The sequence below is a fragment of the Nyctibius grandis genome, chromosome 17, assembly GCF_013368605.1.
Source record: "Nyctibius grandis isolate bNycGra1 chromosome 17, bNycGra1.pri, whole genome shotgun sequence".
Classification (NCBI taxonomy): Eukaryota; Metazoa; Chordata; class Aves; order Nyctibiiformes; family Nyctibiidae; genus Nyctibius; species Nyctibius grandis.
This window is the reverse complement of record NC_090674.1, coordinates 8,753,583-8,888,673: the sequence shown is the minus strand read 5'-3', so window position 1 is coordinate 8,888,673 and position 135,091 is coordinate 8,753,583. Positions and strand designations below refer to the sequence as shown.

Here is a 135,091-nt window from a genome sequence, read left to right as displayed (position 1 = left end):
CAAGGTTGTGTTAGCTGGGGCAGGGGCTGCAGGGGTGGGTTCTGTGAGAAGACACCAGGAGTTGCCCCTGTGTTGGGCACAGCCAGTTCCAGCTCCAAGATGGATCTGCTGCTGCTCAAAGCTGAGCCCATCAGCAACACTGGTAGTGAGAGGGGCGGGGGAGGGTGTTGTTTTAGTTTTGTTCTTATTTCTCATTATCCTACTCTGATTTTGATTAACAATAAATTAATTTCCCCAAGTCGAGTCTGTTTTGGCTGTGCCAGTAATTGGTGAGTGATCTCCTTGTCCTTATCTCGACCCACAAGCTTTTTCATTGTATTTTCTCCCCCCTCCTTGTTGAGGAGGAGGAGTGGTAGAGCGGCTTGGTGGGCACCCGGCAGCCAGCCAAGGTCAACCCACCACAGTTTCCTTCTATCAGGCTCCTTGTCCCTATTTTTAAATCCTTGCCTATGTTTCCTGCAGTCCATCACTTTTGAAACTTTCTTTCTACCTCTCCATCCCAATTTTTAAAATTCTTGCATATGTTTTCTTGAACCCAGTTGCTTTTTTTCCTCTCTCTGTCTCCGTGACCTAAGTTTAATTAGGTCACTTGTCAAATTTTCTTCCTACATCTCCCTCTATGCAGTTCCATGTACCTATTTTTAACTCTTGTCTATGATTCTTGTATCCTGTCACTTTCAAAATTTTCTTGGTTAAAAACTGGCTGGAAGGCCGAGCCCAGAGAGTGGTGGTGAATGGGGCAAAGTCCAAATGGCGGCCGGTCACTAGCGGTGTTCCCCAGGGCTCAGTTCTGGGGCCGGTGCTGTTCAATATCTTTATAGATGATCGAGATGTAGGGATTGAGTGCACCCTCAGCAAATTTGCAGATGACACCAAGCTGGGTGGGAGTGTCGATCTGCTGGAGGGTAGGAAGGCCCTACACAGGGATCTGGACAGGTTAGATAGATGGGCCGAGACCAACGGCATGATGTTCAACAAGAACAAGTTCAGGGTCTTCCACTTGGGCCACAACAACCCCCTGCAGCGCTACAGGCTGGGGGAAGAGTGGTGAGAAAGCGGCCCGGTGGAAAGAGACCTGGGGGTGCTGATCGACAGCTGGCAAAACATGAGCCAGCAGTGTGCCCAGGTGGCCAAGAAGGCCAATGGCATCCTGGCCTCTATTAGGAATAGTGTAGCCAGCCGGTCTGGGGAAGGGATCGTCCCTCTGTACTCGGCACTGGTGAGGCCGCACCTTGAATCCTGTGTCCAGTTCTGGGCCCCGCACTTCAAGAAAGATGTTGAGGTGTTGGAGCGAGTCCAGAGGAGGACGACCAAGCTGGTGAAGGGTCTGGAGGGTCTGACCTACGAGGAACGGCTGAGGGAGCTGGGGGTGTTTAGCCTGGAGAAGAGGAGGCTCAGAGGTGACCTTATTGCAGTCTACAACTACCTGAAGGGAGGGTGTAGTGGAGTGGGAGTCGGCCTCTTCTCCCGGGCAACCAGCGATAGGACAAGAGGACACAGCCTCAAGCTTCGGCAGGGGAGGTTCAGGTTGGACATTAGGAAGCATTTCTTCTCAGAAAGGGTTGTTAGCCATTGGAATGGACTGCCCAGGGAGGTGGTGGAGTCACCATCTCTGGAGGTGTTGAAGAAAAGACTGAACATGGCACTTAGTGCCCTGGTCTAGTTGCCATGGTGGTGTCAGGGCAATGGTTGGACTCGATGAGCCCAGAGGGCTCTTCCAACCTCATTGATTCTGTGATTCTGTGATTCTTTTGATGTCTCCCTCTGTCTCCCTGTCTCTAATTCTTAATTTTTCCCTCTCTGTCCTGTACCCCATCACTTTTTACATTTTCTTTCTCCATCTCCCTCTTCCTATCTTGTTATATCTCACCTATATTTCTTATACCCTGTCGCTTTTTGAAATTTTTGTTCTACATGTACTTCTGTCCAGCTCCCTGTTTCTATTTTTTGTATCTTGCCTATGTTTCTTTTCCCTTGTCACTTTAGAATTTTTCCCCATCCCTTGTCTCTATCTTGTTGTCCTACTGGTCCCTTCTCTCTCCTGCCTCTTGTCTCTCTTATTATTCCTCTGTCTCTCTGTCCCTGTTTTTTTCCGCTCCATCTCTCCTCTCTCTACACCATTGTCCTGCTCCCCCTCCCTCTCTTGTTCACAGCCCCCTGTTTTCTGGCTCCATCCCACACCTCTATGTCCCTCTGTCCTTCCTCCTGCTTTTCTCTTCCCTTTTCTCCCTCTCTCCTGCTGCGTTTGGGCACTGAGCCTTGTAGCACTGAGCCAACACACTGCCGCGATTTCTTACGTGCATTAATGAATAAACTTTTCCTGCCTCCTCTGTGCTCCTGGATGTGTTTGCAGCCCCTGGGTGCAGAGCTCTGGCTGTAAAGGGGGCTGCCTGGGTACACCTGCCTGAGGGAGTGTCTCTGTCCAGCCCTCACCCAGGGCTGCACAATAACCAGCTGTTCTGTCACCCAAGAGCCCTCCCCAGCTGAGAAAGGGAATTGGGAAAAGGAGGGAGACTGGTGGGATGAAATTTAAACAGATTTAATAAAATAAGAAAACCAATATCGATACTAATACAAAAGACACAGATTTATACTTAGCCCATAGAGTGGTGGCAAATCCCTCCAGGGATGGTAACTGTGAAAGGAAGGAGAAAAAAAGGGAGGGTGGAAGGAAAAGGGAGGGGGGAAGGTTTTAAAGAAAATTGGCAGAGTCCGGGTCTCTAGGTTTGCTGATTCTTTATTGAAGCAACTCAGAGTTGAACCACCACCGCAGTGAATGGTACCTGACTCAAATTCACTGTCAGTTTATATAGAAACTAATAAGTAGCTACATCACAAACTTCTCACAATCTTCTGTTAAAGATCCACTAACTATTTCAATTCCTCTTTCTTCCTTCATGAAGAGTCCACAAAAGCCCATTGTCAAGAGTCCACAAAAGTCCATTCTTTGCCATTGGTTAGCTGATCTTTATGTTCTGGTTCCACTACGGCTCTGGTCAACACCTCATCCTTGATGTTCTTGCTGTGATCAGTGTCCCGTCACGATCCGCGTTGACCAGAGTCTGGTTTCCACTGCCAGCGTCTCCTAAGTATTAACCTAAAATAGCTAAAGTCTATTTAGAACTTTATTTCTATTAATGCTTATTTCTAAGTATTCTATATTCTTTTAAGGTAAAAAAAAGGTTAACCATACAGCCTTTTTACTAGAATCATCAGAAATTAACACTTCTAGGCCTACTCCTGCTTAGCTACTCATTAAGCTTTGATTGCTGATTGGTTCAGTCATAGGTCAGGATTATACAAAGGAGCCTTGAGAACAATATTCATGGATTGTGAAAGCCCACCTGTGTTTGTCAGATACTTATATTTATTACTCTATTCTTACTTCTATTTCATCTCTATTGATTCTTATTTGCTTAATTCATGAGAACTTCTACAACAATTATGTGAAAATTTCTACAACAGAAGAAAAAGGAAGGGAAAAAGGGAGAGGGAAAAGGGGGAAAAAAGCCCACACCCCTCCCCAGCAGCTTTCCCATTTATAGTGAACCTGACGTTAATGTCAAAGAACACACCTGTGGGCCAGCCTGGGGCAGCTGCCCTGGATTTAACTGCTCATGGCCTTGATCACCATCCCAAGGCTGGCCACACACTGCAACAGAATGTAACAGAAAAGTGATTCACAGACAAACATGTTAACACAGAATCACAGAATCACAGAATCACAGAATGTTAGGGATTGGAAGGGACCTCGAAAGATCATCTAGTCCAATCCCCCTGCCGGAGCAGGATTCCCTAGATCATATCACACAGGAACGCGTCCAGGCGGGTTTTGAATGTCTCCAGAGAAGGAGACTCCACAACCTCTCTGGGCAGCCTGTTCCAGTGTTCAGTCACCCTCACTGTAAAGAAGTTTTTCCTCATATTTATCTGGAACCTCCTGTGTTCCAGCTTGCACCCATTGCCCCTTGTCCTGTCAAGGGATGCCACTGAGAAGAGCCTGGCTCCATTCTCATGACACTTGCCCTTTACATATTTATAAACATTAATGAGGTCACACCTCAGTCTCCTCTAAGCTAAAGAGACCCAGCTCCCTCAGCCTCTCCTCATAAGGGAGATGTTCCACTCCCTTAATCATCTTCGTGGCTCTGCGCTGGACTCTCTCTAGCAGTTCCCTGTCCTTCTTGAACTGAGGGGCCCAGAACTGGACACAATATTCCAGATGCGGCCTCACCAGGGCAGGGTAGAGGGGGAGGAGAACCTCTCTTGACCTGCTAACCACACCCCTTCTAATATACCCCAGGATACCATTGACCTTCTTGGCCACAAGGGCACATTGCTGGCTCATGGTCATCCTGCTGTCCACTAGGACCCCCAGGTCCCTTTCCCCTACGCTGCTCTCCAACAGCTCTGTCCCCAACTTGTACTGGTACATGGGGTTGTTCTTGCCCAGATGCAGGACTCTACACTTGCCCTTATTATATTTCATTAAATTACTCCCCGCCCAACTCTCCAGCCTGTCTAGGTCTCTCTGAATGGCTGCGCAGCCTTCCGTTGTGTCAGCCACTCCTCCCAGTTTGGTGTCATCAGCGAACTTGCTGACAGTGCACTCTATTCCCTCATCCAAGTCATTAATGAATATATTGAATAGTACTGGTCCCAGTACCGACCCTTGAGGGACTCCGCTAGACACAGGCCTCCAACTGGACTCAGTCCCATTGACCACCACTCTCTGGCTTCTTTCCTTCAGCCAGTTCACAATCCACCTCACTACCCGGTTATCCAGACCACACTTTCTCAGTTTAGCTGCAAGGATGCTGTGGGAGACCGTGTCAAACGCTTTACTGAAATCGAGATAGACCACATCCACAGCTTTACCATCATCTATCCACCGGGTTACGTCCTCATAAAAGGCTATCAAGTTGGTTGAGCATGACTTCCCCTTGGTGAAGCCATGCTGAGTGCCCCTAATGATCCCCCTATCCTTGATGTGCCTAGAGACAGCACCAAGGACAAGTTGTTCCATCACCTTTCTGGGGATGGAGGTGAGGCTGACCGGTCTATAGTTACCCGGGTCCTCCTTCTTGCCCTTTTTGAAGACTGGAGTGACATTCGCTTTCCTCCAGTCCTCAGGCACCTCTCCCATTGCCCACGACTTAGTAAAGATGATGGAGAGTGGCCTAGCAATGACTTCCGCCAGCTCCCTCAGCACCCGCGGGTGCATCCCATCAGGGCCCATGGATTTATGGACGTCCAGGTTGCTTAATTGGTCCCTGACCCAGCCCTCATCAACCAAGACAGATTCCTCCTCTATCCTGACTTCTTCTGAGGCCTCAGGAGTCTGGGGCTCCTCAGGACAGCCTCCAACAGTATAGACAGAGGCAAAGAAGGCATTCAGTAACTCCGCCTTCTTTTTATCCTCTGTCTCCAGGGCCCCCACCTCATTCATCAGTGGGCCTACATTGCCTCTAGTGTTGGCTTTACCTGCAATGTATTTGAAGAAGCCCTTTCTGTTGTCCTTGACCTCTCTTGCAAGGTTTAATTCCAAGGAGGCCTTAGCTTTCCTAGTTGCCTCCCTACATCCTCTGACAACAGACTTATATTCCTCCCAAGTGGCCAGCCCCTCCTTCCATGATCTGTACACCCTCTTCTTCCACTTGAGTTTGCCCAGCAGTTCCCTGTTCAACCATGCAGGTCTCCTGGTACCCTTCCTTGACTTCCTACCTGCTGGGATGCTCTGATCTTGAGCTCGGAAGAAGCAGTCCTTGAATGCTAACCAACTATCTTGGGCCCCCTTACCTTCTAGTACCCTGTCCCATGGGATTTCCCCTAGCAATTGCTTGAAAAGGCCAAAGTTGGCCCTCCTGAAGTCCAGGGTTGTGATTCTGCTAGCTATTCTGTTCCTGCCACATGAGATCCTGAACTCTACCATCTCATGGTCACTACAACCAAGGCTGCCCTCAACCTTCACCGCATCAACCAGACCCTCCTTGTTAGTAAGGATAAGATCCAGCAGCGCTCCTCTCCTAGTTGGCTCATCCACCATTTGCATCAGAAAGTTATCATCAATGCACTGGAGGAACCTCCTGGACTGAGGATGGCTGGCTGAGTAGGCCTCCCAGCAAATATCAGGGTAGTTGAAATCCCCCACAACAACCAGGCCCTGTAATTGCGAGACTGCTCTCAGCTGCCTGTAGAAGGCCTCATCACCGTCCTCATCCTGATCCGGTGGCCTGTAATAGACACCCACAACAGTATCACCCCTGCCAGCCTGCCCCTTCATTCGCACCCACAAACTCTCAACTCGCTCCTGATCCGCCCCTGGACAGAACTCAATACATTCTAGCTGCTCACTCACATAAAGAGCAACTCCACCACCTCTCCTTAGCGGCCTGTTTTTCCTGAACAAGACATAGCCATCCATGACCACATTCCACTCATGCGAGGCGTCCCACCAAGTCTCTGTAATTGCCACTAAATCACAGCCCCCCGACCGAACACGGATTTCCAACTCCTCCTGTTTATTCCCCATGCTGCGTGTTAAACAGCATGTTTAACTGTTAAACTGTTTTTATATTATTAAACTGTTTTGATATCAATCCAGAAGTTTCTTTCTCACATTTACCCTTCAGGTCCTCCCTACCCATCCCATTGTGGGGGAGTGAGCGAGCAGCTGTGTGGTGCTGAGTTGCCAACTGGCGTTAAACCATGACGCTATGTCTACTTTTATGAAGCTGCCTATTGCTATTTTTTAACTATTTCCTATCTCTCGTGTACCCCGTCACTTTTAAAATTTTCTATGTCTACTTTTATCCAGTTCACTGCCTTTATTTTTTAACTTTTCCCTCTCTGTCCTGTGCACCGTCGCTTCTAAATTTCCATTCTATTTCTCAGTTTTAGTTCACTGTCACTATTTTTTAAATTTTTCCTGTCTGTCCTGTACCCAATCACTTTTAAAATTTTCCTTCCACATCTACTTTTACCAAGGAGTGTATCACTGTGTTTGGCTTGGAGCTGCTCTGCCCAGGGGTGTAGAGTCAGGGGTAGGTGGAATAGCAATGAGAGTCTATGGTTAAGATGTTGATATGCCTGGGCTCTTTAGGCAAAGGTTGTACAGTCATCTTGGATAGAGTAGCCATCAGCAGGCTGCGTGGACAGTCATTTCAATGGTGTTTTATGGAGATGATTGGAGCCTTCTGGGAGGGTGTCACGGTTTAAAGCTGGGCCAGCTATTAACCAGGTGGCAGATGCTCTCTGTTAACCCTCTCCCCCCCACCTAAGGGAAAGGGAAAGGGAAAAGGGAGAGAGACTTATGGGTTGGAAAGTTAAAACAGTTTTAATAAACTATAATAATGAAAAAGAATATAATAACAATAATAATAGAAATAACCAAATATATACAAATATGTACAAAACCAAGATCAAGAGCTTGGAAATCCTCCTCAGGCAGAATTGCTCCCCCCAGTACAGGCAGAGGGGAAAAGGCAGTACCTCCACCCAGCACGGGCAGAGGGGAAAATGCAGTAGCTCCACCCAGCACGGGCAGAGGGCAAAATGCAAAAGCTCCACTGCCATCACACCTGCAGGCTTTTAACAGGAGATTTGGCAAAGCTGGTACCAATCAGTGGGAGACAGGAGGGCCCCTCCCTCCTGGGCCCCACCTCCAGGAGGCAGTGGGTTAGTGATAAACAGGAAAGTGAGAATGACATGTATGGGATGGAATACCTTGCCGGTCAATCCTGGGTCACCTGCCCCGTCCACTCCTCCCTGCAGGTACAACCCCCTTCGGCTCTTTACTCGTAAGCAGTGACCTTGGGTTCTCTAAGACTATTTGGCCTGGTTTGAGCCAAACCAGGACATTCCACCCCTTATTCCATACCATTCATGTCATACTCAGATCACCACTACCTTTTCATTTTCAAATATATATATACATATCACTAGTCTATGATTCATCTTTATGCAAAAAGTCCATCAAGTTCATTTGGTTCAGGATTGTGGGTTTGCATCTGGTTAGCAGTCTCTCAGCAGTCTTTCTGGCTAGCAGTCTCTCTTTTGTCATGGTTCGTGCCCACGGGTTGCAGGTTAAAGATGTCAGACTCGAGGAGGTTACTGGACGCCACTTGATGAAGCTAGCTCCGGTCGCATCACCACTGTCTTAACCTAAAAGACACTTATGCAGCAACAACATACAGTTCAAAATTAAGTAGTCTCACCCAGAATCAGATCACCTTCAGGGACACATCGGACTTCACCATCTTGCAACATCACCCACCAAGTACATCCAGGTCCCTGAGCAAAAGCAATCCCACGAATGGGTTTACCTTTGCCCGTTACAGGAAGAATCCAGACAGTTTTTCCCAATAGATTCCTTTCATGCACCACCGGGACTTTATCTCCTTCTACTGTATGTAGAAGGTCTGACTGAGCAGGGCCAGCTCGATTGATAGATCCCCTGGTGTTAACTAACCAGGTAGCTTGTGCCAGATGTTTATCCCAGTTTTTAAAGGTTCCACCCCCCATTGCTTTCAGGGTAGTTTTTAACAGCCCATTATACCGTTCAATTTTCCCAGAGGCTGGTGCATGATAGGGGATGTGATATACCCATTCAATGCCATGCTCTTTGGCCCAGTTGTCTGTGAGACTGTTTTTGAAATGAGTCCCATTGTCCGACTCAATTCTCTCTGGCGTGCCATGTCGCCACAAGATTTGCTTTTCGAGGCCCAGAATAGTGTTCCGGGCAGTGGCATGGGGCACAGAGTATGTTTCCAACCATCCGGTGGTCGCCTCCACCATGGTAAGCACATAGCGTTTACCCTGGCGGGTTTGAGGGAGTGTGATATAGTCAATTTGCCAGGCCTCCCCATATTTATATTTCAACCACCGTCCCCCATACCACAAAGGTTTTAACCGTTTGGCTTGCTTAATTGCGGCGCATGTTTCACAATCATGGATAACCTGTGCAATAGAGTCCATGGTTAAGTCCACCCCTCGGTCACGAGCCCATCTGTATGTTGCATCTCTCCCTTGATGACCTGAAGTGTCATGAGCCCACCGAGCTAAAAATAGTTCACCTTTGTGTTCCCAGTCCAAATCTATTTGGAACACTTTAGCAGCTTGATCCGCTTGTTGGTTGTTTCGATGTTCCTCAGTTGCCCGACTTTTAGGTACGTGAGCATCTACATGACGTGCCTTCACGACTAGTTTCTCTAGCCGAGCAGCAATATCTTGCCACAATTTAGCAGCCCAAATAGGTTTCCCTTTGCGCTGCCAGTTGCTTTGCTTCCACTGCTTTAACCACCCCCACAAGGCATTTGCCACCATCCATGAGTCAGTATAAAGATACAGCCTTGGCCACTTTTCTCGTTTAGCAATGTCTAAAGCCAGCTGGATGGCTTTTACTTCTGCAAATTGACTTGATTCACCTTGTCCTTCTGTGGCTTCTGTGACTCGTCGTATAGGACTCCATACAGCAGCTTTCCACTTCCGATGCTTTCCTACAAGACGGCAGGATCCATCGGTGAACAGCGCATACTGCTTCTCATCCTCTGGTAGTTCATTATATGGTGGGGCTTCTTCAGCACGTGTCACCTCCTTTTCTGGTGGCATTCCGAAGTCTTTGCCTTCTGGCCAGTCCATGATTACTTCTAAGATTCCTGGGCGATTAGGGTTTCCTATTCGAGCCCTCTGCGTAATTAATGCAATCCATTTACTCCACGTCGCATCAGTTGCATGATGGGTAGTGGGAACCTTACCCTTGAACATCCAGCCTAGTACTGGTAGTCGAGGTGCTAGGAGAAGTTGTGCTTCAGTACCAATTACCTCTGAAGCAGCTCTAACTCCTTCATATGCTGCCAGTATCTCTTTTTCAGTTGGAGTGTAATTGGCCTCGGAGCCCTTGTATCCTCGACTCCAAAATCCTAGGGGTCGACCTCGAGTCTCCCCTGGCACTTTCTGCCAGAGGCTCCAGGTAGGACCATTGTCCCCAGCTGCGGTGTAGAGCACATTTTTAACATCTTGTCCCGTACGGACTGGTCCAAGGGCTACTGCATGCACAATCTCTTGTTTAATCTGTTCAAAAGCCTGTCGTTGTTCAGGGCCCCACTGAAAATCATTCTTCTTTCTGGTCACTTGATAAAGAGGGCGTACAATCTGGCTGTAATCTGGAATATGCATTCTCCAGAAACCCACAACACCTAAGAAGGCTTGTGTTTCCTTTTTGTTAGTTGGTGCGGACATTGCTGTTATTTTGTTGATCACCTCTATCGGGATCTGGCGACGCCCATCTTGCCATTTAATCCCTAAAAACTGGATCTCCCGGGCAGGTCCCTTGACCTTGCCCCTTTTTATGGCAAAACCAGCTTTCAGAAGAATTTGGATTATTTTCTCCCCTTTGTCAAAAACTTCTGCTGCTGTATCACCCCACACAATGATGTCATCAATGTATTGCAAATGTTCTGGAGCTCCACCCTTTTCTAGTGCAGTCTGGATCAGTCCATGGCAAATAGTAGGACTGTGTTTCCACCCCTGGGGCAGTCGATTCCAGGTGTACTGGATACCTCTCCAGGTAAAAGCAAACTGTGGCCTGCACTTTGGTGCCAAAGGAATAGAGAAAAAGGCATTAGCAATGTCTATGGTGGCGTACCACTTGGCTGCCTTTGACTCCAGTTCGTATTGAAGTTCTAGCATGTCTGGCACAGCAGCACTCAGCGGTGGCGTAACTTCATTTAGGCCACGATAGTCCACAGTTAATCTCCATTCTCCATCAGACTTTCGCACTGGCCATATAGGACTATTAAAGGGTGAGCGAGTCTTGGTAATCACTCCTTGATTTTCTAATTGTCTAATCAGTTTATGAATGGGGATCAGGGAGTCTCGATTGGTGCGATATTGTCGTCGGTGCACCGTGGTAGTAGCAATTGGCACCTGTTGTTCTTCAACCTTCAGCAACCCCACAACAGAAGGATCTTCTGAGAGGCCAGGCAAGGTAGACAGCTGTTTAATGTCCTCAGTCTCTACAGCTGCTATACCAAAGGCCCATCTGTACCCTTTTGGGTCCTTAAAATACCCTCTCTTGAGGTAGTCTATGCCAAGGATGCACGGAGCATCTGGGCCAGTCACAATGGGGTGCTTTTTCCATTCATTTTTAGTTAGGCTCACTTCGGCCTCCAATACAGATAACACTTGAGATCCTCCTGTTACTCCTGAAATGCTGATAGATTCTGCCCCTTTATGATCCGATGGCATTAGGGTGCACTGTGCACCAGTGTCTACCAGGGCTCGATACCTTTGTGGTTTTAATGTGCCAGGCCATCGAATCCACACAGTCCAATAAATCCGGTTGTCCCTCTCCTCCACCTGGCTGGAGGCAGGGCCCCCCTAATTAAGAAATGGATTCATGCTGCTCACAGGGACTGGACCTTCATTTCTCCTATTCACACTTGGGAAAAAGTGATTTGAGGCCCATCTCCCCTGACTGGGGTCCTGCTCACTGGTAACTGGAGCAGCCATCCTCCTAGAAAAATTCTCTCTGGTATTTCTTTTAGCTTGCAACTCACGTACTCGTGCCTGTAGGGTACTGGTAGGTTGTCCATGCCATCTGCTCATGTCCTCCCCATAACCACGCAGGGCAAACCACAGGATACCTCGTGATGTGTTCCTTTTCCTTTGAGCTGGTCCTGTAGGAGAACGTTTTCTCTTAACAGCTGCAACGCGCGCCTGTGTAGGTAGAGAGTCAAGTTTATTCTCGATCATGGACAGTTTGTCTGACAGTTGTTTAAATGAGTCCTTGTTCTCCTTAGTCAGTTTTTCCACAGCCGAGATGCGTGCCTGCAGTGGGGAAGAAATACTATCTTCATACTGTCGCATACAGTTAGCCATTTCGCCCACACTAGATCGTGCCATAGCATCTTCTCCCCATACTAATATTGACAATGTATGGGTATATGTCGGTGGAGCATTCTTCACAACCTTCCGGAACATGGATCGGTTGCATTCCACTTCATCAGGATCTACAGGATCTACAATGTCCCGTGGGTGTCTATAAATGATCTCTTGCACAGCCAGTTCTCTAAGGTAGTTAATACCTTTTTCTATAGTGGTCCATTTGCTTAGGTGGCTCATAACATCATCTTTATAGGGATACCTGCTCTTTACAGCTGACAAGAGTCGCCTCCAGAGACTGACAGTGTTTGACTTTCTTGCGAGCGCTTTATCAATACCACCATCTCTGGACAGGGATCCCAACTGTCTGGCTTCTCTGCCATCCAATTGCATGCTGTCTGCCCCATTATCCCAGCATCGGAGCAACCAGGTAATAATAGGTTCACTGTCATAACGGCTGAAGTCTTTCCTTATATTTCTCAGGTCCTTCAGGGATAAGGAGTGGTAGGTTATCTCTACGTCCGAGTCCTCTTGTGATAGTTCTGCTTTAGAAGGACCTTTCTTCTGTGATGGGTCTGTTTTAAAAGGACGATCGAGGAAACCCCCATCTGTGTCAGGCCCTAACTCTGCCTGAGAAGGGCCCTCACCTGGGTCATATGATGGCTCTGTCTTAGAAGGCTCTGAGTCATCATCCTTCTCTTCACGAGCTGATTTCTTTTGGTATTTCTTCCTGGTTACAGGAGCAATTGGTACAGATTCGATAGATGCTGGGGTCTGAGTAGATGCAGTGGCTGTCGTGGGAGTGCTGAGAGTCTGAGTAGCTGCAGTGGCCATCTTGGGGGGTGTAGCAGCTGTGGTACAGGCTGCCGAGGTTTCAGTGGGTTTAGTGGCTGTAGCAGCAGTACACACTGTAGGATCTGAGGTGGCTGCATGACACCTACAACTGTCCCTGCACTGATATTTAATCTTATCCCACATCAGAAACACATTCAGGACAACCAAAAATAAAAACATGCCACCTAGACAGCACCATCCTAATTTCGCAAAATCTAGTGGAATCAGCTTGGCAGAAAAGGAGAAGGTACTATTTCCCAAAGTAAAACTGGAAGTGTAATCATTAACAGAATCAGCTAAAGGGCGCCTGGAGCGTGCAGATGAAGTTGCTGCTACTGATTCGCGATTAAAGCTGCCCATCATTGTGTCATAGAGATAAGAGATCGGAATATTAACTGCCCAGTTTATCACAGCATAAATCAGTATCAAACCCCATACCAAAACAATACATTTCGACCAGCGCCCACTGCTAAACTGCATGTAAACATTCATAAGAAGCAAGCAATAACACAGTGCCCACGGCAGGTAAGGCATCATTGCAATACTCAATTGTGAAAGAACCTCCATAAAAAGATGAGATAACACAGCATTCAAAAATGACATCACCATCTTCACTATCTGTTTTAACTTTCCAACCCCTCGTAAATCTCAAAGGAAGAAATCTGATATTCTCCCAGCTGAGCTCTCCGGGTCTCCTCCCACCAGAGCCAGGATTCAACTTATCAGAGCAACCTGTTGGAGCTTCTCTCGAGCCCCACGTTGGGCGCCAATAAAATCTGTCACGGTTTAAAGCTGGGCCAGCTATTAACCAGGTGGCAGATGCTCTCTGTTAACCCTCTCCCCCCCACCTAAGGGAAAGGGAAAGGGAAAAGGGAGAGAGACTTATGGGTTGGAAAGTTAAAACAGTTTTAATAAACTATAATAATGAAAAAGAATATAATAACAATAATAATAGAAATAACCAAATATATACAAATATGTACAAAACCAAGATCAAGAGCTTGGAAATCCTCCTCAGGCAGAATTGCTCCCCCCAGTACAGGCAGAGGGGAAAAGGCAGTACCTCCACCCAGCACGGGCAGAGGGGAAAATGCAGTAGCTCCACCCAGCACGGGCAGAGGGCAAAATGCAAAAGCTCCACTGCCATCACACCTGCAGGCTTTTAACAGGAGATTTGGCAAAGCTGGTACCAATCAGTGGGAGACAGGAGGGCCCCTCCCTCCTGGGCCCCACCTCCAGGAGGCAGTGGGTTAGTGATAAACAGGAAAGTGAGAATGACATGTATGGGATGGAATACCTTGCCGGTCAATCCTGGGTCACCTGCCCCGTCCACTCCTCCCTGCAGGTACAACCCCCTTCGGCTCTTTACTCGTAAGCAGTGACCTTGGGTTCTCTAAGACTATTTGGCCTGGTTTGAGCCAAACCAGGACAGAGGGGCTGTTCAGTGGTTGTGAAGCAGATTGAATGTCAAAGGTGTTAAGGCTTGTATGTGTGGGGCTTAAAGTTTGGTTGTTTTTTGCTAATGGCGGGCTGTAGTTGGACTCTAGATGGTATTCCTAAATGGAAACGAGACCTCTGGCGTTGGTAAGCTATTGATCAGCATCTGGGTGACTTGTTTAATTTTTTTTTTTTCAGATGCAGAGGGACAAGATGCCCTCTAAAGAGTGAGAGAGGAGGCGAGCAGAGCACTGTAAGAAGGCGGGCCAGTGCATGGTGTTGGAGGGAAGATGATGACTGGTGGATATATAAATTACATTATGGTTTAGGTTTTTTCTGTTTTGAAGGTGCGAAGTAATGAACAAAGCAGGATTATCGGCACTGGAGGTGACTCGGGCAAGGTGAGCAATGACTAGTGGGCTGAAGTAGCAGTTATTCTTCAGGTGGTGTGTTGTTGGTGGAGTTATAAGCATCCCTTGTTGGTTCTGTCTTACAGGTGGTACCCGAACCTCAACATGGCAGCCCAAAATGACAGAGGCCGGACAGGTAAAGGAGTGGAAGATAGAAACCACTGCGGGCAGGCTGCCGTTTCAGGCAGTATCTCAGCACATGCCTTTTGCTTTGTTTTTTTGCAGGTGCCACACGCAACCTTGGAGGGGTGAAGCTGCATGCCGATGAGCAGTCCGAGAAGGTGAGGCTGTTGTGGGCCGGGTCAGCATCTAAGAGCAAAGTATTACATGGCAGATTGGTTAAGCATTTCTCTTTGGTTCTGCAGGTGCCACGCAGGCCATCTTTGGAATTGGATGAGCATGGGAGGTGAGCTGGGGTGGTAGAGAGGAGGATCATGGGGCTGGTGATTTCTCAGAAGTGCAACAGTAATTTTGTTTCTTCGTATCTTAGGTACTACAAGCGATGATAGACGCAGCATCCAACTTTGGAATCGGTGTGGAGCAGGTGAGTGGAATGCCATGGTGCTTTTGAGGAGGGGGGTGTTGTGGAAGAGACTGGCACTGATCGGTGTGATGCTGGCTGCCAGCACTGTTTTGGCTTTTTGCTTGGCTTTTTTTTGCAGATGACGAAGAGGAACCTGGCAACTGCATGGATATCCCAGTTAGCCAATGTGGGCTTTTCTTTTGTCAAGGATGGATTCAGACCCCTGGATCTCTGAAATTAAATTGAGGGACAGGTGCTGGAGGCGCGGGGGGGAGCTTGCGGGGGAGGGGACAAGGTTGGCAATTGCAGGGAGGGGTTTTAAAGTTAGTGTAGGGGAGTGGGCTGTCCAGGAACAGTCCCCTTTGGGCAGGTAAAGGGAGTGGGTTACTTCAGCACGATGCTAGTGTGTACCAGGCAGGGCACCTCCAGCCTGTGTCTGTGGTGTGTACTTCTTGTAGTCTGTCTTCTGTGTCTTACACCATACCTTCCTTAAGTCTTGATGTCTCCATAGCTCTTTGTGAGCAGCAGGCACCTTGGTAGCCCTCCCGAGAGTCTCAAATACATCACCTCATCGGCAGTGCGCCTGTCGAGCCCTTCTTATCTTGCAATTACAGCTTAAAGCGTGGATCTGTCGTGTGTAGCATCGTAACTGTTTCTGAGTGGTCATCTCATGTGGTGGCAAGCCAGGTGGTGTCTGCAGCTCCGCTCTTGAGAGTTCTGTTTAGACAGAGTTTCTGGGGTTTCATCCCCATGTCCCTAACAGTCTTAGGTCTTAAATCTTGGCTTCTCATGCATCCCTCATTCTTGTTTTGATGGTAGCTTTCTCTCACGGGCTGTGGCAGTTGCCTTCCCGGGGCCGCTACAGAGCATCTGTGCCATCATGGCACCATAGGGCTTCTCTGCTGGCGGCATCGTCCCTGTAGGAGTCATTCTCGCTCGCAGTCTTTTTGTGTCTCACAGCCATGTTGCTTGTGGTGTCTGCATGTAGTGTTGGTCTGCGTGTCAGGGTTGGAGCTGCCCTGCCCAGGGGCGTAGCAATACTAAAGACAGGGGTAGCATAACTTTATGGTGGTGTGGTAACACGTTGATCTGCTCAGGTTCTTTTGGCAAAGACCGCACACTCCATCTCTGGCCAAGTAGCTGTAGGCAGCTGCCACAGTTATTTTCACTGTGTTTTGTGGGTGCCAAAGGTGGGACTCTGGCATTCTGGGAAGGTCAGTTTGTGTGGTAGTGAAGCAGGTTGAATCTTGAATGTGCCTTAGCTTGTACACGTGAGGCTCAACAGCTGTTTTTTTTTTTTAGCTGTAGTTAGAAGGCATATGCAAAAAGAAGACAGACCTTTAATCTTGTCAACCTATTGGTCAGCATGCAGGTGACTTGCCTTCCATCGCAGAGTGATAAGCTGTGTGCCAAAGGGTGATGGAAGAGGGGAGCGGAGTGCCGGGTGAAGGTGGGCTGGCATCCAGTGTTGGCGGATTGGTGTGACTGTTGGTGGCTCTGACTAGATTATGCTTTTCTGATTTTATTTTCTAAGTAAGTGTGAATCAATGTGTGAAGTGAGATATCCGCACTGAGGTGGACTCTGGCAAGGTGAGTGATGACTGGTGTGGTGAAGCTGCAGTTTTTTGAGGTGTCGTATTATAGATGTAGCTAAAATTTGTTGTTTGAGTTTTACAGGTGGCGGGCAGACCTCTGCACAGCAGACCAAAGAATCTGACTCTGGGCGGTGGAGCAGACAAGGTAAATCCTTCCTGGAGGGGCAAAGCTGCATGGCAATGAGCAGTTTGAGAAAAGGTGAAAGACTTGTTAAGTGGTCTGGTCGGGCTCAAATAAAAGGAATACTTTGAAAAGCGATTAAATATTTATTTATTCCTTTATTAAAGGCAAAAAGGAGAAGCTTTGGGACTACTGAATTGCTGAGGTTCATCTTTGCAAGCCCGTTGTCGTCATCACAGTGATCAGAAACTGTTCAAACAAAAAAAAAATACGCCGAGATCCGCGCCCAGTTGCTCGATTTCTGGAACTGAAGTTTGAAGAAGAGCAAAATACCAAGAAAACTGGGTGAACTGGCAAGGGCTGTTGGACAAAATTCAAGAAGCAAGATCTACACCGTGCACTGGGAAACAGCCCAAAACAATCAAAGCTGTAATTTTCAAGTAAAACTTGAAAAGCTGTGCTGGCATATGCTGCCTGTTGTACTAACAATGATGCATTAACCATGAAGACTTATTAAAAAATTAGAGAACAAAGAAGTTACGAGTTAAGCTGCAAACGCTAACATGAACACATAAAATCTGCTTTTTATCCCCCAAATTCCTGCTTCGACTGAATAGCATCACCTGCGGCCACGCGGCAGCGATGCTCAGCAAAGCGCCCGCCTCCCAGTCACTGGTTAATTTCATGAGCAACAGGAACAACCGCTCCTGTCTGGAAATGAGTTTGCTGATTACTGAGGACTAATTTCAAAGCTGACTTGTTGCCACCTCCCCACCAGCTCCCAGGACTTGCGCATGTTACGTGGCAGCCGGGTGATCACGCACCTGTGCTTTCCCATCCTCTCTTCCATGACAGCCTCCACCACCCTCTGTCCCTTCTTAGCAACACATCCTGCCCCCCTCCAGATTTGCCAAAAAAAGTCCCAAATGCCAACCTTGGAAAAGTCACATGTCTTATGTGGTATGTTTGGTGTGCACACAGCGGAGGGGCTGGGGCTAGTATTGCCCTACACAGTACCCCTGTCTGTGGGATGGAGCAGGAAGGAGAGATGCCCCTGGAAAGCAAATTATGCCATCCCAGCATGGGTACCAGCACTTGCAAACGCTTTGCCCTCCCTCTCATCCTTCTCCACACCTAGGGTTCTTGACACAGTGATAGGTCAACATGAGAAACTTAAAAGTGGGGTGGTTACTGTTGGAATGCCAAAAAGGAAGGAGAGAGATGGCCTGTGTGCAACTTAAAAAACGAAAGGAAGATCTTACTCTCTATATATTACGTTTTGCAAAATGAAATGGAACCCGTAAAAAGCAACCAAGACAGGATTAATGACTGGCAACAAGTAAACTAGATTTCCTGGAAGCTATCTGCCTTGAAGATGCAAGACAGTCAGTGGCATTTCCATGGTTGCTCAGCTACGTTTTAGTTCACCAGCTGGCATGCGGCCTGGGTTTTGGAAGAGCTTGTACTGGATAGAAAAGTCAGAGTTGAATTGAACTATCATGTGAAGTCGAGGGGAGAAGAATATAACCAAACACATTGACCATGAACTGGTATATAGTTGACAGAACAGTAATCCGTTTGGCATGGCAGACTTGCCATGATTTAGATGCTGCTCACATGTCTGTCAGACGCTGTTGTTATTTTATGGGCTATTGTTACACTCAGGAAACAGCCAGCCTTCATTGGCATGAGGACTGGAGTGAGACCCCCGTGAATTACTGTGCTCACTGACTCAGTCTGCAGAAAATAAAGAAATAAGTAATAATAAAAAAATCACATATTGCACAAAAGAGAGCCTTCTTCAGAAATGAATGTCTCTATAGATAAAACAATGGATTAGATTAGTTTCTAATTAGTTCTGAATTTTGTCCTCTGCTTTGACAGGGGTTGATTCAAGCTCTCTCTGTACTGAGAAGCTCTACAGTTGGATATCCCAGCCGGAGCGGTGGGGGACAGCAGCCAGATAGACCAAGACCTACTACTTGTTCTTTCTGTTAAGTCAACAAACCTTAAGGAGCATAAAGGTTTCTCTTCTCATAGCAAAAGCAGAACGGGATGAAGGGGCTTGATATTTTTAGAACTGGCTTCCCATATATCGCAACTATAGAGCATGAAAAACTTCATTTTCATCCCATTTCACAGTTCCTTCATAGCCAGAAGGAATTTCACTACAGGAATGTTCATACCACTAAACTGGCAAAAAGGTATACAGGCCTTTTTGTCCTTTGTATCCTTTTACACTTGTTCCACAAAACCATTTTCCACTCTCCAACTCACGATCTCTCTAAGCAGAAAACTCCTATCTGCCACACGCTTGTCATGAACTAGGTAGGATATGACAGTTTCAAATGCATTAGCACTTATAAAATTAGAAACTTTAAAATGCAAAAATGAGGAAAAAAAAAGAAAAAAGGAAAAAAAAGAAAAAATTATCTTCTACCTTGACTGTTGGGCTCTTAAGCTGCCAGTATCTAACATTAATATCTCTGCATTTCAAGGCCATGATTGCAACAGTTCTGCTATTTGTGGATATCAGGGAGAGATTATCTGCCTTTTACCATCTCAGGCACTCCACCTTCACTTATTCACAGATTTTATTTTTTTTTTTAATTTTTAAATGTTTAAAAGGTTAAAATCCACCCCTCCAAGGTATAATGGGCAAAAGAGCACATTTGAAGTGAAATTAAATTACGCTTCTCTTGATTTAAATATAAAAAGTTAGCTCCACTGGTACATTCATCCACAAGAACGTGAACAGCTCCAACTTCAGACACCCATGAATTATTTTTGTAAACAGCAAATTCCTAAACATAGTACCACACTCCATGAAAAAGAATGCACACTATCAGCACCTTCCTTTTTGACTAGAAAATGAAAATCTCTCACAGCAGATAAGCCTGAATTAAAAATCAATCAAACCTGGACCCCAAATGCCCAGTAGCTCCCTGGGACTCCTCCCAGGCATCTCCTGGAGTGCTCTGTCCTCCCTGCATAGGGAGCGAAAATGATAGAACAGAGCAGGCCTTGGTGCCGTGTAAGTAGAATTCAGCAATAGCTACAACATGGGTGTGCTGCCAACACTGGTTTGGTCACAAATGAAGGAATTAAGGAAGAACATGAACCCCATCCCAGCCAAAACCAGAAAAGACGGTGTCTCCGTTATGGCTTGGTAGCAGCTTTGTGCCGCTCTGTGTTTTATATAGGCTTTGCCTTATGTGGTATGTTTGGTGTGCACCCAGCGGAGGGGCTGGGGCTGCTATTGCCCTACACAGCACCCCCGTCCTGTGCACCCCAGGACAGAGCTGGCACGGGGAGCAGAGGACTATGCCGTTCAAGATAACATCAACATTCACACACTAAGCACCCATCACCCATTCTGGCAGGAGCCACAATGTTCTGGGCTCAAAACATCAACAATCATTCTTTGTTGTCAGTTCTGTGTTCAGAGTCATGATTCCTTTATCTTAAAAGCAAGCAAGAACTATTCTCAATAGTTCTTAAAAGCGAATCCTTTGCTCTTTAAGTAAAGTGCAGCTGTTTGCAGGCTGATGGTCTTCCTCAGCCGGTCCCACCAGGGAAGCTGGGTTTCCTCAGCCCATCAGCGGGTCCCATGCGCAGCTCCCTGCCTGCTGACAGCATGGGCCTCCATGTCCCTGTGTGCCCCAAGTTGGAGTTCGGCCCAGAGTTGGTGAATTCCTGGGTTTGCTGCCGTTACCACCCAGATAATTGTGCTACTGATGCGTCTATTTGTTGCACTGCTGTTATTCTGGAGTAAACGGCCGACCCCTGAAGCTCTTGGTCTGGAGTCAGTTGTCATAGCCCAGACGCGTACCCTAGTAGGGCTGCCATGGGCCCTTGCCAGACGGCTGGGGCAATGGTGGAGCGGGTGGTGGTTCTGGTATCTTCACGGGCTGGAGGTTGCTGGGCTCTTCCCGCAATGGCTGCCTGGGTGAGCTGGACGGCAATGGTGGAGCAGGTGGTGGTTCCAGTATCTTCGCGGGCTGGAGGTTCCTGGGCTCTTTCCACAATGGCTGCCTGGGTGAGCTGGATGGCAATGGTGGAGCGGGTGGTGGTTCTGGTATCTTCATGGGCTGGAGGTTACTGGGCTCTTTCCACAATGGCTGCCTGGGTGAGCTGGATGGCAATGGTGGAGCGGGTGGTGGTTCTGGTATCTTCATGGGCTGGAGGTTACTGGGCTCTTTCCACAATGGCTGCCTGGGTGAGCTGGATGGCAATGGTGGAGCGGGTGGTGGTTCTGGTATCTTCATGGGCTGGAGGTTCCTGGGCTCTTTCCACAATGGCTGCCTGGGTGAGCTGGATGGCAATGGTGGAGCGGGTGGTGGTTCTGGTATCTTCATGGGCTGGAGGTTCCTGGGCTCTTTCCACAATGGCTGCCTGGGTGAGCTGGATGGCAATGGTGGAGCAGGTGGTGGTTCCAGTATCTTCGCGGGCTGGAGGTTCCTGGGCTCTTTCCACAATGGCTGCCTGGGTGAGCTGGATGGCAATGGTGGAGCGGGTGGTGGTTCTGGTATCTTCGCGGGCTGGAGGTTGCTGGTCTTTTCCTGCAATGGCTGTCTGAGTGAGCTGGACAGCACTGGGGACCGGGGTGGAGGTGGGCGGGGTGGGCATCTGTCCGGGCTGGCAGGGGCCGGGTGTCTGTCCAGGCTGTCAAGTTCCGGTTCCTCAGGGATCCGTGGCAGGCGGGCCTGTCTCCCAGACACAGGTGATGGCTGCTGGTGTCGGCTCCAACTCTCAGGGGTGCTGTGGCTGGTGGTCTGGCTGTCCTGGGGTGAGGGGCACCTGCTGGCTTCCAACTGGGCTCTCTTAGCTCTGGCGCGGCGCCTGTGGAGAGAGGAGGCTGTTGAGGCCCTGCCGTGGCTGCGGTGCTGGGTGGGTGCGAGGGTGCGGGGCAGCGCTGGGCACGTCGTGGGATGCGGGCACCCAGCTGCACATGGGGGCTGTGGGCATGGAGAGCTCCATGCAGAAAATGGGGTGCCCTGCACCCCTCGGCTGGGGCTCTCCTTGCTGGCCCATGCCTCGTCTCCTCTCTGCCCTGGCCATCCTGACCTGCCTGCTCTGCATGTGCCGGGAAGGAGACCTGACCCCGACAGACCGAGGGGCCCGAAGCTGGGCACAGCACTGCAGGGCCAGGGGAGCCTCCTGTTCTCCTTTCTCAGAGTGCCTGGCAGAGACCAGCACTCAGCTTCCCTGCCCATCCCTGACTGGACAAGGGGACAGCCTCTGCTCTCTGTTTGTTGAGGTGCTCTCCATCCTCTCTTCAGAATACGTATCTCAAGAGACACGTACCCCTGCACAGACAAAGCCCCTACCTGTGCGGAGAACACGCACGCTGGCAGTGTTGGGGTGCAGATGGGACAGACTGACTCTCTTTCTCCACAGCAAGGCCACTAGCTGGGAAGATTCCTCGCCATGGTCTGAGCTGCTGGGACACCTTGGCTGAGGATTTACGGCATCACCTAACAGGGTGATTTCTGCTGACAGCTTCACTGGCAGGGAGATGTCACTATTGCGCTTCCCACTTTCTATGGCAATGTCATCCCTCGTTGTTTTTCTTCCTGACCTTGCTCTGCCTGCGTCTGCTCTTATAGAGGCAGGGTCACTTTTAACTAACACTTGCAACAGTAAGAAGGGGTTTCAGAAAAGAGTGCCCATGAATTGAGAGGCCAGTTAAAACATCTTACAGCAGAAATGTCAGTAGAGTTTGGCCAGTAACTAACTTGGCACTCCAGAATACCCTACCTCTAAATGCTTCATGGCTAATAGGAGCCATCTAATACAGAAATTTCGCAATGCCCTTCCCCAACAACTCACCGTTTTCTCTTTCTCCACACATGGATCGCACAACACAACAGCATCCCAAATAGCATGGGGCCCAAGATCGCCATGACACCTTCTGTGCAGTACTTCTGGAAATGTGCGTTTCTCCTGTCATCCTCACCTGGAGGAAGAATTCTGTAGGTTAGTGTGTCCTGCACGCTATGGGTAGTCTCACAGGAGGTCTGTCATTGCCAGGAAATGTTCTTTCTCTCTTTGTTACCATCTCTGAATGAGTGAACATCCTGGGGCTGCAACGTTTCCTTGGTTTCAGTAGAAGCAAAGGAAACTCCCAAAGCCGTTGCAAATCAATGCACTCTGGAGCCTCTCTTCCTCCTCTCAGCTTTGCTTACGCTCTGGGATGGCCGTAATTCAGTTTACCCAGTGTCATGGCTTTGCTTGCCCACCTTCACTCTCCGAGGCTTGCTAGTGCTGCTGCCTGGAGGCTCTCCCTGAGCCTTTGGGACAAGTTGTCCCACTGAACAGAACTCATGAGGCCAGATGGAGAGCATGTGGGGGAGCGCAGCTGTTTGACCAACTGCCTCTTTGGGTGAGATGCACCAAAACCATCCCTGCATCAGGGAGTGCCACCCCCAGCTCTCCCTCCCCAGCCCAGCACCACACCCCAAGGGGACAGAGTCAGGCCCTCTCAGGAGACACCTGAACCTCACTCTCCCTCTTTGCCTTTTCTCCAGCATGGGCACTGCTGGCATGCCCCCAGTTTTCAGGACTTGTCTCCCACTTATGGTCCCCCGCAAGACTGCTCAGTACCTTGATTCTTTTGAAAAATTTCACGCATCCGGGTGTTGTGGGCTTCAATGAGGTCGGACGGCACTGCCAAGAAGCAGAGAAAGGTAAAGCCTCAGCGTGGCTCAGGGACAGAGGAAGCAGAAGGACGGTGCAGGTTCCCTCTAAGGCGTGCCCGATCTGTCAGTGCATCCCTTAGGACCTCAGTTCACAGGAGGGATCCCCTCTGTTGTGCCTAGGGGTGCTCACGGCAAGCTCTGTGATGCAGCAATTGTGGGAGGTACATTCAATGAAGAGTCCTATTTCCCATCATCCGCTAAGCATGGTTCAGATGGCCTCGTTCCCCAAATGGGAAAGTTCTGAAATTCCTGTGAACGGGGTGTGGTGGGCGGTGAGCATCTCACTCTATCCACAGAGGGTTACGAGTGAGTGTCTCCCTGGCACGCTGATGGCAATAACCTCCACAGCCCAGAGATGACAGTCATCCTCAGAGGGCTGTTCCTGCCTTCCTTTAGAACATGTGCTCTGTACTAAGTTTGGCTGCTGACATGATGTGCAGTAGTGGGCACCAGAGGAAGAGCCTGCAGACACACAGTGATTTTGATTTATGACACCGGGTGACCGAAGGGCAGCAATTACCTGGCACGCCTGTTGATTCAATTGCCTGTGTTTTTTCATCAGAGACTGTCACTGCATGACTGTCCCCTTTCTGAAACGCCTTCTTCTCCACAGTCTCACGGTCCATCTCTGTAGAAAGAAAGTGGCTCAGTCTAATTAGAAATAACCATTCCTCATCAGGAACACGATATCTTCAGGAGGCAATACTTCTCAAAATACATTAATGATGCTTACACACAAAGCCTGGGCATCTGCGGGTGTACCAAGTCACTAGGCCAAACAACGTGTCATTCTTGGAGAAAAATTTAGGTTCTACACGCTTTCCAGTTTACCAGTAGACGGCAAATCCTGTCCTGCTGAGAGACTAGGAGATTGCATGTGATCTTCTTTGTTTGCATTCCACTTAGTGCATTTTTGGCAAACTGCAAGATGATGGTAAATGACTTCCGAGAGGACAGGAAGATGCTGTGGCCAGCCCAGCTGGGGAAAGAGCCCTTCTGAGAAGCACTTCCCATCATGCTAACTCCATCACACGGGAAGGGTAACAGAGACACACGGTGGACTGAGCTGTAAACTCTTGCAACCATATTCTGGGCACTTTCACAAGTGGCAGTGAAGAACCAACAGTCCCCCAAAACAAGAGGAAAACCACAACTAAGTTATCTAAAACACAACTAGAAACAGGCAGCTACACCACCCGAGACTGAATTCACAGGGCTGGACCAGGTTGTGAAGCCGAGGTGCTCTGATCCTGGCCAGGGCATGCCTGCAGCCCCGGCAAAGTCTGCCGGTCTCAGCGACCCCAAGCTGCCTGCGCATCTTCTCTGCTGCCCAAGGGCACTCTCCCCTCCGGCGACGGGCAGGGTGCTGGTCCTCTCAAGGATTCCTCAGCCAGTCCCTCACGCACTCAAGGCATGCGCACCGCCATCTCCTGCCAGCTGGATACCAACGTCTGCCAGAACAGCTCCGACCATTGACGCTGTAACTGGGGCAGCAGCTCTTCCTGGGACTCAGCTTGAACCACAACTGGCAGGAGAGACTCTGGACCATCTCTGCAGCTCGTCAGTGCCTGCAAGACTTGAAATTGAGTGTCACCGCAGTGAGGCTCTGATCGATCCCTTCCTGCTGCGTAGCCTACGGCTTGTCCTTACATACACCTAAAACCTCAGCTTCCCAAGTCTTCTGGTTAAGAGTGATATATACCCACCATATTGTGCTTTCTCCCATTCCTTTAGGATTTCCTTTAGGATGTCTGATAATCGCTGGGAAGGTTTTCCTATTTCAGCTTCATACTTTGCTCTTTGAGGACCTTAACGGAAAGCATAAAGTCAAATTTCTCACAAATAAAATACTGCAAACGAGTACTTAGTCTTTAAAGTCAGTCAAGACTGACTACTCACCCCTGCGATGCTGGCTGAGCGCCTGTGCAGGATCCAGCTGAGGAAAAGCCCTCCCTGTACCCACATCTGCAACCAAACACCCACGAGAAGTTTCCATCATACACTGTGATATACACCGTCATAACTGAATAGCAGAACATATAAGGGCATCACAGAACAACACGGCACGCACATGCAGGTCTATATTCTCACACCTACAAGAGATGCCTTGCTCACATTTGGGCTTTGAGCTGGCGGCTCTCGAAGGAAGTAAAAAGCCATGACGTACCCACGCGATCTCCCTGCGCGTCAGCCCTGGAACCCAGCCCGGATGCTGGATATCCATCGCCTCCAGCTGTGCCTGTAAACAAACAGAACAGAGAAGCCCCCGTTAAATATTTCAATAGGCCTTTTCAGATCTGAACGGCAGTGACTGCAGTTCACACATGGGATTGCTCCCTGTCACTCATCTCTCCCTGCCACTCAGGAGCACTGTGCAGACAGTTACTGGGTGCCTGGGCCATGCTGGTCTAAAAGAAACCATGCATGGAGCTGTTGGGAGAAAGGACTCCCTGGAGCTTACGCCAGCTCTAAAGTCAACCCCAACAAACCCGCTGGCTTTGCAGCAGGCACTGGAAGCAGCGCAGGGTCGGAGAGGCTGGGAAAGAACGCTTTGCAAGGCAGAGTGCCCCAGGGCACGTCACTGAGCCTGACCCATTCCCTCTCTGCTCTTCTGTATGTCTGAGCATCAGCCAAGAAAGTACAAAGTTAAATTTCATGTGAACAGAATATTAAAACCTACATGCTCGTTCATTCAAGAGGCGTACCTGTGGGATGGCCCTGAGGTTCCTGCACAAGAACCGGCTGCGAAGTCGGGTGGCCGTCGCCTACAGGCACAGCTGTAATCGAGCACATTTCCATTAGATGTTGTGATCTACTTCTTTCTCAGTGACCTGTGGTGACTGGAGGGGGGGTCAGGTAATGATGCGTGGCCCAGTCGTGGGTGGAGATTTCGAAAGCTGCAGAGGGGTCTGGGTGACCTGTTGGCTGGCACCTGTCAGCTCTCAAAATACTGTTTCCAGGCCACGTACAACAGCCCTCGAGGACCGGATGGAGAAACCCAGGGCCCCTTGGGGATTTCTTACTGGGAGATCTCTACTGTGCACAAAAGAACCCCATACGAAAGCACTGGAGGAAAGAAATGATCACTCACAGGTCTCATGGAGAAAAGCCCACTGGGCAGTGAGAGGCTGCGCCAGCACTGCCCTGTCTGTTGCCCGGGCTGTGGGCAGGGGCTGTGTGTTGGGGACCTGGGTTCACCCAAGAAGAGCACTGCAGGGCTACAGCAGGAATGCTCCTGTTTTCCCAAGCAGATATCTCCCAGGTGTTGTATAAATTTTCACATAAATTATTATAGAAGTTCTGATGAATTAAGCAGATAAGAATCAATAGAGATGAAAAAGAATTAAGAATAGAATAATAAATATAAGTCTATCTGACAAACACAGGTGGGCTTTCACAATCCATGAATATTGTTCTCAAAGCTCCTTGTGTAATCCTGACCTATGACTGAACCAATCACCAATCAAAGCTTAATGAGTAGCTAAGCAGGAGTAGGCCTAGAAGTATTACTTTCTGATGCCTTTAGTAAAAAGGATGTACGGTTAACCTTTTCTTTACCTTAAAAGACATATAGGATACTTAGAAATAAGCATTAATAGAAATAAAGTTCTAAATAGACTTTAGCTATTTTAGGTTAATACTTAGGAGACGCTGGCAGTGGAAACCAGACTCTGGTCAACCCGGATCAAGATGGGACGCTGATCACAGCAAGAACATCAAGGATGGAGTGTTGACCGGAGCCGTAGTGGAACCAGAAGATAAAGATCAGCTAAGCAATGGAAAAGAATGGACTTTTGTGGACTCTTGACAATGGGCTTTTGTGGACTCTTGACGAAGGAAGAAAGAGGAATTGAAATAGTTAGTGGATTTTTAATGAAAGTCATGAGAAGTTTGTGATGTAGCTACTTATTAGTTTCTATATAAACTGACAGTGAATTTGAGTCAGGTACCATTCACTGTGTTGGTGGTCCAACTCTGAGTTGCTTCAATAAAGAATCAGCAAACCTAGAGACCCGGACTCTGCCAATTTTCTTTAACAGAATTTGGCACCCCAGATGGGACTCTAGGACACTGCTCCGATTCTCTGAGCATTCCCGTCTCCAACGCCCAATTGCGGGCAACGAGGGTGAGTTCACCTGGTGGTCTTGGGAGTGGGTATACTCAGAAATTAGGAGCCTGTGTGTTTAAAATTGCTCAGAAAAAATTTTGGAAACAGGGTACCCCAGGAAAACTAGGAAAGAAATAAATTGGGAATTGGACCCAGCATTGAAAGGGGGACACCGCTTGCTGAGGTTTTGGAGAATTGGAATAAAATCCCATTGACTGGGACATGTGGGAAAAAGAGATTTATTTTGCTGTGTCAAGAAGAATGGCCATTTTTAACTAGGGTCCGAGGAGGAGGACCTAGAGACATCTGGTCCTCTAAAGGGACCTTTAATGCACATAAGTTAAAATTTTTAAGGATAATCCTTGAGGATGAAGGGACTCAAGATATTGATTTTTGGTATATTTGGTATTATTGGGTAAATACAAAGAAAGGCAAAAGGGAGCCTAAACAAGTGAAACCTTCCATTCCCTCAGCGCCTGTGCTGCAGGAATCGAATCCTTTCAGAGACAAGGAAGTTGTCATGTATCACATGAGGTTGGAATACATTCCAAACCCTAGAGCTGGACCTGGAGCTCCGCTAGAAATTCCACCAGTCCAAGCTGTTGTGAGACATGAACCTTGGAAACAAGGAGATTTAGTAAATTGGCAATCAAAAATGCCACGCATCAGAGAGGATGCTGAAAAATGTGCTTAGATGCTGTCTGGCATTTTTACTGATTATTCTCCAAATTGGAATGATGTAAAGACCCTCACAAGAGAGCTCTTTACAGCAGAAGAGAGAAAAAAAAATTCTTTCAAAAAGATCGGGAAATTGCACAGAGGTCAAGCTCAAGGGGTACAGCCCTGGCCTGATCAAAACCCAAATTGGAATTTGGCCACTGAGGATGGCGCCAGACTCCAGTGAGATGCCTTACAGCAACTGGTGGAGGCTGTTTGCCAAGCAGGCGGAAGAATTACTAATTGGACAAAGGTGATGGAATGTAGGCAAAAACCTGATGAACATCCCAGTGATTACTGGAGTCGATTAAAAGCTGCTCTCCTGAAATACGGAGGAATGACAAGGGACAATTTTCAGGAACCCCTTGCAATCAGTGTATTTGTGGATCAATCTACACCAAATATCAATAAATATTTCAAGAAACATATGCCGGGGTAGCGAGGCGAAAGCCTCACAAAGATTCTTAGTATTGCCACCTTTGTATATGATGGGAGAAGTGAAGAGCAAAAGAAACAAGATCAATGAAAAGAGAGAAAGGAGTGAGAGAGAGGTATCAATCTTTCGGCAGTTGCAATTACTCAGAATTACCAACGCGGCAGGGGAAGAGGTTTTTCGCAAGGTCGTGGAGGTCGTGGAAGGGGAGACCAAGGAAGACAAAGATTCATTCCCTCTCGAACTGATATTCCTGAATGTTTTTACTGTGGTAATTTAGGACACGCCATACGGTATTGTCCTCTGAGACCAACTTCTAACAATGGTGGAGAAGACGGAGCAGAAAGACCGGAGCGTCCACTTTCTCGCTGAGAAATTTATGGATCGGGACTCTGGGATTAAGGTAGATAATGAAGGACTTATCACAGCTGAGGTAAATGGCATTCCTATTAAGTTCTTAATAGATACTGGTGCAACTTAATAATTGTTAAGTTTTCATGTGTCACAGTTATGCGATGGATTTGTAAAGGTTATTGGGTTTTTGGGTGAAGATAAGTTACCACTTTCTCTTCCCCTCCCTGTTGTTTTTAATGATCATTTGATATGGGGTCGATTTGTTATCTTGCCAACTTCTCCTATTTCACTAATTGGGAGAGATTTATTGCAAGAATTGGGAACATGCATAGCTTTAACTCCCAAAGGAATTCGATTAATCATAATGGGAATGCAAACTGTAGGAATTCAAGAAGGTGAGCTTAAAATCCTGAAAGAATTAAAAGATGTACCTAAAAAATTATGGAGTCTCTCTGGAGATGATATTGGACTGTTAAAATCTGCAGAACTAGTGGTGATTAAAACAAAAGGAGGGACTCCCCCTTCTATTAGGCAATACCCAATTGTGGCAGAAGCCATCCCAAGTATTGGAAAACAAATAAAATCATGCTTGGAAAAAGGGATTTTAAAAGAATGTTGAAGTTCTTTTAATACACCTATACTCTTGGTTAGTAAACACTGATTTGATAAAGATGGGGATCCAGAATATGGATTTGTACAAGATTTAAGAGCAATAAATGACTTTGTAATTGTTCCCCATCCAGTTGTACCTGATCCAAATTTGGTTATTATTCAAATACCTATTTGGGGAAAATTTTACACTGTATTGGATTTGACGGGAGCTTTCTTTAGCATACCTGTGGCTGAGGAAAGTCAGCACATATTTGCCTTCACTTGGCAAGGGAAGCAATTAACCTGGGCTCAGTTACCCCAGGGATTTACAAGCTCACCAACAATATTCTCCCAAATTCTGAAAGGAGATTTGGCTGATTTAGTTTTTCCATGCAAGTCTGAATTAATACAATATGTAGATGATTTACTGTTAGTATGTCGTTCAAGGAAGGACTGTGTTACAGACACTCGATATTTGTATAATAAGTTGGTTGCAAAAGGTCACCGAGCATCTCCATCAAAATTGCAGTTCTGCCAGCAAAAAGTGAAGTACCTTGGATTTATATTAAGTCCAGGTACGAGAGAGATAGATCCTGAGTGAATTAAAATAATCCAAAAATTACCTAGGCCTGTAACAAAGAAACAAATTCAGGGGTTTTTAAGACAAGTAGGATTTTGTCACCCTTGGATACCAAATTTCAGTGAATTGGCAAAACCCTTGCATGCCGCCATAAGAATAGAATAATAAATATGTCTATCTGACAAACACAGGTGGGCTTTCACAATCCATGAATATTGTTCTCAAAGCTCCTTGTGTAATCCTGACCTATGACTGAACCAATCATCAATCAAAGCTTAATGAGTAGCTAAGCAGGAGTAGGCCTAGAAGTATTACTTTCTGATGCCTTTAGTAAAAAGGATGTACAGTTAACCTTTTCTTTACCTTAAAAGACATATAGGATACTTAGAAATAAGCATTAATAGAAATAAAATTCTAAATAGACTTTATCTATTTTAGGTTAATACTTAGGAGACGCTGGCAGTGGAAACCAGACTCTGGTCAACCCGGATCAAGATGGGACGCTGATCACAGCAAGAACATCAAGGATGGAGTGTTGACCGGAGCCGTAGTGGAACCAGAAGATAAAGATCAGCTAAGCAATGGAAAAGAATGGACTTTTGTGGACTCTTGACAATGGGCTTTTGTGGACTCTTGACGAAGGAAGAAAGAGGAATTGAAATAGTTAGTGGATTTTTAATGAAGCTCATGAGAAGTTTGTGATGTAGCTACTTATTAGTTTCTATATAAACTGACAGTGAATTTGAGTCAGGTACCATTCACTGTGTTGGTGGTCCAACTCTGAGTTGCTTCAATAAAGAATCAGCAAACCTAGAGACCCGGACTCTGCCAATTTTCTTTAACAGAATTTGGCACCCCAGATGGGACTCTAGGACACTGCTCCGACTCTCTGAGCATTTCCGTCTCCAACGCCCAATTGCTGGCAATGAGGGTGAGTTCACCTGGTGTGATTTCTCACACGAAATGAGGAAATTGAACCAATCAAATGGGGTCCGGAGAGACAAAAAGCTTTTACAACTCTGTAAAGTGCCTTAATGCAAGCACCGGCTTTAGGTTTACCAGATTATAGTAAACCTTTCAAATTATATTGTGATGAGAGAAAGGGAAACGCTAGAGGAGTGTTAGTCCAAACTTTAGAACCACATGAAAGATCAGTAGCATATTTTTCTGCTCAATTAGATCCAGTTATACAAGGAACACCATTTTGTACAAAATCAATAGCTGCAGCAGCAGAAATTGTAGAAAAATGTAGATCAATAGTGCTGGGACATCCCCTAACTGTATGCATACCCCATGAAGTGAAATATTATTGAAACAGTATGCAGAAATATTGCTTTCACCACAACAGGCACATAGATATGAACTGGTTTTACTTTTGGCTGAGAACATCACACTTCAAAGATGCAATACTTTGAATCCATTCATTTTAATACCTTTGCTGACTGAAGGGGAAAAAGATCAACATGACTGTACCCAGGTATTAGCAGTATCCAGTAAGCCATGTAATGATCTTCAAGACCAACCCCTGAGTGACCCAGACATCAACCTTTTGACAGATGGCTCGTCCTTTTATGAAGAAGGAAAAAGGTATACTGGCTTTGCAGCAACAACAGAGAAAAATGTGTGTCCTGGTTTGGCCTAAACCAGGCCAATTTTCCTTTCAGTGATTTTTACTTTCAGCTAAGTCTCTTCTAAGTAACTGCACTTTCTGAAAGTAACTGTGTGTTTTGCAGACAGTGTCTGCTTCTAGCACTGATAACGCTCGAAGTTTGTAGTTATCACTGAGGCACTGGCAGGGATGTTATGTAGAAAGGCTCTTGCTGTACTTAGTCTTAGAGAAACCAAGGTCACTGCTAAATTCCTCACTGCTTATGAGTGAAGAGCCGAAGGGGGAGGTCACACCTGCAGGGAGGAGCGGACAGGGCAGGTGACCCAAAATTGACCAACGAAGGTACTCCATCCCATACACGTCATTCTCAGTATAAAGCGGGGAGATCACGAGGGTCTCGCCCCTTCTTCTGCCCCCTTCCCTTGCTGCTTCGGCTGTGTTTGGGTGTTTCTCCTGCTTCAGGCTGCTTCTGCGGCTTGAGCTTTTGGCCAGTGTCCAAGGAGGACTCTGTCCGTTTTCCTGCTGCCCCCGATCCCGATCTGTGCATCCCTGAATCCAGTTCTCAACCGTTGCTGGGCCCAGCCTGGGCCTTCCTGGAGCCTGCCCTGCAGTGCCGGTGGTGATGTGTCCGACATCGGGGAGCTCGATCTTGGTTTTGTATATATTTGTATATATTTGATTATTTCTATTATTACTATTATACTCTTTCTGATTATTATAGTGTATTAAAACTGTTTTAACTTTCCAACCCATAAGTCTCTCTCCCTTTTCCCTTTCCCCTTCCCTTCGGGTGGGGGAGAGGGTTAACAGAGAGCGTCTGCCACAAGTTTAATAGCCGACCCAGCTTTAAACCGTGACACTGTGTTAAAAGCTAATCCTCTCCCTATTACTATGGGGGCACAAGGTGTGGAAATCATAGTGCTTCCTGGGGCTGCAAAGTTGGCAAAAGGTCAAAGAGCTGATATTTACACTGATTCAAAATACACTTTTGGAGTTTGTCATGCTGCAAGTACCCTGTGGAAAGAAAGGATTTTTGCCTTCAGCTGGGAAAACCATTGCACATGGAAAGGAGGTACGTGAACTTTTAGAAGCTATACAGTTACCTACACAAATAGCAGTAATTTATATAAAAGCTCACACGAACCGCCAAGATGCACTGTCACGAGGAAATCGCTTGGCTGATCAAGCTGCAAAAGCTGCGGCCAAACAAATTCACCTTATTATGGCAGCTTTGTGTGTGCCAGAGAAACTTGACAGGCTTCCAAGTGCAGAAGAGATGTATGAGGCTCTTTCAGAAAAAGAAATGAAATTTTGGAGATGACTTGGAGCAGAACAATGAGGTGGACAATGGACCTTGGACAACAAGCCCCTACTCCCAAAAAGGTATTTACTACCTCTTGTTCGGTGGTTCCATGAAAAATGCCATGGGGGACCTGAAGGACTCGCACTGAGAATTCCATGGCTGTGGGCTGCACCCGGAATCTACTTGGCGGTGAAAAGAATTACTGAAAGCTGTAAATTTTGCCAACAATATGCTACAACTAAGATTCGGCCACCTCAAAGTAAAAGACCTCCCGCGGTGTTTCCTTTTCAAAGATTACAAATTGATTATGCTGAAATGCCAAAGGCAATGGGGTATTCATACTTGTTAGTGATTGTAGATCAATTATCAGGATGGGTAGAAGCCTTCCCAGCCAGAAAGAATGATTCAAAAACTGTAGTTAAAGCTTTGTTAAAAGAATTAATACCCCGAATTGGAGTTCCTGAAGTAATTGATTCGGATAGAGGAGCTCATTTTTCGGCAGTACTCCTATTACAAGTTTACAATGCTTTAGGAGTCACAGGGAAGTTACATACACCCTATCATCCTGAATCCTCTGGACAGATAGAAAGAATGAATAGGAACATAAAGGAAAAGATTGTTAAAGTGTGTAAAACAACTGGATTGAAATGACCAGAGGCTTTGAATTTGGTTCTGTGGGACATTCGGAACACACCTGTTGGGTTATCACCAGCAGAAATATTGTTTGGGTGAGTTTTGGCTGTTCCAGGCACTTATTTGCCAGCAAAACCAAGTTTATTAGATGGAGATGAACGAGTGACACAATATATACTGTATTTGCAAAATTCCTTCTTTGAAATGTGAAAGCATACCTATAGGCATCAGGGTGGATCTCCTGAGATACAAGTACATAGTATTCAACCAGGAGACAAAGTGTTGGTGAAAAACTTCAAAAGGAAAAATAGATTTGAGCCAAAATGGGAAGGACCCTATGTTGTACTTTTAACTTCTTTTTATTCTGTCAAAGTTGCAGGGAAAGAAACCTGGATCCATCATTAACACGGGGACAGATGTCCCCAAGGCTGAAAGCCGGGATCCACCCGGGGAGCAGCAGAGCCACGGCCCCGGGCACGGTTGTGACCAGCCCAGGGGAGAAGCGCTCCCATGGGCTGTTGCCTGGCCCCTGCAGTGCCACTCTGTCCCCAACACACAGGACGGGGAAGGCTGCTCCGGGGCAGGGTGGTGCAGGGCCGGCTCTAGGGACGGTTTCTCACCCCCTGGCGCTGCTCCCATACCCACGATTCACCTGGAAAATTCTGCCGCAGCTGCCACAGCCCCCTGTGCCTCCCCACAGGGCATCTGCCTTCCACTGCCCGCAGAGCTGGCCACGGCTCATGCGGCCCAGCCCAGCCCCTCTGCCCTCCTGGTCCTGTCCCACCATGACCCTGGCCCTGCTGTCACCCCGAGGTGCGGTGGGTGCCGCACCATGCTGTCTAGAGCTGTGTGCCGACCCTCGCCTGCCTGCTTACCTAATCTCCGCCCTTGCCACGGAGCAGCCCTGCCTTCCCAGGCTCGCAGGGCCACCAGGAGGAGGATAAGGAGGTGGGCGGGGGCCGCAAGCCCCCACCCCTGCACCATATTGCTGCTGCTGCAACTGCTGCTGCTGCAGGCACTGCTGGCACCGCTGGAGCGGTGCCCGCAGCACAGCGCTGCTCACCAGGGCATGGCACAGCGGGGCTCTATGACCTCACAGCCCTGCCTCCCCGGCATGCCGCCCTCGCTCCCAGCACCGCCCCTGGCACCCCCCCAACTCCGCCGTGTCCCCTCGGGATGGTGGGGGTGCTGCACGGGAGGGACACTGACACTGCCCCATCCTGCCCCCCTGGCAGGGCCACGTGCAGCGCAGGCCCCTCACCTCATGGCCCTGTCCGGGCTTCGCGGCTGGCTCTCCGCAGCACTGGGGTGGGCGGCACGTCCGGGAGCAGCCCTCTCCAACGCCGGTTCCGTGTTTCCTGGCGCAGGCATGTGTTACAACCTGATTGCAACTTGTTTGTGAATCCCTTGGATTAAATTAAGGTGAAACAACACCAAATAACTGGTATGGAATTAAGAACAATTTATTAATACAGGGAAAGCAGCATGGTCATAAGTGTCTTAGGTTTCAAGGTCACCCCCACACAGAAGATACCATTCACGGTCAAGGTCTCCCGTATTTAGAGGCCAGTCTCCCACTAAATGGACCCTACCTCAAGAGGAAGGAGGAAGGGAGTATTGCAACAGATACAGAGAATTTCCACTGTATGGTATGAAAGCTTCCTATGGCAGACCTGTTGACTGTAGAGATCCATTTGAAAAGGAAAGGTACACAGAATGGGAAAGGAACTACAGCGAACGGTACGAGAAGTTTTACAAGGACTATGCTGTTGGCGCTCAACCTCCACCTCCACAGGAGCCTATGGAAGCAGATTCTCTTGCTTTCAAAGCGGTGTCTGAAAAGGAGAAAAAAGAGAAGGATAAGTCAAAAGCAGCAATGGACAAGACCAAGCGGAAAGTAGAAGTGGCTGTTCCTCCTGAGAAAGGCAATGCAATAAAACCAGCTCAAGCTTCCCAAGAGCAGATGGACACCTATCATGAAAAATCTCCTCGAATGGATCCTCCTGTGAAAAAAGTGAAGGAAGAGTTGCCAAAGACAGAGAATGTTAAAACAGCTTCCTCTCAAAGAGACGAGAAGGCTTTTGGTACTTGTCGCGAATAAGATTTGTCACACAAGTTTGGTTGAGCAGCAATTTAGGATTTATTAATATTTTTGAGATAGATCACAAGATTAGGTTGTAGAATTCTTAACAGCACTTAATCATCAGCCAATTTAACAGAGCGATTGAATGGAATTTGTTACAATCAAAATAGCGAGTTAATTAAAGATTCGAAAAAGGCAAGGGTCACCCGAAACTGACAGCAGGGTTGCACACACAGATGGAGGTTAAGTCAAATCACACATACGGACAGACAGACAACCAGTTCTCAATTAAATTGCACACACACACACACACACACAGACAGGCAAATACTTCTGAACCAAGTTGTGCGCACGCACACGCACAGAGTTTAACCTATGAATAAATTTTCCCTTTTCATGAGTTTCATGAATTACTCAATTTTATGTGCCTTCATCCACATATGGTCAGTGAACCTCTTGAAATCAGGCCTTTGAGTCCTTGCAAAATCATGGACGGACAATCTTTCAATCCTCACGAAATCTACCCTGAGAGGCATCCCAGCTCGGGGTCACAGAGCCTGCTGGGGTCCCGGAGAGCTCAGGAGGTCTCTCCTTGGATTGCTCTTTGTCAGATCTGGAGATGATTTGCTTTGGTCAGTATTTTCCATTCTCTCCCCAATTCGTGCTGAGTCATTGTGGTCTGCAATTCAGGCCGCTGACAGCCCAGGTGTGGCCAGGGGGTGCCTGGTCCCCACCAGCCCCAGACAACTGCACTTGCAACCAAGATAACAGCACACTGGGAGGTTTTCCCAAAGCACCCATGGCTTACGCTGACATCTCAGGGTGGTCCTGATGTACTGTGCAGGTAGCAGATGGCCTGGGTGTGGCCAGGGGGTGCTTGACCCCCAAGTCACTGAACTTGTAACCAAGATAACAGCACAAAGGGGCTTATCCTGAGATCTCAGAGTGGACCAGGGGCAGGGTGGGGGGGCTGCACCACCACACCTGCCTCTGCCCTATCACCTACTCACCAGCCTATGACATCATGAGCACCTGCAGACAGCAGGTGCACTACGGTCCCTGATAAAGGGTCCCTCCCCATCTTTCCTGTAGGCCCCCTTTCAGTGCTCTTCTCTACATTAGCCAGCTTCAGATCCCAGACAAGGAGCAGTTTACACCAGGGCAGCAGCCTAAAGCCCAGCAAGGAAAGACAGGGACTGACGTAGGCAGTTGAGATTTAACAGCATGGAATGATGCAGGGAGTAATTGTCTCCTATGACATAAAGAGAAACACTTGGGAGGATGAGAAGAAAAACAGCAAGGCCATGAAAAGGAAATGTGTGTCAAACCAAGGCATTGGCTTTCCAGCAGCATCAGCCTGGGCATGTTGGCCCCCTCCACTGCCGGCAGTGATCAGTTGCTCCACAGGAAGGATTTATCCATCAAATGCAGCTGCGTTACCCCATTCGGTGTTTCCCAGCGACGTCTTGCACCCGCAGATCAGCCTTCCCTTCAAACCTGGATTTCTCCAGCTTCATTTCCTCTGTAATCGCTCCCGTGGTGCTGCAGATCCTGCAGCTTTCCCTAAATCATAATAAAACCTTTGCCAAATCCGGCAGCTGGTTCTTGATGTCTCCAACCCTTCCAGGCATCCCATCGGCATCCTGCGCGCTGCTGGTGCTGAGGGCTGTCAAGGCACCAGGCTCTGACTGCTGGCTTGGCTCAGGTGCCCCGTTTTTCCTCTCAATTCCTCAAGTTTTAGGTTAAAGGGCAATCAGGATGCACCTGCCTGAACCCACAGACCTGTGCCAGAGGGGATTTTGAAAGATTTTTAAAAAAATACTATACATAATATAACAAGAACTTCACTGGATTTAATTTAATGCTAATTAATTGTATTGCAAAGGGTCCAAAATAGAAAAAGGAAAAAAACCCAAAAGACCAGGGAGGAGGGACTGCTCGCTCTGGATAGGCTGATTTCTAACTTGTGCCAGCACCTTCATCCCTCAAGTTCCATTTCTGAACTCCCTGAATACCCCAGGGTCTGGCAGAGGTGATGGGTGTGACACTGCTGTCCCCTCCCTCCTGCAACACAGAGCTCATTGCAATTACTTGCACAGAGAAATAAAATTTTAAAAATAAAATTTAATAAATAAAATTTAAAGAAAATTAGAATAATTTTAAACCAAATATTTTAAAACAAAGTAATTTAAAAGTTAAAAAACATAACCCACTAATGTCAAGTCTTTCCCCAAGCAGCTGCTTCCTCTCTCAAACCCCGGGGAGATGGATTTCCCCCAAATCAGCACTCCTCACTTCCCCATCACCTCCAAATCCCACCTTGAAAAGCTCCAGAGATGCCTCCAACTTCTCTCCACCCTTCAAAAGACACCGGAGCGGCACAGCGAGACAAAAGAGGCTTTTATTGTATTATTTTCCCATTACGTTCAATAGGCAACAAGAGAAAAGCCAAAGACAGACAAAGACAGGGAGCCCTCACGGCCTGGAGCAGGGCCTGCAGCACAGGCAGCGCCACGGGCTCAGCCTAGGCGCTGTCACCCTCGCCTATTTTTCCCCATAAAATAATACAACAAATTAAAAAAAAGCTGACAGCGGCGGCAGCAGCAAAAGCGGCGGCAGCGACTTGAGGTTAGTGCGGGGGTGAGGGCGACATCGGGCTTAACCGGGCAGTTTTTCGTACTCTGGGCCCCCCCTGAGCATCAGCCCCGAGCTGCTTCCTCCTGACCCCGGATCCGGACCCGGAGATTCCCAGCAACAAATCAGGAGAGGAGGGGGCATAGCCGGAGGCACCACGGAGGCACTGCGGACGATTTAAATGCACCACCCCCTGTTGATTGGGTGATTGATTGATTGATCGGGTGATAAAGAGCCTCCGGGAGGACAGGGACTAGTCCTTGCCCAGGGGGTAGAGGGAGATTCAGCTGTGACTGTGTGAATAAGCAGTGACTGGGTGTGTCCCAGGGCAGGAGAGGCTCCTCCAGGGCAGGAGAGGCTCCTCCAGGGCAGGAGAGGCTGCAGTTGTTTGCAGCTCATTGGGGAGGGTACTGACTCCCTCCCAGTGCACAAGGCGAGGAAAGTGCCAAGGAGCTGTGAACCAGGGGTGGCACCAACAAGTATTTCCCAGCTCAGAGGAAGAACAATGGTATCTACCCGGTGGAAGAAGACCAAAATGGATGTGGGAACCCAGACAGAGCTCCCACGGAAGGAGGCGATGGTGCAGGTTGCCGGCTGCAGGGAATGCTACACCGTCTCTGTGGTGTCAGGGGGCTGTGTGCGCTGTGAGCAAGGAGATGATCTACTCGGCCGAGTGGCACAGCTGCAAAGCCAGGTTGAAAGGCTTCAAGCCGAAGTAGAAAGGCTTAGGAGCATTCGGGAGGCTGAGATGGAGATAGACTGGTGGAGCCAGGCTCTGCCCTCCCTGCAACAAAAACGGGAGCACCTGCCGGAGAGCTCCCAGGATCGAGGGACCCCTGTACTCTGCCCCTCTCAGGTGGAAAATGATAACCAGGATCGAGGGACCCCTGTACTCTGCCCCTCTCAGGTGGAAAATGATAACCTAGAGGAGAGGAGTGAGTGGAGGCAAGTCTATGGCCGTGGCAAAAGGCAAGTGCCCTCCTTGCCTACCTTGCCTCCACAGGTGCCTCTGAGCAATAGATATGAAGCCCTAGTGGAATACAGCCGGTCCAATGGGAATGTGGTGGAGAGGCAACCTATATCAGAGGTCCCACCACAGTCAGAAAAGCCTGACGGGTGTATAGCTACCTCCTCCACAAGGAAGAAGAGAAGAGTTTTAGTGGTTGGAGACTCCTTCCTAAAGGGAACTGAGGGCCCAATATGCAGAGCTGACCCCCATCACAGGGAGGTCTGCAGCCTGCCTGGAGCCCGAATCAGGGATATCACCAGGAAACTCCCCAACCTGGTGAAGGCCACAGACTACTACCCCCTGCTGATCTTCCAGACAGGTGGGGAAGAAGCTGCATCCCGTAGTCTGAGGGGGATGAAGAAAGACTACAAGGCCCTAGGACGGTTGGTGAAAGAGTCTGGGGCACAAGTTGTTTTCTCCTCCCTCCTTCCATTTTCAGGTGATGACGTGGGATGGAACAGTAGGATTCTCTCTATTAACGCCTGGCTACGAGACTGGTGCTACAGGCAGGGCTTTGGGTTCTTTGATAATGGCTGGTTTTATAAGACAACAGGCGTGACAGTTATACATGGGAAAGGTTTATGTCGTAGGGGCAAAAGGGTTCTGGGACAGGAATTAGCAGGGCTCATTCGGAGAGCTTTAAACTAGATTCGAAGGGGGATGGGGTAGTAGCTGGGCTTGCACCACTGGGGCAACGCTCTAGTGTTGAGGTAGACCAGGAGGCCTCCCATCCCCCTGGGGTGAAATCGGTGTGCCCAGCTCGCTCCCTGAAATGCCTGTACACCAATGCACGCAGCATGGGGAATAAACAGGAGGAGTTAGAAATCTGTGTTCGGTCGGGGGGCTATGATCTAGTGGCAATTACAGAGACTTGGTGGGACGCCTCGCATGACTGGAATGTGGTCATGGATGGCTATGTCTTGTTCAGGAAAGACAGGCCGCTAAGGAGAGGTGGTGGAGTTGCTCTTTATGTGAGTGAGCAGCTAGAATGTATTGAGTTCTGTCCAGAGGCAGATCAGGAGCGAGTTGAGAGTTTGTGGGTGCGAATGAAGGGGCAGGCTGGCAGGGGTGATACTGTTGTGGGTGTCTATTACAGGCCACCGGATCAGGATGAGGAGGGTGATGAGGCCTTCTACAGGCAGCTGAGAGCAGTCTCGCAATTACAGGGCCTGGTTGTTGTGGGGGATTTCAACTACCCTGATATTTGCTGGGAGGCCTACTCAGCCAGCCATCCCCAGTCCAGGAGGTTCCTCCAGTGCATTGATGATAACTTTCTGATGCAAATGGTGGATGAGCCAACTAGGAGAGGAGCGCTGCTGGATCTGATCCTCACTAACAAGGAGGGTCTGGTTGAAGAGGTGAAGGTTGAGGGCAGCCTTGGTTGTAGCGACCATGAGATGGTAGAGTTCAGGATCTCATGTGGCAGGAACAGAATAGCTAGCAGAATCACAACCCTGAACTTCAGGAGGGCCAACTTTGGCCTTTTCAAGCAATTGCTAGGGGAAATCCCATGGGACAGGGTACTAGAAGGTAAGGGGGCCCAAGATAGTTGGTTAGCGTTCAAGGACTGCTTCTTCCGAGCTCAAGATCAGAGCATCCCAACAGGGAGGAAGTCAAGGAAGGGTACCAGGAGACCTGCATGGTTGAACAGGGAACTGCTGGGCAAACTCAAGTGGAAGAAGAAGGTGTACAGATCGTGGAAGGAGGGGCTGGCCACTTGGGAGGAATATAAGTCTGTTGTCAGAGGATGTAGGGAGGCAACTAGGAAAGCTAAGACCTCCTTGGAATTAAACCTTGCAAGAGAGGTCAAGGACAACAGAAAGGGCTTCTTCAAATACATTGCAGGTAAAGCCAACAGTAGAGGCAATGTAGGCCCACTGATGAATGAGGTGGGGGTCCTGGAGACAGAGGATAAAAAGAAGGCGGAGTTACTGAATGCCTTCTTTGCCTCTGTCTATACTGTTGGAGGCTGTCCTGAGGAGCCCTGGACCCCTGCGGCCTCAGAAGAAGTCAGGATAGAGGAGGAATCTGTCTTGGTTGATGAGGGCTGGGTCAGGGACCAATTAAGCAACCTGGACGTCCATAAATCCATGGGCCCTGATGGGATGCACCTGCGGGTGCTGAGGGAGCTGGCGGAAGTCATTGCTAGGCCACTCTCCATCATCTTTACTAAGTCGTGGGCAATGGGAGAGGTGCCTGAGGACTGGAGGAAAGCGAATGTCACTCCAGTCTTCAAAAAGGGCAGGAAGGAGGACCCGGGTAACTATAGACCAGTCAGCCTCACCTCCATCCCCGGAAAGGTGATGGAGCAACTTGTTCTTGGTGCTGTCTCTAGGCACATCAAGGATAGGGGGATAATTAGGGGCACTCAGCATGGCTTCACCAATGGGAAGTCTTGCTCAACCAACTTGATAGCCTTTTATGAGGATGTTACCCGGTGGATAGATGATGGTAAAGCTGTGGATGTGGTCTATCTCGATTTCAGTAAAGCGTTTGACACGGTCTCCCACAGCATCCTTGCAGCTAAACTGGGGAAGTGTGGTCTGGATGATCGGGTAGTGAGGTGGATTGTAAACTGGCTGAAGGAAAGAAGCCAGAGAGTAGTGGTCAGCGGGACAGAGTCCAGTTGGAGGCCTGTGTCTAGCGGAGTCCCTCAAGGGTCGGTTCTGGGACCAGTTCTATTCAATATATTCATTAATGACTTGGATGAGGGATTAGAGTGCGCTGTCAGCAAGTTCGCTGATGACACAAAACTGGGAGGAGTGGCTGAGATGCCGGAAGGCTGCGCAGCCATTCAGAGAGACCTGGACAGGCTGGAGAGTTGGGCGGGGAGAAATTTAATGAAATATAACAAGGGCAAGTGTAGAGTCCTGCATCTGGGCAAGAACAACCCCAGGTATGAGTACAAGTTGGGGACAGACCTGTTGGAGGGCAGCGTAGGGGAAAGGGACGTGGGGGGTCCTAGTGGCCAACAGGATGACCATGAGCCAGCAGTGTGCCCTTGTGGCCAAGAAGGCCAATGGCATCCTGGGGTGTATTAGAAGGGGTGTGGTCAGCAGGTCGAGAGAGGTTCTCCTCCCCCTCTACTCTGCCCTGGTGAGGCCGCATCTGGAATATTGTGTCCAGTTCTGGGCCCCTCAGTTCAAGAAGGACAGGGAACTGCTAGAGAGAGTCCAGTGCACAGCCACGAAGATGATTAAGGGAGTGGAACATCTCCCTTCTGAGGAGAGGCTGAGGGAGCTGGGTCTCTTTAGCTTGGAGAAGAGGAGACTGAGGGTCGACCTCATTAATGTTTATAAATATGTAAAGGGCAAGTGTCGCAAGGATGGAGCCAGGCTCTTCTCAGTGACATCCCTTGACAGGACAAGGGGCAATGGGTGCAAGCTGGAGCACAGGAGGTTCCACTTAAATTTGAGGAAAAACTTCTTTACTATAAGGGTGACTGAACACTGGAACAGGCTGCCCAGAGATGTTGTTGAGTCTCCTTCTCTGGAGACATTCAAAACCCGCCTGGACGCGTTCCTGTGTGATATGGTCTAGGCAATCCTGCCCCGGCAGGGGGATTGGACTAGATGATCTTTCGAGGTCCCTTCCAATCCCTAACATTCTGTGATTCTGAGTAATACTGCAACATAAAGTGGAGGCCAATAAGGTGCTCCCCTTCTATCTTCCCAAACTGGGAACTACTCTTTACTGGATCGTATCGAAATATACGCACATTTTAAAGTTAAAACAAAGATTTTAAGTTATTAAAAATTAAATTAAAGTTTTGTTCACATTGCAACAGTTATCCAGCTATAGATCACAGTATAAGATTTAAATATACGAAGCAAATGCTTTGTTTTGATTTTTAAGTATTTGACTTAAAACAAGTTGACTTAAAACATTTGACTCTTAATACTTAAGTATTAAGTATTTGACTTAAAACATTTGACTCTTCTGGGTGTCACTCAAATGTAAAAATCGGGGAAGGTGTTTTTGCTTGCTGAAATTCAGCTTCAGGCACAGAAGTCATAGTCATTTCTGTGAACTGAATTCATTTAAATTACAGCGGTTTCCTAAATCCCAATAGCTTGGCTAAACTGAAAATTCAGCCAGGAAGGATAACAGTTGTGTTTGACGGTGCTAAAACAATGGGCATGACTCTGCATTTCTGCAGCCTCTGAGGACAAATACCAACTACAGATCCTTACAGTTACTGACATAGTAATACTAAACCAAAAAGGATCCAATTTCTTGCTTTGGCTGTAGTAACAGTAGGACAGCAGAACAAATTTGGAAGTGTAGCATGACAGCTGACATAAGAGCAAGACAATGAAGAAATAGTCAAAGTATAAGCTTTTGTGTAGCCTTTTTTAAAAATCTCTTAACTCATTTTACTTTTGCTGCTTTACTGCTCAACAATAATGGGCAAGCTTTGCAGTGCTTTATTCCTACCACACTAACATCCTGGTTCTGCTTTGAAATACATACAGAAATATGTGTTAAAAAAAAAAACCAAATAAACCCCCCCCACACTTTAGACCAAGACCTGAGTTAGCTTTAAGAATAAAGCTAATGGCGTCTCCAACACCAAAGCACCTGAGGCTGTACTGCTTTTATAGTGAGATAGAGAGAGGACTTGTGAAGAGAGATGCAAGGCTTCCACCCTGCCTATGGCTACTCACAACCCAAATCAGGCACAGTCAGAGCAAACAAGAAGGGAATGGTTTTGCTTAGTCTTTCATTTACTTTCATTACTTCTAACTAACCCTAAGTCTCCCCTCACACTGCAGGAATACCATTTTGTGTAGCAATGATATTGAAATTCACAGCAACATATTAAAGACATTTATGTACCAATATCACTTCAATTATACAGTTTTAGGAACAAACGCCCAAGTATTTAAGGAGAGGAAAAGGAATCATGTAGCTGCACACATGTTACTGTCCTCAAAACGTATGGGATATGTTGTCTTTGGTATTTGTTTGAACCCTAAGTCAAGAGTAAGAAACAGTACCAAGTTTATCAAGAATGGTTTCTCGGTGGATTTTGATAACATTTTCAAAAGCCATTAGGCAAAAAAAGTATTCAAAAACCAAAGCTAAGTGATACGTTATGAAAATGGCAAAAAATACACTCCAAACAATTTTCATTGCAAGAAACAAAAACCACACCACAACCTATACAAACATACATATTACTAGCTACAGACAGACGGATGCAGAAGATGGAACCAAGTTCAGTTGTCAAAACCTTGAACCTACATGATCTAAACACAATCATACATTATCTGTACAACACAAAGTCATCCTGCTCCGGCAGGGAGATTGGACTAAATGATCTTTCGAGGTCCCTTCCAATCCCTAACATTCTGTGATTCTGTGATCCAGGAAATATTTTGGCCTATTCAATAGGAAATACAATGCATTACTAGGCACAAATACAAATATTCACTTTAGAAGTGTGCAATGATGGCATTACTCAGTTTTTACTATGCTGAAGTACATTGTATTTACAACATATAGCATGCTTTGCTGGAAAATAAGTTAATGTTTGGAAAATTACTACAAGGCTACATTGTTTAGAATGAAGTGCAGTGTGTAGAAAAAAGTGTGAGATTGTGCTTGTACCTACCACTTTTGATGTTCCACTCGCTGTCTCAGTTCGACTTCTAGAAGAAGAAATAAAGGTGATCAGATCTTAAAATAAAGCACTTGTACGCAGCATAAAGCAGTGAAAACTGATTCTAAAACGTGAACATCAAAACATTATCCCAATAGTCTAGTGAACGTGGAGATTTATTCGTACACATAGTTTTCTCTTGGTACATTCAGCACAACTAAAGAAACCTCCAAAAATCCCATTTCTACTTTGTCACAAATTACTCTCAGACTTACAGATACAGAAGACAACAGTGCAAGAGGAAGTCCTCAGATATTTTGTCTCTGCTATGTAAGTATCATAAACATGAAGTCTGTACTACAGCTCTGTGTTCTTAAATAATCGACCATCAAAATATGAAGGCAACTGTAGCCAATCTGTATCCCCCCGGTATTACAAACAGGTACCAGATACAGTACTGTAGGTTCTAAGAAAGAACAGTGATAGCCGAGACACTTCCAAGTGCAAGTTTACTTAAGTCAAAAAGAATCAGTCATCTGACAAAGAAATAACAAAAATGTCAGCAGCATAGCCTTTAGAACAGTGTTTCTTTGTGGAAGCCCAAGCACTCTGTGCAGATATCTACCATACTTAGCCATGAAAGTGCCAAAAGACGGAATGGGTTACATATGCTCTATTGACTAAAAATAGTAGTAGAAATGTCCACTGAAAGCAGTTCCTAGGATTTTGTGTGATTTAGGAGCCCTGTGACAAAAGAAAAGGTCTTAATTGCCAGAAGTTGCTTTAAGATAACCTTGAAAATGCTACAATATATTAGGAAATATAGAGCCACGAAGATGATTAAGGGAGTGGAACATCTCCCTTCTGAGGAGAGGCTGAGGGAGCTGGGTCTCTTTAGCTTGTAGAAGTGGAGACTGAGGGGTGACCTCATTAATGTTTATAAATATGTAAAGGGCAAGTGTCATGAGGATGGAGCCAGGCTCTTCTCAGTGACATCCCTTGACAGGACAAGGGGCAATGGGTGCAAGCTGGAACACAGGAGGTTCCAGATAAATATGAGGAAAAACTTCTTTACGGTGAGGGTGACCGAACACTGGAACAGGCTGCCCAGAGAGGTTGTGGAGTCTCCTTCTCTGGAGACATTCAAAACCCGCCTGGACGCGTTCCTGTGTGATATGGTATAGGCAATCCTGCTCCGGCAGGGGGATTGGACTAGATGATCTTTCGAGGTCCCTTCCAATCCCTAACATTCTGTGATTCTGTGATTCTGTGATTCTGTGAAATATTTATTACATTTGACAACTTGCTGAGATACCACATACTCATGGATCTGGGTCTGCATGCTACTGATCATGGATCAGACATGCCACCATGGATATAATTAATAAACAATTCATCCATCATCCAAAGCGTCCCATGAGCAGAGGCAATTCAAAGGCTGCTGTGGAATTTATGTACAAATCGAAAGGCTCCTGCTTCCTGCCACTGCTAGAACACCCCCAGGCTCGCAATGACAGCCACGTACCTCCTGAAGTTGAGAAGTACAGGGAAATAATTTAGATTGCCACACAATGGTTTCTTCACCCATTTACCTTGAAGAACATACTACAAAGCGAGCAACTTATTTTTAAAGGCCTTTCCACCACTACAGCATACATTAATCATTCCCAAACATTAACCCCTCTCCCAGTTGTTTCTGCAATGTTTCCAGCTGAAGGAACAGAAAGCTCATCTGCTGCTTAATTTTCAATGTTAGAACAGCAGTGCCATTCTTTCCTTATCCCCACAGACAGGTATCTATTTGATCTTTGATGTGGGCAGCATCTCTCCTCTTGTTTTAGGGCAGCATTACCATACCAGGACAGGGTGCCATCCAACCAGAAACATAAGGTGCAATGACAAGACAGCACTCAGCACACATATTTACATTAACCCCCCAAAACAAGGCCATGTTTATAAGGACAGTCCTGTGGCATCCAGAGTTACTAGGTAGTGCCTGAAAGCACTGCACCTACTGCAGTAATATGCCCCAAGTTTACATGCAGAGCCACGTAAATTCAGGCTTTTTTGCTTGCAAATGCTTCATGGGAACCAGGATGCTGCTGTACTGTTTGTTAGAGACACACTGTAACTCATCAGTCTGCCTTCTGTAGAGAGAACCAATATTCAAAAGACATGGCAAAACCACAACTAATAAGATCTACTAATTGTGGTGGAGAGGCATATCTTTAAGGCGGCTGCAAACCATGACCATTCAAACACTGTTAATGCAGCTGATATACACAGCTGGACTGTACGAACACATAAATGACCGCAATAATCCTCTAGTCAGGACTGCATTTGAATAGCTGTAATTTTAATGAATACATCCGATTCTCTGTCCTCCATAATTCTTAGGAATACAGAATTACAACATGGAGCACAGATATCAGCTGAGGGTTAAAACAGACTCAGAAAGATAACTAGTTACATTTGGTAATGTGCTAAACTGCTTCCTGAGTTTCAAGTTTGGAAAGGATTAACTATTCCTTGCACAAAAGGCAATCCACTTTAGGAGACGGTTCTTTCTCTCTTGCCTGAAACGGACATCAGGACACTAACAGGAATCACTGATGAACGAAACTTCTTGTTTGCAGTGTTCACCCGCTGGCAGCCCTTGGTCTCTCCTCTACAGCTAGTATGTAAAAAACCCAGATTGGGACGTCACAATACCTGCCATATCCCGCCCCCTCCTCCCCCAAATGCAAGAGAGTCAAACACTGAGAGCCGGAGTCTTCTGAGATGGGAACAAATTGTGAGTTTACGCTACAATGCGTAGCTGTCTTTACTATAAAAGCAATAAAAGCAAACACATACAATGAGGAAACTCTCCACAGAGAGGAAACAGGATCTACAACTTGGCTCTCAGAACAAACCCAATAGAATCATCTCAAGAGTTACCATTGTTGCAGTTTGAACCCCATGTCCCAGCAGGCCTAAAAAGGTAAGTCTGCTTTGGGACAGATACACTAAAATCTACCCCATGATGACAAAAATGAAGAGCAGCTTTAATGAGAAAGATACAATCTGAATGCCTCTGTAAACTCATATCCATAAAAAAGTTAGCACACTGAAAGTCCTAACAAAGAATATAATGCTTTATGGATACTTACCCAGCATATGTTTTGCTGGTAGCTTTAACTCCTCCGGGAGGGATTCTTCTCACAATGACCGATGAGTTCTTCAGAATCAGGGCATTCTCGTCTGTGTATTCTGAAAACAGCATAAATACAGAAAAAAACATTAGTCAATTCAATTAATCAATTAGAGAATCCCTTTACGGATACAAAAGCAAAATTTTCTATGTAACATCGCGCTTTGATCGTCTTGACACACTAACAGTACATGTCAAGAAATCTTCAGGTTTGAGAACCAAACACAAGGAGCAAAATCTTTTTCATTTTTTAAAATAGTTGGAATGCCAAAAGCAAAATGCTCTCAAAGGTCACTGAAGGAGAGTCTGCTAATGCACAAGGTTCTTTCCTGATCTTTTCTAAGCACTATATGTCTCACATCAGCCACGTATTCTTCTGCACCTAGCTCTGTGTCTAACACACAAGTCTGAAGGCAGTTGTCAGAACAGCAACTCCAACAGAACAGCTCTGTGAGGCCCCAACACAACTCACAGCTACCGACCGTGGCCCAGTCGCATTATCGCTTCCCACCCCGCTTAACCCCCGGCACCACTTGCCCTCCCGGTCCCCCCACACACCGTCGGGATGGGTCCCAGGCTGACTCACGCTACGTGGGGACGAGCCACCAAGAGCAGAGCGCAGCTCCCGCAGGCTGCGGCCGCTGCAGGGCGTCTGCGATGCCGCCAGCCAGGCGGTCCCCAAGGCCCCGCGCCCACCGCCCCCACGCACCTTCTTTAGTCTGGGCGTTGGTGATCTGCAGGTCGCAGTTGGCCGCCTTCAGCTTCTCACGGGCCATGATCTGGCGCTTGAGGTCGCCCAGGCAGATGTGGGGGCCGTTAAAGGTGACTGTACCATAGTTCAGCTTGGAGAAGAACTTGTACTGGATGCATGACATGGTCCGGGCCAGGCAAGGCCTGCTCAGCGACAGTGTCTACGACGGCAGATGGTGTCACGGCCTCCACACTGAGGGCCACCCGGCCCCCGCCCCTGCAACAGCTCTGGCCCACGGCCCTCAGCAATCAAGCTGGGCCGCAGCGGCGGCGCCCACCTGGCTCCTCCTTGCAGCCTGGGCAAGTGGGCGGACAACGGGGAGAGGCCCCTGACTCGGCCTCTACTCCCTCTCTCAGCCTCTGCTCCCTCTCTCACACGCAGCTCCCAGCCCGACCGGTCGCTGTGGCCAATATGGCGCCCCTGCCTCAGCGTTCCGTTGGGCGGTTCTACCGGCCACCAACCGCAGGGTAGCTGCCAGCACGTGACTGCGCACGGCAACGGCACAGCGCACCCCCCGCGCCTTCCATGGCCCAGCCCGGTGTCCTGTCACCCCCTGAGCCTTTCTCTACCCAGTGTCCTGTCACCCCCCCCCAGTCCTGTGTCTGCCCGGTGTCCTGTCACACCCCCAGGCCTGTGGTGTCCCTCCTATCACCCCCCAGGCCTTCACCACCCAGCGTCTCCTCCCATCACCCCTGGGCCTGTGGTGGCTCTCCCAGCAGCCCTGGGCCCATCACTGCCGACTTCCTGTGACCCCCAAGGTCTCTCACAGCCCAGTGTCCTCCTGTCACGCCCAGGCCTGTCACCGCCTGGTGTCCCTCCTGTCACCCCCCAGGCTGTCACCACACGGTGTCCCCTCCTGTCCGCAGCCACCCAGGGCAAGACAGCCTGGGGACGTGCAGAGGGCTTTGCCGTGTGGCACTTGGCTGCCCGCACGGCAGGGCCAGCGAAGGGAGGGGACATCTCGGGGTGTTTGAGTGTGTCTTGGTGTATTTATGGAAAGTTCAGTCAAAGAAGCCAAGGACCCTTTGTGTTTATTGCCATAATCCAATGTACTTCCCAACTCTGGTACATTCACAGTTGCTTGAGCTTTGGAGAGGAGGAGGGCTAAAAAGTAAGGAATGAACCATCAGCATTAGGAAGTTCCCCAGGACAGTATTTCTTGCTTTCTCAATCATCACAGCTGCTGCTGCAACAGCCCTCACGCATGAAATCATGCCTTGAATTACGAGGTCTAGTTCTGCTGAGTAATATGCTACACCTTGCAGATGTTTCTGGGCCAACTGGCTATTCCTTTCTGTTCATGTAAATATCACGTAACAGGCTTGCTGTGGTCTGGCAGGGCTAACGAGGGAGCTTCCATGACTGCTTGGTTTAGACCTTTAAATGCCTTATGGGTTCCTGACCTGGGGTCAGGAAACCCTTTTGATTTCAGTGCTGTCCTCTATATCCAAGGGATAGCTAGTTTTGCTATTTGCATCTGTTTATTTTTCCTGTTAACACTGATTTGGAAGCCTAGGTTTTAATATGGTAGCCTTGCTTAAAGTCTGTGGTGGAATACGGATTGTACGTATCCATTCGTAATTCGGCCATAGCCACAGACCAAACTACAGCAGCCGAGGCAAACAAGCCCAACTGTTGGCTATGCACTAAAGCCCACCCTCTACTGCAAAGCAACTCTCCTGGGTATCGTTCCCATTGAATTCCCAGTGGGTCCAGGACGGGTAGCTACGTTATGAATTTTCACTGCAGAAAGGAACCGCCAAGAAGGGTTTGTCACGAGTCTGAAAGGAGACCCCTGGGTGTGCTTGGAGAGCAAACCTATGGACAAGCTTACTCACTCTGTAGGGGCTGGGAACTGGAAACGCCAACAGAGCCTTAAAATTAATAGAATGGATGGAAAAGGACAATTCAGATCTTAGGACCATACAGGTGAAAAGCAGAGTCTTATGCCTGGAATGTTCCATAGATCTGTTCCTAGGCTTAAAGGCAATTGGTATTCCTCCACAGATTCTTCCAAACACTCACTATATACCACATCCACTGAACGTGAAAGGGAGATTCTCCAGAAGCCCTTACATCAAACCGATTGTAAAACACCATCACACTGTATATTTTATCCTAGATGGAGTTTATCAGGCCGTGCAGACTCTGAGACAATGTGGGTATTCGCAGACAGATTAACCTGGTATTCTGCAGGAAGCCATATTCAAACTAAAGATAATGATCCAACGTTGGTTGCCACTACGGGCCTATAGGATCCTGATAGCTCTGAGTCATCTCCTCTGGCTCTGAACCTTACTGCTTTACCAGAACAACCAAATCCGGCACATGCTAGCCCTTTTACAGGAAATAATTTCACAGAATCACAGAACGTTAGGGATTGGAAGGGACCTCGAAAGATCATCTAGTCCAATCCCCCTGCCGGAGCAGGATTACCTAGATCATATCACACAGGAATGCATCCAGGCGGGTTTTGAATGTCTCCAGAGAAGGAGACTCCGCAACCTCTCTGGGCAGCCTGTTCCAGTGTTCGGTTACCCTCACTGTAAAGAAGTTTTTCCTCATATTTATCTGGAACCTCCTGTGTTCCAGCTTGCACCCATTGCCCCTTGTCCTGTCAAAGGATGTCACTGAGAAGAGCCTGGCTCCATTCATGACACTTGCCCTTTACATATTTATAAACATTAATGAGGTCACCCCTCAGTCTCCTCTTCTCCAAGCTAAAGAGACCCAGCTCCCTCAGCCTCTCCTCAGAAGGGAGATGTTCCACCCCCTTAATCATCTTCGTGGCTCTGCGCTGGACTCTCTCTAGCAGTTCCCTGTCCTTCTTGAACTGAGGAGCCCAGAACTGGACACAATATTCCAGATGCGGCCTCACCAGGGCAGAGTAGAGGGGGAGGAGAACCTCTCTTGACCTGCTAACCACACCCCTTCTAATACCCCCCAGGATGCCATTGGCCTTCTTGGCCACAAGGGCACACTGCTGGCTCATGGTCATCCTGCTGTCCACTAGGACCCCCACGTCCCTTTCCCCTACGCTGCTCTCCAGCAGGTCTGTCCCCAACTTGTACTCATACCTGGGGTTGTTCTTGCCCAGATGCAGGACTCTGCACTTGCCCTTGTTATATTTCATAACCTCAGTATTTCACCCCAAGAGAAACAATTCTTAAGGTGAGGATTCATGGATTTGTTACGTAACTGCCAAGGCAAAAAAGTTAAAAACTATGGAGCACCAGAAGTCCCCCACAATCTTACCCTGTTTGCTGGGCAGTGCTTTCTATAGTGGCTGGGTTTTCCACGAGGAAAGCAAGTATATGATGGTGGAGGTGGACCCGAGGGATTCTTCATGTAACTAAAAGAAAAAAGTATGCATGTGTCTCTCTTGTTAAAACAAACATCTCCACAATTTTTCCATAATCTTCAAAGCACAGATTTGACATTATCAACACTTACTTGATGGGATCATATGCACGGCAAGACTGTATCATCATAGCTTTTATTTTCTCTTCTTCAGAAGCATTGGCTTCAGCCAGATTGGCAGTCTGTTTAGCAGGTAACAATTGGACAGACACGTTAGAAACACTCTGAAGCCCACACAGCCAAAGACAACGTCCCTCACCCAGTCCTGTGAAGAGCAGCACAACGCCAGCTGAGGTTGCATGAAAAAAGCCACTTCTATAAAATATAGTTGTCCTGAAGACGTTCTGGGGAGTCCTTACGCCATTACATGGTGTTCATGTGTCTGTTCACCTCCTTGAAAAGAGCATTCTGGGGCACTCAAAACCTTAGGCTCTCTCTGTACCTTACATCAAGACTTGTCTTGAACCAATCCAATTGCCTTGCAAGTGGACTGAAGCTATGTGTAGAAAAAATCAGACTATCCAGTATTTTGAGACTGATTTTAAGCTCCAGACCATTTGAAGGACAAGATATCCACCGTACATCTCATTGGGAAAGATGTTTGCTAGTCTCAGTATTTACATTTTGCAGCATTGAAAGGACACACAACTTAGGAGTCAGGGAAGCTGTTTTTGCCTGCTGAAATTCAGCTTCAGGCACAGAAGCGTTAAGAGGAATCAAGCTTTTCATAATCCCTCAGCAAAGCAAAATATTCTTTTCAGCAGAAATTTGACCATCATGTCTTGTAGGCAGTCCAAACTGCATGTTCTCCCCCTGCTAACTTCTTCCTATTAAGGTATTTAACTACAGTAAGCAAAGCCTGCAGTTTTTTCCTGTTGACTGTGTCCTTTTAACAGACACTAAGATAAATGGTATGCAGAACTGGATCTTCAAACGATTGAAGCCAGCTGATTTTTTTAAGTAGTATTTGTTCAAATGTTTTGATTACACACTAGTCCTGATACAAGCAGGGTCTTAAGGAGTGTCTGTAAATGATTTGGACCTTCAAGCACCTATCACTCAGATCAACCACTCATGCTTTGGTTTTCCTATGCATTCATTCACAAAAGCAACCAACTAGTTGCAACATTTTATTAGTGGTTGTTTCACATACACGGTTTGTTCTCAACAGTAAACGAATCCAGATCGACATCTATGAAATCATTTCCATTAACATTTACAGAAAACTTTAGAGACACCAGACTAATATTTCTGAACCCAAACGGTTTACAAAACACATCCAAAACCCACAAAACATTACTAGGAATAGACCACAGAGTATGCCACACATACACATTGGTATATTCCTGCGAACAACTAGGTACATTTACACAATTTACACAGTCTGCATTCAAACTAATTAGATTGTGCTGTCCACTGTGTTTGTACTACAATTAATGAAATGGTGCAGCATCCAAAGAACGGATCTAGAACTAGACTAGAAATGACTAGAAATTCAAAAATAGCCACGCAATTGTCCACGTTCCAGAAACACTTCTATTTTGGCTCTTGCAACCCCCACTGAAATGTCCATAACTTACAGCCAATTAAATTCTTCTGTCAAAATTGTGTTACTTTCCAATGCTAAATTAACGAAACGTATGCGAATTGCTAAACAGCTGCTTAAGTGTTCCTTCTTTTTGTCTTGAGATGAGTAGGAGAGGCTGAGGGAGCTGGGTCTCTTTAGCTTGGAGAAGTGGAGACTGAGGGGGGACCTCATTAATGTTTATAAATATGTAAAGGGCAAGTGTCACAAGGATGGAGCCAGGCTCTTCTCAGTGACATCCATTGACAAGACGCAACGGGTGCAAGCTGGAACACAGGAGGTTCCAGATAAATAGGAGGAAAAACTTCTTTACAGTGAGGGTAACCGAACACTGGAACAGGCTGCCCAGAGAGGTTGCGGAGTCTCCTTCTCTGGAGACATTCAAAACCCACCTGGACGCGTTCCTGTGTGACATGATCTAGGTAATCCTGCTCTGGCAGGGGGATTGGACTAGATGGTCTTTCGAGGTCCCTTCCAATCCCTAACATTCTGTGATTCTCTGATTCTGAGTAATACTGTAACATAAAGTGGAGGCCAATAAGGTGCTCCCCTTCTATCTTCCCAAACTGGGAACTACTCTTTACCGGATCGTATCAAAATATACGCACATTTTAAAGTTAAAACAAAGATTTTAAGTTATTAAAAATTAAATTAAAGTTTTGTTCACATTGCAACAGTTATCCAGCTATAGATCACAGTATAAGATTTAAATATACGAAGCAAATGCTTTGTTTTGATTTTTAAGTATTTGACAAGAATATAGATATACCTTAGTAAGCTGGGCCAGAGAAATAGATGCAGAAGAGTCATCAATCTGTTCACAAAAAATAAAAACACATATTCAAGTTTTAGTCAAAGGACAGCAAGAGTTAACCTCTACTGTAGTCTGAAAATCTGCACTATATCTTCTGGGTGTCACTCAAATGTAAAAATCGGGGAAGGTGTTTTTGCTTGCTGAAATTCAGCTTCAGGCACAGAAGTCATAGTCATTTCTGTGAACTGAATTCATTTAAATTACAGCGGTTTCCTAAATCCCAATAGCTTGGCTAAACTAAAAATTCAGCCAGGAAGGATAACAGTTGTGTTTGACGGTGCTAAAACAATGGGCATGACTCTGCATTTCTGCAGCCTCTGAGGACAAATACCAACTACAGATCCTTACAGTTACTGACATAGTAATACTAAACCAAAAAGGATCCAATTTCTTGCTTTGGCTGTAGTAACAGTAGGACAGCAGAACAAATTTGGAAGTGTAGCATGACAGCTGACATAAGAGCAAGACAATGAAGAAATAGTCAAAGTATAAGCTTTTGTGCAGCCTTTTTTAAAAATCTCTTAACTCATTTTACTTTTGCTGCTTTACTGCTCAACAATAATGGGCAAGCTTTGCAGTGCTTTATTCCTACCACACTAACATCCTGGTTCTGCTTTGAAATACATACAGAAATATGTGTTAAAAAAAAAAACCAAATAAACCCCCCCCACACTTTAGACCAAGACCTGAGTTAGCTTTAAGAATAAAGCTAATGGCGTCTCCAACACCAAAGCACCTGAGGCTGTACTGCTTTTATAGTGAGACAGAGAGAGGACTTGTGAAGAGAGATGCAAGGCTTCCACCCTGCCTATGGCTACTCACAACCCAAATCAGGCACAGTCAGAGCAAACAAGAAGGGAATGGTTTTGCTTAGTCTTTCATTTACTTTCATTACTTCTAACTAACCCTAAGTCTCCCCTCACACTGCAGGAATACCATTTTGTGTAGCAATGATATTGAAATTCACAGCAACATATTAAAGACATTTATGTACCAATATCACTTCAATTATACAGTTTTAGGAACAAACGCCCAAGTATTTAAGGAGAGGAAAAGGAATCATGTAGCTGCACACATGGAACTGTCCTCAAAACGTATGGGATATGTTGTCTTTGGTATTTGTTTGAACCCTAAGTCAAGAGTAAGAAACAGTACCAAGTTTATCAAGAATGGTTTCTCGGTGGATTTTGATAACATTTTCAAAAGCCATTAGGCAAAAAAAGTATTCAAAAACCAAAGCTAAGTGATACGTTATGAAAATGGCAAAAAATACACTCCAAACAATTTTCATTGCAAGAAACAAAACCCACACCACAACCTATACAAACATACATATTACTAGCTACAGACAGACGGATGCAGAAGATGGAACCAAGTTCAGTTGTCAAAACCTTGAACCTACATGATCTAAACACAATCATACATTATCTGTACAACACAAAGTCATCCTGCTCCGGCAGGGAGATTGGACTAAATGATCTTTCAAGGTCCCTTCCAATCCCTAACATTCTGTGATTCTGTGATCCAGGAAATATTTTGGCCTATTCAATAGGAAATACAATGCATTACTAGGCACAAATACAAATATTCACTTTAGAAGTGTGCAATGATGGCATTACTCAGTTTTTACTATGCTGAAGTACATTGTATTTACAACATATAGCATGCTTTGCTGGAAAATAAGTTAATGTTTGGAAAATTACTACAAGGCTACATTGTTTAGAATGAAGTGCAGTGTGTAGAAAAAAGTGTGAGATTGTGCTTGTACCTACCACTTTTGATGTTCCACTCGCTGTCTCAGTTCGACTTCTAGAAGAAGAAATAAAGGTGATCAGATCTTAAAATAAAGCACTTGTACGCAGCATAAAGCAGTGAAAACTGATTCTAAAACGTGAACATCAAAACATTATCCCAATAGTCTAGTGAACGTGGAGATTTATTCGTACACATAGTTTTCTCTTGGTACATTCAGCACAACTAAAGAAACCTCCAAAAATCCCATTTCTACTTTGTCACAAATTACTCTCAGACTTACAGATACAGAAGACAACAGTGCAAGAGGAAGTCCTCAGATATTTTGTCTCTGCTATGTAAGTATCATAAACATGAAGTCTGTACTACAGCTCTGTGTTCTTAAATAATCGACCATCAAAATATGAAGGCAACTGTAGCCAATCTGTATCCCCCCGGTATTACAAACAGGTACCAGATACAGTACTGTAGGTTCTAAGAAAGAACAGTGATAGCCGAGACACTTCCAAGTGCAAGTTTACTTAAGTCAAAAAGAATCAGTCATCTGACAAAGAAATAACAAAAATGTCAGCAGCATAGCCTTTAGAACAGTGTTTCTTTGTGGAAGCCCAAGCACTCTGTGCAGATATCTACCATACTTAGCCATGAAAGTGCCAAAAGACGGAATGGGTTACATATGCTCTATTGACTAAAAATAGTAGTAGAAATGTCCACTGAAAGCAGTTCCTAGGATTTTGTGTGATTTAGGAGCCCTGTGACAAAAGAAAAGGTCTTAAATGCCAGAAGTTGCTTTAAGATAACCTTGAAAATGCTACAATATATTAGGAAATATAGAGCCACGAAGATGATTAAGGGAGTGGAACATCTCCCTTCTGAGGAGAGGCTGAGGGAGCTGGGTCTCTTTAGCTTGGAGAACAGGAGACTGAGGGGTGACCTCATTAATGTTTATAAATATGTAAAGGGCAAGTGTCATGAGGATGGAGCCAGGCTCTTCTCAGTGACATCCCTTGACAGGACAAGGGGCAATGGGTGCAAGCTGGAACACAGGAGGTTCCAGATAAATATGAGGAAAAACTTCTTTACGGTGAGGGTGACCGAACACTGGAACAGGCTGCCCAGAGAGGTTGTGGAGTCTCCTTCTCTGGAGACATTCAAAACCCGCCTGGACGCGTTCCTGTGTGATATGGTCTAGGCAATCCTGCTCCGGCAGGGGGATTGGACTAGATGATCTTTCGAGGTCCCTTCCAATCCCTAACATTCTGTGATTCTGTGATTCTGTGATTCTGTGAAATATTTATTACATTTGACAACTTGCTGAGATACCACATACTCATGGATCTGGGTCTGCATGCTACTGATCATGGATCAGACATGCCACCATGGATATAATTAATAAACAATTCATCCATCATCCAAAGCGTCCCATGAGCAGAGGCAATTCAAAGGCTGCTGTGGAATTTATGTACAAATCGAAAGGCTCCTGCTTCCTGCCACTGCTAGAACACCCCCAGGCTCACAATGACAGCCACGTACCTCCTGAAGTTGAGGAAGTACAGGGAAATAATTTAGATTGCCACACAATGGTTTCTTCACCCATTTACCTTGAAGAACATACTACAAAGCGAGCAACTTATTTTTAAAGGCCTTTCCACCACTACAGCATACATTAATCATTCCCAAACATTAACCCCTCTCCCAGTTGTTTCTGCAATGTTTCCAGCTGAAGGAACAGAAAGCTCATCTGCTGCTTAATTTTCAATGTTAGAACAGCAGTGCCATTCTTTCCTTATCCCCACAGACAGGTATCTATTTGATCTTTGATGTGGGCAGCATCTCTCCTCTTGTTTTAGGGCAGCATTACCATACCAGGACAGGGTGCCATCCAACCAGAAACATAAGGTGCAATGACAAGACAGCACTCAGCACACATATTTACATTAACCCCCCAAAACAAGGCCATGTTTATAAGGACAGTCCTGTGGCATCCAGAGTTACTAGGTAGTGCCTGAAAGCACTGCACCTACTGCAGTAATATGCCCCAAGTTTACATGCAGAGCCACGTAAATTCAGGCTTTTTTGCTTGCAAATGCTTCATGGGAACCAGGATGCTGCTGTACTGTTTGTTAGAGACACACTGTAACTCATCAGTCTGCCTTCTGTAGAGAGAACCAATATTCAAAAGACATGGCAAAACCACAACTAATAAGATCTACTAATTGTGGTGGAGAGGCATATCTTTAAGGCGGCTGCAAACCATGACCATTCAAACACTGTTAATGCAGCTGATATACACAGCTGGACTGTACGAACACATAAATGACCGCAATAATCCTCTAGTCAGGACTGCATTTGAATAGCTGTAATTTTAATGAATACATCCGATTCTCTGTCCTCCATAATTCTTAGGAATACAGAATTACAACATGGAGCACAGATATCAGCTGAGGGTTAAAACAGACTCAGAAAGATAACTAGTTACATTTGGTAATGTGCTAAACTGCTTCCTGAGTTTCAAGTTTGGAAAGGATTAACTATTCCTTGCACAAAAGGCAATCCACTTTAGGAGACGGTTCTTTCTCTCTTGCCTGAAACGGACATCAGGACACTAACAGGAATCACTGATGAACGAAACTTCTTGTTTGCAGTGTTCACCCGCTGGCAGCCCTTGGTCTCTCCTCTACAGCTAGTATGTAAAAAACCCAGATTGGGACGTCACAATACCTGCCATATCCCGCCCCCTCCTCCCCCAAATGCAAGAGAGTCAAACACTGAGAGCCGGAGTCTTCTGAGATGGGAACAAATTGTGAGTTTACGCTACAATTCGTAGCTGTCTTTACTATAAAAGCAATAAAAGCAAACACATACAATGAGGAAACTCTCCACAGAGAGGAAACAGGATCTACAACTTGGCTCTCAGAACAAACCCAATAGAATCATCTCAAGAGTTACCATTGTTGCAGTTTGAACCCCATGTCCCAGCAGGCCTAAAAAGGTAAGTCTGCTTTGGGACAGATACACTAAAATCTACCCCATGATGACAAAAATGAAGAGCAGCTTTAATGAGAAAGATACAATCTGAATGCCTCTGTAAACTCATATCCATAAAAAAGTTAGCACACTGAAAGTCCTAACAAAGAATATAATGCTTTATGGATACTTACCCAGCATATGTTTTGCTGGTAGCTTTAACTCCTCCGGGAGGGATTCTTCTCACAATGACCGATGAGTTCTTCAGAATCAGGGCATTCTCGTCTGTGTATTCTGAAAACAGCATAAATACAGAAAAAAACATTAGTCAATTCAATTAATCAATTAGAGAATCCCTTTACGGATACAAAAGCAAAATTTTCTATGTAACATCGCGCTTTGATCGTCTTGACACACTAACAGTACATGTCAAGAAATCTTCAGGTTTGAGAACCAAACACAAGGAGCAAAATCTTTTTCATTTTTTAAAATAGTTGGAATGCCAAAAGCAAAATGCTCTCAAAGGTCACTGAAGGAGAGTCTGCTAATGCACAAGGTTCTTTCCTGATCTTTTCTAAGCACTATATGTCTCACATCAGCCACGTATTCTTCTGCACCTAGCTCTGTGTCTAACACACAAGTCTGAAGGCAGTTGTCAGAACAGCAACTCCAACAGAACAGCTCTGTGAGGCCCCAACACAACTCACAGCTACCGACCGTGGCCCAGTCGCATTATCGCTTCCCACCCCGCTTAACCCCCGGCACCACTTGCCCTCCCGGTCCCCCCACACACCGTCGGGATGGGCCCCAGGCTGACTCACGCTACGTGGGGACGAGCCACCAAGAGCAGAGCGCAGCTCCCGCAGGCTGCGGCCGCTGCAGGGCGTCTGCGATGCCGCCAGCCAGGCGGTCCCCAAGGCCCCGCGCCCACCGCCCCCACGCACCTTCTTTAGTCTGGGCGTTGGTGATCTGCAGGTCGCAGTTGGCCGCCTTCAGCTTCTCACGGGCCATGATCTGGCGCTTGAGGTCGCCCAGGCAGATGTGGGGGCCGTTAAAGGTGACTGTACCATAGTTCAGCTTGGAGAAGAACTTGTACTGGACGCATGACATGGTCCGGGCCAGGCAAGGCCTGCTCAGCGACAGTGTCTACGACGGCAGATGGTGTCACGGCCTCCACACTGAGGGCCACCCGGCCCCCGCCCCTGCAACAGCTCTGGCCCACGGCCCTCAGCAATCAAGCTGGGCCGCAGCGGCGGCGCCCACCTGGCTCCTCCTTGCAGCCTGGGCAAGTGGGCGGACAACGGGGAGAGGCCCCCGACTCGGCCTCTACTCCCTCTCTCAGCCTCTGCTCCCTCTCTCACACGCAGCTCCCAGCCCGACCGGTCGCTGTGGCCAATATGGCGCCCCTGCCTCAGCGTTCCGTTGGGCGGTTCTACCGGCCACCAACCGCAGGGTAGCTGCCAGCACGTGACTGCGCACGGCAACGGCACAGCGCACCCCCCGCGCCTTCCATGGCCCAGCCCGGTGTCCTGTCACCCCCTGAGCCTTTCTCTACCCAGTGTCCTGTCACCCCCCCCCAGTCCTGTGTCTGCCCGGTGTCCTGTCACACCCCCAGGCCTGTGGTGTCCCTCCTATCACCCCCCAGGCCTTCACCACCCAGCGTCTCCTCCCATCACCCCTGGGCCTGTGGTGGCTCTCCCAGCAGCCCTGGGCCCATCACTGCCGACTTCCTGTGACCCCCAAGGTCTCTCACAGCCCAGTGTCCTCCTGTCACGCCCAGGCCTGTCACCGCCTGGTGTCCCTCCTGTCACCCCCCAGGCTGTCACCACACGGTGTCCCCTCCTGTCCGCAGCCACCCAGGGCAAGACAGCCTGGGGACGTGCAGAGGGCTTTGCCGTGTGGCACTTGGCTGCCCGCACGGCAGGGCCAGCGAAGGGAGGGGACATCTCGGGGTGTTTGAGTGTGTCTTGGTGTATTTATGGAAAGTTCAGTCAAAGAAGCCAAGGACCCTTTGTGTTTATTGCCATAATCCAATGTACTTCCCAACTCTGGTACATTCACAGTTGCTTGAGCTTTGGAGAGGAGGAGGGCTAAAAAGTAAGGAATGAACCATCAGCATTAGGAAGTTCCCCAGGACAGTATTTCTTGCTTTCTCAATCATCACAGCTGCTGCTGCAACAGCCCTCACGCATGAAATCATGCCTTGAATTACGAGGTCTAGTTCTGCTGAGTAATATGCTACACCTTGCAGATGTTTCTGGGCCAACTGGCTATTCCTTTCTGTTCATGTAAATATCACGTAACAGGCTTGCTGTGGTCTGGCAGGGCTAACGAGGGAGCTTCCATGACTGCTTGGTTTAGACCTTTAAATGCCTTATGGGTTCCTGACCTGGGGTCAGGAAACCCTTTTGATTTCAGTGCTGTCCTCTATATCCAAGGGATAGCTAGTTTTGCTATTTGCATCTGTTTATTTTTCCTGTTAACACTGATTTGGAAGCCTAGGTTTTAATATGGTAGCCTTGCTTAAAGTCTGTGGTGGAATACGGATTGTACGTATCCATTCGTAATTCGGCCATAGCCACAGACCAAACTACAGCAGCTGAGGCAAACAAGCCCAACTGTTGGCTATGCACTAAAGCCCACCCTCTACTGCAAAGCAACTCTCCTGGGTATCGTTCCCATTGAATTCCCAGTGGGTCCAGGACGGGTAGCTACGTTATGAATTTTCACTGCAGAAAGGAACCGCCAAGAAGGGTTTGTCACGAGTCTGAAAGGAGACCCCTGGGTGTGCTTGGAGAGCAAACCTATGGACAAGCTTACTCACTCTGTAGGGGCTGGGAACTGGAAACGCCAACAGAGCCTTAAAATTAATAGAATGGATGGAAAAGGACAATTCAGATCTTAGGACCATACAGGTGAAAAGCAGAGTCTTATGCCTGGAATGTTCCATAGATCTGTTCCTAGGCTTAAAGGCAATTGGTATTCCTCCACAGATTCTTCCAAACACTCACTATATACCACATCCACTGAACGTGAAAGGGAGATTCTCCAGAAGCCCTTACATCAAACCGATTGTAAAACACCATCACACTGTATATTTTATCCTAGATGGAGTTTATCAGGCCGTGCAGACTCTGAGACAATGTGGGTATTCGCAGACAGATTAACCTGGTATTCTGCAGGAAGCCATATTCAAACTAAAGATAATGATCCAACGTTGGTTGCCACTACGGGCCTATAGGATCCTGATAGCTCTGAGTCATCTCCTCTGGCTCTGAACCTTACTGCTTTACCAGAACAACCAAATCCGGCACATGCTAGCCCTTTTACAGGAAATAATTTCACAGAATCACAGAACGTTAGGGATTGGAAGGGACCTCGAAAGATCATCTAGTCCAATCCCCCTGCCGGAGCAGGATTACCTAGATCATATCACACAGGAATGCATCCAGGCGGGTTTTGAATGTCTCCAGAGAAGGAGACTCCGCAACCTCTCTGGGCAGCCTGTTCCAGTGTTCGGTTACCCTCACTGTAAAGAAGTTTTTCCTCCTATTTATCTGGAACCTCCTGTGTTCCAGCTTGCACCCATTGCCCCTTGTCCTGTCAAAGGATGTCACTGAGAAGAGCCTGGCTCCATTCATGACACTTGCCCTTTACATATTTATAAACATTAATGAGGTCACCCCTCAGTCTCCTCTTCTCCAAGCTAAAGAGACCCAGCTCCCTCAGCCTCTCCTCAGAAGGGAGATGTTCCACCCCCTTAATCATCTTCGTGGCTCTGCGCTGGACTCTCTCTAGCAGTTCCCTGTCCTTCTTGAACTGAGGAGCCCAGAACTGGACACAATATTCCAGATGCGGCCTCACCAGGGCAGAGTAGAGGGGGAGGAGAACCTCTCTTGACCTGCTAACCACACCCCTTCTAATACCCCCCAGGATGCCATTGGCCTTCTTGGCCACAAGGGCACACTGCTGGCTCATGGTCATCCTGCTGTCCACTAGGACCCCCACGTCCCTTTCCCCTACGCTGCTCTCCAGCAGGTCTGTCCCCAACTTGTACTCATACCTGGGGTTGTTCTTGCCCAGATGCAGGACTCTGCACTTGCCCTTGTTATATTTCATAACCTCAGTATTTCACCCCAAGAGAAACAATTCTTAAGGTGAGGATTCATGGATTTGTTACGTAACTGCCAAGGCAAAAAAGTTAAAAACTATGGAGCACCAGAAGTCCCCCACAATCTTACCCTGTTTGCTGGGCAGTGCTTTCTATAGTGGCTGGGTTTTCCACGAGGAAAGCAAGTATATGATGGTGGAGGTGGACCCGAGGGATTCTTCATGTAACTAAAAGAAAAAAGTATGCATGTGTCTCTCTTGTTAAAACAAACATCTCCACAATTTTTCCATAATCTTCAAAGCACAGATTTGACATTATCAACACTTACTTGATGGGATCATATGCACGGCAAGACTGTATCATCATAGCTTTTATTTTCTCTTCTTCAGAAGCATTGGCTTCAGCCAGATTGGCAGTCTGTTTAGCAGGTAACAATTGGACAGACACGTTAGAAACACTCTGAAGCCCACACAGCCAAAGACAACGTCCCTCACCCAGTCCTGTGAAGAGCAGCACAACGCCAGCTGAGGTTGCATGAAAAAAGCCACTTCTATAAAATATAGTTGTCCTGAAGACGTTCTGGGGAGTCCTTACGCCATTACATGGTGTTCATGTGTCTGTTCACCTCCTTGAAAAGAGCATTCTGGGGCACTCAAAACCTTAGGCTCTCTCTGTACCTTACATCAAGACTTGTCTTGAACCAATCCAATTGCCTTGCAAGTGGACTGAAGCTATGTGTAGAAAAAATCAGACTATCCAGTATTTTGAGACTGATTTTAAGCTCCAGACCATTTGGAGGACAAGATATCCACCGTACATCTCATTGGGAAAGATGTTTGCTAGTCTCAGTATTTACATTTTGCAGCATTGAAAGGACACACAACTTAGGAGTCAGGGAAGCTGTTTTTGCCTGCTGAAATTCAGCTTCAGGCACAGAAGCGTTAAGAGGAATCAAGCTTTTCATAATCCCTCAGCAAAGCAAAATATTCTTTTCAGCAGAAATTTGACCATCATGTCTTGTAGGCAGTCCAAACTGCATGTTCTCCCCCTGCTAACTTCTTCCTATTAAGGTATTTAACTACAGTAAGCAAAGCCTGCAGTTTTTTCCTGTTGACTGTGTCCTTTTAACAGACACTAAGATAAATGGTATGCAGAACTGGATCTTCAAACGATTGAAGCCAGCTGATTTTTTTAAGTAGTATTTGTTCAAATGTTTTGATTACACACTAGTCCTGATACAAGCAGGGTCTTAAGGAGTGTCTGTAAATGATTTGGACCTTCAAGCACCTATCACTCAGATCAACCACTCATGCTTTGGTTTTCCTATGCATTCATTCACAAAAGCAACCAACTAGTTGCAACATTTTATTAGTGGTTGTTTCACATACACGGTTTGTTCTCAACAGTAAACGAATCCAGATCGACATCTATGAAATCATTTCCATTAACATTTACAGAAAACTTTAGAGACACCAGACTAATATTTCTGAACCCAAACGGTTTACAAAACACATCCAAAACCCACAAAACATTACTAGGAATAGACCACAGAGCATGCCACACATACACATTGGTATATTCCTGCGAACAACTAGGTACATTTACACAATTTACACAGTCTGCATTCAAACTAATTAGATTGTGCTGTCCACTGTGTTTGTACTACAATTAATGAAATGGTGCAGCATCCAAAGAACGGATCTAGAACTAGACTAGAAATGACTAGAAATTCAAAAATAGCCACGCAATTGTCCACGTTCCAGAAACACTTCTATTTTGGCTCTTGCAACCCCCACTGAAATGTCCATAACTTACAGCCAATTAAATTCTTCTGTCAAAATTGTGTTACTTTCCAATGCTAAATTAACGAAACGTATGCGAATTGCTAAACAGCTGCTTAAGTGTTCCTTCTTTTTGTCTTGAGATGAGTAGGAGAGGCTGAGGGAGCTGGGTCTCTTTAGCTTGGAGAAGTGGAGACTGAGGGGGGACCTCATTAATGTTTATAAATATGTAAAGGGCAAGTGTCACAAGGATGGAGCCAGGCTCTTCTCAGTGACATCCATTGACAAGACGCAACGGGTGCAAGCTGGAACACAGGAGGTTCCAGATAAATAGGAGGAAAAACTTCTTTACAGTGAGGGTAACCGAACACTGGAACAGGCTGCCCAGAGAGGTTGCGGAGTCTCCTTCTCTGGAGACATTCAAAACCCACCTGGACGCGTTCCTGTGTGACATGATCTAGGTAATCCTGCTCTGGCAGGGGGATTGGACTAGATGGTCTTTCGAGGTCCCTTCCAATCCCTAACATTCTGTGATTCTCTGATTCTGAGTAATACTGTAACATAAAGTGGAGGCCAATAAGGTGCTCCCCTTCTATCTTCCCAAACTGGGAACTACTCTTTACCGGATCGTATCAAAATATACGCACATTTTAAAGTTAAAACAAAGATTTTAAGTTATTAAAAATTAAATTAAAGTTTTGTTCACATTGCAACAGTTATCCAGCTATAGATCACAGTATAAGATTTAAATATACGAAGCAAATGCTTTGTTTTGATTTTTAAGTATTTGACAAGAATATAGATATACCTTAGTAAGCTGGGCCAGAGAAATAGATGCAGAAGAGTCATCAATCTGTTCACAAAAAATAAAAACACATATTCAAGTTTTAGTCAAAGGACAGCAAGAGTTAACCTCTACTGTAGTCTGAAAATCTGCACTATATCTTCTGGGTGTCACTCAAATGTAAAAATCGGGGAAGGTGTTTTTGCTTGCTGAAATTCAGCTTCAGGCACAGAAGTCATAGTCATTTCTGTGAACTGAATTCATTTAAATTACAGCGGTTTCCTAAATCCCAATAGCTTGGCTAAACTAAAAATTCAGCCAGGAAGGATAACAGTTGTGTTTGACGGTGCTAAAACAATGGGCATGACTCTGCATTTCTGCAGCCTCTGAGGACAAATACCAACTACAGATCCTTACAGTTACTGACATAGTAATACTAAACCAAAAAGGATCCAATTTCTTGCTTTGGCTGTAGTAACAGTAGGACAGCAGAACAAATTTGGAAGTGTAGCATGACAGCTGACATAAGAGCAAGACAATGAAGAAATAGTCAAAGTATAAGCTTTTGTGCAGCCTTTTTTAAAAATCTCTTAACTCATTTTACTTTTGCTGCTTTACTGCTCAACAATAATGGGCAAGCTTTGCAGTGCTTTATTCCTACCACACTAACATCCTGGTTCTGCTTTGAAATACATACAGAAATATGTGTTAAAAAAAAAAACCAAATAAACCCCCCCCACACTTTAGACCAAGACCTGAGTTAGCTTTAAGAATAAAGCTAATGGCGTCTCCAACACCAAAGCACCTGAGGCTGTACTGCTTTTATAGTGAGACAGAGAGAGGACTTGTGAAGAGAGATGCAAGGCTTCCACCCTGCCTATGGCTACTCACAACCCAAATCAGGCACAGTCAGAGCAAACAAGAAGGGAATGGTTTTGCTTAGTCTTTCATTTACTTTCATTACTTCTAACTAACCCTAAGTCTCCCCTCACACTGCAGGAATACCATTTTGTGTAGCAATGATATTGAAATTCACAGCAACATATTAAAGACATTTATGTACCAATATCACTTCAATTATACAGTTTTAGGAACAAACGCCCAAGTATTTAAGGAGAGGAAAAGGAATCATGTAGCTGCACACATGGAACTGTCCTCAAAACGTATGGGATATGTTGTCTTTGGTATTTGTTTGAACCCTAAGTCAAGAGTAAGAAACAGTACCAAGTTTATCAAGAATGGTTTCTCGGTGGATTTTGATAACATTTTCAAAAGCCATTAGGCAAAAAAAGTATTCAAAAACCAAAGCTAAGTGATACGTTATGAAAATGGCAAAAAATACACTCCAAACAATTTTCATTGCAAGAAACAAAAACCACACCACAACCTATACAAACATACATATTACTAGCTACAGACAGACGGATGCAGAAGATGGAACCAAGTTCAGTTGTCAAAACCTTGAACCTACATGATCTAAACACAATCATACATTATCTGTACAACACAAAGTCATCCTGCTCCGGCAGGGAGATTGGACTAAATGATCTTTCGAGGTCCCTTCCAATCCCTAACATTCTGTGATTCTGTGATCCAGGAAATATTTTGGCCTATTCAATAGGAAATACAATGCATTACTAGGCACAAATACAAATATTCACTTTAGAAGTGTGCAATGATGGCATTACTCAGTTTTTACTATGCTGAAGTACATTGTATTTACAACATATAGCATGCTTTGCTGGAAAATAAGTTAATGTTTGGAAAATTACTACAAGGCTACATTGTTTAGAATGAAGTGCAGTGTGTAGAAAAAAGTGTGAGATTGTGCTTGTACCTACCACTTTTGATGTTCCACTCGCTGTCTCAGTTCGACTTCTAGAAGAAGAAATAAAGGTGATCAGATCTTAAAATAAAGCACTTGTACGCAGCATAAAGCAGTGAAAACTGATTCTAAAACGTGAACATCAAAACATTATCCCAATAGTCTAGTGAACGTGGAGATTTATTCGTACACATAGTTTTCTCTTGGTACATTCAGCACAACTAAAGAAACCTCCAAAAATCCCATTTCTACTTTGTCACAAATTACTCTCAGACTTACAGATACAGAAGACAACAGTGCAAGAGGAAGTCCTCAGATATTTTGTCTCTGCTATGTAAGTATCATAAACATGAAGTCTGTACTACAGCTCTGTGTTCTTAAATAATCGACCATCAAAATATGAAGGCAACTGTAGCCAATCTGTATCCCCCCGGTATTACAAACAGGTACCAGATACAGTACTGTAGGTTCTAAGAAAGAACAGTGATAGCCGAGACACTTCCAAGTGCAAGTTTACTTAAGTCAAAAAGAATCAGTCATCTGACAAAGAAATAACAAAAATGTCAGCAGCATAGCCTTTAGAACAGTGTTTCTTTGTGGAAGCCCAAGCACTCTGTGCAGATATCTACCATACTTAGCCATGAAAGTGCCAAAAGACGGAATGGGTTACATATGCTCTATTGACTAAAAATAGTAGTAGAAATGTCCACTGAAAGCAGTTCCTAGGATTTTGTGTGATTTAGGAGCCCTGTGACAAAAGAAAAGGTCTTAAATGCCAGAAGTTGCTTTAAGATAACCTTGAAAATGCTACAATATATTAGGAAATATAGAGCCACGAAGATGATTAAGGGAGTGGAACATCTCCCTTCTGAGGAGAGGCTGAGGGAGCTGGGTCTCTTTAGCTTGGAGAACAGGAGACTGAGGGGTGACCTCATTAATGTTTATAAATATGTAAAGGGCAAGTGTCATGAGGATGGAGCCAGGCTCTTCTCAGTGACATCCCTTGACAGGACAAGGGGCAATGGGTGCAAGCTGGAACACAGGAGGTTCCAGATAAATATGAGGAAAAACTTCTTTACGGTGAGGGTGACCGAACACTGGAACAGGCTGCCCAGAGAGGTTGTGGAGTCTCCTTCTCTGGAGACATTCAAAACCCGCCTGGACGCGTTCCTGTGTGATATGGTCTAGGCAATCCTGCTCCGGCAGGGGGATTGGACTAGATGATCTTTCGAGGTCCCTTCCAATCCCTAACATTCTGTGATTCTGTGATTCTGTGATTCTGTGAAATATTTATTACATTTGACAACTTGCTGAGATACCACATACTCATGGATCTGGGTCTGCATGCTACTGATCATGGATCAGACATGCCACCATGGATATAATTAACAAACAATTCATCCATCATCCAAAGCGTCCCATGAGCAGAGGCAATTCAAAGGCTGCTGTGGAATTTATGTACAAATCGAAAGGCTCCTGCTTCCTGCCACTGCTAGAACACCCCCAGGCTCGCAATGACAGCCACGTACCTCCTGAAGTTGAGGAAGTACAGGGAAATAATTTAGATTGCCACACAATGGTTTCTTCACCCATTTACCTTGAAGAACATACTACAAAGCGAGCAACTTATTTTTAAAGGCCTTTCCACCACTACAGCATACATTATTCATTCCCAAACATTAACCCCTCTCCCAGTTGTTTCTGCAATGTTTCCAGCTGAAGGAACAGAAAGCTCATCTGCTGCTTAATTTTCAATGTTAGAACAGCAGTGCCATTCTTTCCTTATCCCCACAGACAGGTATCTATTTGATCTTTGATGCGGGCAGCATCTCTCCTCTTGTTTTAGGGCAGCATTACCATACCAGGACAGGGTGCCATCCAACCAGAAACATAAGGTGCAATGACAAGACAGCACTCAGCACACATATTTACATTAACCCCCCAAAACAAGGCCATGTTTATAAGGACAGTCCTGTGGCATCCAGAATTACTAGGTAGTGCCTGAAAGCACTGCACCTACTGCAGTAATATGCCCCAAGTTTACATGCAGAGCCACGTAAATTCAGGCTTTTTTGCTTGCAAATGCTTCATGGGAACCAGGATGCTGCTGTACTGTTTGTTAGAGACACACTGTAAGTCATTAGTTGACTTTATTTCTTGACAAGCAACACTAGAAAGACATGGCAAAACCACAAGCTAATAATAGCAACTCATTGTGGTGGAGGGTCTGGGCCCCGCACTTCAAGAAAGATATAGAGGTGTTGGAGCGAGTCCAGAGGAGGGTGACCAAGCTGGGGAAGGGTCTGGAGGGTCTGACCTCCGAGGAACGGCTGAGGGAGCTGGGGGTGTTTAGCCTGGAGAAGAGGAGGCTCAGAGGTGACCTTATTGCAGTCTACAACTACCTGAAGGGAGGTTGTAGTGAAGTGGGAGTTGGCCTCTTCTCCCGGGCAACTAGCGATAGGACAAGAGGACACAGCCTCAGGCTTCGCCAGGGGAGGTTCAGGTTGGACATTAGGAAGATGTTCTTTTCAGAAAGGCTTATTAGACATTGGAATGGGCTTCCCAGTGAGGTGGTGGGATGTGTGTTAAACACATCTCTGGATGTGTTTAAGAAAAGACTGGACATGGCACTTAGTGCCGTGGTCTAGCTGACATGGTGGTTTCAGGGCAATGGTTGGACTCGATGATCCGAGAGGTCTCTTCCAACCTGGTTGATTCTGTGATTCTGTGATTCTGTGCGTCCTGTCTTTAGGAAGACTGGAAAACATGACCATTCAAACAATGCTGATGTAGTTGATACACAGCTGGACTGTATGAATACATAAATGACAGCAATAATCCTCTAGTCAGGATTGCACCTGAATATCTGTAATTTAATCAATGCAGCCGATTCTCTGTCCTCCATAATTCTTAGGAATAAAGAACTAAAACCTGGAGGACGGACACAGCTTGGGGTAAAACCAGAAGGATAACTAGTAACATTTGGTATCGTTCTAAATAGCTTCCTGAGTTTCAAGTTTGGAAAGGAACTATTCCTTCATCACACTCGCACCAAAGGCAATACACCTTAGGAAATTGTTCTTGTTCTCTTCCCTCAAACAGACATTGTCTTTACGAAACTCGTAGGAATCACTTCTGAGTGGAATTTCTTGTTTGCAGGGTTCACCAGCTGGCAGCCCTTGGTCTTTCCTCTACAGTTAGTATGTAAAAAACCCAGATTTGGGACGTAACAATACCTGCCATGTCCCACGCCCTCCTCCCCCAAATGCAAGAGAGAGTCAAACACTGAGAGCCGGAGTCTTCTGAGATGGGAACAAATTGTGAGTTTATGCTGCAATGCGTAGCTGTCTTTACTATAAAAGCAATAAAAGCAAACACCTATAATAAGGAATCTCTCCATGTAGAGGAAACAGGATCTACAACTTGGGTCTCAGAACAATCAAACCCAAGAACAAACACAGTAGAATCATCTTAAAAGTTACCATTGTTGGGAGTTTGAAGCCCATGCCCCAGCAGGCTTTAAAATGTAAGTCTACTTTGGGACAGATACATTAAAATCTACCCCATGACAACAAAAATGAACAGCAGCTTTAACAAGAAAGATACAATCTGAATGCAGCTGTAAACAGGTATCCATAAAAAAGTTAACACACTGCAACCCCTCACAATGAATACAATGCTTTATGGATACTTACCCAGCATATGTTTTGCTGGTAGCTTTAACTCCTCCAGGAGGGATTCTTCTAACAATAACCGATAAGTTCTTAGGAATCAGGGCATTATCATCTGTGTATTCTGAAAACAGAAATACAGAAAAAAGCATCAGTCAATTCGTAAGAATGTATATTAATATGGAATTACATTGCACTTCAGAGAATCCCTTTACAGATATACAAGCCAAATTTTATATGTAACATTGCACTTTTATCGTCTCAACACACTAACAGTACGTTTCAAGAAATCTTCAGGTTTGAGAATCAAACACGAGCAGCATAATCTTTTTCATTTTTTTAAACTAGTTGGAATGCCAACAGCAAATCGGTCTCCAAGGTCACTAAAGGAGAGTCTGCTAATGCATGAGGTTCTTTCCTGATCTACCCTAAGTTGCTTTTGCTTCTGTTAGGCTACAAAACCAATAGATCTTTGGAGAAAAACAAACGACACTTGGTGGGGTAATATATTTAGGAGCATAAATTTGTCTTCTAAAACTTTGCTTTCTGTTCCTGACCTGCTGAAACAGAATCCATGTGTTTGGCCTATTTCAAACCATTTTTTCTTCTGGTGACAATAAGTGGGCTCCGCCACAGTTTATCACTGTCCAACATTCTCGTTTTAAGGCTCTGTTTTACCCAGACCCAGCTATTACAGGAGTGATGTCAGCCAGTTGGCCAATCAACCTGCTAGCCTCTGGGAAGCTGAAAGTGCATTAGCAACTGAAGGCAAAACTTAGAGACCCTTCTGGGGCAAAGCCCTTCAAGCAAATGAAACATTTTTCAAAATCTCTTGACAATTTAATTCAATACTATGAGAAAACTTCAAGACTTCTGAAATGTATCTCTACCTATGTATGTCATGCAATCCAATGGCATCCCTAAGACCCCTAACACTGTGCTGTTAAGACTCTCCACATTCTCCTGAAAACAGTTTAAATATCTGTAGATAAACAGCGAGCTTTAGGTCCAACAACTTTAAAGGCTAGGGCTGAAGTTACAGTTACCGCAGCGAACATATTATTCTGTTTAAGTTTTAAGACATGAAACAGGAGGAGGAAAAACCCCCTAGTACACATTTTAAAGAAAAGCCTGCTATAAGTGTTACAGAACCACAGGGAAAAAAAGAGAAATGTAATGTTGGAGGAATGAAAACACTTTACAATTCTTTTTAGTTCTGAAAAGTCACAGCCCAAAGTTTTTAATCACATTCAAACTCATCAAGGTGACAGACTACCAAACTGAAACACAGCTCTGAAGGTCGCGGTCAGAACAGCAGCTCCAACAGAACAGCTCTGTGAGGCCCCAACACAACTCACAGCTACCGACCGTGGCCCAGTCGCATTATCGCTTCCCACCCCGCTTAACCCCCGGCACCACTTGCCCTCCCAGTCGCCCCACACACTGTCGGGATGGGCCCCAGGCTGACTCGCGCTACGTGGGGACGAGCCACCAAGAGCAGAGCGCAACTCCCACAGGCTGCGGCCGCTGCAGGGCGTCTGCGATGCCGCCAACCGGGAGGTCCCCAAGGCCCCGCGCCCACCGCCCCCCACGCACCTTCTTTGGTCTGGGCGTTGGTGATCTGCAGGTCGCAGTTGGCCGCCTTCAGCTTCTCACGGGCCATGATCTGGCGCTTGAGGTCGCCCAGGCAGATGTGGGGGCCGTTAAAGGTGACTGTACCATAGTTCAGCTTGGAGAAGAACTTGTACTGGACGCACGACATGGTCGAGGCAGGCAGTACCTGCTCAGCGACGGCGTCTACTGCAGCAGATGGAGTCGCGGCCTCTGTGCCCGGTCAGGGCCCGCGGCAGCTCGGGGAAGGGTCCACTGAGGGGGCTGGGGCAAGCCTGGGCAGGCGGACGATGGGGAGAGGTCCCTGCGGCCCTGGCTCGGCCCCTGCTCCCTCTCACACGCACAACTCCCAGGCCCAACAGCTTGATATGGCGACTCGGGCGTCCCTGCCTCAGTGTTCCACCGAGGGGTTTCCTGGCTGCCAACCGCACTGGGCGTCACTGCGCACCACAATGGCACACCAAACCCACCCTCTGCACCCCACGTGGCCCAGCGCATTATGACAAAAGCCCCGCGTCATGCAGGCGCGGCCTTTGCTGTGGTGTGACAACACAAACCCCTGCGGGTGCTGGCGGAATGATCGCTGTGGGGATGGAGGCTGCTTGCCCCCAACAAACCCCACATGGACTGACCGCCATGGCAGGTACGGCAGCAGGCTCCTGCTCCTCCTGGGGCTCCAGCCCTCCAGGTAACCCCCAGCCAGCTCTGCCTGCCACTATCTCACCCCATCACCCCTCTTCACTTCCCGCAACAGACAGGTTCCCTCTCTGGCTGCCGAAGGCATTGGAGGTGCCTGGTGTGACCTTCACTGATCTGGCCATGCCGCCACCAGTCACTGCCTGTGTGCTGCCCTCTGTCCCGGGGCTGGCAGTGTTCTCTGTGCCTGCCCAGCTCCACTCCATCACCTACCAGCCGGCACAGGCCAGCGTTTTGCATGGGGTGCCAGGGCCCCTGGGGGATGCCGACCCTTTCTTGGGGGTGGCAACGTCCCCCTTGCTGGATCCCAAGGGGAAGCAGGGCAGGGTGGCAGCAGTCCTCCCCACCTGGCTGCCGGTGAGACCCATGGAGACTTCTGTGGAGAGTCCCATGGAGAGTCCCTTGAAGGGTTGTCCAGAGGGTATCCTGAAGGGTCCTCCTAAAAGTCCCTTCGAGAGTCCCTTGAAGGGTCACCCAGAGCGTCCTCCAGAGAGTCCCCTGAAGGGTCCTCTGGAGAGTTCTCTGCTGAGTCCCGCAGCTGCCTCCCAGCACCATCTACCCACATGTCCCAACCGGTGGCAGAGGCCTGGTGGAGGCAGCCCCAGGTGGTTTTGAGCCACTTGCCCCTGCCATGGGGCATTCTCTCCTGCCAGGTGCTATCCAGATTGGGCAAGGCAGGCAGCAAGCAGGCCAAGCACCCTGCGCCAGCCAGCACCCCCAGTACACAAGAGACCTTTCTGTGGGACAACGTGCTACCCAAGAGGAGGAAGAAGATGGTGGTGTGCTGGGTGGTAAAACACTCAAGAACCCTGTGGGAGGGGAAGCCGGACAGACACGGTGCAGTGGCGGGCAGCAGCAGGCAGCAAGCAGGCAGCATCAAGCGGAGGGCATCTGACAGCAACAACATTGCCACCAAGCGTGCCAGAACCCTACCCTGAGAGATCCTGGGGGACAAAGTGCCCCACGCCCTGCCAGCCACTGTTGATGGATTGATAGAGAAGGTGTGGAGCATGGATCTCCATGACATGCTACCTGCACCTGCCCACTCCAGCCTCAGCCCTCTCCCATATCTCTATTTCTTTCTTAATTCAGTAGTTTGCTGTTCGTTTCACAGCGCCTCTGCCTGTGGTCATTTGTGCGATGGGAGGCAGGGGGGTTAACGCAACCCCTGCCACATGCATAGCTCTGACCCTCCACCTATTCACCACAGTATTTGAGGAACCCCTGATGATTCCAGATGGAGACATTTAAACAGAGCCTTAATTCCCGGACTCAGGTTACACGAACTAAAATGAGCTCTTAAAAATCTATCCACTACCATGGAAGCCACAGACAATCGCACAGTAGATGCCACTTTAGCCTTGCAACAGGAAAATTCTTCTTTAACTTCGATAGTACGACAAAGCAGTCTAGTACTTGATACGCTTACCCTGCAACAAGGAGGCATCTGAGCCTTGATTCGTATCACCTGTTGCACCGATGTCAACAAATCTCGACAAATCAAACACGACATCCATGCCATTTACAAACATTACATCAAACTGCAATATCTCCTGGTGGATTTTCACTTTCTGACCTATTTATTTGGATACCATACTTAAATTTACAAAACATATTAATGAAAATTCTTGGTATTGCAATATTCTTTATCCCAGTAATAAGTTTGGTTTCGATTGTGATTAGACTTTGCCTTGCAATATATCATAGAGCCAAAGGATGGAACACACTGATAGTGATTAATCTCACATTTGACCCTCAACTGGGAAAGTCCTCCTCCTCTTCCTCCATCTCTCTGTTCACTCCCAGACATTTCTCACGTGATGTCTGAAATGCAGGGCCACCTGAAGGTCCTGGCAGGGATTTCCAGGGTCTTTGTGTTCATTTTTTTGATATCTTAGGGCTACAACGTGCTACGGTTATGGGATGCTAGGGTTACAGTTTGCTAGGTTTATGGGCTGTCAGGGTGTTTGTATGCCAGAGTTTAAGCGAGTTAGGATTAAAGCATGTTATTGTTCTGGACAGAATCTGGATTTGTTGTCCCTGGGTTCCTGGGTTAGGTTATTTTTACCTTATCTTGTGTTCTGGGTGGTCTTTTTTTTGTGGAGAGTCCTTTTTTTAGTCTCTGCCTTTTTAGGGTTTGGATAGGGACCTTTGGTTTGTGTACGATGTCTCTTCTGGTTGATTTTTTGCTCTTCTGGTGGATTGTGTTGCGTTTTCTGACATGAAACCATCATTTGTTGTCTAATATGTCTACAGCAGGTCAGGCAGTGTCACTTCTGGTGCGGTCCGACTCATTTCTGGTGAGTTGGTAGGTAGGTAGGTATGGAGCACTTGCAGTTCATGGAGAATGACTGCCAGGTGACTAATGAGCACTTGTGGGAAAGGGTGACAGGTCTTCCAGCCTATAGGTAATTACTGTCAGAGGACTAAGCGTACTTCTGAATTTATGTGGACTTCCAAATTGGTGATTGTTTCTCCCGCCTTGAGGAAGAGACATGGAAGACACCAGCCACATGGAAGAACAAGGGTTTCCCAAAGGGTTTTTTGTCTTGTGCTGTTGAGTGCAAAGAGGCTGCTATTGTTAAGTTTAGTGACATTTCCTACAGTCCTGGACTGAGTATTGTGTGACTTGAAACATTGCTGAAAAAATGGTGGAGGTTTGTCTGCGTGTTCTGGACGCTTCGGGTTTGAATGACTGCTCGTGGTGGTGACTTCATGCAGTCCTTAGCTGCTATCTGAAGGCAAAACGCGTGCTTAGGTCAGGGCTCATCCTCCATGATAGTGGATGTGAATCTGTATTTCAACTAGATTTCTTGATCATTTTGGATTTGAGGGGGAGATTTCTTGTCAGATCTGATTCAATCATCCTTAGTTTTGCCTCTTCACGTGGCTGGAGAAGGACTTGGAGGAGGAGCAGAAGAAGGGTCGGTGCTGCCGTTTCCATGTTGGTCGCTTCTCCTGGAGTTATCAGGGTTATCTTCCACCCGCAGTTTCTTTTCAGGAATCTCTTTAAGCCACTTGCCTGTTTTGTGAGGGGTAGTGGACTTAACGGGAGACCTTTTGTTCCTCATTAGTGCCTCAGGAATTTACCTGTCATTTTTTGTTTGGTTGTTTTTTATTTGCTGTGCTTGATTTAAAAAGCTTATTTAGCTCTTTGGATTTCTGTCATTCAAGGAAGTCTCTAGGATTTCTACCCAGGAGTGAGATGTCCAGAAAGGACTGTCCTTGTACACTGCTGTCAGCCTTCAGTCTAGAGAAATGTCTGTTAGCGGTGTATGTTTAACAGTCATGTAACTCAAAGGCATCTGAAGTGGGGACCCTTTAGGGTAGAGAAGAGAATGTGAGAAACACTTCAATGATATGCATCTAGTGAGGATGAAGGTTCTTGCTTTAATTTTTTTTTGGTTGCTTTTGCATTCTTTGGCAAAATCTACTTAAAAGTCTGGCTGTCAAAAGAAGAAATCGCTTGTGATTTCTGTGTCTGACTAAAAAACCTAACGTAATCATACAGAGAACTGGTGTGAAGAGTCATCATTATTGCATAGCACATCTGACTTTTTGTGCTTTCCCTGTGCGTAGGGTAGTGGTTTGTGCATGGCAGTGGTCTGTGCTGCTTGGTCCACATCCCTGTTGGGTGCCAGATGCAATGCAAAGGGCTTATCCTCATGAAATTTACTTGTCTAATTTCAGAAGCTGTCTCCGTAGACTGAAAACTGGAACTCTTCCTAATCTCTTTGTGCACTAGTAGAGAAGCAGTGGGGGGTTTTCAGGGCAGTGACTGTGAGAAAGCCTTTAGGAGATCCTGTCCCTTGACTCTCAGATGGGGCAATGAAGAGTTTCAGAATGTCATGGGTGTTTTGGTGTTCACCAAAGCAGTTTTTTTTTTTTTTGTAGCTTACGTATCTTCAGTTTCTTATGTAGGAGAGCTGTGAGGCTGGGAGGAAAGACTGTGGATAGGAGGGAAAGTGCTTAGGTACATATCAAAGGAAGATAAAAGAAAGATCTAAGTAATGGTCAGCATAACTGTTCAGAATATTGGGTGTTTAAATGTTGACCTGAACTTTTACTGAAATGCATTTGCTTGCACTTCTCTTTTAATTCATGCGTGGGTACAGGAAAGAAGGCAGCAGATGTACACACTAGCTAAAACCCCTTTTTATTGCCAGCCATAAAGGTGCCTCTGGGCTGGGAGCCCGGAAGGATCCCGCATTGCAGAATCACAGAATGTTAGGGATTGGAAGGGACCTCGAAAGATCATCTAGTCCAATCCCCCCACCAGAGCAGGATTACTTAGATCATATCACACAGGAACGTATCCAGGCGGGTTTTGAATGTCTCCAGAGAAGGAGACTCCACAACCTCTCTGGGCAGCCTGTTCCAGTGTTCGGTTACCCTCACTGTAAAGAAGTTTTTCCTCCTATTTATCTGGAACCTCCTGTGTTCCAGCTTGCACCCATTGCGCCTTGTCCAGTCAATGGATGTCACTGAGAAGAGCCTGGCTCCATCCTTATGACACTTGCCCTTTACATGTTTATAAACATTAATGAGGTCCCCCCTCAGTCTCCTCTTCTCCAAGCTAAAGAGACTCAGCTCCCTCAGCCTCTCCTCATAAGGGAGATGTTCCACTCCCTTAATCATCTTCGTGGCTCTGCACCACAATTCTTGGTTTCTAATATGCATTTTAAAGCTACTCACATAGAATCACAGATCTGTAGAATCTTTTTGGTTGGAAATAGCCTTTAAGATCATCAAGTCCAACCGTTAACCTCGCCCTGCCAAGTCCACCACTAAACCATGTCCCTATAATACGAGACTGTAAACACACATATGTAATTACAAAGCAAAACAAGAGAGTGAATACAACAACCCAAATCCTTTTAGTTCTCAGTCCTCTATGTAAATCTGGGAGCCAAGAGGTTAACCACCCAAACAGATTCGGGGGAGATCCCTGCTCATTTTTAAATAATATTATTTAAATAGTAATATTTTTAAATGAGTCTTTATCTTGTTTCTGTCTATCAGTTTCATTTTTCTGGTCTTGGTTTACATAAAAATCCCATCAGCTGTTATTCAATCATGCACATACTCTGTCCTGTACTTCTAAAAGGTGGTCTAGGTCTGATCAATTCTATTTTACCTTTTGTGATAATAATTTGATTTATTCCTGTGGGACTGTAATACTCTCTGTGCTTTCATTAATGGCTTTTTCTAATTCTCTTGACACATTTGCAACAGCTCCTCCTAGTTTTGCAATCCCTAACCGTGGGATAAAAGCTGTTATAGGCAGGAGGAACTTAGTGCCACGTTCTTTCAGAGGACTGTAACACTTTTTCTCATAGATATCAGCAGCTAAGAGCTACAGAAGCAGAAGACATACTGGTTCTAACCTGCACTTAGAAGACACTTTTCAGCTCAGATTGGGGGTAAATCCTCAAATGCCCTTTCTCCACCTCTCCAGTATTGCCCTGGTAGTTGTGTCAATGGGTAGTCGAATCTTCAAATAAATGTGAATCATGTAAATGATTTCCTGTAAAAGGGCTAGCATGTGCCGGATTTGGTGTTCTGGTAAAGCAGTAAGGTTCAGAGCCAGAGGAGACGACTCAGAGCTATCAGGATCCTATAGGCCCGTAGTGGCAACCAACATTGGATCATTATCTTTATTTTGAATATGGCTTCCTGCAGAATACCAGGTTAATCTGTCTGCGAATACCCACATTGTCTCAGAGTCTGCACGGCCTGATAAACTCCATCTAGGAAAAAATATACAGTGTGATGGTGTTCTACAATAGGATTGATGTAAGGGCTTCTGGAGAATCTCCCTTTCACGTTCAGTGGATGTGGTATATAGTGAGTGTTTGGAAGAATCTGTGGAAGAATACCAATTGCCTTTAAGCCTAGGAACAGATCTATGGAACATTCCAGGCATAAGACTCTGCTTTTCACCTGTATGGTCCTAAGATCTGAATTGTCCTTTTCCATCCATTCTATTAATTTTAAGGCTCTGTTGGCGTTTCCAGTTCCCAGCCCCTACAGAGTGAGTAAGCTTGTCCATAGGTTTGCTCTCCAAGCACACCCAGGGGTCTCCTTTCAGACTCGTGACAAACCCTTCTTGGCGGTTCCTTTCTGCAGTGAAAATTCATAACGTAGCTACCCGTCCTGGACCCACTGGGAATTCAATGGGAACGATACCCAGGAGAGTTGCTTTGCAGCAGAGGGTGGGCTTTAGTGCATAGCCAACAGTTGGGCTTGTTTGCCTCGGCTGCTGTAGTTTGGTCTGTGGCTATGGCCGAATTACGAATGGATACGTACAATCCGTATTCCACCACAGACTTTAAGCAAGGCTACCATATTAAAACCTAGGCTTCCAAATCAGTGTTAACAGGAAAAATAAACAGATGCAAATAGCAAAACTAGCTATCCCTTGGATATAGAGGACAGCACTGAAATCAAAAGGGTTTCCTGACCCCAGGTCAGGAACCCATAAGGCATTTAAAGGTCTAAACCAAGCAGTCATGGAAGCTCCCTCGTTAGCCCTGCCAGACCACAGCAAGCCTGTTACGTGATATTTACATGAACAGAAAGGAATAGCCAGTTGGCCCAGAAACATCTGCAAGGTGTAGCATATTACTCAGCAGAACTAGACCTCGTAATTCAAGGCATGATTTCATGCGTGAGGGCTGTTGCAGCAGCAGCTGTGATGATTGAGAAAGCAAGAAATACTGTCCTGGGGAACTTCCTAATGCTGATGGTTCATTCCTTACTTTTTAGCCCTCCTCTCCAGAGCTCAAGCAACTGTGAATGTACCAGAGTTGGGAAGTACATTGGATTATGGCAATAAACACAAAGGGTCCTTGGCTTCTTTGACTGAACTTTCCATAAATACACCAAGACACACTCAAACACCCCGAGATGTCCCCTCCCTTCGCTTCACCCCATGCAGCTCTATAGGCTGGAGGAAGAGTGGTTAGAAAGCGGCCCAGTGGAAAGAGACCTGGGGGTGCTTATCGACAGCTGACTAAACATGAGCCAGCAGTGTGCCCAGGTGGCCAAGAAGGTCAATGGCATCCTGGCCTCTATTAGGAATAGTGTAGCCAGACGGTTGTCACGGTTGAAAGCTGGGCCAGGTATTAACCAGGTGGCAGATGCTCTCTGTTAACCCTTCCCCCCCCAAGGGAAAGGGAAAGGGAAAAGGGAGAGAGACTTATGGGTTGGAAAGTTAAAACAGTTTTAATAAACTATAATAATGAAAAAGAATATAATAACAATAATAATAGAAATAATCAAATATATACAAATATGTACAAAACCAAGATCAAGAGCTTGGAAATCCTCCTCAGGCAGAGTTGCTCCCCCCAGTACAGGCAGAGAGGAAAAGGCAGTAGCTCCCCCCAGCACGGGCAGAGGGCAAAATGCAATAGCTCTCCCTGCCATCACACCTGCAGGCTTTTAACTGGAAAATTGGCAAAGCTGGTACCAATCAGTGGGAGACAGGAGGGCCCCTCCCTCCTGGGCCCCACCTCCAGGAGGCAGTGGGTTAGTGATAAATAGGAAAGTGAGAATGACGTGTATGGGATGGAATACCTTCCTGGTCAATCTTGGGTCACCTGCCCTGTCTGCTCCTCCCTGCAGGTGCGAGCCCCCTTCGGCTCTTCACTCGTAAGCAGTGAGGAATTTAGCAGTGACCTTGGTTTCTTTAAGACTAATTGGCCTGGTTTGGGCCAAACCAGGACACGGTCTAGGGAAGTGATTGTCCCTCTGTACTCGGCACTGGTGAGGCCGCATCTTGAGTACTGTGTTCAGTTCTGGCCCTCGCACTTCAAGAAAGATGTTGAGTTGTTGGAGCGAGTCCAGAGGAGGGCTACCAAGCTGGTGAAGGGTCTGGAGGGTCTGTCCTACAAGGAACGGCTGAGGGAGCTGGGGTTGTTTACCCTGGAGAAGAGGAGGCTCCGAGGTGACCTTATTGCAGTCTACAACTACCTGAAGGGAGGTTGTAGTGAAGTGGGAGTTGGCCTCTTCTCCCGGGCAACTAGCGATAGGACAAGAGGACACAGCCTCAAGGTTCGCCAGGGGAGGTTCAGGTTGGACATTAGGAAGAATTTCTTTACAGAAAGGGTTATTAGACATTGGAATGGACTGTCCAGGGAGGTGGTGGAGTCACCATCTCTGGATGTCTTTAAGAAAAGACTGGACATGGCACTTAGTGCCATGGTCTAGTTGACAGTGTGGTGTCAGGGCAACGGTTGGACTCGATGATCCCTGAGGTCTCCTCCAACCTGGTTGATTCTGTGATTCTGTGATTCTGTGATTCTGCTGGCCCTGCGGTGCGGGCAGCTAAGTGCCACACGGCAAAGCCCTCTACATGTCCCCAGGCTGCCTTGCCCTGGGTGGCTGTGGACAGGAGGGGACACGGTGTGGTGACAGCCTGGGGGGTGACAGGAGGGACACCAGGCGGTGACAGACACGGGTGTGACAGAATAGATACTGGGCTGTGAGAGACCTGGGGGGTGACAGGATGTTGGCAGTGGCAGGCCCAGGGGGTGACAGGACTCCGGGCTGGGCCATGGAAGGTGCGGGGGGTGCGCTGTGCCGTTGCCATGCGCAGTCGCGTGCTGGCGGCGGCCCCTGCGATTGGTGGCCGGTAGAACCGCCCAACGGAACGCTGAGGCAGGGGCGCCATATTGGCCACAGCGACCGGTCGGGCTGGGAGCTGCGTGTGAGAGAGGGAGCAGAGGCTGAGAGAGGGAGCAGAGGCCGATTGGGGGCCTCTCCCCATTGTCCGCACACTTGCCCAGGCTGCAAGGAGGAGCCAGGTGGGCGCCGCCGCTGCAGCCCAGCTTGATTGCTGAGGGCCGTGGGCCAGAGCTGTTGCAGGGGCGGGGGCCGGGTGGCCCTCAGTGTGGAGGCCGTGACGCCATCTGCCGTGGTAGACACTGTCACTGAGCAGGCACTGCCTGGCCCGGACCATGTCATGCGTCCAGTACAAGTTCTTCTCCAAGCTGAACTATGGTACAGTCACCTTCAACGGCCTCCACATCTGCCTGGGTGACCTCAAGCGCCAGATCATGGCCCGTGAGAAGCTGAAGGCGGCCAACTGCGACCTGCAGATCACCAACGCCCAGACCAAAGAAGGTGCGTGGGGGTGGTGGGCGCGGGGCCTTGGGGACCGCCCGGCTGGCAGCATCGCAGACGCCCTGCAGCAGCTGCAGCCTGCGGGAGCTGCGCTCTGCTCTTGGTGGCTCGTCCCCACGTAGCGTGAGTCAGCCTGGGACCCATCCCGACGGTGTGTGGGGGGACCGGGAGGGCAAGTGGTGCCGGGGGTTAAGCGGGGTGGGAAGCGATAATGCGACTGGGCCACGGTCGGTAGCTGTGAGTTGTGTTGGGGCCTCACAGAGCTGTTCTGTTGGAGTTGCTGTTCTGACAACTGCCTTCAGACTTGTGTGTTAGACACAGAGCTAGGCGCAGAAGAATATGTGGCTGATGTGAGACCTATAGTGCTTAGAAAAGATCAGGAAAGAACCTTGTGCATTAGCAGACTCTCCTTCAGTGACCTTTGAGAGCATTTTGCTTTTGGCATTCCAACTATTTTAAAAAATGAAAAAGATTTTGCTCCTTGTGTTTGGTTCTCAAACCTGAAGATTTCTTGACATGTACTGTTAGTGTGTCAAGACGATCAAAGCGCGATGTTACATAGAAAATTTTGCTTTTGTATCCGTAAAGGGATTCTCTAATTGATTAATTGAATTGACTAATGTTTTTTTCTGTATTTATGCTGTTTTCAGAATACAGAGACGAGAATGCCCTGATTCTGAAGAACTCATCGATCATTGTGAGAAGAATCCCTCCCGGAGGAGTTAAAGCTACCAGCAAAACATATGCTGGGTAAGTATCCATAAAGCATTATATTCTTTGTTAGGACTTTCAGTGTGCTAACTTTTTGAATGGATATGAGTTTACAGAGGCATTCAGATTGTATCTTTCTCATTAAAGCTGCTCTTCATTTTTGTCATCATGGGGTAGATTTTAGTGTATCTGTCCCAAAGCAGACTTACCTTTTTAGGCCTGCTGGGACATGGGGTTCAAACTGCAACAATGGTAACTCTTGAGATGATTCTATTGGGTTTGTTCTGAGAGCCAAGTTGTAGATCCTGTTTCCTCTCTGTGGAGAGTTTCCTCATTGTATGTGTTTGCTTTTATTGCTTTTATAGTAAAGACAGCTACGAATTGTAGCGTAAACTCACAATTTGTTCCCATCTCAGAAGACTCTGGCTCTCAGTGTTTGACTCTCTTGCATTTGGGGGAGGAGGGGGCGGGATATGGCAGGTATTGTGATGTCCCAAATCTGGGTTTTTTACATACTAGCTGTAGAGGAGAGACCAAGGGTTGCCAGCGGGTGAACCCTGCAAACAAGAAGTTTCGTTCATCAGTGATTCCTGTTAGTGTCCTGATGTCTGTTTCAGGCAAGAGAGAAAGAACCGTATCCTAAAGTGGATTGCCTTGAAACTCAGGAAGCAGTTTAGCACATTACCAAATGTTACTAGTTATCTTTTGAGTCTGTTTTAACCCTCAGCTGATATCTGTGCTCCATGTTGTAATTCTGTATTCCTAAGAATTATGGAGGACAGAGAATCGGATGTATTCCTTAAAATTACAGCTATTCAAATGCAGTCCTGACTAGAGGATTATTGCGGTCATTTATGTGTTCGTACAGTCCAGCTGTGTATATCAGCTGCATTAACAGTGTTTGAATGGTCATGGTTTGCAGCCGCCTTAAAGATATGCCTCTCCACCACAATTAGTAGATCTTATTAGTTGTGGTTTTGCCATGTCTTTTGAATATTGGTTCTCTCTACAGAAGGCAGACTGATGAGTTACAGTGTGTCTCTAACAAACAGTACAGCAGCATCCTGGTTCCCATGAAGCATTTGCAAGCAAAAAAGCCTGAATTTACGTGGCTCTGCATGTAAACTTGGGGCATATTACTGCAGTAGGTGCAGTGCTTTCAGGCACTACCTAGTAATTCTGGATGCCACAGGATTGTGCTTATAAACATGGCCTTGTTTTGGGGGGTTAATTAAAATATGTGTGCTGAGTGCTGCCTTGTCATTGCACCTTATGTTTCTGGTTGGATGGCACCCTGTCCTGGTATGGTAATGCTGCCCTAAAACAAGAGGAGAGATGCTGCCCGCATCAAAGATCAAATAGATACCTGTCTGTGGGGATAAGGAAAGAATGGCACTGCTGTTCTAACATTGAAAATTAAGCAGCAGATGAGCTTTCTGTTCCTTCAGCTGGAAACATTGCAGAAACAACTGGGAGAGGGGTTAATGTTTGGGAATGAATAATGTATGCTGTAGTGGTGGAAAGGCCTACAAAGTTACTCGCTTTGTAGTATGTTCTTCAAGGTAAATGGGTGAGGAAACCATTGTGTGGCAATCTAAATTATTTCCCTGTACTTCCTCAACTTCAGGAGGTACGTGGCTGTCATTGCGAGCCTGGGGGTGTTCTAGCAGTGGCAGGAAGCAGGAGCCTTTCGATTTGCACATAAATTCCACAGCAGCCTTTGAATTGCCTCTGCTCATGGGACGCTTTGGATGATGGATGAATTGTTTGTTAATTATATCCATGGTGGCATGTCTGATCCATGATCAGTAGCATGCAGACCCAGATCCATGAGTATGTGGTATCTCAGCAAGCTGTCAAATGTAAGAAATACTCCACATTATCTTAATGCAAATTCTGGCAATTAGGACCTATTTTTTTGGTCACTGGACTTGTAAATTGCACAAAATCCTAGGAACTGCTTTCAGGGGACATTTCTACTGCTTTTTTTGGTCAATAGAGCATATGCAACCCATTTAGTATTTTGGCACTTTCATGGCTAAACATGGTAGATGTGTGCGCACAGTGCTTGGGCTTCCACAAAGAAACACTGTTCTAAAGGCTATGCTGCTGGCACTTTTGTTATTGCTTTGTCAGATGACTGATTCTTTTTGACTTAAGTAAACTTGCACGTGGAAGTGTCTCGGCTATCGCTGTTCTTTCTTAGAACCTACAGTACTGTACCTGGTACCTGTTTGTAATACTGGGGGGATACAGATTGGCTACAGTTGCTTTTTTATTTTGATTGAAGAACACCAAACTGTAGTACAGACTTCATATTTTTGATACTTATGTAGCAGGGACAAAATATCTGAGGACTTCCTCTTGCACTGTTGTATTCTATAGCTGCAAGGCTGAGAGTGATTTGTGACAAAGTAGAAATGGGATTTGGGCGGGGCGGGGGTTGGTTTAGTTGCACTGAATGTACCAAGAGAGAACAGTTTATGTACAGGAATAAATTTCCATATTCACTAGACTATCAGAACATAATGTTTTGATGTTGAGGTTTTAGAATCTGTTTTCACTGCTTTATGCTTGGTACAAGTACTTTATTTTAGGTCCTGTTCACCTTTATTTCTTCTTTTTTCTAGAAGTCGAACGGAGCCAGTGAGTGGAACATCAAAAGCGGTATGTAAAAATACAATCTCACACATTTTCTACACAGCACATTTAATTCTAAATAATGTAGCTTTGTATTAATTTTCCGAATATTACTTAATCTATTTTCCATTAAAATAGTATATGTTGTAAATACAATGTATTTGATTCAGCATAATAAAATCTGAGTAACGCCACCTTTTGCACAGCTGTAATGTGAATATTGGTATTTGTGCCTAGCAATGCATTGTATTTCCTATTGAATATGCTAGAATATTTCCTGGATGACTTTGTGTTGTACCGATAATACAAGATCATTTTTAGATCATGTAGGTTCAAGGTTTGCCCAATTGAACATGGTGCCATGCCCTGCATCTGTCTATAGCTAGTAATATGTATGTTTGTATAGGTTGTGGTGTGCTTTTTGTTTCTTGCAATAGAAATTATCTGGAGTGTATTTTTTTCCATTTTCACATTGTATCACTTAGCTTTTGTTTTGAAATCCTTTTTTTTTTTTGCCTGATGGCTTTTGAAAATATTATCAAAACCCACCGAGAAATCACTGTTGTTGAACTTGGTACTGTTTCTTACTTTTGTCTTGGGGGTTCAAAGAAATACCAAACTCAACATATCCTATACGTTTTGAGGACAGTTCTGTGCAGCTAAATGATTCTTTTTCGTGTCCTTAAATACCTGGGTATTTGTTCCTAAAACTGTATAATTGAAGTGATATACATAATACATAGATGTCTGTAATAGATTGCCGTTGCTACACGAAGTGGTATTCTGAAGTTCTACGTTTGATCTTTCCACTTTATCTCATGCTGCAGTTTAGTTTTATAGTTTGTCTGCAAATGAAAATACCTAAACCACAGTGTACAAATTGTGGCACAAGGTTAGAGCCCGGTGCATTTGTGGGTAAAATCCCTGTTGTTTTTCTGAACTGCTGCAGTACATTTTTGGACCTGGGTGACTTCAGGCTTGGATGCTGCTTTAATTTCCCAAAGGTTGAGCCTTTCTTTAGTGTACCACCACTTAGAATTTATATTTGGAAAAGGGCAGCATTTAAAAAAAATTCGTGAACTCTGGCTCTGTGTTCTGTGAAGAACACAGCCTCTGATTCTCGTGGACTGGTATAAAATCAGCTTAAACCTGAAAACTTTTTGTATGTAGGTCTAAAAACATGAAGTCTAAATCTGACATTTATGTTTCTATCACTGGTTCGAATTCCTTTTTGGACATGAATGCCTCTCCTTGTGAGTTTGAGTTAGTTTAACTGGCCCAGTGATCCTAGTCTTTGACGTAATACATTTATTTAAAGCACATTTATAGTATTGGACCTAATTCAGGTGGGTTTTTATTTCTTGAAAAGAGTTATTTTTCTTTTTGTTTACTAGCATGTGTATAAACACAAGTCACATGTTCATCAATGAGGTTAACATTCTTTTAGCCTTGTGTGTTCCCTGGCATGTCAGTATTACATTTCTAAGTAGCATCTGACCGTAAGCTAATAGAGATGTCTTCAAAATAATTAAAAAAAAAAAAAAAAAAAAGAAGAATCCTGGAGTGGAAGGGAAGACTTATGGTTAGTTAGAGCTAATGAAAGTAAATGAAAGACAAAGCAAAACCATTCCCTTCTTGTTTGCTCTGACTGTGCCTGATTTGGGTTGTGGGTAGCCATAGGGAGGGTGGAAGCCTTGCATCTCTCTGTACAAGTCCTCTGTCTCTCTCACTCTCACTGTGAAAGCACTGCAGCCTCAGGGGCTTCTGGTGTTGGGACACAAGTAGCTTTATTAAAGCTAACTCAGGTCTTGGTCTAAAGTGTGGTGTTTGGGTTTTGGTTTGTTTGGGTTTTAAAAGACACATGTTTCTGTATGTATTTCAAAGCAGAACCAGGATGTTAGTGTGGTAGGAATAAAGCACTGCAAAGCTTGCCCATTATTGTTGAGCAGTAAAGCAGCAAAAGTAAAATGAGTTAAGAGATTTTTAAAAAGGCTGCACAAAAGCTTCTGCTTTGACTATTTCTTCTTATTCTTGCTCTTATGTTAGCTGTCATGCTACACTTCCAAATTTGTGCTGCTGCCCTACTGTTACTACAGCCACGGCAAAAAAGTGGATCCGTTTTGTTTTACCACTACTATTCCAGTACCTGCAAAGATTTCTGGTTGGTATTTGTCTGCAGAAATGCAGAGTCATGCCCATCGTGGTAGTGCCATCAAACACAACTGTGATCCTTCCTGGCTGAATTTTTAGTTTAGCCAAGCTGTTCGGTTTTAGGAAATCACTGTAATTTAAATGTAGCACTCCAGCAGTGAGATGAGCCTTTTCCTCCAATTTTCTGTCCCCTTTCCCACTTGCTTTATGTTAGTTGCTGTTTAGTCTTCTGTTTGAAATGGGAGTTAGTACATCGACTGTCAATTCTGGTTTTTTGGGGGAGGTTTTTGGTTGGGTGTTTTTGTTTTTGTTTTTCCCAATTCTTCTGCAGTATTATCTTAGTGTTTTATACAAGTTTCATGGAGGTGTTGTTTCTACTTGACCGATTGGAGGGACTGGCAGGAATTACTTCAGTAGAAAGTTAAAGGAGAAAAGAAAAGACAAAGAATGTAAAATCATTGGAAGATGGCCATTGGGCAAATATACTAAATAGTACCTTAATTATCTATTTGCTGCTTTTGATAACTGTAGAGAGTAGAAAGGAGTGCTATCACCTCCTTTTAGAAATTAGACTGTTGTCTGCTGGCCATAGAATAACTGCTGCCTAAAAGGACAGAAGAACTAATTAGTAGTTTCTGAACTGTTATGTTTCAGTTAGTGGTCAATACTGGACCGTTTGATGCTAGACTCCAACAGAGAGCTTTCCTAATTTCTTGTTTGCTTCTGAAAAACACAAAATGATTGTGACTGTGCCTGCTGTAAGAGAACATAGGCCTCTTTTCCCACTTGTGAAAAGGAGTGGCATATGGAGCATGAAGCTTGAAAAGGCTTCATCAGACTTCCTTTTTAACAGAACTGGGTACAAAATGTTCTGAAAAGAAAAAAGGAAAGTTGGATCTTCTGGTAAGACTTGCAATGGAAAGAAGGTCTTTTGCCACATCTGGGTGTTCCTCTCCAAGGGCACATTTTCAAGAAATTTTACTTAGTAGTACAGTGATGTTGTATGTGCTTTCCTAAACATAGAGAGAAGGAAGGATTAACGGGAGTGAGGAATCCTCTTCTGCATGTAGATACTTTTTTCCCCCAGAGTCCGCTACAACTGCTCCCTTGAATTCTTCCACTCCATTAGGTAATAAAGGACAAGAGCTTTTTCCAAGGAAGTGTTTTAATCTCTCTTGTGATCAATTTAGTAACCTTCTGAGGAGAGCTGTTCAGGTTACATTGTGAAAATTTAGTCTACGTTTTTGAACAACTTAAGACAGGATGAGCCGTGATTTGAGTCTTTTTTTGACAATGTTTTCCTAGTGTCAGCTTCACTGCTGCTTGTGGCATAATATAATTCAATATACTGGAAAAGGAACACGATAAGAGTTCCCCTTTTTATTTGTTGAAAAACTGCACGTCACAATTAGTTCTCAGTAAACACTGTAACCCATGACTAACGAGTGGCATGAGGACTTCATTCCTGCAGGCTGTTCCAGTAGGTAGCTGGGAGAGAGGAATGTGGTTGCAATGGAGAAAGAAATTTACATGCTTGTGCTCTGACTCCATGTTTTCATCATCATTAAAAATTGGTTTTGGTCTGATAGCAAGGAGAATACTACTAAATTCTAGCCCTTCCCAAACTAATTTGGATAGCAGGGCCTGTGGTCTAATAAAATGCAAGAAATCAGTTTTCTCCATTTTTATACACTACTCTGTCATGGCAAACCCCTTCAGTAACTTCTCTTTCAAATCAGTAGTTTATCTTTCAAAAGTTTATCTTTTTCTAGACAAAGTGGTGGGTTACTTGTATGGCTAATCTTTAGGATTGTTGGGGTTTTTTTGGGTTTTGTGGGGTATGGTGAGTTTGGCATTTTTAAACTTAGTGACGGAGGGGCAGAGTTCCCGTTTCAGGGCTGATGTGCCTGTGCTTTATTTGGACAGGCAGCTACAGTGTTCAGAAAAGCGTAACCATATGCATTTAGAAATGATGAGACATGAACTGATTAATTTACAAACTGCACTGAAAATAAGTCTCCTGTAGTGATGCTTCCTTCTCAAATAAAGTTAAATATTTTTTTTAGCATCCTGTTTAGCTGAAAATGGACAGCTTCCTTACCCCTTTGACTTTTAAACAGTTGTGAGCATTTGACAAGGGTCCCTTTCTGAGCTATTCTGGAGCAATAAATTGATCTCAGGCAGGTGTGGTTCTTCTAGTTTCTTCTCCTTCACCTCATAGGCACTCTTAAGCTGTCATAGGTTTGGACTTTGTTTTGAACAAATACACATTCCACTAGGTTGGAAATGCCTCTTTGAGTGACACCCAGAAGATATAGTGCAGATTGTCAGACTACAGTAGAGGTTAACTCTTGCTGTACTTTGACTAAAACTTGAATATGTGTTTTTATTTTTTTGTGAACAGATTGATGACTCTTCTGCATCTGTTTCTCTGACCCAGCTTACTAAGGTATATCTATATTCTTGTCAAATACTTAAAAATCAAAACAAAGCATTTGCTTTGTATATTTAAATCTTATACTGTGATCTATAGCTGGATAACTGTTGCAATGTGAACAAAACTTTAATTTAATTTTTAATAACTTAAAATCTTTGTTTTAACTTTAAAATGTGCGTATATTTCGATACGATCCGGTAAAGAGTAGTTCCCAGTTTGGGAAGATAGAAGGGGAGCACCTTATTGGCCTCCACTTTATGTTGCAGTATTACTCAGAATCACAGAATCACAGAATGTTAGGGATTGGAAGGGACCTTGAAAGATCATCTAGTCCAATCCCCCTGCCGGAGCAGGATTACCTAGATCATATCACACAGGAACGCGTCCAGGCGGGTTTTGAATGTCTCCAGAGAAGGAGACTCCGCAACCTCTCTGGGCAGCCTGTTCCAGTGTTCAGTTACCCTCACTGTAAAGAAGTTTTTCCTCATATTTATCTGGAACCTCCTGTGTTCCAGCTTGCACCCATTGCGTCTTGTCTTGTCAATGGATGTCACTGAGAAGAGCCTGGCTCCATCCTTGCGACACTTCCCTTTTACATATTTATAAACATTAATGAGGTCCCCCCTCAGTCTCCACTTCTCCAGGCTAAAGAGACCCAGCTCCCTCAGCCTCTCCTACTCATCTCAAGACAAAAAGAAGGAACACTTAAGCCGCTGTTTACCAATTTGCATACGTTTCATTAATTTAGCACTGGAAAGTAACACAATTTTGACAGAAGAATTTAATTGGCTGTAAGTTATGGACATTTCAGTGGGGGTTGCAAGAGCCAAAATAGAAGTGTTTCTGGAACGTGGACAATTGCGTGGCTATTTTTGAATTTCTAGTCATTATAGTTCTAGATCCGTTCTTTGGATGCTGCACCATTTCATTAATTGTAGTACAAACACAGTGGACAGCACAATCTAATTAGTTTGAATGCAGACTGTGTAAATTGTGTAAATGTACCTAGTTGTTCGCAGGAATATACCAATGTGTATGTGTGGCATACTCTGTGGTCTATTCCTAGTAATGTTTTGTGGGTTTTGGATGTGTTTTGTAAACCGTTTGGGTTCAGAAATATTAGTCTGGTGTCTCTAAAGTTTTCTGTAAATGTTAATGGAAATGATTTCATAGATGTCGATCTGGATTTGGTTACTGTTGAGAACAAACCGTGTATGTGAAACAACCACTAATAAAATGTTGCAACTAGTTGGTTGCTTTTGTGAATGAATGCATAGGAAAACCAAAGCATGAGTGGTTGATCTGAGTGATAGGTGCTTGAAGGTCCAAATCATTTACAGACACTCCTTAAGACCCTGCTTGTATCAGGACTAGTGTGTAATCAAAACATTTGAACAAATACTACTTAAAAAAATCAGCTGGCTTCAATCGTTTGAAGATCCAGTTCTGCATACCATTTATCTTAGTGTTTGTTAAAAGGACACAGTCAACAGGAAAAAACTGCAGGCTTTGCTTACTGTAGTTAAATACCTTAATAGGAAGAAGTTAGCAGGGGGAGAACATGCAGTTTGGACTGCCTACAAGACATGATGGTCAAATTTCTGCTGAAAAGAATATTTTGCTTTGCTGAGGGATTATAAAAAGCTTGATTCCTCTTAACGCTTCTGTGCCTGAAGCTGAATTTCAGCAGGCAAAAACAGCTTCCCTGACTCCTAAGTTGTGTGTCCTTTCAATGCTGCAAAATGTAAATACTGAGACTAGCAAACACCTTTCCCAATGAAATGTACGGTGGATATCTTGTCCTTCAAATGGTCTGGAGCTTAAAATCAGTCTCAAAATACTGGATAGTCTGATTTTTTCTACACATAGCTTCAGTCCACTTGCAAGGCAATTGGATTGGTTCAAGACAAATCTTGATGTAAGGTACAGAGAGAGCCTAAGGTTTTGAGTGCCCCAGAATGCTCTTTTCAAGGAGGTGAACAGACACATGAACACCATGTAATGGCGTAAGGACTCCCCAGAACGTCTTCAGGACAACTATATTTTATAGAAGTGGCTTTTTTCATGCAACCTCAGCTGGCGTTGTGCTGCTCTTCACAGGACTGGGTGAGGGACGTTGTCTCAGCGGCGGCAGCAACTGAGGTGAGTGGGGCCGAGATCGGGCTGTAGCGGTGGTTTCCGTGCTCTGGCCCCACCCCCGAGCAGCAGCCCCAAGACCCGGAAGTTCCCGGCAACGAATCAGGAGAGGAGGGGGCGTAACACCACCCCCTGTTGATCGCGTGATAAAGAGCCTCCTGGAGGACAGGGACTAGTCCCTGCCCAGAAGGTAGAGGGGGAGTCAGCAGTGACTGGGTGTGTCCCAGGGCGGGGGAGGGCACAGCCGTTTGCAGCTCTTTGGGCAGGGTGCTGACTCCCTTCCAGTGCACAAGGAGAGGAAGGCACCAAGGAGCTGTGAATCTTCTGCTGTCAGTCGGCAGCAGCGGTGGCAGCGATAGCGACTGAGGTGAGTGTGGGCGAGGGTGAGATCGGGCTGTACCGGGCAGGTTCCGTACTCAGGGCCACCCGAGCAGCAGCCCCTGAGTCCCGTCCCAGGAGAGGAGGGGGCGTAGCCAGAGGCACCGTGGGAGATTTGAAGAGCCCCTGGTGAGCGCGAGCGACCCGGAGCGTGCAAACAGGGGCGTGGCAGTTTGCGCAGCAGTTCTCGCAGGCAGGGCGGGTGAGCAGGTATGGTTTCCACTCGGCGGGACCCTAAGTCCCTTGGGGGTGCCAGAAAAGACATGGCAACCCAAACGGACCTGCCGCGGAAGCATGCGGAGGTGCAGGTGTCAGGCTGCAGGGAGTGCCAGAGCCTGGCCCTGGCACTTGAGGGTAACGGAGACCTCACCTGTGTGAGGTGCGAACAGGTCGACGACCTGATCTCCTTGGTGGCGCAACTCAAGGAGGAGGTGGAAAGGTTAAGGAGCACAAGAACATCCCAGGAAGAGGTTGGCGGGCAGTGCTGTTCCCTGCCTGTCCTGGGGAAAACGGACGGGCCTAATGCTCCCCGGGTATTGGAGGATTCTCTTCCTCCTCCACAAGGAGCAGGAGGAGACCTAGGGGATGGGGGGGAATGGAGGCAGGTCCCTGCTTGGGGTGGCAGGCGAATCCCATCCCGACCTTCCTCCCCTCCCCATGTCCCCCTGCAGAATAGGTATGAGGCACTGGAGCCTGAGCGTCTTCCTGAGTGTCAAGAAGACACAAATCTAGGTGAAAGACCTTCTACGGGACTACGTGAACAGAAGCAACCGAGTAAGAGGGTTGCAACCAGCTCCAAAAAGGAGAAAAGTAATTGTTATAGGTGACTCCCTGCAAAGGGGAACGGAGGGCCCCATATGCAGGCCAGACCCAGCTCACAGGGAAGTCTGCTGCCTCCCTGGGGCTCAGGTAAGGGATGTTGGCAGGAGGATTCCTCAACTGGTGAGGCCCTCTGACTACTACCCACTATTAGTATTCCAGGTGGGTAGGGATGAGATTGAAGAGAGAAGTCCCAGGGCTATCAAAAGGGACTTCAGGGCCCTGGGGCGTTTGGTAAAGGGGGTAGGTGCGCAGGTTATATTCTCTTCAGTTCCTTCGGTGTTTGGTGAAAATAGGGAAAAGACTATGAAAGTACAACAGATTAATATGTGGCTAAGAGACTGGTGCCGTAGGTGGGATTTTGGGTTCTTTGACCACGGGGCGGCTTTCATGGCACTGGGCCTGCTTATGCTGGATGGGGAACAGCTGAGTCAGAAGGGGAAAAGGGTTATGGCCCAGAAGTTGGCAGGGCTGGTTAAAAGGTCTTTAAACTAGGTTCGATGGGGGAGGGGGATAAGACCAGGGCAGCCACAAATGAACCTAGGGGTGACAGGCCTGCGTCGGGGGCAAGGCTGCTAGCCCAGCTGAAGTGCATTTACACCAATGCACGCAGTATGGGCAACAAACAGGAAGAGCTAGAAGCCACTGTACAGCAGGAAGGTTATGATGTGGTTGCCATCACAGAAACGTGGTGGGATGACTCTCATGACTGGAGTGCAGCTATGGATGGCTATAGGCTCTTTAAGAGGGACAGGCGAAGCAGGAGAGGTGGTGGGGTAGCACTGTATGTTAGGGAGTGCTTGGACTGTGTTGAAATTGAGGAAGATGGTGAGGATGACAAGGTTGAATGTTTATGGGTGAAGATCAGGGGGAAGGTCAGCAGGGCGGACATTACGGTGGGAGTCTGTTATAGACCACCCAACCAGGACGAGCAGGTGGACGAGGTGTTTTACAAGCGGCTGTCAGAAGCCGCCCGGTCTCCGGCCCTTGTACTCGTGGGCAACTTCAACTTGCCAGATGTCTGCTGGAAATACAACATGGCAGAGAGGAAGCAATCTAGGAGATTCCTTGAATGTGTGGAGGACAACTTCCTTGTGCAAGTGGTAAATGAGCCCACTAGAGGAGGGGCCCTGCTTGACCTGTTGTTTGTGAACAGAGGACTAGTGGGAGATGTGAGGGTCGGTGGCCGTCTTGGGAGTAGCGACCACGAAATGTTAGAGTTTTCGATAGTGGGGGAAGTAAGGAGGGGCAAGAGTAGAACTTCTGCCTTAGATTTCCGGCAGGCTGACTTTCGCCTGTTTAAGAGGCTGGTGGACCGAGTCCCTTGGCAATCGGTCCTGGAGGGCAAAGGAGTCCAGGAAGGCTGGACGTGCTTCAAAAGGGAATTGCTAAATATTCAGGAGCAGGCTGTCCCAGTCTGTAGGAAGACAAGCCATCGGGGAAAAAGACCAGCCTGGTTAAACAGGGAACTTAGGCTAGAACTTAAGGAAAAAAAAGAGAACCTACTTACTCTGGAAGAAGGGTCGGGTAACTTGGGAGGTCTATAGGGACGTGGCCAGGTCGTGTAGGGAGAAGATTAGAAGGGCCACGGCTCAGTTAGAGCTTGATTTGGCTGCTACAGTCAAAGATAACAAAAAATGCTTTTACAAATACATCAACAGCAAAAGGAGGGTCAAGGAGAGCCTCCAGCACTTGCTGAATGAGGAGGGTAGTGTAGTGTCAGGGGATGAGGAAAAGGCAGAGGTGCTCAATGCCTTCTTTGCCTCGGTCTTTAATGTCAAGACTGGTTGTCCTCAGGAGACTCGGCCCCCAGAGCCTGAAGTTAGGGATGGGGGGCTCTGTGAACCTCGTGTAATCCAGGAGGAGACGGTTAGTGACCTGCTGTGCCAGTGGGACACCCACAAGGCTATGGGCCCAGATGGGAGTCACCCCAGAGTAATGAAGGAACTGGCAAACGAACTTGCCAAACCACTCTCTAATATCTACTGGCAGTCCTGGTTAACTGGAGAAGTTCCAGCTGACTGGAAATTAGCGAATGTAACGCCGATCTACAAGAAGGGTCGGAAGGACGATCCAGGGAACTATAGGCCTGTCAGCCTGACCTCGGTGCCAGGCAAGGTGATGGAACAGATCATCCTGAGTGCCATTACATAGCACATGCAGGACAATCGGGGCATCGGGGCCAGCCAACATGGATTCATGAAAGGCAGGTCCTGTTTGACCAACCTGGTCTCCTTCTATGACCAAGTGACCCACTTAGTAGATGAGGGCAGGGCTGTGGATGTAGTCTATCTAGACTTCAGTAAGGCATTCGACACTGTCTCCCACAGCATCCTCCTAGACAAACTGGCTGCCTGGGGCTTGGATGGGTGGACTCTTAAATGCGTTAAAAACTGGCTGGATGGCCGAGCCCAGAGAGTGGTGGTGAATGGGGCAAAGTCCAACTGGCGGCCGGTCACTAGCGGTGTTCCCCAGGGCTCAGTTCTGGGGCCGGTGCTGTTCAATATCTTTATAGATGATCTAGACATAGGGATTGAGTGCACCCTCAGTAAATTTGCAGATGACACCAAGCTGGGTGGGAGTGTCGATCTGCTGGAGGGTAGGAAGGCCCTACAGAGGGATCTGGACAGGTTAGATAGATGGGCCGAGACCAACGGCATGAGGTTCAACAAGAACAAGTGCCGGGTCTTACACTTGGGCCACAACAACCCCATGCGGCTCTACAGGCTGGGGGAAGAGTGGTTAGAAAGCAGCCCGGTGGAAAGAGACCTGGGGGTGCTGATCGACAGCCGACTAAACATGAGCCAGCAGTGTGCCCAGGTGGCCAAGAAGGCCAATGGCATCCTGGCCTCTATTAGGAATAGTGTAGCCAGCCGGTCCAGGGAAGTGATCGTCCCTCTGTACTCGGCACTGGTGGGGCCGCACCTTGAATCCTGTGTCCAGTTCTGGGCCCCGCACTTCAAGGAAGATGTAGAGGTGTTGGAGTGAGTCCAGAGGAGGGCAACCAAGGTGGGAACGGTCTGGAGGGCCTGACCTACGAGGAACAGCTGAGGGAGCTGGGGTTGTTTAGCCTGGAGAAGAGGAGGCTCCGAGGTGACCTTATTGCAGTCTACAACTACCTGAAGGGAGGTTGTAGTGAAGTAGGAGTCGGCCTCTTCTCCCGGGCAACTAGCAATAGGACAAGAGGACACAGCCTCAAGCTTCGCCAGGGGAGGTTCAGGTTGGACATTAGGAAGAATTTCTTTTCAGAAAGGGTTATTAGACATTGGAATGGACTGTCCAGGGAGGTGGTAGAGTCACCATCTCTGGATGTGTTTAAGAAAAGACTGGACATGGCACTTAGTGCCATGGTCTAGTTGACAGGGTGGTGTCAGGGCAACGGTTGGACTTGATGATCCCTGAGGTCTCTTCCAACCTGGTTGATTCTGTGATTCTGTGATTCTGTCTTTTGCTGTGTGGCCTTCAAAGTGTTTCTAACGTGTGTGTCCAATCGTTACCTGTTGAACAGACTGCCAATCTGGCTGAAGCCAATGCTTCTGAAGAAGAGAAAATAAAAGCTATGATGATACAGTCTTGCTGTGCATATGATCCCGTCGAGTAAGTGTTGATAATGTCAAATACGTTCTTTGAAGATTATGGAAAAATTGTGGAGATGTTTGTTTTAACAAGAGAGACACATGCATACATTTTCCTTTTTTTTGTTTTTTTTCCTAAAAACCCCTTTAGTTACATGAAGAAAACCTCGGGTCCACGTCCAACATCATATATTTGTGGAAGACCTGGCCACTATAGAAAGAACTGCCCAGCAAACAGGGTAAGATTGTGGGGGACTACTGGTGTTACTTTCATTTTAATTTTTGTACTTTGGCAGTTTTATAACAAATCCATGAATACTCATCTTAAGAATTGTTTCTCTTGGGGTGAAATACTGAGGTTCTAGGGCAAAGTTGCAAAGCCCTTCAAAATTCAAGGGAAAGCTGCAATTATGGATGTAAAATTTTCTTGCTTCTAGGTCATGGGCATTGCATATGTCCATATATCTTTCTCTGTGAAGTGCATATTTTTATATATTGAGGTGTTATTGGGAATTTTTCTGGTTTTAACTCTTTTTAATGACAGTTCACAGATTTTAGTATTTCTTAGAAAACCAAGATGTTTCTGTTGACCCCATCTGTTGAGTATTTGCGTGTTTTGATTACACATGTCTCTGGTTGAGCATTCATGCCATTTAATATGAGTCACTGAAGGTATATGCATGAGCTATGAACTCAGCCCTCATATCTAGATGGTGGATATAAGTTTCCCCAGTGACTGACTCAGAGCACTGAATTAAGCTCTCCCTCTGAATTGTGCTTTGGAGGAGGAGCGGGTTTGTGTCTCTTGTCTGAGTGGATGGTGAGCTGAGGGATATTTCACCCTTAAGGAACCTGAAGTTAAGCCAAAGAACGGCCATTGAATTCAAAACACTGCTCAAGCCTTTGAAACATCCTGCCTATATTCATTCAGGAAAATAATTATTTCAGTTGAGCAACTCTTACTCTAGGTAAATGGAGAAGATCAAAGGCTTTTGCTGCTTCAAATAATCACTGAAGTGTCATTTTAAGTGTATTTCTTCAGATGAGATATATCTGCATTTCTTTTCTGAACAGGTCAAAAATTTTGAGCCTGTTCCTAGAACGAAAAAGAGCACAGGAATTCCAAAGAGTTTCCTGATGGAGGTGAAAGATCCCAAGACAAAAGGGGCTATGCTGACCAACACTGGGAAATATGTAATACCCATTATTAATGCGTAAGTATGGAATGAATTGGACTGACCAAAAAGTGAACGAGAGAAACCATGCATAAATGTCTGAGGGGCAGTGCAACCAAGTTGGCCAGCATCTGGAATGACAGGGGAGGAAGCATTGTCATTGTATCTTAACATCTGCAAAACTTTCTAATATTAAAAAAGCGTGGCCCTACTGTTCGTGCCCCTGGAAGTTGGTGAAACTGGTGGTCTGCTAAGAATCTGTGTTTCTGCAAACCATGTCAGTTGTGTTTACAGTTGGAGGCGTTTTCTTTGAGAGCTCATTTTGCTTCTGCTTTATGTTTCAAAGGCTTCTTGCAAAATGTAACAACGAGCTGTTGGACCGAGCTTTCCTCCCCCTCTGACTTGTATCAAATCCCATGTGCAAAACAGAGTGAAGTTTTCTTGTTGCTATAATCTAAGGAAATTCTACCGCGTGCTGGCAAGAGTGGCTGTTTTAAAATGCAGTTGGTAGCACTTCTGTTTTTCTGTCATGAATCTCCTTTTGTAGAAGCTGTAGCACAGACTTCTTTCATTTATACTGTGTAATTACTCAGAGACTCACTTGATCCTGAGCCTGCAATTGACATTTACCCTCTGGCAAAGGAGAGGTGGGATTCATTTCACCTGATTTCTATCTGTGAAAACATGATGTTTCTAGTCTGAGCTAATTTCTTGTTGATCCAACAAATGGGAGAGTTCCGCAGAAAGAAAATTGTTCCGCCCTTGCTGTTGTGGTGTTGTAGCTCTAACAAAGTAGTTTAAACTAAATGTCTACGTTTTAGAAGGCTAGTGTGGAGGGAGAAGAATTCCATCTATTATCTTCCTTGGATAAAATCCAAAGCTTGGGACAGTTTCCTTTACCCATCTTTAACTTTTTTCTTTTTTCTTTCCCCACCCCACCTCCAGGGAAGCTTATGCTAGAGGAAAGAAGGAGAAGCCTCACTTTTTACCAGAGGAGCCACCCTCCTCCTCAGATGATCCTATTCCAGATGAGTTGTTATGTCTCATCTGCAAAGAGATAATGACCGATGCAGCCATTATTCCCTGCTGTGGAAACAGTTATTGTGATGAATGTAAGTGTTACCCCCATGTTTGTTAATTCAAAACATCACATCTGATGTTCTGAAAGCAGAAATAGGAGATAATGAAATTACTTTGTTACCAGTTCTCTTTAATACTTAAGTCTACCCTGAATAGGAAAAGACTCTTCTCATATAAAGGCGAAAAAAAAAGGCAGAAAGCATTTTTCCCATTTTACGTATCTAGTTATATCCTCTTTGCATGCGGAAGGACAAGTGTGAGAAGAATGTATACTTGTGCAGGTGATGACAGCACTCGGTAGTGAATGCATTTAGTTTGTCCACAACCCTTTCTCTCACGCAAAATTAGATAGCCAACTGTGGTGACCTACCGTGGTCTGTGACAAACGGATAGTCAGGCATTTAATCCACATTCTTCTCCATGGGAGAGTTCGTTAAAACCTCCAGAACTCGAACCTGCTAATGTTTTTTTGCAATGTGTTTTATTCATTAACCTTGAGGTTGGTGACTTCTCACTATAATAGATAGCGGAAGGAAGACTAGTCGAAACATCAAGACACAGCCTCCTCTACATCTCCAACTGTTACACTAGTAAAATACCAAAACTGTACGGTTATTTGCTACATACTAGATTTTTTAACGCTATTGAACATTTATAGCTTCATGCTCTCCATTCAAGACCATATGCACCCATGAATCATCTATGTGTTATTAGAATTGTTTAGAACCCCCAAAATTCCTGTAGGTTGACTAAAAACTATTTTGATGATTCTTCTTGTTCACAGGTATTAGAACAGCATTACTGGAATCTGAGGAACATACATGCCCGACGTGTCATCAGACGGATGTTTCTCCGGATGCTTTAATTGCCAACAAGTTCCTACGCCAGGTAACGTGATGACTTTTACGTAAACTGTTTGTAAGAAAAGCCTATTTGTAAAAAGCTGAAAGGGAAGAAAATATTAATTTGCATCTCCTTAAGTGAGGCTAAATTGAATAAGGCTAAATTTACTCCTCAAGTACATTTTCTGTTGTTACAGAAGCTTACAACTCTTTAGAGAGAATCTGGTAAATTCAGGTCACACTTGTGTTGAACATGATTCCCTCACTTTCAAATTCAGTGTTAACACTGAAGTACTTGAAATACAGATACTCTGAGTTACCAATCATTAGTGTCAGTGTTTAATGTGATGTGTTCATATACCAGTGTGTTGACTTATTTTAGGATTGATAGCATTTACAGGAATACACAAGTAATTTTACTCTGTGGAGGCTTTTGTTCACATAGCTACTGAAGTTTCATATTAGCTTTTTGTAACCGTTTTTCTGCGTCTAGGCTGTGAATGACTTCAGGAATGGAACTGGCCACACAAAAAGGCTCCATAAGCAGATTCAGCAGCAGCTGCCACCGCCACCACCTCCAGCACCACTCATGACTGTTACACCTCCTGCTGCTCTGGTGACTGCCGCTGAGCTTCCTAAATCTTCCTCTCTGGCAATCAGCAGCTTTTTGCAAGAGAAGGTAAGTTTTATTTCAACATATGCAGTGATTTCTGTATTTTAGTAGAGCCTTTCTTTCCAACTGTTTGCGTTTATTCACAAGGGCTATCAGGTTCCTGGACTAAGACAACGAGCATCACCAAGTCTGCTGGGCCCGCAAGGACAATCAACACCCGCAACTGGTAAGTAACTATAACTTTAGACTAATTTGTTTAAAAACACCTGCAACTGGTAAGTAACTATAATTTTAGACTAATTTGTTTAAAAAAATTATCTTCAGGTAAACTGAATGGGATTTTTTTTTTTCTTCTTCCTCTCCCCACTCCAAAAGGTCATCCAATGACAGCCAGTACCATTCGCTCAGTAGGTGGCAGAGCAGGCTGGGAATTGTAAGTATTCTACAGAAAGTCAGTATACTCCTTCTTGCTACCTGTTAAATGGGGCCGTAGCACATAACTTGCACAAAAGCTGATTGAGAATGAAATAAGTATGCACAGATAGTTGTGGAGAGTACAAGTGGTAATGAATTTTTAAATGGCTTAATTTGAATTGGCTTTAAGAAAGGGGATTTAAAACTCCAGCACATGATTGAAAAGAGGACTCTGAAAAATGAACACTGTTTGAGGAAACCATAATTTGCGGGCAGGAAGGTGCGGTCTCCCCCCCGTCAGGGCAAGAGGACAGTCCAGGAATGGTTTCCACTCGGCGGGGCCCTAAGTCCTCTGCAGGTGCCAGAAAGGACATGGCAACACAAACGGACCTGCCGCGGAAGCATGCGGAGGTGCAGGTGTCAGGCTGCAGGGAGTGCCAGAGCCTGGCCCTGGCACTCAAGGGTAACGGAGACCTCGTTTGTGTGAGGTGTGAACAGGTCGACGACCTGATCTCCTTGGTGGCGCAACTCAAGGAGGAGGTGGAAAGGTTAAGGAGCACAAGAGCATCCCAGGAAGAGGTTGGCAGGCAGTGCTGTTCCCTGCCTGTTCTGGGGAAAACGGACGGGCCTAATGCTCCCCAGGAAGTGGAGGATCCTCTTCCTCCTCCACAAGGAGCAGGAGGAGACCTAGGGGATGGGGGGGAATGGAGGTAGGTCCCTGCTCGGGGCGGTAGGCGAATCCCATCCCGACCTTCCTCCCCTCCCTGCGTCCCCCTGAAGAATAGGTATGAGGTGTTGGAGCCTGAGCGTCTTCCTGAGTGTCAGGAAGACACAAATCTAGGTGAAGGACATTCTAAGGGGCTACGTAAACAGAAGCAACAAACTAAGAGGGTTGCAACCAGCTCCAAAAAGGAGAAAAGTAATTGTTATAGGTGACTCCCTGCAAAGGGGAACGGAGGGCCCCATATGCAGGCCAGACCCAGCTCACAGGGAAGTCTGCTGCCTCCCTGGGGCTCAGGTAAGGGATGTTGGCAGGAGGATTCCTCAACTGGTGAGGCCCTCTGACTACTACCCACTATTAGTATTCCAGGTGGGTAAGGATGAGGTTGAAGGGAGAAGTCCCAGGGCAATCAAAAGGGACTTCGGGGCCCTGGGGCGTTTGGTAAAGGGAGTAGGTGCACAGGTTATATTCTCTTCAGTTCCTTCGGTGTTGGGTGGAAATAGGGAAAGGACTAGGAAAATACAACAGATTAATATGTGGCTAAGAGACTGGTGCCATAGGTGGGATTTTGGGTTCTTTGACCACGGGGCGGCTTTCATGGCACTGGGCCTGCTTATGCTGGATGGGGAACTGTCAGGTTCCGGATTAAGATGTGCCTTATTATGAAATCTGGAAATTAAATGCAGTCAGTCCTGAGAAGGACCCGCCTGATTAGTAACTCCAATGCAGTCAGTCCACGTGGGACCTGCCTGGTTCAATGCAGTCAGTCCACGTGGGACCCGCCTGATTAATCACCTGGTATAAATCACCTGGTATGCTTTACCTGCCTGCAGGTAAAGCACCCCCAAAATCCTGACCAGAAATAAAATAGATTCGTGATCCTTGAGTTCGGACAAAGCACAACCTAGGCACGGTATCAATAAACTTAACTTTGACTTTATTAAGTCCAACACTGAGGCAACTTAGTGAGCAAGGAAGGGAGAGAGAGAGGTAAAAGTAAGAGGAAAAGAGATCAGTTGAGAGGGAAAGGATAGTCACCACCCTGGATCCCGCGGCGTCCCGTGCGTCCTTTGTTGATTCTTGGCAGTCGGGTGTGGGCGTGCGCGTGGTGGGGCGAACCGGCCTCTTTTATAGAGAATTTTTGCAGAGTCACGTGACATGCGGCCGCCAGTCACAGTTCGCACCACTCACAGGCCCAAGGGCGGGACAGGTCCGGTTCCCGCGCCGTAGGATTGGCCCATTGCCAGGCTGTCGCCCGATATCCCGGATGGGTCTCTCCGGAGGGGGTGCAGGGCTGCAGGGCGGAGACGTCAGTCACCCCTAGTCGGCGCCTAACTTCTTGCCTCACAAAATGTCGTCAAGGTCAGGTAGTCCTGTACCCCAGAAGATGGCGTCTGAGCACGTGGGATAGGACGGTTTCTGAGACAATGCTGAAAAAAAAAGGGGGACAAGGAACAGATCCCCACACCACCCCGTGGCTCAGAAATCGTCGATGTCACTGGTTCGATTCCAGGGGGTGGAGAAAGGTAAGGACAGAAAAAGATAAGAAGTTAAAAGAAGGAAAAGGGAAGAGAAAAGCATACAAGGAAATAAAGATAAGTCCAATGACTTGTGATTGGTATCATTCTAATAAACAGAATGAGACACCTCTTCTTCTTTACAGAAGTCTAACAACAACAATATACAAACAACTTTTGATAAAATTATAGTGCAGTTATAGCATGTCGTAAACAAAATGAGGAAAGAGTTATATAATGTAACCACATTTCCATTATCATCAATTTTCAAGAAACAATTAGAGTCATTTAATTTTGCACAAACTCCTCCTTCTGCTAGCAGGTAATCGAGAACCAGCCAATGTTGATTGGTTCTTGAGCACCACTGTTTGGTTCATTGGTGTTCCAGGTTGCGGGTCCATAATACTCAATAATTTGTCGGGGATCATATAATTTGATTCCCAATTCTTAGCTGTCAATTTTCAGAAGTATGAAGAATGGTGGTCATATCATCCCAATATAACATACCCCAGTCCAATTTTTTGGGAGCATTTTCTATGCATGGTGCCCGCAAATCCAATAATGACCTTTCAAGGTTCGCATCCCATTTGCAAAGGACTTGGCCATGATCTGGCAGGGCGGTAGTCCTTTGACTCAGATGGTTCCCAGGCCAAAGGGGTCCCCTGTCACACCACAGTTAATGCGATTAATTTAATTCCATCACCATTTACATTACCATGCTCCTGCCCATTGTTTCCAAACACAATTTGTACCTAATATTTTCCCAAAGTGAGTGTAATCAGTGGGGGACCAGAAAACCTTCTCCCACCAGGGACTGATTGTAGCACCCTCCCTTTTGGGTGTAACTAATACAATAGCGACCAGGAGGAGGGTATTGTATGGGCCAAGATGAGGGTGATTCTTCTCACAATCCACTCGGGGGCAAGAGGAATGGAGATCCACAGCCAACTTTCCAGACCAAATGGTCTGCCACACACCCAGCAATTAATAAGATTAAAAGCTTGAGCGATCAATTTTCCCAACAAGAAGAACTCATTTTCCCATGTTAAACCGGAGAACAAGGAAGCAAGGTTCTCGCCGGGCCTGCTTTGAACAGTACAGACGAGACAACATACAACTGCCCAAAACAATTTTGTCAATGGTGATAAAGGCATACTGCAAAGATTATTAAAGCTATACAATTTACAACTATACACACAATCAAAACTTCCATTAAATGTTACTTTCTTCTTCTTCTTCTCTGAACTTCTATCTTACAACCTCTAAATGAACAGAAAAAAGAAACTTCTCGGTCCTATTAGTGAAAGGACCAGATGAGGTTTTGGTTAAAATGATGGAACAATCCATCGTGTATTAATTTTATGCTCCTTTCCCAGGGCATCTTTTGCTTTCCAAGCATATTCATTAAACAGGGTAACAAGTACCAGTGGAACTTCTCCCACGGTAGGGAGTTTTACCAGTACTGGTTGTCCTGGATGATGAGATGAATTTATGGGATGATCTGGACCTTTGGGGGCAGGTATAATTGTCAGGGGCTCCAGGTAAAAAGCTGTAATTTTTGGGCTGCCAAATTTTCCCCACCGGTTGTTTACCAAAGTAAGAGCATCCCATAACCGGCTTGCCCATCCTGGGTCATGCGGTTTTAGAAATCACTTTAGTAAACCATTGGTCCTTTCCACTATCCCATTTACTTGGGGGTAGTAGGGAGTGTGGAAAGTCCATTTGATTCCTTCTTCGGTTGCCCAGTCTTGAACCATCTTTACTGTAAAATGTGAACCATTATCCGATGGAATTGATTGAGGTTTTGGGAAAGAACTAAACCATCCTTTTAAGGCTTGGACTGTGTTTGCCCCAGTGGCTCAGGCAAATGCTTCTGCCTGTACCAGTCCTGATATCAGTTCCACTCCCACTAACACATATTGCTTTCCTTCTGATTTGCAGAATGGCCCAATATAATCTATTTGCCAGGTTTCCCACAGTCCTTTTCCACTTTTAATGTGTAAGGGAGGGCTGTCTAGGGGATGTCTGTCGAGTCGGTGGCGGCATAAACTGCACTCAGAAATACATGTTCGACAGTTTTCTCTTGTGACAGGCCAGCCTCGAGCTTGTGCTTCGCAGTAAAGATCTTTGGCTCCTGTGTGTCCTCGTTTGACATTCAGCCACTCCAATAGTCTCTCCCAATTTTCTGTTACTGGTTCATTTTGTAAGGGAGCTAGACAAGACAATTCGTCTGCTTTATTGTTCAATTGGCTAGTTAGATCGTCACTGTTTTGGTGAGAGGCCACCCAGGCTATGGCAAAGTTCCCTCGTGTGGCAATTCTTAAAATGTCTTGCCACTTTTACTTTTGCCATACCGGTATCCGGTTGACTTCCCACCCATTTTTCTCCCAGAAAGGAAGCCACTCAGTGCACCCCTTGAAGACAGCAAAAGAATCAGTATAGATATAGACAGGAGAAGAAGATTGAGCCTCATGTTGGAAAACACTCCAAACAGCAATTAATTCACCCACTTGTGCACTACCTTCACCTTCTGTTATGATTTTCTCATCAGTCTGGACTTGTAAGGCAGCGGCTCGATACTTCCACACTTTTCCCTCGCGTTTGGTTGAGGCATCAGTGAACCAGGCATTCGGTAGTTGCTTGGAAAAAGGAGGCGCTACTTGTATGACAGGAGGTGGGAGGTTATTCTCACGATCTGGAGAGAACTCCTCCTGTATATCTAGTTTTTTAGGTATGCCTTCTGATACGTTAAAGATGCCACAATAATGTTTAATTTGTGCATACCATTTCCACACAGATGCTCGTTGTGCCACCCCGTCAAGGGAAGGGGTCCATGCTAAAATTGGTTTTATTACCTTAAAGGGGCCTCTGAGAATGATTGATTGTTGACCAATAGTAAGCTCAGCCTCTCGTAGTGCTAGGCTTACCACAAACAGTCCTATTATCCACAACGCTTTCCTTCGAGATGTACAATCTCTCTTTAAATTCACCAGGTTTGGGGGAGAGGGCCTCACCAGAGGAAACTTCGCCTCTGTACGCCTCACATTTTTAGGTTCTGGTTTCACTGGACTATGTTTCCACCCATAGTTAATCAATTCTTGAGCTACTTCCCCCCACGTCCACACTTTTTGTCATGGGATATAGCGATACGGGGTTACAGCTCTGGTTAAAGCAGCTGTCACCCGTGCACTCTGAGGGGTATTTCTGATAGTGCCTTGCAATTGAATTCCTAAGGGTTTCAATGAATCAGGCAAACCTCTAATGAGGGGAGTCATCCTCTCAGGATCTACCGGTATCATCATTGGGAATTCCTGCCTAAGCTTCAATTCCCGATCATACATCATCTGCAAACAAGCCGCCTTGTGCACATTCTCCACAAGCTGATCCACCGAGCCTGTAAGTGCAAGAGGATCTCCCCTTTCCAAGGGATTTAAACCTCCAGCCCAATAAGCTGCTCGCTGGGTGAGAGACCAAGGGGCTCTATGATCACCAGTAGTCAAAAACACTCCAGGTCCCCAATATCCCTCAGCTTCTCTTTCACTCAACAGAATCTGATCTCCACCAGTTAACGACACTCTCCACACATACTCTGTCTCTGACTCCTTTGGACTGCGTGAATATTCTTTTTTCAACTTAGCCAATTCAGTTCCTGTATATGGCACCTCCTTAGTAACCATCTTAGGGTTATTGTCCTCACTATCCTCATAAGCATATTCTACCTTGACCAGCGGTCGAAGGGGTTGCGGAGGACCCTGTGGTAAATCATATCGTGTCCTCGCTTCCTCTGGTTCTCCACTGGGGTACAAACCATCCCCTTTGTGATAATCACCATGAGACGGGGCTGCATCAGTTCCCTGTTGATGATTCCGTCGCCCCCTGCAGTCACAAGCAAGTAACTTTTCTACAAAAGCCTCCTGCAAACACCTTACATTCTCTTGTTCATTCCCTACTTCATCTTGCAGAGTTTTAACCTGTTCCTCCAATTCACAGTTGTTTTCCTCTAAATCTGCCACCCGCTCTTGCAACAACTGCACCAAAAGCGTTAGTGCCTGCGGCGTCTGTGCCGGGTCTTCTAACTCCTGATTTTGCGTTTCACCAAATGCACTCAGAATTGCGCCCATTCTCTCTAAGCTATTGATACCTTCCGAAACTCAAGGATCCTGTCCGTGACGCCAATTTAAAATGTCAGGTTCCGGATTAAGATCTGCCTTATTAGTAAAACTAGAATTTAAATGCAGTCAGTCCTGAGAAGGACCTGCCATATTAGTAAATCTAGAAATTAAATGCAGTCAGTCCTGAGAAGGACCCGCCTGATTAGTAAAAAAAGTAAATCTAGAAATTAAATGCAGTCAGTCCTGAGAAGGACCCGCCTGATTAGTAACTCCAATGCAGTCAGTCCACGTGGGACCTGCCTGGTTCAATGCAGTCAGTCCACGTGGGACCCGCCTGATTAATCACCTGGTATAAATCACCTGGTATGCTTTACCTGCCTGCAGGTAAAGCACCCCCAAAATCCTGACCAGAAATAAAATAGATTTGTGATCCTTGAGTTCGGACAAAGCACAACCGAGGCACAGTATCAATAAACTTAACTTTGACATTATTAAGTCCAACACTGAGGCAACTTAGTGAGCAAGGAAGGGAGAAAGAGAGAAGTAAAAGTAAGAGGGGAAAAGAGATCAGTTGAGAGGGAAATTATAGTCACCACCCTAGATCCCGCGGCGTCCCGTGCGTCCTTTGTTGATTCTTGGCAGTCGGGTGTGGGCGCGCGCGTGGTGGGGCAAACCGGCCTCTTTTATAGAGAATTTTTGCAGAGTCACGTGACGTGCAGCCGCCAGTCACAGTTCGCACCACTCACGGGCCCGAGGGCGGGACAGGTACGGTTCCTGCGCCGTAGGATTGGCCCATTGCCAGGCTGTCGCCTGATATCCCGGATGGGTCTCTCCGGAGGGGCTGCAGGGCTGCAGGGTGGAGATGTCAGTCACCCCTAGTCAGTGCCTAGCTTCTTGCCTCACAAAATGTCATCAAGGTCAGGTAGTCCTGTACCCCAGAAGATGGCGTCTGAGCACGTGGGATAGGACGGTTTCTGAGACAATGGCGAAAAAAAAAAGGGGGACAAGGAACAGATCCCCACAGGAACAGCTGAGTCAGAAGGGGAAAATGCTTATGGCCCAGAAGTTGGCAGGGCTGATCAAGAGGTCTTTAAACTAGGTTCGATGGGGGATAGGGATAAGACCAGGGCAACTGCAAATGAACCTAGGGGCGACAGTCCTGCGTCGGGGGCAAGGCCGCTAGCCCAGCTGAAGTGTGTTTACACCAATGCACGCAGTATGGGCAACAAACAGGAAGAGCTAGAAGCCACTGTACAGCAGGAAGGTTATGATGTGGTTGCCATCACAGAAACGTGGTGGGATGACTCTCATGACTGGAGTACTGCTATGGATGGCTATAGGCTCTTTAAGAGGGACAGGTGAAGCAGGAGAGGTGGTGGGGTAGCGCTGTATGTTAGGGAGTGCTTGGACTGTGTCAAAATTGAGGAAGATGGTGAGGATGACAAGGTTGAATGTCTATGGGTAAAGATCAGGGGGAAGGTCGGCAGGGCGGACATTACGGTGGGAGTCTGTTATAGACCACCCAACCAGGACGAGCAGGTGGACGAGGTGTTTTACAAGCGGCTGTCAGAAGCCGCCCGGTCTCCGGCCCTTGTACTCGTTGGTGACTTCAACTTGCCGGATGTCTGCTGGAAATACAGCATGGCAAAGAGGAAGCAATCTAGGAGGTTCCTAGAATGTGTGGAGGACAACTTCCTCATGCAAGTGGTAAATGAGCCCACTAGAGGAGGGGCCATGCTTGACCTGTTGTTTGTGAACAGGGAGGGACTAGTGGGAGATGTGAGGGTCGGTGGCCGTCTTGGGAATAGTGACCATGAAATGTTAGAGTTTTCGATAGTGGGGGAAGTAAGGAGCGGCAAGAGCAGAACTTCTGCCTTAGATTTCCACAGGGCAGACTTTAGCTTGTTTAAGAGGTTGGTGGACAGAGTCCCCTGGGAGTCGGTGCTGAAGGGCAAAGGAGTCCAGGAAGGCTGGACGTGCTTTAAAAAGGAATTGCTAAATATTCAGGAGCAGGCTGTCCCGGTGTGTAAGAAGACAAGCCGTCGGGGAAAAAGACCAGCCTACTTAAACAGAGAACTTAGGCTAGAACTTAGGGAAAAAAAAGAGAGCCTATTTGCTCTGGAAGAAGGGTCAGGTAACTTGGGAGGTCTATAAGGACGTTGCCAGGTCATGTAGGGAGAAGATTAGAAGGGTCAAAGCTCAATTAGAGCTCGATTTGGCTGCTACGGTCAAAGATAACAAAAAAAGCTTTTACAAATACATCAACAGCAAAAGGAGGGTCAAGGAGAGCCTCCACCACTTGCTGAATGAGGAGGGTAGTGTAGTGTCAGGGGATGAGGAAAAGGCAGAGGTGCTCAATGCCTTCTTTGCCTCAGTCTTTAATGTCAAGACCGGTTGTCCTCAGGAGACTTGGCCCCCAGAGCCTGAAGTTAGGGACGGGGGGCTGTGTGAACCTCCCATGATCCAGGAGGAGACGGTTAGTGACCTGCTGTGCCAGTTGGACACCCACAAGGCTATGGGCCTGGATGGGATTCACCCCAGAGTAATGAAGGAACTGGCAAACGAACTTGCCAAACCACTCTCTATTACCTACCAGCAGTCCTGGTTAACTGGAGAAGTTCCAGCTGACTGGAAATTAGCAAATGTAACGCCCATCTACAAGAAGGGCCAGAAGGATGATCCAGGGAACTATAGGCCTGTCAGCCTGACCTCGGTGCCAGGCAAGGTGATGGAACAGATCATCCTGAGTGCCATTACACGGCATATGCAGGGCAATCGGGGCATCGGGGACAGCCAACATGGATTCATGAAAGGCAGGTCCTGTTCGACCAACCTGGTCTTCTTCTATGACCAAGTGACCCGCTTAAAAGATGAGGGCAGGGCTGTGGATGTAGTCTATCTAGACTTCAGTAAGGCATTCGACACTGTCTCCCACAGCATCCTCCTGGACAAACTAGCTGCCCGGGGCTTGGATGGGTGGACTCTTAAATGCGTTAAAAACTGGCTGGATGGCCGAGCCCAGAGAGTGGTGGTGAATGGGGCAAAGTCCAACTGGCGGCCGGTCACTAGCGGTGTTCCTCAGGGCTCAGTTCTGGGGCCAGTGCTGTTCAATATCTTTATAGATGATCTAGACGTAGGGATTGAGTGCACCCTCAGTAAATTTGCAGATGACACCAAGCTGGGTGGGAGTGTCGATCTGCTGGAGGGTAGGAAGGCCCTACAGAGGGATTTGGACAGGTTAGACAGATGGGCCGAGACCAACGGCATGAGGTTCAACAAGAACAAGTACCGGGTCTTACACTTGGGCCACAACAACCCCATCCACCTCTACAGGCTGGGGGAAGAGTGGTTAGAAAGTGGCCCGGCGGAAAGAGACCTGGGGGTGCTGATCGACAGCCAACTAAACATGAGCCAGCAGTGTGCCCAGGTGGCCAAGAAGGCCAATGGCATCCTGGCCTCTATTAGGAACAGTGTAGCCAGCCGGTCTAGGGAAGTGATCGTCCCTCTGTACTCGGCACTGGTGAGGCCGCATCTTGAATCCTGTGTCCAGTTCTGGGCCCCGCACTTCAAGAAAGATGTAGAGGTGTTGGAGTGAGTCCAGAGGAGGGCAACCAAGGTGGGAACGGTCTGGAGGGCCTGACCTACAAGGAACAGCTGAGGGAGCTGGGGGTGTTTAGCCTGGAGAAGAGGAGGCTCGGAGGTGACCTTATTGCAGTCTACAACTACCTGAAGGGAGGTTGTAGTGGGAGTTGGCCTCTTCTCCCGGGCAACTAGCGATAGGACAAGAGGACACAGCCTCAAGCTTCGCCAGGGGAGGTTCAGGTTGGACATTAGGAAGAATTTCTTTTCAGAAAGGCTTATTAGACATTGGAATGGGCTGTCCAGGGAGGTGGTGGAGTCACCATCTCTGGATGTGTTTAAGAAAAGACTGGACGTGGCACTTAGTGCCCTGGTCTGGTTGACATGGTGGTGTCAGGGTAATGGTTGGACTCGATGATCCCTGAGGTCTCTTCCAACCTGGTTGATTCTGTGATTCTGTAATTACATATAAAAACTAAATATAACTAAAGGATCAGATGGAAAGCTACCTTTTCGATTACTGGCTGAATAGGGCTGAAGAAGTTGATTTCCCAATAGAAATCGGCCTCCAGCATTCTTTTTTTAACAACTTAGTTGATACTGATTGAGTATCAAATTGTTGGGAAAGTCAACACACTTATGACAATTTTCGATGTCTTCAATTTAATCATACCAGATAGCCAAGCTGCTTTCTCTCAATTGGAGAGAGAGGAGTCTGTTTTATCTATTGTTGCAGTGTCAAGTTAGTCCTTCCTTTTGGTATAGATTTGTTATAGAGGGATTGTAAGGGTGTTTATAAAATCTTAAAGATAATCAAAACAAACCCCAGGATCCATCCCATGGATTGTCTAAGATCTCAAATTCAGTAAGCAAGGAAATAACAATTCAGGGACAAGACCAGGCCGAAGACGTCACCATGAGGCAACAACACAGGAAGCATATGTGGAAGAATTAAAAAGAAGTTGGGGAGAAGATGAGTTAATATCTGTGCAGTACTCTGAAGATCAGAAGGGTCAAGTACTGAAGTATCAGGAAGTGGCAAAGGAGCGGTGGGCACTTGGTACATGGGAGATGGGAGTCTCTTTTAAGCATGGCAGCCTCCTTCCACCGTCGCAAAGCTGAGTATAAGGAGAGAAGAGTGAGGGAACTGTAGGGGGTGAGGATACGGAACGCAAGTCTGAGGATCAAGAAATGAGTTAGTCTCAAATGAAGAGAAAGCAGGGAGAGAAATGCTTAAGCTGAGAACAAGAAGTGCTTGCCACCATGCTCCCACTGCATTCACTTTCCTCTTTAAAATCAGGGCAGAATGTAACAAACAGTGACACATGTTTTGGGGTTTCTTTAGGAGTTCAAATCAAGGACACCCGCACAGTGAGCGTACCCAAAGGACTCAGGCCCCAACACCAGTCTTTGTGCCTGTGCCTCCACCTGCCCTGTATCCTCCACCACCCCACACACTTCCTCTTTCACCAGGGGTACCACCACCACCACTGTTTCCTCCTCAGCTTCCACCTGGTCAGCCTCCATCTGCTGGGTGCCCTGTTCCCCCTCCAGGATATCCCCCAGCTCCTGCAAACATGTCATCAGCTTGGGTACCAACAGCAGTACCAATGGCTCATTCAAATACCATCCCAATGACACAAGCACCTCCTTTATAGAATCATAGAATCACAGAATCATTTAGGTTGGAAAGGACCTTTAAGATCATCGAGTCCAACCATTAACCCATCACTGCCAAGTCCACCACTAACCCATGTCCCTCAGCACCGCATCTACACGTCTTTTAAATCCCTCCAGGGATGGTGACTCAACCACTTCCCTGGGCGGCCTGTTCCACTGCTTGACAACCCTTTGGGGAAGAAATTTTTCCTGATATCCAATCTAAACCTCCCCTGGTGCAACTTGAGGCGCTTTCCTCTTGTCCTATCACTTGTTACTTGGGAAAAGAGACTGACACCCAACCGGCATTTTAAAATTGAGCTTTACTGTCTTCAGGCTAAATCGTGTTGTCTTGATGTTTGATACTGCACCGTAGCCATTAAGACTTGCTCTTTTTGCATCTTACTACAACAAAAATGATATGCACTGCATGTAGTTGCAGAGTAGTGAAAAATGTGTGTGTTCACGTACCAGTAGAGGCCAGTGTACACCACCCTGAATCCATCAATAGCTGTGGTAGTTCATGTGATTGATGTGAGTGGAAATAGACTTACCCTTCCCGTATGTTTCCACACTAACAAAGCAGCAGCTGTCCTGTCTTGTAGGCAGAAACTCTGACATGGTATCAAGTTCTTCAGTTTGCAGTAGCATTATGTCAGCAGCTGAAAGAAGCTTTGACATAAGGATATGGAGAGGAAAAAAAAACCAAACCAAATTTGGGAGGAAAGAAATTCGGGAGAGTGAGTGTTTTGAATTAACTTCATTTATTTTTTTTGTGTTGTGGTTTTCTTCAGGTCCAAGTCTCCCTGCAGTGCTTCATCTTACTCTAGACGTTCGTATACCTGCTCCAAGTCAAGATCAGGTTCTTCTCACACTCGCTGCTACTCTCCATCATTTAGTTGTTCTAATTCTCATGCCTACTCGCAATCGCCATCATATCTAAGAAGAGGCAAAGGGAAGAAGCCATAACTATCGTTCCAGGTCAAGATCACATGGTTATCACCATTCAAGGTCAAGGTCACCCCCATACAGAAGATACCGATCAAGGGCTGAGAATGAAGGATTTCCCAATGCCGAGTTGTTGGAACGTGTGAGAAAGCCAAGACAGCCAGTTACAGCAGAAGATATTAAAAGTGACTCTCTCTTCATGCTCCCAAGGAGAGATGAGGCCACCCTTGGCAGAGAAGAGCAAATGGAAGCAGATTCTCTTGCTTTCAAACTGGTGTCTGGAAAGGAGAAAAAAGAGAAGGATAGGCCAAAAGCAAAAATTGACACGACAAAGTGGAAAGTAGAAGTGGCGTTTCCTCCTCAGAAGGACAATAGACTAAAACAAGCTAAAGCTTCCCAAGAGAAGCTGGACACTGATCGTGAAAAATCTCCTCGAATGGAACCTCCTGTGAAAAAAGTGAAGGAGAAGTAGCCAACCTTAATTTATTTATGTTCTTAATTCATATCTTCTCTTGTAAAGTATTTTTGAACTTGTGCATGCTCTTTATTTTCAAATAAAGCACACAGCACCAATTAGCTTCTCTCTGTGTTTAGCTATAGATGCTAACCTTTCCAGAGCAGACCTACACTGTAAACCCTATTTCTTGTAAAGAGAGCAAGAGAAATCACAAGCAAAGATCTGCCCCAAAACAGTCCAATTCAGGAGGAGCACCAATGACTGCAAATGTGAATTTCAAGTGACTCAGCTGGGCCAACAGTGAGATGTTCAGATAAGCTTACTGCACTGACTGAGACCAAAATCTTAACAGGAATGTATAATTCAATGGGCAGCTTTCTCTCTGGATTTCTTATTTGGGAATTCAGAAGCATTGATTATGCATTCATGTACTGGTTTGGTTTTAGTCGAACACTATTTGTTAATTCTCATTTGGGGATTTGCTCTAATTAGTACTTTGACAGTGCTGTTAATTCTACTTTGATTGAGTTTGTAATGGCTTTAATCTTAGTAATACAAGTCACTTTTTTTTTACAATTAATTAAACTATTAAGACATGATTTCAAACAATAATCAACCTACGACAGAAAGAAACCTGATTTGGTATGTTTTTAATTAGATGTGTTGTCTATTAGAAGCCATGTAATATACCTGTTGAGTAATACGCCATGTTGAGTACCTTGGGATAAAGCCCTAGAGGGAAGAGGGGTCCAAGGAAGCTGGTTAATATTCAAGGATCACCCCCTCCAAGCTCAGGAGCGATGCATAGAGGAAGGCCGGCCAAAATGCCAGGAGGCCTGTGTGGATGAACAAGGAGCTCCTGGATAAACTCAGGCACAAGAAGGAAGCCTACAGAGGGTGGAAGCAAGGGCAGGTAGCCTGGGAGGAATACAGGGAAATTGTCCAAGCAGCCAGGGACCAGGGTAGGAAAGCTAAAACCCTGATAGAATTAAATCTGGCTAGGGACATCAAGGGCAACAAGAAAAGCTTCTATAGGTGTGTCAGTGATAAAAGGAAGACTAGGGAAAATGTGGGCCCTCTCTGGAAGGAAACGGGACACCTGGTTACCTGGGATATGGAGAAGGCTGAGGTACTCAACGATGTTTTTTGCCTCAGTCTTCACTGGCAAGGGCTCTAGCCACACCACCCAAGTCACAGAAGGCAAAGGCAGGGACTGGGAGGATGAAGAAGCGCCCGCTGTAGGAGAAGATCAGGTTTGAGACCATCTAAGGAACCTGAAGTTGCACAAGTCCATGGGACCTGATGGGGTGCATCCGCAGGTCCTGAGGGAACTGGCAGATGAAGTTGCTAAGCTGCTATCCATCATTTTTGAGAAGTCATGGCAATCTGGTGAAATCCCCATTGACTAGAAAAGGGGAAACATAACCCCCATTTTTAAAAGCAGAAAAAAGGAAGACCTGGGGAACTACATGCCAGTCAGTCTCACCTCTGTGCCTGGCAGGATCATGGAGCATATCCTCCTGGAAACTATGCTAAGGCACATGGAAATCAAGGAGGTGATTGGTGACAGACAACATGGCTTCACTAGGGGCAAATCGTGCCTGATAAATTTGGTGGCCTTCTATGATGGGGTTACAGCACTGGTGGATAAGGGAAGAGTAACTGATGTCATGTACCTGGACTTGTGCAAAGCATTTGATACTGTGCCACACGACATCCTTGTCTCTAAATCGGAGAGACATGGACTAGATGGATGGACCACTTGGTGGATAAAGCATTGGCTGGATGGTCACACTCAAGGAGTTACCGTCAACGGCTCCATGTCCAAGTGGAGATCAACGACGAGTGGCGTTCCTCAGGGGTCCGTATTGGGACTGGCGCTGTTTAACATCTTTGTCAGTGACACGGACAGTGGGATTGAGTGCGCCCTCAGCAAGTTTGCCGACGACACCAAGCTGTGCGGTGCGGTCGCCACGCTGGAAGGAAGGGATGCCATCCAGAGGGACCTTCACAGGGTTGAGAGCTGGGACCATGTGAACCACCTGAAGTTTAACAAGGCCAAGTGCAAGGTCCTGCACATGGGTCGGGGCAATCCCAAGAACAAATACAGGCTGGGCGGAGAATGGATTGAGAGCAGTCCTGAGGGGAAGGACTTGGGCATGATGGTTGATGAGAAGCTCAACATGAGCCAGCAATGTGCACTTGCAGCCCAGAAGGCCAATCGTATCCTGGCCTGCATCACAAGCAGCGTGGCCAGCAGGTCGAGGGAGGGCATTCTGCCCCTCTACTCCGCTCTCGTGAGACCCCACCTGCAGTACTGCGTCCAGCTCTGGAGCCCCAACATAAGAAAGACATGGAGCTGTTGGAGCGAGTCCAGAGGAGGCCATGAAGATGATCAGAGGGCTGGAACACCTCTCCTATGAAGACAGGCTGAGAGAGTTGGGGTTGTTCAGCCTGGAGAAGGGAAGGCTCCGGGGAGATCTTCGAGCAACCTTCCAGTTCCTGAAGGGGCCTATAGGAAAGCTGGAGAGTGACTTTTTACAAGGGCGTGTAGTGATAGGATGAGGGGCAATGGTTTTAAACTGAAAGAGGGGAGACTGAGATTAGATATTAGGAAGAAATTCTTTCCTGTGCAGGTGGTGAGACACCGGAACAGGTTTCTGAGAGAAGTTGTGGATGCCCCCTCCCTGGAAATGTTCAGGGCCAGGTTGGATGGGACTCTGAGCAACCTGGTTTAGTGGAAAGGGGAGACAAAACCAATCAAATGAAATGGAACTCCATTTCTGGAGAAAAAAGGTATTGTTTAGGATCATGTGTGCAAATATACATACCTATCTACATAGAGAGAGGGGGAAAGAGGTAAGCGCACACACACTGTAAACATCAAACAAGTACACGTGTATCCAACTTTGGGATGAGAATGTACACTCCAGCTTCTGCATTTGTACCTCAGTACAAACTGATTACTTCAGTTGCATATATTAAAATTATAAAAAATAAATAAATCAGTGCCACACTGGTGACATTTAGCTCTGTTTGCTGCACAGAGTCCTACAGGAGATGTCTGTTCTGTGAGGGGAATGAAAAAAAGATGGTAAAGCCAATAAATAAACAAACCAATAAAATAACTTCACGTAAAAGTCCTTACACCGGAATGAAAATGACAACAATTCAAACCAGAAGACAAATGTCAAAATATTCAGTCTTCTGGGGCTATTCTAAAACCTGGTGCTTTGGGGTGGGAATTAGCTTTGTATTTGTTCTGGGGGATTATAGTTCCTCCCCTCATCTTTTATTTGTTGCGAGAGGAAAAATTCAACTAGCTCATGCTTTCATGAAACCCAACATCTCTCATACTTCAGCCCAACCTGAATGACTGTAATTAGCTTTACCTACAACTCAAGAAATCCACAGACATGGTACTGTTGCTCCTAATAGCCAGATGAAAACAAACCACTGGAATCGGATGGTACAGCACGGTTTTTCTGGCTGTAATGACTACACTGTCTTGGACAAGCACTCTGTTCCAGCAAACTGTGGCAGCCAGGCAGGAGCAGAAGATGGAACTGTACTGTAATAAAAGGAAATGTGCACAGCTAGGCTCCAAGTGATCTCAGTGGTGTTTCCATGTTCCTTTAAGTGCCTTTTATATAACCTGGAAACCCACTGCTAGACTGACTTTCAGAATACCCTAAATGCAATGGGACAATACAGGATCTCTCACTATTGCCACGGACAGGTTACTTGAAACCTCACATCCATACCCCCTCAACTCCCAAATATACCCATATACAAGTCGTTTCTCCATTTTCCAAATGGTCCTGAAGGAGGGGGGTGGGGGGGTGGGTGGGCAGGGAAGTTAATCGAATCTCAGTAACCGAGATTATTTTCTTTTACTTGGATGTGCAAAATCATTCGGAAGGTACTAAAAAAGACTTCCAAATCTTTCTTCTCATGTCACAGACTTGTTTTGCAAAGAACTGCAAAGCAGCAGTGGTTGCCATGGTTATCTCCTCCTAGAGATAGCATTAATGGAAACCAAAACTCTCATCCTGTCTGAGGAATAGTGATATATAAAAAAAACGCTGTAACACGGTCCTCAAATGGCCATGTTCCTACTTGGGAGATCCTCTTGGTTTTGCATGAACTGTAAGCTACGCCGCCACTGCTACAGAGCATCATCCTTCACAGCACCAAGCAGTTGCCCTTGGGAAGACACGCATTCTTCTTCTCACTCTCCCTCTCAAAGGCCCCAAGCTGAATTCCTGGTGCTATTTAGTTTTTAAAACTAATGTCAACCAAACAGCCACCTGGAACAAACCCAGATGGAAGAGGCTTGCTTTGAAACAGACATCAGGAGTTTCTCTATCCCGCTGCTCAGCCCATGGGCCATGTGGTCAGTATGGATGTTTAGATTTCTCAAATGGGCAAGGCATTTTTCACTTGCAAACTACAAGTATCTCTTACACCAATGTATATATGAGCATAAGAGCAGTGATGGAATGCTTTGTCCTAAGTTTCAGAAATCCTTGCTGCACAGGGTAGAAACTCCTGATCTAGCTCAGGTCAAGCTGGGTTGAGCACTGGAAACAGTGGAGCTTGGGCAGCACAGTGTCTGTTAGGAAGCAGGTTCAATTGTGCAGAGGAGAACCCCACAACTATGCTGAGCTGGGTTCTTGGTACCAAGGTACTTCTGTGACTTTTTTACTGCACTGCAACGTAAAAGCAGCCTGTGAGTTTCCAAAACTAAAGATCAGTCTTTAAAATGCAACTTCTTGGACAGTAACAATATTTTGTCAATTAAACACACACACCCCTCACCAGTAGATTTTTTTTTCCACTGTTTTCCTTTGATTCTTCTGCAGTAGCCAATAGTACACAGGGCTAAGGAGATGGCTGGAAAAAACGTGGCTTGTGTTTTGTGAGCTCTAAATAAACTTGCAATTCACAGTCTTCAAGATTGGGAAAGCTTAAAAGAAAAGCTTAGGAACAAAAGAAATACAACATTTCAATAAGAGGCCGTTGGTTTTAACTGTTCCCAGAAGCAGGATCTGCTGAGAGTATCACAGCAGAGTTGCTATAGAACTTACTGACCTGTTTATTCCGCGTGTTCCAAATACAGTAGGCACGAAAAGCCAAAATAAGTGAAAGTGGCTAGTGACCTTTAACAGGTATTTGTAATGGCAATGCCCTAATCTGAGTAACAGACTAACCCAGCCCTCTCTCTCACCGCCCTGGCCAAACCAAACAGTCAAAACCGCAAACCCTAAAACAAGGAATTGAAACAATTTCAGTGGCAATTGGGAAATCCCTTTGGCACCAGGGTCTGGTACTTCTCTGCTGCAGCACAGACTCTTAGAAACCTCCAACTTGGTGGCTAGTCTGGGGAAATCTTGACTTGCTGCACCCAAGCCACCATCATTTATGCTTTTAGAAGCAACAGTGGAATTAGAACTGCAGCACTGACTTTGGCAATCAACATCATTAAATTCTCTGCCCCACTGCCCCTGTGGTAATTAGTCACCAGTATTTTAATAGTACCTCTGCCAGCTGAAATAATGCTGATGTCTCACACTGTCTGTTAAATGAGAAGGACCTGAATGGGATGTACTTGAAGAAATCTAAAGACAAAACAGAGAAACAGAGGAGGAGAAAAAAAGAAAAAACATTATTTTACCAGCACAATTCTTTGATGTTTACTGCACAGCTTTTGAATGGATTATTTCCTCCCTCTTGCCAAAATTCACTCGTAAGATCATATATTGAAATGAAGTGCAGACCTGTGCATGCTGTTAGAAGGAAAACCCTGCTCCACCACTGCTCCGGTGGATAATACCACTGGACACTAAAAGCTATTTCCAGATTTGGGGATCTTCTTGTCAGGACTCTCTTTGAGGAGCAGGATGAACTGAAGCACATGCTCTCTCACACATACACAGACTCCAGTGGCTTAGCACCAATCTGCACCAGCATGCAACCCAGCTGGTGGTGTTTTTGAAGGCTTAGTTGGACATTGGATTGCAAAATCCTTTCATTATCATAGCTTAAGAAGGTTACTCCTGTCAGGCTCTGGCACTGCCTGTTGGTGTCCTATAGGACTCGTATGAAAGAGATGCTATGAAACCAAAGGGAAGAAGGGGCCCTCAAGCCTTTGGTAACCTTCACTACTCTGCAGAGTACATGAGGCTGGCTGGCAAGCAGGTAGCTGACAATTCTCCAGAATCTTTTTCCTCTATCAGGTCGTGATCCTCTTCAATACTTCAGAGTGTTTTGTATCAGTTTGGAGCTAGGTGCAAAGAAATGATCTTTTCCTAAACGAATCAAAAGCATCTGTGATCAGGCTCAGGGTTGGCCATTAGCATGGAGAAGAAAATGTTCTGTTCAGCACTTGGCAGCAGAAGTGGCCTAGGAAGGGGAAAAAAAAAGAATAATTTAGTTAATCCGCATAGCAGGAAGATGAAGGAGGAGCAGAGCAGTGTGGTGTGCTGAAGCAGACAGGCTCCCAGGCGCCAGACCCTTGCCGTGCCAGCAGTTCACTCCCCTCTGGTGCACAGCATCTGCAGTTTGGCGTTACGGGGCATGGCACAGATGTCTGCCAAATCACCTTGCTAACCTAAGACACCCTCAAAGTGGTAATGAACGCAGCGTGCTGAACTGCCGTCTGAAAAGTTAAGCTGAATCTCTCACATTTTGTTTATGGAATTACAATGCAACGTTACAGAGATCTCCAAAATTGGAAAAAATCAATAGCACTAATGTACCACAAGACCTAGAGATAAGGAGGAGGTGCTTAGCACGGCTGCCTTGCTTTCCTCAGTTTGAATTACTGCCTTTCACATTCATTTGGCATATTAAATTAGGCTTGTAGGAATCCATTTGAGCAACCACTGAGAGATCACAGAAACCTGTCCAACATGCAAACATCATGCTGACAGACTCAGCTTCACTTTTTCTGACAACTGCAGTACAAACTCCGCACTCCTGTGGACAAGCACCTGTCCTTCCCCCACCTTTGGGCTTCACAAGCTTCGCAGTCACATCGCAGTTCTTAATGATGACTTCCAAAAGTCAGTCTGGACTCAGCAACAGCTGTATTCCTCAACAGCACTACTCAAAGGCTGCTGCTGTCCTGTAAGAGGACACCTCAAAAACTTCTGGTGTCCCTAAGTGTTACCAGCCTTTCTGCTGTCCCCGGGCTGCAGTAGTCAAATGCCCTTATGAATCACTCATCCCAGTTAGGTCTAATCACCCTTGCACGGGCACTGCTGACAGTGGAGCACACACCCACAAGCTCTACCACTGCCAGGGACTGCCTGTAGGGTAAGGCAGGTTTTCTTCTACTCATGTAAGTTCCTGTAAAGTCAGAGAGTAGCATTACTATGCATGGAATAAGGCATGCAATAGTTTTATTTCAGTGCTTCCAGTCTCTGTCTTTTTTACCCCAGAGAGACTAACCTCACCAGCAAGAATATATGGCTGGATGCCACTAGATGTGATCCAGAGAATCATGTTCCTCACTGAAATAGGAAGTGATTCTGAAAAAAAAAAAAAAAGGCAAAAAAAGTGTACAAGTAAGGTGCTAGCATCCTCTCTTATTTACCTGGAATGCAGCATGTCTCTTCATCTTTCAGTCATCAAGAAGAATATTTGCACACCAAGCCTCAAAAGTTTTTGAATGATTCATCCATGTCAAAGGGGAGAACTCTACAAGGTATATCTAAGACTCACAGAGAATTTCTTGGACTGTTGGGAAACCTGACCTAGTATTCTTGATTCCTGCTAACAGCTGCCAGTTTCAGAACTTAATACAATACTTCAACTTCCAGCTCTTCACAGAGATTCCTGATGATCTCGAAGTCTGCTTTCCCCTTCGTGTTCTTGGTCCCCGATTCAGCAATGCACCTTCCAGTCCTTAGAACCAAAGCTTTACGTTTTGAATCCTGGTATCCACCTCCTCATTAAGAAGAATGTCGTTGTCTCTTGTCTTTGCTATTGTGCTGAGCATTGGTTTTATTCTAGTTATAAGGCTAATTTTTCTAAAAAGAAGTGTAACTTTTTCTGTGTGGTCTTCGAGAAACTGTGCACATTAACAAGTGTAGAAGGAAAAGCTAGGTCCCTGGGGCTGTTGCCACTGCCTAATTCTCTTACTCTTCCATTATTTACTAATTTATGCTTCCGGAAATACTAAATTTGATACTAGAGCAAACCTTACACAAGTCATACGTTTTTGGGGAAAAAAAACCACACATCTTCCCGTTGTGAGGCTAATGGGTAGAACTTTACCTTTGCCATCTGGAAGAGTGCCAACTTCCCACAGTGCTTTACTGGCTCAGGACTTGACAACTGGGAAGTATTTGACAAGTTCTAGGTTTTAAATGAACAGAGGAGAAAATATTTCAGTGGCACACAGGAAAGATGGAAAGGAAGGGAGTAAAAGAATGAAAACATTAAGGAGTTAGTTAAATCAGTTCCTTTCAGATCTTTCTGGCAGAAGGCCCTACTTCAGATAAGCAATCCCATCTGAGAAACACTTTACAGGCATTTAGAAGCCAGCCAGATGCAAGCAAGTACAGAATGTCTTCCTCAGATTACGCTCAAGGATTCTCTTCTATGTATCTATTGTCCACAGCTAATATTCTGTCGTGCCGTGTGTTCGACGTGTTTTATGTGACTAAGTGAACGAGACATACTTGTTACTTATAAACAGAACTGTTGTGGTCAAGCTTAAATAAAATTCTCCCAGAAAGCCTGGGCAATATTTTCCATTTGATTAGATATAGAAGAGGACCATTTGTCCTCACTGGCACTGCTTGTTTCACTTTCTTTAGGTAGAAAAAAAAAAGCAGATCTGATGTCTGGAGATCAAATCTAGCCTTCTAAATAGAAGTTGGTGTGTTGGTGCCAGCACCGGCGCTGAGTAAATAACTGCCACCGCACTTCAGGGAATTGCTTTTGCAGCCAAATTTTTCTGACCTGCTTCCAAGTGCACCATTACGAGTTCACCAATGAAAGAATTAATCATTATTTCTAATATTTGATATTTTTTGGCATGGCATTACGTGCTAGAATTTGCATTAGAAGCCTGACTTCAAAACTGTCCTGTACAGTTTCTAATTAACATTCTAAGCACCTCTTCTACCTAACCTTTGATGAGTCATACATGTACTCCAGTGTCCCAAATGTGCTGGCTCAGCGTAGTGCCATGCAACTCAAGGCACTCCCATACCCGTATGAGAATTCTCAGGTTTGTTGGTTTGTTGTTTGTTCACTTAGGAGAGGAACTGATTTTAGGTTCTGTGAAATTTTGAAGGCATGGCTAAGTCAGGGTTTAAAAGATCATTTGAAAATGCTTTAGTAAACGCAATTTGTACCCCGTTCAACTCTGCAGATATTGAAAATTGCTGTTTAATGAAAATGTAAGACAGCTCAGATTTTTGACACTAAGTTAGCAGATTCACTCATGCAAGACTTTGCCGGAAAGTTCACAGGAAATGTTCTCCAACCGATGTCTTTCACTGGGTTTAAAAGGTTGCTTCAGCACACAGCTTCATCCTGGTCAATTCCACTAATTTTCTCAAAAATTCCAATTCAACTTGCAACTTTAAAAAAAAAGATGGCACATATGCAAACATCTTCATGATTAGAGATATTAACTCTATTGTGTCTTTTATAGGGGTGTTTGTTGTCACAGAATCACAGAATCACAGAATGTTAGGGATTGGAAGGGACCTTGAAAGATCATCTAGTCCAATCCCCCTGCCGGAGCAGGATTACCTAGACCATATCACACAGGAACGCGTCCAGGCGGGTTTTGAATGTCTCCAGAGAAGGAGACTCCACAACCTCTCTGGGCAGCCTGTTCCAGTGATCAGTCACCCTCACCGTAAAGAAGTTTTTCCTCATATTTATGCGGAACCTCCTGTGTTCCAGCTTGTACCCATTGCCCCTTGTCCTGTCAAGGGATGTCACTGAGAAGAGCCTGGCTCCATCCTCATGACACTTGCCCTTTACATATTTATAAACATTAATGAGGTCACCCCTCAGTCTCCTCTTCTCTAAGCTAAAGAGACCCAGCTCCCTCAGCCTCTCCTCATAAGGGAGATGTTCCACCCCCTTAATCATCTTCGTGGCTCTACGCTGGACTCTCTCTAGCAGTTCCCTGTCCTTCTTGAACTGAGGGGCCCAGAACTGGACACAATATTCCAGATGTGGCCTCACCAGGGCAGAGTAGAGGGGGAGGAGAACCTCTCTTGACCTGCTAACCACACCCCTTCTAATACACCCCAGGATGCCATTGGCCTTCTTGGCCACAAGGGCACACTGCTGGCTCATGGCCATCCTGCTGTCCACTAGGACCCTCAGATCCCTTTCCCCTACACTGCTCTCCAACAGGTCTGTCCCCAACTTGTACTCATACCTGGGGTTGTTCTTGCCCAGATGCAGGACTCTACACTTGCCCTTGTTATATTTCATTAAGTTTCTCCCCGCCCAACTCTCCAGCCTGTCTAGGTCCCTCTGAATGGCTGCGCAGCCTTCCGGTGTGTCAGCCACTCCTCCCAGTTTTGTGTCATCAGCGAACTTGCTGACAGTGCACTCTATTCCCTCATCAGGTATTTTATGGCACCTGAATTAGCACAATTTTTTTTTTAATTGAACCGCCTAAGAAATACATCAAGGCCCATCCTAGCCAAGCTAAAAAGACATTTAACAGAAGGAAGCACATGGTATGTAGTCAAATCTCTGTAAGTACACAGAATGACGAACTGGGTATCTTCTCATCTCATTACGCTCCTCCACAATAGCACCAGCTCCAGTCTCAGTCTTCTCAGGCACACCCTGAATACACATTTAGCATCACTGATTCTGTAAGCAGCACCAGACTCCCCCAAACGGGCAAGAAAAGCATAGGTGTGGAAAATCAGTTCGTAGAGGCACATTAAACACATGGGAGAAGAAATTCTTAAAAGCAATCTTTAAGAACGCCAAAGTTTCAATACATGGAAAAAGAAGGAGAACCTACATACTCAAGGGTAATTTATAGGCTTTATAAGTCACCACCTAACGATGCTGCTACATATCCTTGTAGCTGTTGTGGCAAGATTCCTCTGACCTGCAGTGTACTTTTCAAAGGATTCCTGCCTCTAGAGCAGTTGCCATTTTGCACTGCTGCAGCCTCTTCCATAGGCAGTGCAGAGTGTCATTTCAGAATGTCTTTTATTTGTTGTTTTCCTAGATGTAAATTAAAAGGCCATTTGGAAAAAAAACATCTGCAGTGCTCCTTTGGTATGGAAGGCCCGGTAACGTTCACAAGCCCACTGTCTTTTGTGGATGCTACAGCTGGTAGAACTGGCCAATAGCTCGTCCGATCACTAGTTATTCGCCCCACGATTTTCTTAACACAATGCTGCCATGAAGGTAAATATCTACTGATGGGAATCCCTTATCAGACAGGGTGCTTAGCCAGTCAGTGACAACTGTTACTGGTTCCTTGCTTCCTCCCGTCCTCCCCCACCATATTTCAGCATTTATACCTCAGCAAACCGAAACAATGCAGACTCCTCCATTTGTTTTACAGCTCCCAGGACTCCAGACTGTCATGTGCTTGAAGACATCTGTCAGGAAAACAATTATGTTGGCGTTACCTAACTCTTCAGTATCAATATCAAACTTCAAGATGCTAAACTTCTGATCCATCATACAGAAAGACTCCTGGTACCAAACAACATGCACATGAGTCCCAGCACACCTGTACAATGAACAGTACCTGCCTTCCCAGGAGACATGTAAATGGGTGATCTGAGAAATAGCGATCTTGAATAATTTTTCACAAGGAAAAATCTTTCCTAGGGTCAGTAGAACAGGCTAAGACTTTTTTGAAGGGCTTCTATTTGCCCACTGATATGTCAAAAGAGGGTTAGCAACACAAACTTAACCCTATATTGTACTTCACAGTTCAGTGAAAGACCTCAGACTGCAGAATAGTGGTGCTGATAGAGCACAGCTTGCTACTTAGCACGGAAGGTAAGTGTGGACAGGGACACAACACATGCAAGTACTTTAAGAAGAGATACCAGATCCATCCGAGCCACCAAGGGAACTGCATTTTATACTGTTTAACTTGTCTCAGCCTTTTTTGTTGCAAATGATACCTCTGATTAATGTTAGACTTGCGTACAGTATCGATTATTTTGCCATTGACACATATACCTACCATGCACTGTTTAGGTGCAGCCTCACTACAGGTTGTTTAGCATCCTTGAAAAATAAGACTAGCTAATAATGCATTTCTAGTTACTGATCATCAGGGAGCTGCTTCTAAACTGCATGCTTTAGGAGTGCCCATGAGCTTGTTTCCTGGAACCCACTGAAGTTCTTCTTCGATGGGTACGGAAAAGCCAGTGGTCACAAGCCATTAGCAAGAGCACGTCTTGCGGCACAGAACACAATTCCTGACTACTATCACATGGTCTGGCACTTTCCTTCTTGGGCACTGAAAAATGAACTGAAACAGTTCAGTGAGCTGGTATTTGTCTTACTCTTTAAAGTACCTAGCAGTGAAATTCAAGAAACAGATCATTACCAAGAGGAACTCTACAAAATGTTACATTGCCCAACTGACAGTATAACTGACAGTTGAAGCATGCTGTCATGGTTTAAAGCTGGGCTGGCTATTAAACCTGAGGCAGACACTCTCTGTTAACCCTCCCGCCCACCTGAAGGGAAAGGGAAAGGGAAAAGGGAAAGGGAGAGAGACTTATGGGTTGGAAAGTTAAAACAGTTTTAATAAACTATAATAATGAAAAAGAGTGTAATAATAATATTGGAATAATCAAATATATACAAATATATACAAAACCAAGATCGAGCTCCCCCAATGTCGGCCACGTCACCACCGGCACTGCAGGGCAGGCTCTGGGAAGGCCCAGGCTGGGCCCAGCGACGGTCGAGAACTGGATTCCGGGATGCACGGATCAGGATCGGGGGCAGCAGGAAAACAGACGGAGTCCTCCTTGGACACTGGCCAAAGGCTCAAGCCGCAGAAGCGGCCCGAAGCAGCAGAAACACCCAAACACAGCAGAAGCAGCAAGGGAAGGGCGCAGCAGGAAGGGGGCAAGAGAGCGAGACCCTCGTGATCCCCCCGCTTTATATTGAGAATGACGTGTATGGGATGGAATACCTTTGTTGGTCAGTTTTGGGTCACCTGCCCTGTCCGCTCCTCCCTGCAGGGGCAACCCTCCTGCGGCTCTTCACTCGTAAGCAGGGAGGAATTTAGCAGTGACCTTGGTTTCTCTAAGACTAAGGACAGCAAGAACCTTTCTGCATAACATCCCTACCTGTGCCTCAGTGATAACTACAAACTTCGAGCGTTATCAGTCCTGGAAGCAGACACTGTCTGCAAAACATGCAGTTAGTTTCAGAAAGTGCAGTTACTTAGAAGAGACTTAGCTGAAAGTAAAAATCACTGAAAGGAAAATTGGCCTGGTTTAGGCCAAACCAGGACATTCCACCCCTTATTCCATACCATTCACGTCATACTCAGATCACCACTACCTTTTCATTTTAAAATATATACAGATATCACTAGTTTATGATTCATCTCTATACAAAAAGTTCATCAATTCATTTAGTTCATGATTATGGGTTTCCATCTGGTTAGCCGTCTCTCAGGGCAGGAGACATGGTTTTGTCATGGTTCGTGCCCACGGGTTGCAGGTTAAAGATGTCAGACTCGAGGAGGTTACTGGACGCCACTTGCAGCTAGTTCCGGTCTCGTCACCACTGCCTCAACCTGAAAGACACTTATGAACACTGTTAGTATTATGCAGCAATTAGCATCATACAGTTCAGAATTAAGTATTCTCACCCAGGATTAGATCACCTTCAGGGACACATCGGACTTCACCATCCTGCAGCATCACCCACCAAGTACATCCAGGTCCTTGAGCAAAAGCAATCCCACGAATGGGTTTACCTTTGCCCGTAGCAGGAAGAACCCAGACAGTTTTCCCCAACAGATTCCTTTCATGCACCACTGGGACTTTATCTCCTTCTACTGTATGTAGAAGGTCTGACTGAGCAGGGCCAGCTCGATTGATAGATCCCCTGGTGTTAACTAACCAGGTAGCTTGTGCCAAATGCTTATCCCAGTTTTTAAAGGTTCCACCCCCCCATTGCTTTCAGGGTAGTTTTTAACAGCCCATTACACCGTTCAATTTTCCCAGAGGCTGGTGCATGATAGGGGATATGATATACCCATTCGATGCCATGCTCTTTGGCCCAGTTATCTATGAGACTGTTTTTGAAATGAGTCCCATTGTCTGACTCAATTCTCTCTGGCGTGCCGTGTCGCCACAAGATTTGCTTTTCGAGGCCCAGAATAGTGTTCCGGGCAGTGGCGTGGGGCACAGAGTATGTTTCCAGCCGTCCGGTGGTTGCCTCCACCATGGTAAGCACATAGCGTTTACCCTGGCGGGTTTGAGGGAGTGTGATATAGTCATTTTGCCAGGCCTCCCCATATTTATATTTCAACCATCGTCCCCCATACCACAGAGGTTTTAACCGTTTGGCTTGCTTAATTGCGTCACGTTTCATAATCATGGATAACCTGTGCAATAGAGTCCATGGTTAAGTCCACCCCTCGGTCACGAGCCCATCTGTATGTTGCATCTCTCCCTTGATGACCTGAAGTGTCATGAGCCCACCGAGCTAAAAATAGTTCACCTTTATGTTCCCAGTCCAAATCTATTTGGAACACTTTAGCAGCCTGATCTGCTTGTTGGTTGTTCCGATGTTCCTCAGTTGCCCGACTTTTAGGTACATGAGCATCTACATGACGTACCTTCACAACTAGTTTCTCTAGCCGAGCAGCAATACCTTGCCACAATTCGGCAGCCCAAATAGGTTTACCTTTGCGCTGCCAGTTGCTTCGCTTCCACTGCTTTAACCACCCCCACAAGGCATTTGCTACCATCCATGAGTCAGTATAGAGATACAGCCTTGGTCACTTTTCTAATTCAGCAATGTCTAGAGCCAGCTGGATGGCTTTTACCTCTGCGAATTGACTCGATTCACCTCGTCCTTCTGTGGCTTCTGTGACTCGTCGTATAGGACTCCATACAGCAGCTTTCCACTTTCGATGCTTTCCTACAAGACGGCAGGATCCATCGGTGAACAGGACATACTGCTTCTCATCCTCTGGTAGTTCATTATATGGTGGGGCTTCTTCAGCATGTGTCACCTCCTTTTCTGGTGGCATTCCGAAGTCTTTGCCTTCTGGCCAGTCCATGATCACTTCTAAGATTCCTGGGCGATTAGGGTTTCCTATTCGAGCCCGCTGTGTAATTAATGCAATCCATTTACTCCATGTAGCATCCGTTGCATGATGGGTAGTAGGAACCTTACCCTTGAACATCCAGCCTAGTACTGGTAATCGGGGTGCCGGGAGAAGCTGTGCTTCAGTACCAATTACCTCTGAAGCAGCTCTAACTCCTTCATATGCTGCCAGTATCTCTTTTTCAGTTGGAGTGTAATTGGCCTCAGAACCCTTGTATCCTCGACTCCAAAATCCTAGGGGTCGACCTCGAGTCTCCCCTGGTACTTTCTGCCAGAGGCTCCAGGTAGGACCATTGTCCCCGGCTGCAGTGTAGAGCACATTTTTAACATCTTGTCCCGTACGGACTGGTCCGAGGGCTACTGCATGTACAATCTCTTGTTTAATCTGTTCAAAAGCCTGTCGTTGTTCAGGGCCCCACTGAAAATCATTTTTCTTTCTGGTTACTTGATAAAGAGGGCGTACAATCTGGATGTAATCTGGAATATGCATTCTCCAGAAACCCACAATGCCTAAGGCGGCTTGTGTTTCCTTTTTGTTAGTTGGTGGGGACATAGCTGTTACTTTGTTGATCACCTCTATCGGCATCTGGCAACGCCCATCTTGCCATTTAATCCCTAAAAACTGGATCTCCCGGGCAGGTCCCTTGACCTTGCCTCTTTTTACGGCAAAACCAGCTTTCAGAAGAATTTGGATTATTTTCTCCCCTTTGTCAAAAACTTCTGCTGCTGTATCACCCCATACAATGATGTCATCAATGTATTGCAAATGTTCTGGAGCTCCACCCTTTTCTAGTGCATTCTGGATCAGTCCATGGCAAATAGTAGGACTGTGTTTCCACCCCTGGGGCAGTCGATTCCAGGTGTACTGGATACCTCTCCAGGTAAAAGCAAACTGTGGCCTGCACTTTGGTGCCAAGGGAATAGAGAAAAATGCATTAGCAATGTCTATGGTGGCGTACTACTTGGCTGCCTTTGACTCCAGTTCGTATTGAAGTTCTAGCATGTCTGGCACGGCAGCACTCAGCGGTGGCGTAACTTCATTTAGGCCACGATAGTCCACAGTTAATCTCCATTCTCCATTAGACTTTCGCACTGGCCATATAGGGCTATTAAAGGGTGAGTGAGTCTTGCTAATCACTCCTTGATTTTCTAGTTGTCTAATAAGTTTATGAACGGGGATCAGGGAGTCTCGATTGGTGCGATATTATCGTCGGTGCACCTTGGTAGTAGCAATTGGCACCTGTTGTTCTTCAACCTTCAGCAACCCCACAACAAAAGGATCCTCTGCGAGGCCAGGCAAGGTAGACAGCTGTTGAATGTCCTCAGTCTCTACAGCTGCTATACCAAAGGCCCATCTATACCCTTTTGGGTCCTTAAAATACCCTCTCTTGAGGTAGTCTATGCCAAGGATGCATGGAGCATCTGGGCCAGTCACAATGGGGTGCTTTTTCCATTCATTTTTAGTTAGGCTCACTTCAGCCTCCAATACAGATAACTCTTGAGATCCCCCTGTTATTCCTGAAATACTGATAGATTCTGTCCCTTTATGATCCGATGGCATTAGGGTGCACTGTGCACCAGTGTCTACCAGGGCTCGATACCTTTGTGGTTCTGATGCGTGAGGCCATCGAATCCACACAGACCAATAAACTCGGTTGTCCCTCTCCTCCACCTGGCTGGAGGCAGGGCCCCCCCTAATTAAGGAATGGATTCGTGCTGCTCACAGGGACTGGACCTTCATTTCCCTTATTCACATTTGGGAAAAAAGGATTTGTGGCCCATCTACCCTGACTGGGGTTCTGCTCACTGGTAACTGGAGCAGCCATCCTCCTAGGAAAATTCTCTCTGGTATTTCTTTTAGCTTGCAACTCACGTACTCGTGCCTGTAGGGTACTGGTAGGTTGTCCATGCCATCTGCTCATGTCTTCCCCATAATCACGCAGGGCAAACCACAGGATACCTCTTGATGTGTTCCGTTTTCTTTGAGCCAGTCCTGTAGGAGAGCGTTTTCTCCTAATGGCTGCAACGCGGGCCTGTGAAGGTAGAGAGTCAAGTTTATTCTCTAACCTGGACAGTTTGTCTGACAGTTGTTTAAATGAGTCCTTGTTTTCCTTAGTCAGTTTTTCCACAGCTGAGATGTGGGTCTGCAGTGGGGAAGAAATACTATCTTCCTACTGTCGCATACAGTTAGCCATTTCACCCACACTAGGTCGTGCCATAGCATCTTCTCCCCATACTAATATTGACAATGTATGGGTATATGTCGGTGGAGCACTCTTCACAACCTTCTGGAACATGGATCGGTTGCATTCCACTTCATCAGGATCTACAGGATCTACAATTTCCCATGGGTGTCTATAAATGATCTCTTGCACAGCCAGTTCTCTAAGGTAGTTAATACCTTTTTCTATAGTGGTCCATTTGCTCAGGTGGCTCATAACATCATCTTTATAGGGATACCTGCTCTTTACAGCTGACAAGAGTCGCCTCCAGAGACTGATAGTGTTTGACTTTTTTGCAAGTGCCTTATCAATACCACCGTCTCTGGACAGGGATCCCAACTGTCTGGCTTCTCTGCCGTCTAATAGCATGCTATCCGCCCCATTATCCCAGCATCGGAGCAACCAGGTAATAATAGGCTCACCGTCATAACGGCTGAAGTCCTTCCTTATATTTCTCAGGTCCTTCAGGGATAAGGAGTGGTAGGTTACCTCTACGTCCGAGTCCTCCTCCTGTGATAGTTCTGCTTTAGAACGACCTTTCTTCTGTGATGGGTCTGTTTTAAAAAGACGATCAAGGAAACCCCCATCTGTGTCAGGCCCTGACTCTGACTGATAAGGGCCCTCACCTGGGTCATGTGATGGCTCTGCCTTAGAAGGCTCCGAGTCATCATCCTTCTCTTCACGAGCTGATTTCTTTCGGTATTTCCTCCTGGTTACAGGAGCGATTGGTACAGATTCGGTAGATGCTGGGGTCTGAGTAGATGCAGTGGCTGTCGTGGGAGTGCTGAGACTCGTTAGAGTCTGAGTAGCTGCAGAGGCCATCTTGGGGGGTGTAGCAGCTGTGGTGCAGGCTGCCGAGGTTTCAGTGGATTTAGTGGCTGTAGCGGCAGCATGCGCTGTAGGATCTGAGGTGGCTGCATAACACCTACATCTGTCCCTGCACCAATATTTAATCTTATCCCACATCAGAAACACATTCAGGACAACCGAAAATAAAAACATGCCACCTAGACAGCACCATCCTAATTTCGCAAAATCTAGTGGAATCAGCTTGGCAGAAAAGGAGAAGGTACTATTTCCCGAAGTAAAATTGGAAGTGTAATCATTAACAGAATCAGCTAAAGGGCGCCTGGAGCGTGCAGATGAAGTCGCTGCTACCGATTCACGATTAAAGCTGCCCATCATTGTGTCATAGAGATAAGAGATCGGAATAGTAACTGCCCAGTTTATCACGGCATAAATCAGTATCAAACCCCATACCAAAGCGATACATTTTGACCAGCGCCCACTGCTAAACCGCATGTAAACATTAAGAAGAAGCAAGCAATAACTCAATGCCCACGGCAGGTAAGGCATCATTGCAATACCCAACTGTGAAAGAAACTCTATAAAAAGATGAGATAACACAGCATTCAAAAATGACATTATCATCTTAGCTGTCTGTTTTAATTTCCAACCCCTCGTAAATCTCAAAGGAAGAACTCTGATACTCTCTCAGCTGAGCTCTCCGGGTCTCCTCCTGCTGGAGCCGGGATTCGACTTATCAGAGCAACCTGTTGGAGCTTCTCTCGAGCCCCACATTGGGCGCCAATAAATCTGTCACGGTTTAAAGCTGGGCTGGCTATTAAACCTGAGGCAGACGCTCTCTGTTAACCCTCCCCCCCACCCAAAGGTAAAGGGAAAGGGAAAAGGGAGAGAGACTTATGGGTTGGAAAGTTAAAACAGTTTTAATAAACTATAATAATGAAAAAGAGTGTAATAGTAATAATAGAAATAATCAAATATATACAAATATATACAAAACCAAGATCGAGCTCCCCCAATGTCGGCCACGTCACCACCAGCACTGCAGGGCAGGCTCTGGGAAGGCCCAGGCTGGGCCCAGCGACGGTCGAGAACTGGATTCCGGGATGCACGGATCAGGATCGGGGGCAGCAGGAAAACGGACAGAGTCCTCCTTGGACACTGGCCAAAGGCTCAAGCCGCAGAAGAGGCCCGAAGCAGCAGAAACACCCAAACACAGCAGAAGCAGCAAGGGAAAGGGGCAGAAGAAGGGAAGGGGCGAGACCCTCGTGATCCCCCCGCTTTATACTGAGAATGACGTGTATGGGATGGAATACCCTCGTTGGTCAATTTTGGGTCACCTGCCCTGTCCGCTCCTCCCTGCAGGTGCGACCCCCCTTTGGCTCTTCACTCGTAAGCAGTGAGGAATTTAGCAGTGACCTTGGTTTCTCTAAGACTAAGTACAGCAAGAGCCTTTCTACATAACATCCCTACCTGTGCCTCAGTGATAACTACAAACTTCGAGCGTTATCAGTCCTGGAAGCAGACACTGTCAGCAAAACATGCAGTTAGTTTCAGAAAGTGCAGTTACTTAGA

General features: G+C 46.2%; 3 protein-coding genes and 1 pseudogene across 3 annotated transcripts; 1 reads left to right on the top strand and 3 right to left on the bottom strand.

Moving 5' to 3' along the window:
- Positions 1-39,210: 39,210 nt before the first annotated feature.
- LOC137671518 (E3 ubiquitin-protein ligase RBBP6-like) lies at positions 39,211-49,231 on the bottom strand. The gene is made up of 4 exons (XM_068415113.1): positions 49,066-49,231; positions 48,316-48,415; positions 45,107-45,212; positions 39,211-39,273 (listed from the first exon to the last, which is right to left on the bottom strand). Exons 1-4 carry the CDS (start codon positions 49,229-49,231, stop codon positions 39,211-39,213), a joined length of 435 nt encoding a protein of 144 aa, XP_068271214.1.
- Positions 49,232-54,758: 5,527 nt separating this feature from the next.
- LOC137671517 (E3 ubiquitin-protein ligase RBBP6-like) lies at positions 54,759-60,695 on the bottom strand. Its single transcript, XM_068415112.1, has 4 exons — positions 60,530-60,695; positions 59,780-59,879; positions 56,639-56,675; positions 54,759-54,866 (listed from the first exon to the last, which is right to left on the bottom strand). The coding sequence occupies exons 1-4, from the start codon at positions 60,693-60,695 to the stop codon at positions 54,759-54,761; spliced, it is 411 nt and encodes a 136-aa protein (XP_068271213.1).
- A 5,527-nt stretch (positions 60,696-66,222) lies between these two features.
- Positions 66,223-73,519, bottom strand: LOC137671516 (E3 ubiquitin-protein ligase RBBP6-like). Its single transcript, XM_068415110.1, has 4 exons — positions 73,354-73,519; positions 71,782-71,881; positions 68,103-68,139; positions 66,223-66,330 (listed from the first exon to the last, which is right to left on the bottom strand). Exons 1-4 carry the CDS (start codon positions 73,517-73,519, stop codon positions 66,223-66,225), a joined length of 411 nt encoding a protein of 136 aa, XP_068271211.1.
- Positions 73,520-83,027: 9,508 nt separating this feature from the next.
- Positions 83,028-115,172, top strand: LOC137671515 (E3 ubiquitin-protein ligase RBBP6-like; annotated as a pseudogene).
- The last annotated feature ends 19,919 nt before the right edge of the window (positions 115,173-135,091 follow it).

Bases quoted from the DNA above. Each gene is read 5' to 3' on its own strand.
- LOC137671518 (XM_068415113.1), bottom strand. From the start codon at position 49,231: ATGTCATGCATCCAGTACAAGTTCTTCTCCAAGCTGAACTATGGTACA. The intron at 45,213-48,315 runs GTAAGTATCCAT...TTCTTCTTCTAG, and splicing joins ACCAGCAAAACATATGCTGG to AAGTCGAACTGAGACAGCGA. The intron at 39,274-45,106 runs GTAATTTTCCAA...AATGCTCCTAAG, and splicing joins CTAAACAATGTAGCCTTGTA to CCTTTCTACTTCGGCTTGAA.
- LOC137671517 (XM_068415112.1), bottom strand. From the start codon at position 60,695: ATGTCATGCGTCCAGTACAAGTTCTTCTCCAAGCTGAACTATGGTACA. The intron at 56,676-59,779 runs GTAAGTATCCAT...TTCTTCTTCTAG, and splicing joins ACCAGCAAAACATATGCTGG to AAGTCGAACTGAGACAGCGA. The intron at 54,867-56,638 runs GTAGGTACAAGC...TTTTGTGAACAG, and splicing joins CGAGTGGAACATCAAAAGTG to ATTGATGACTCTTCTGCATC.
- LOC137671516 (XM_068415110.1), bottom strand. From the start codon at position 73,519: ATGTCGTGCGTCCAGTACAAGTTCTTCTCCAAGCTGAACTATGGTACA. The intron at 71,882-73,353 runs GTGCGTGGGGGG...TTCTGTTTTCAG, and splicing joins CAACGCCCAGACCAAAGAAG to AATACACAGATGATAATGCC. The intron at 66,331-68,102 runs GTAGGTACAAGC...TTTTGTGAACAG, and splicing joins CGAGTGGAACATCAAAAGTG to ATTGATGACTCTTCTGCATC.